At 39.0% G+C, this 117510-nt stretch overlaps 5 protein-coding genes across 9 annotated transcripts; 2 read left to right on the top strand and 3 right to left on the bottom strand.

The window, feature by feature from the left end:
* Window positions 1-205: 205 nt before the first annotated feature.
* Window positions 206-27749, bottom strand: LOC117288155 (tectonin beta-propeller repeat-containing protein 2-like). 3 transcript variants are annotated; one of them, XM_033768886.1, is made up of 16 exons: window positions 27641-27749; window positions 24756-24819; window positions 23382-23782; window positions 22590-22721; window positions 20895-21026; window positions 18614-18774; window positions 17670-18121; window positions 15218-15856; window positions 12654-14253; window positions 11616-11751; window positions 10716-10929; window positions 9290-9379; window positions 8292-8522; window positions 6676-6966; window positions 5950-6099; window positions 206-443 (listed from the first exon to the last, which is right to left on the bottom strand). In XM_033768886.1, the coding sequence occupies exons 3-16, from the start codon at window positions 23742-23744 to the stop codon at window positions 301-303; spliced, it is 4734 nt and encodes a 1577-aa protein (XP_033624777.1). In that variant the 5' UTR covers window positions 23745-23782; window positions 24756-24819; window positions 27641-27749; the 3' UTR covers window positions 206-300. The 3 variants fall into 3 exon arrangements, with proteins under 3 accessions (XP_033624777.1, XP_033624769.1, XP_033624787.1); XM_033768878.1 differs by lacking the exon at window positions 24756-24819 and having other exon boundaries at window positions 23382-23767; XM_033768896.1 differs by lacking the exon at window positions 27641-27749 and having other exon boundaries at window positions 24756-25682.
* A 2342-nt stretch (window positions 27750-30091) lies between these two features.
* Window positions 30092-66947, bottom strand: LOC117307195 (serine palmitoyltransferase 2-like). Its single transcript, XM_033791877.1, has 12 exons — window positions 66581-66947; window positions 55739-55909; window positions 53006-53160; window positions 49070-49215; window positions 47051-47175; window positions 45598-45691; window positions 43722-43827; window positions 40300-40519; window positions 39887-40013; window positions 38796-38931; window positions 35722-35851; window positions 30092-34598 (listed from the first exon to the last, which is right to left on the bottom strand). Exons 1-12 carry the CDS (start codon window positions 66827-66829, stop codon window positions 34485-34487), a joined length of 1773 nt encoding a protein of 590 aa, XP_033647768.1. The 5' UTR covers window positions 66830-66947; the 3' UTR covers window positions 30092-34484.
* Window positions 66948-70211: 3264 nt separating this feature from the next.
* Window positions 70212-84938, top strand: LOC117295822 (mucin-5AC-like). The gene is made up of 9 exons (XM_033778592.1): window positions 70212-70299; window positions 73876-73971; window positions 74624-74949; window positions 76078-76162; window positions 76978-77116; window positions 78409-81608; window positions 82077-82285; window positions 83351-83440; window positions 84384-84938. The coding sequence occupies exons 2-9, from the start codon at window positions 73909-73911 to the stop codon at window positions 84457-84459; spliced, it is 4188 nt and encodes a 1395-aa protein (XP_033634483.1). The 5' UTR covers window positions 70212-70299; window positions 73876-73908; the 3' UTR covers window positions 84460-84938.
* Window positions 84939-87978: 3040 nt separating this feature from the next.
* LOC117290963 (hydroxyacid oxidase 1-like) lies at window positions 87979-115920 on the top strand. Of its 3 annotated transcripts, XM_033772561.1 has the most exons (10): window positions 87979-88242; window positions 90470-90621; window positions 90974-91232; window positions 91772-91944; window positions 92086-92177; window positions 92711-92872; window positions 94068-94137; window positions 94833-94902; window positions 113483-113580; window positions 115478-115920. In XM_033772561.1, the coding sequence occupies exons 1-9, from the start codon at window positions 88103-88105 to the stop codon at window positions 113541-113543; spliced, it is 1179 nt and encodes a 392-aa protein (XP_033628452.1). In that variant the 5' UTR covers window positions 87979-88102; the 3' UTR covers window positions 113544-113580; window positions 115478-115920. The 3 variants fall into 3 exon arrangements, with proteins under 3 accessions (XP_033628452.1, XP_033628444.1, XP_033628460.1); XM_033772553.1 differs by lacking the exon at window positions 115478-115920 and having other exon boundaries at window positions 113483-114278; XM_033772569.1 differs by lacking the exons at window positions 87979-88242; window positions 115478-115920 and adding an exon at window positions 88255-88387 and having other exon boundaries at window positions 113483-114278.
* LOC117290983 (branched-chain-amino-acid aminotransferase-like protein 2) lies at window positions 100402-107115 on the bottom strand. Its single transcript, XM_033772581.1, has 2 exons — window positions 106889-107115; window positions 100402-101861 (listed from the first exon to the last, which is right to left on the bottom strand). The coding sequence occupies exons 1-2, from the start codon at window positions 106967-106969 to the stop codon at window positions 100980-100982; spliced, it is 963 nt and encodes a 320-aa protein (XP_033628472.1). The 5' UTR covers window positions 106970-107115; the 3' UTR covers window positions 100402-100979.
* Window positions 115921-117510: the final 1590 nt, after the last annotated feature.

The following is a 117510-nucleotide window of genomic DNA, read 5'->3' as shown; positions in this document are numbered from 1 at the left end:
AAACCTTGTGAAGGGAAAGCCTTCAATCACATGTTGTATCCGCCAATGGTTGTGATTGGTCCTTTCTATTTAGAACTTAACACCATCTCTAAATGAGTTGGGCTGGTTCTAAAAAAGAACCATTGGTTTCAACTTAGGGTTCTTTCAGAACCACCCTAACTCATTTAGAGATAGTCATGCCATGGTGTTACCGCAAACCTTTCCATATCAAAGTTTTCTGATTTTTCCAAGAATACAAGTCAGAAGTACAGACTAAAGTAGGAAGAATCTTACGCTTGATAGCAGTTAATGAACCTCTCCTTACAGTAACTCCCAATCATCCTCAGCTAGTGGTGATTCCTGTTGTTCAATCTGTGGTAACCCACGTCTATGAAACATCTTAGTGAAACGTTGGAAGAGCTTCCCTTCACTGCTGAGAGCCCATAGGTCATCACTTTGGGTCACTAAAAATTAAAAGTAAAACAAAAATATATATTATAATCAGGGCAAAACAAACAGATGTCAGGTTTTTGTAAAAGAAGAAAAAAAAGCCGGAATGAAGTGGAGTGCCTTCATCAAGTCCAAAGGAAGAAAAAAAAGGTGTAATATAACTAGGAAAAGAGGAAGGAAATCCCAACACTTTTATTCCACAAAGTGCAAAATTAAAAAAGAGCAATTTGCAGACAAGAAGCTAAATGTTATTCTTTATATTAATTTTGTTCTTCAATCTTGAAGTTTTTCACTAATAATTTTTAGTTGTTTAATAGGAGGCTCTAGCCTTGGCTAAAAATAGATTTAAAAACAATCTACTGGGGAGTAGTAATGCAATTTACATTGCCCATGGTAACCACCTTGACCTCACAACAAGTGGTGATTATATACATGTAGCAGTAGGCTTTATTAGCATACTGCTCAGAATTCCCATTTAAAATCAATTTGTGGATTCGCTGAAACACAAATGATTTGATAAAAAAATTAGATTAATATTTTTTCTAAAGAATCTGGGGGGGGGGGGACCCGCTGAATTATAAACTTTTCCATGGCCATAGACACACGCATCATAAGCATATTGCTCAGAGCCTAGTTATAATTCAATTTGCGGGTGCGCAGAAACACAAATATTTTGGTGAAGAATTCCACCCAGTAGTACTGAATTTTCTTCAGCAGATCAGACTGACATTCAACACTTCTCTGCTTTATACCGTCAACTCAACTTCTAGCAAATATGGATTCTGCCATTCTTGTCATTTTTTTAGGGCCAACTACCACACCGTAGGACGAGGTCTTTGTCCAAAGCTTACAACTGAGAAATTGTTGAAGATTGGAGTTTGCGTATTGCGTGCTCTGAAAAGAGTCAAAGCGTGTGACACTCATCACAACACAAACATTTTCAAATAGACTGAGCAAAAACAAGAACTCTCAACTTAAGAAACAAACTGCTGTAGGAGCTTGGCTCAAACGGTCGGTTACATACATTTTTCTTTATTAAAAAAAGCAGTGACAATATAAATTCTTCGTCATGTTTGGATCTGGGAGTCTCAGTATCGCCGTCGAAAAGCAGTCCATCAGCTTTCTCCTCCTGACATTATTCCTCTTTATACAAAGAAATGGGGCAATGTCGTGTCACTTTGAACTTCGGACAAGGAAGTTTGTAACTGCAGAGAACAAGATATTACAACATGCGCCGTATCACTTCAAGATTACCCAGACCCAAGTGGACTGTGTGAGTTACTGTCACTCTGATCCTGATTGTCACTCTGTGAATTATCAACCTCCTCTTCACTTCTGTGAGCTGAACAATGCCACCAGGGCTCAGTATCCTGATGCGTTTGTCACACACTCTGGGAGTGTGTACTTTGATGCTGATGAAGACACATCTCTCTTGTCTGCGTCTACCTACAGCAGTTGTCAGAATCTTCTTGACGCAGGATGTACCAGGAGTGGTATCTACACAATATATCCATCTGGATTTGATGGCTATGGTCTAAAGGTGTACTGTCAAATGGACATTGATGGCAAGGGATGGATTGTCTTTCAGAGGCGTCAGGACGGCAGCGTAGATTTCTACCTTGATTGGGCAGACTACCAGGTTGGGTTTGGGGACTTGTCGGGAGAGTTCTGGCTCGGAAATGACAACCTTCGCAAACTGACCGAGTCTGAAGCAAACGATTGGGTTCTTCGCGTTGACCTTGAAGACTGGGACGCTAAGAAATCTTGGGCTGTTTACAATGGTTTCCGTATCTCAGGTGAGCTGTACACTCTTCATTTGAAATCTTATAATACTGATAGCACAATGATTGATGCCATGATGCATCATAACAAGCAAGCATTTACAACCAAAGATCAAGATAATGATAATCTACATGAAGCTTTATCTTGTGCACAAATACATGAAGGTGCTTGGTGGTTCAATGCTTGCTTTAGATCCCACCTGAATGGGTTGTATTATCACTACAGTAGTGTAGCTCATGGGCATGGCATCAATTGGGGGGAACTTACCGGTAATGACTTGAAATACTCATTCAAGAAAAGTACCATGAGGATTCGCATCAAATAATCACATCACCTTTCTACCAAAGTCTAATTAAAAGCATATCCAAGTGGTATGCCCTCCGGCATTTTTTCTGTTTTTGAACTTGAACTATTTTGTTATAGGTCGTTCTTATTACATTTTTTTAATGCAAGTTCACCTCAAACAAGGCAAAAAGCCAATCTTGGTATGGGGCTACAAGAAGAGAAATTTTTTAAGTGGAAAGAACTCAGGGGAGTAGAAGTTCAGAATTGATATTCCTCTTAAAACAATTTAGATTGTAGAATGGAGGGAAACATGCACCAGGCAAGGAGTTCAAAAGAGATGCAGTACATTGCACATAACTTACATAGTATAAAGATGGTCATGGTGGAAAACTTGTCTTGAAATAGTTTTTTTTAAATGCCATAGTTTTTAGGAAAAGAGTTTAAACAATTAGTTTTGATCTTAAACCACATTTAGACACTTTCAAGAAGTTGTGTCTATGAAGGTGTGTGAATATTAGGCTTTCAAAAATATATTGTATACATAAACCAGGTGATCCCCTGGCTGCCGCTTCCCAGGTTGTATCGTAATTTGGGTATGATCCCTGGCTACACGGCAGTTAACGGTTGTATGGCTTCTGACTGGCACCCTTAAACAAAGATAAATTGACAAAATAGGGACACCGCCAATATAGGGCTAGATAGCTCAGTTGGTAGAGCGTCGGTATGTTAATCCGGAGGCCATTGGTTCGAATCCCAATCTAGTTAATTCTTTGATTAACCCCAAAAATCAAAAATATATTGTATTAAAAAACATTTAAACTAACTTAGTTGAACACTGAATTTTTTTAAATTGTATTTGTATTAGTACGTTAACTCATTCAGTGCCAGTTTTTTAAAGCTAAAATGCCCAGCTTTTTGAAGTTTTTAAATTCGGTATAACAACTAAAAAAATTAGTCTTTTTAACCAAACAAAAGTTGAGTAATTTATATTTCTTGAGTATTAATGTCCTCTTATGATAATATGAATATCGTGGGTTGTACATGAACAATTGATGACAGTTTTTGAGTACATAAAAAAGATTGTACATGTACAATATAATGGTGATTTCAGAATACATAAAACACATCGTACATGTAGGAACCTGGCACTGAAAGAGTTAAAAACAACCAAACTGTAATAACTGATGTTGGAGTTTTTGTCACATTTATTAAAATCAATGTGGATATTTATACTTATCTTCAAGTACGCGCTAATCCTCCAATCCGATTTGCAGAATGGAGTGGTGATAAAAAACCTATATTGCATGGCTAATATCACTACCTGCGTCTTGTGTGTTCTATGTCACGCGCAAAGTTTGCTTGAAGATAAATACATTATCACACGCGCGCTCGTGGAAATACGAAAAATATAGCACGTCTGCGTCCCATATCCAACTCGGCCTTCGGCCTCGTCGAATATGGGCGCAGAAGCGCTATATTTTTCCGTATTCGGCCGAGTTGGATATGGGACGCAGACGCGCTATATTTTCCGTATTTCCACGAGCGTGCGTGTGATAACGTATAATATATCCACATCATGCATTTTGAGCCAGTTTGTAGTGATGAATTATTAGAATTTGTATTGTGTTAATGATGTATATTTTAAATATTTTAAATACTTGCTAAATACTTAGCAAAAATAACCAACCAATGACCAAAGCTCAAGCAAGTATCTGGTCAGGGTCGCCAATAATGCACTCCCAAGTAGCCCAAAATTAAAAAAAGAAACTTTAGAAAATATAACAAACCACCCGTTGATTATAAGGCGTATAACTTGATGTTTGATGTAATGATTCGTAAAATGTAACATTGTAAACCAGTTTGGTAAATCACAATAATGTAAGCAGAGCACAAGCTGGGTCTACTGTATCAACTTATTAGTGGTTTGTCTACTGCTGTTAGTAACAATGTTAGTCGGAAGAGTCGGCCTTCGGTCATCAACAGTAATGAAACTGGTAGAGTTAAGAAGTAGAAGATCAAGGGGGAATAAAGCCTGTGATTCAGCAGCCCCTCATAATCTGAGCAGCGACCGACTCTGCACTCACACGTCTGAACCCCTATAAATAGGCTGATATCTCACACACTCTCCTGAAGACTAGAGCAAGCTAGTAGTAATATTGAGACTAATTAAGAACTCACTCCGCGGTAGTGAAAATAAAAATGACAAGTCCCCTCAATCCACGAAAGCAAAGTAGCTGTCCCGGCCGATTTCCTACCGTCCACCCTGGTATGAGGGTTACGTGTATTCTCAAGGTTATTGGGATAAGGGATAAGGGTGTAAACAAGGTTTATTTGTGGGTACCTGATAGGGATATGGGTGTAAACAAGGCTTATTTGTGGGTACCTGATAGGGATATGGGTGTAAAAACAAGGTTAATTTGTGGGTACCTGATAGGGATATGGGTGTAAACAAGGTTTATTTGTGGGTGCCTAATAGGGATATGGGTGTAAACAAGGTTTATTTGTGGGTACCTGATAGGGATATGGGTGTAAAAACAAGGTTAATTTGTGGGTACCTGATAGGGATATGGGTGTAAACAAGGTTTATTTGTGGGTACCTGATAGGGATATGGGTGTAAACAAGGTTTATTTGTGGGTGCCTAATAGGGATATGGGTGTAAAAACAAGGCTTATTTGTGGGTGCCTAATAGGGATATGGGTGTAAAAACAAGGCTTATTTGTGGGTACCTGATAGGGATATGGGTGTAAACAAGGTTTATTTGTGGGTGCCTAATAGGGATATGGGTGTAAACAAGGTTTATTTGTGGGTACCTGATAGGGATATGGGTGTAAAAACAAGGCTTATTTGTGGGTGCCTAATAGGGATATGGGTGTAAAAACAAGGCTTATTTGTGGGTGCCTAATAGGGATATGGGTGTAAACAAGGTTTATTTGTGGGTGCCTAATAGGGATATGGGTGTAAAAACAAGGTTAATTTGTGGGTACCTGATAGGGATATGGGTGTAAAAACAAGGCTTATTTGTGGGTACCTGATAGGGATATGGGTGTAAACAAGGTTTATTTGTGGGTACCTGATAGGGATATGGGTGTAAACAAGGCTTATTTGTGGGTACCTGATAGGGATATGGGTGTAAACAAGGTTTATTTGTGGGTACCTGATAGGGATATGGGTGTAAACAAGGTTTATTTGTGGGTACCTGATAGGGATATGGGTGTAAACAAGGCTTATTTGTGGGTACCTGATAGGGATATGGGTGTAAACAAGGTTTATTTGTGGGTGCCTAATAGGGATATGGGTGTAAAAACAAGGTTAATTTGTGGGTACCTGATAGGGATATGGGTGTAAAAACAAGGCTTATTTGTGGGTGCCTGATAGGGATATGGGTGTAAACAAGGTTTATTTGTAGGTACCTGATAGGGATATGGGTGTAAACAAGGTTTATTTGTGGGTACCTGAAAGGTATGTGTAGCTGCCAGGTACTTTCTTCCAGTAATCGCCAACACAGTTCCTCTCCGTGATACCAAAGCGACACGCCACATCCCCGTTTGGACACAACGCCCACACCGTACTAGAACTAATGCACAGATGAACAGCTTGAGTTCCTATGGAAGAAAGAAAACACCAGATGTCACTAAATTTATCGTAATGAGAGTCAAGTTACACAAAGCTGCAAGAAAAGTCATGCAAACCTTGCAGAAAAGGAATTAAAACAGATCATGAATTTGTATGTCAGCAAGATGTGCATTTTCAGGACAGTATTTACTTATTGCAATGAGCATTGAAATGGATATGATCTCAAACAAATTTTAGCTTAATTAAAAAATTGATGAACACGGCTGAATATCCAGTTGTCGCATAATGAAACTGAACGCACCATTTCAAAGGATCTAGTCACAAAAAGAGACTTTCAGTTCAAACGGGCTGCCTGTAAAAAGCAACGTGTCACATTAAGATGAGTTCCCCAAGAAACCAATCTTAACATAGCACCTTGGGTGTCTCTATTGAGACAGATTTGTGCGCGGTATAAGTTTATAATTATTGTGCTTATTACAAAACAAGAAAACCATGGCAACATGTAAACAAAAATCTTAAGATCCAACTTGTCTCTTAGTGATACCCTGCCCAAGGCAGTTCCTTGCCTACACCCACCCCCAGTCCTCACCACTCCTCCAACATACCTTCCACAACCTCCCACTCCAGTCCAAGAGGCAGCCCATCACAGATGCCCTTTCTCACATACACAGTTTTCTTGCTGTCAATAGCCCATACGAGGCGGTTGTCGACGCTGCAGAAGACTTGCACAAAGTGCGCCCCGTACCCGACCGCCTTACCGTCTACAGGCACCCAGGCTGCAGGAAGAGACACATCATTGGGGATATCCACGCCGATGCGCAGGTAGATGATGCCCTCGTTGTCACACGCCCAGACGACATCAGCTCCGCAGGAGAAGTGTACTAACTTGCATGGCCCTGCAAGAAAATAATACACGTACACAATAATGGCAACTTCAGTTGACAGTTTGCTTGCTTTCAAACTCATGGAACATAGTCCCAGCCAATTGTCTATACCTTCCACACAAGTTATAGCTAAAAAGCAGGAAAGTTCTTATCAGAACTGAGAAGTCTCCTGATGAACAATCAAATCAATCTACTCCGCGGTAGTAGAATATGTAGAAAGACAGTTCTCTAAGAACAAACTCTACCTGGCAAGTAGATACACCTACGGTACATGTATTACCGCCAAACAAATATTTATTGATACCTCACCACGCAATGTCTCAAATCATACATTTCTGAAGTTCTGTAAAGTTAAGGTATCCTGCCGCATGCATGACAAACTGTATATTTAGAAAGCCACTACAGGCGTTTTTATACAGTATAAATTTCTGGAGATTCTGACTGGTTGATGCACATTCGTTATGTTACATGCGCAGGCATGCACATGTACTCTGCTCCAATTTGTTTCCCTCCCACTACAAATTTGGGGTGTATCAGCCAACAATTTTGGCGTATTTGTTGCATTGGGAGAACTCTGAAATTCACATTTTTAAGTTGTTCACAAACTTAAAAAGTTGAAACATTTCTAGGTTTGCTTGCTTAGAAATTCACGGAACACAAGTCATCACCATCAGCAGTTAAACCAAAAGATGTACATAGGCCAAGATAAATTAATGTTCTGTTTCCTGTTACCGAACTTATCCGGCTGGAAAACAAATTCTGTCTTTTTTAAATATTAATAATAAATAAAACAATTATTGTACCATGGACAAAAAGTCTCATTATGACCAAGTTAAACATGTTTTAAACAAACTGAAACAAAACCTAGAACACATCTGCCGATATCTCTGAGATTTGAGTCTCATGATTTTGACATCAACGGCTGTCGTTCAGTAAGAATTTTTTTAAACACTTACCAAGCAGAAAAAAAAAGAAAAAAAAAACCCCACTTTCCGACCTACTGACTCTATTTTAAAATGGCATGCAACTGAAACTTAACATTTTCTTTTTTGGGGCTTTTCATATCATTCCTTGATTGACACATTGGCTACCCAATGTTAAGCAGAGTGTTGGTTCGAGTCCCGGACGTGACCAGGTGTTCCTGAGATAGACACTTAAATACAACTGCTTTTCTCCACCATGGGGTTGCACAGGCTGTTTACTCCCCAGAGAGCTGAGATGGGTTTACGAAATGAATTAACTGGCCTAGTGACCAGGGGTAATAATGTTAGAAGTGCTTTGAGACGCCCTTAAGCGCTTTATTGTTACTGTTGATTATTATTATTAAAATTACCCACCTAGCTGGTCCAGGTTGAGTTTCTTCCAGCTCAGTCCCTGTGGACTCCTCTCCGTAATGCGTTGCCGAACGTAGATATAACTCTCCTCCGTAAGGGCCCACAGCGTGTCTGCCGTCGCGCTGAGATGTTTGAAGACGGCACCCGCCCTCGGGGGATCAACCTGGAGAGGTTTGCGCGTGTCTGGAGGGAAACAGAAGACCTCACCAGACTTGAGGGCCGCCCAAATAGTTCCTGGTCAGAAAATGGACAACCAGTTAGATACAACGATGATGCTATTCAATAGAAAGTAAACACATTACATGATACAAATACTGAGGTTTGTCATTACACACTCATTGCAAATGTGGAACATTGAACTAAACCATCAAGGCCCAATTTCATAAAGCTGCTAAGCAGAAAATTCTACTTGGCTAATTTCTTTGATAAGCAAGAAATGAGTCGGGTACTAATTAAATTGAGTCAAGTACACTTAGGGTTCAATCTAAGCCCAATCTGTTTGACCAATATGCATAATAGAGACTGTGCCTTGGGCCTAAAACAGAAATACGCCTTTCTTAATATTTGTGCATAACTACGTCACAATGCTAACTCAAAACGAGGCGATGGGCGCAGTCACTGCAAGTGATGGGAGACGTGCGCCCATAGCCTCATTTTTGGTAAGAATCATGACGTCATGCATAAATATTAAGAGAGGCGTATTGTTGGCGTATGAAGAAAATCTAAAGCCTATGAAGATACTACAGAGTAAGTCCTCATGCATACAAAATTTATTTTTACAACTCTGACAGTGTCTCTGGACTTCACATTAGATCAAAGCTTAGTACAAACCTCAACACACGTCTTATTTTGTAACAAAATGTTACTGCTGTGAATTTGGCCTAGGAGCCTACTGGAACACTGATGTTGAGGGCCTACGCAGCACCGGTGTAAAGGTCGCAACCATGAAATTGCTATTAATAACCGACGCCCTGATTATGAGTAGTTGTTAATGGGCTTACCACTGGGACCGTACACCCCTGTAGCACTCAGAGTGACCCAGACAGCGGATAAAGGTAGGCCGGCCGGACAACCACTCTCCCATCGGGAACCTAAAATAGGAGTAAGCAGAAATCAAATCAATCTGAAACAGGAAATGTAGCAAGTGATGTCTGAAACCTACAAATACACTAGTCAATGGGAGACTTTGGAACGCTAGGTGGCGACAGACTTACCAGATGTTTCCAATGCACACATTACCGAGATAAATGAATTTACCTGGAAAGTCTGCTGCCACCTAGCGTCCCAAAATGCCCTCACTATTGCCAAATCATTTTCTTTTTGCTTAAAAGCATTTCTGTGAGGAAAAAGGAAATTCTGGTTGGGCAAACATTTACCCGCGTTTTAAAAACCTGTATGCCCATTTGCTTCAATCTGTTGGACCAATTGTGCTGCAGTATCAATCTGTGTTACACAATAGTCTGTCATCTGCTGTTTAACATCAAAATCAAATTTTTGCAAATACAATTTGACATGATAAATTATGAAACTTTGCTACAACCAATCTGATTACTTCGAGGTAAGATTCAGAACACACCAGTCTAATATTCATTTCTTAGTGACTGCTTTTGCACTGTTTTCCACCAATAATATTTTTAGTCGGAGCAAATAGCTTACACTTCCCCAGAGCATTTGCCAAATTTTGCAAATGTGTGCTAACATGTTCCCCTTTGAAAACATACGCGTAGTCAGCAACTGTTAGCATTGTACAGCCCGGTTCATACTTCCTGCAATTGCGAAGCGATTTTTGACTTCACATGGGCGTTTTTACATGAAATGTTTCGCCAGAAACAGTTCAACTGTTGCGAATTATTCAATGCGAATTTGTGACGCCAACATTCGTATAGTTTTTGCATTTGCAGGAAGTTTGAACCTACATGTAGTATTAGCCTGAGTGGAATGCGTACCACGGTGGGGCAATGCAGGTAATTGCCTCTGTTGCCCTACGTGAAATATCAGGCCTGCAAACTATAAATTAAAAGAAAAAAACATGGTTGGACACTATTTTGAAAGCAGAGGACACTATTGGTAATTACTCAAAATATTTGTTAGCATAAAACCTTACTTGGTAACGAGTAATGGGGAGAGGTTGATAGTATAAATCATTGTGAGAAATGGCTCCCTCTGAAGTGACATAGTTTCTGAGAAAGAAGTAATTTTCAATGAATTAGATTTTGGGGTCTGGAAATCAAGCATCTGAGAGCACACCACTTCGTGTGACAAGGGTGTTTTTTCTTTGATAGTTAATTACCTCGCAACTTTGACGACCAATTGAGCTCAAATTTTCACAGGTTTGTTATTTTATGCATATGTTGAGATACACCAAGAGAGAAGACTGGTCTTTGACAATTACCAATAGTGTCCAGTGTTCTTAAATTTGCTTCATACCTAGTAAATTTCCTTTGGATACATGCAGAGAGCTCTTGTAGTGATATGAACCACAGACCCATAGGCTGCCTGCACTGGCTGCTATATGAGTGGCTCTGTAGTACTGGCGTTTCAGCCAGTTGGTCATGCGGTCTACAGTGGCGTTGGTGCCCGCCATATTCAGCAACATCTTCAAGGTATTGGGATCTTGCATGAGGTATTCACCCATAGGGACCTTGAAGAGACAGGGAGTGAGAAAGGAGATGATTGTGAGTATTAGGGAATGAAACAGTGGCGACAAGATCTTAGACGACTGTTTGAAACCAGCAGGGTCTTGGCTGTGCCATAAAGGACCAAGCATGCAAGGTCTTTCCACCCATGGCAACGACCTTGCAAGGTTTTAAGCTGCCGTTGAAGAGTCACAACGTCATAAAAATCATTCCGTTAAAATCTTTCAAAGTTGAAAACAAATTCTGACTGTTTTGCCTTGGCTAGCCTATGCAATTAATTTCTATCCTTATTGAACGCTTAGTATAGCTCCTGGGGCAAGTTTCAAACTTGCCCGCTTAAGCTTCAAACTATCGCAGGCAAGTTGCATACTTGCACATGCGACCTGGTGGGATTGGAACTATGAGCCACCTTGATCCCCAAATTTGCAAAACTCGATGCGTGCACAAGTTGACAGGCAGTGACTTATTTTTTTCTTTTTCTTCATGTTGTCAGACTCATCTCTGAAAATGCAAAGCTATTTTAATTTGGCGAAGGGCACTTGTATTTGAAAATCATAAAGTCTATGGGAAACTTTTGAAAGGGTACTAAGGTCGAGACCAAGGGCAACGAAGGTCTTGGCGTCCGTGGCCTGCGTGTAATTCAAGGCCTGGGGCAAATAAGAAACAAATGAAAACGGTGTAAGATGTCTACCTGCCACCATTTCTTATCATCTCCTTCGGGACTGTTGGGTGTAACACCTGTCCGGAACCAGACTAGACCTTCATCATCAATACCCCAGCCTACATTTCGACTGTCCAGGGCGATGCTTGCAAATTTCAGTTTGAAACTGGAAAGATTTAAAAAATCACACAGATGCTTTATTGAAGACGAGCAGAGTATACCGTTCAAACCGGCTTTTTTCATAGCCAACAATCCGTTGAAAGAGAATTGTTACATGGTTGTACCAGCAAGTTTACTATTATGATAGTTTATTCTCACACATTATTTCATTTCATTTCATTTTATTTGCCAGCAGACATCAAGAAAAACAATCACAAATTGCAAATCGAAGGATCTACAAGAACGAAGAATACAAAAATAGCAAAGAACTAAGGAACCTGGCTTGGCGGGAAAACACCTCATGTGGGGGTGGTTCACTAAAGTTTTATGAAGCAAAACAAAAAACAAAGAACCCTTGCAATGGAAGCCAATAGTGACACAAAGTCACTTTCAAAGTGGCTGACCATTTGATTTTAAAAGCTTTCAATGTATTGCATTACACTATTTATTAGGGTGTCAAGGTTGAGTGGTTAAGAGCAGCAAATTCAAGTTCTGGTGGTTAAGTCATCGGAGTGTGGGTTCGAACCCGGTCATTGAGCAAGATTCTTTACTATAAGTGCTTCTTTTCATCCAGGCCAGGTGAGGGTAGAGGTTGATATTGTGTATGAAAAAGCCTTTGGAGCGCCACGAAAATGAGAAAGATTAAAGGGATGTTATTGACCCAACCAAATGACCAGGGCACTAATGTAAAGCGCATTGACACGGTTATTGTGAAATGGGATAAAACAAATTTATTATTATTAGTATTATTATTATTAGTGGGCAATGCTTGGGTTAAACACCATATTAAACACCAAGTGTCAAAATGTACTTCCATTTTGAACTTAATGCAGTTAAGTGTGGGTTTTACTTTTTTAGCCAAGCTTTGCATCATCAAAAGATTTTCATTTCGGTTTGAGAGCTACATACCTTAAATCCTCAAAAACCATCCACTTAGTGCCTTCGGGCCTCTTCCGAGTTATGCCACTCCTGTACATAACCATCTTGTTAGACCCAATGGCCCACACCACACCCCGATTTGCTGCAATCTGTGTCACAAAGGCATCACTCGCAGCCTTTTGTGGCCTTGTATATGGTACATCACGGCTGATACCCTTGCATACACAGATCGACCCGCTGTTAAGGACTAGCCAGGCCATGGTCTCATCCAAGCAGATGTGTATGATCCCTCTAGCAGCCTCGTACCACTTGGTACCGATCGGGCACTGAGGGCTGATTGGGGCACAGGCGAAGGCAGTGTTCGTCCTCCGATGCAGACGCCAAACAATGTTTCCGGACGGAGAAGTTGCAATCTGCATCGCCGATTCCTTGAGTTTGTTCCACTTGAGGCTGACATTGGACACCAGAGAGTGGTAGACTCTGTCCTTGTTGTCCACACACCAGATGTGTTTGTCAGACACCATGAGCTGGAAGATGAAGCCGGGCGTGTTGCACTGCATCCAGCTGCCGGCAAACCTCTGCTGGATGTTCTCCGGGATCGGGGTGTCTTCTAGCATTCCTTCCTCGACATCTCCCGGGGGATTTGCCTCCTCGATGGCGAAGATTCCAGGTGGGCTGCTGTCGCTGCTCGGAGACTGGGAGAAATACTTCCCATAAAACTCATCATCGGTGGAATCAGCCTTGGACAATGCCGATTCCTTATTGACAGTTGTTCCTTTGTCACTGTTCATCTCGGCAGGTGGCAAGATATCTGCATTACTATGCTCCTGCTCACGAGGGCCAGGCGCATCTGAAGGTACTTCTTTGTGAAGATCCAGTTTTAAGTTTGCATCATCGGACACTAATGAATGAATGCTGTCTGTGGAAATGGTATAAGTACGTCCCGTCTGCTGACTCTGTGCTGGATGTCCCATCTGGGTACTCTGTGCCTGACTCATTGCATCAGCACCTTCCCAAGACTTGAGCGTTCTTGCTAAATCATTCACACCAATAACACTGGGCAGTGACATGGTGTTCAGAATTGGTGAACCTAGTCTGGTTTCAATGTTTTCGTTACTGTCTGCAACCACTCCTGTTACCATCCTTTCCAAACCTCCTCTACTGAAAGCAACTACACCCTCTGGCCAAGCACTTTGACCATCTTTGATGTCCTCTTTGGTATGCTCATTTCTAGTCCTCATGCTCTCTGAATGTAGACTAGTTTCTTTACTCGGTGCACTTGTGTCGTTCTTTAGCTCCTGGACCTCAGGAGTTCTCGAGTTGGATTCCATGTTTTTGCAATCTGTCTGCATGTTCCCGCTTTCCATTTTCAGGCTGTCTGATCCTGTGGAATCTAGCTGGACGACTTCAAGGCCTGGAACGCTGAGGATTTCTGGACGAGGCTCCTTGCTGTCACTTGAACTTCTGTCTGATCGGACACTGCAGCTGTCACTATTCAAGCTATCGGATCTCCTTTTGTCAATTTCAGATCTAGGATTAACAGTTTGGGTTTTCGGAAAGTTTGATGAGCCGTTGCTGTCCTCTGGAGTAGGGGACGGGGTGGCTGATCGATCTGAAGGGTCTTTTTTACCTGTTGGAAATGAAGAAGCAGTAATATAACTGGCTTTACCCTTATACAATGATGTGTATTAAGCACAATGTATTCATTACTTTTCTCAAGTTTTTTTTTTAAAACAAATTCACAGGCAAATCATTAGGGTGGGTTCAAACCCACAACCTTTGCATTGCTAGAGCAGATGTCTTACCACTGGATGAATGAGCTAGCCCAGTGGCTAGAGGGAGTTTAAAATCCTATGATACGGTAATGATTTATGTTAGTTTTGCATCGACAGTGTGTGAGGATAAGAACAAATTATATTCTTTATCTCGATACAAAACTAACAATATTTAAGAAGCAGTAATTCAGTGTAAAAAAATCCTGCACCTGTTTTTATGAAAAAATCTTGTTCGACGGTTACAAACTCTGAAAAATAAAATAATAACTCCCAGAGTCACAAAATATAAATTTTCAAGAAAGCTTTATGCTAAAAGAGAAGAACCACTCTTAAAATAATGTAAAAAAAACCTGGGGTGATCTACAACTTAATCGGCACTAAAATAAAACTATTTATTATGTATCAGGGCTGAGCAATCTAGTGTACCTGACTCAAGTTCTGGAGGTTAAGTCATTGGGGGGGGGGGGGGGTTCGTATCCCACTAATGACACTTTTGTCCTTGAGCAAGATGCTTTACTGTAATTCCTTTTACTGAAATCAGACTAACGTAGGAAGAATATCATGTATGTTTTAATAGATGGAAATTTGCTTAGGGGGTAAAGAACATTAATTTGGGTTTTTGACAGTATACACTGACGTGTGTTAGCAGGTACCTTTGAATCCCACCCGAGTAATTATGCCTGTGATTTTTCTTGACAGAGCTCGGGAGAGTACTGAGTAGGCCTGTACAGTGCTAACACACATCAGTGTTTACTGGTACAACCATCGATTAATGTCAGGTATGTTATTAACATCATAGGAAAATTAACACAAATTTGCCTTTGTGAGTTGATTTCTTCTTCTTCTTTTTGGAATGCTTGACTGGACGGACGAGTTCATCATCAAAGCTCCGCTGGCCGATCTCCATGAGTTTCTTCTCATTGAGAGTTATCATTGGATGTTCATTCGGGAGCTGCTCCTCCTCTGCTTGCGACTCTCCGGTCAGGGCCAATCCAGTCTGGTCCGACGCTAACGCACCGGGTCCCCCACTGGGTTGCTCCTCCGTGTGTTCAACGACATTGTGGTCCCTTTCTAAAGCACCAGGAGAAACTTGATGGACAGTTTCGTTTCCTCTGGCGGCAAACTGGGCAGCGATGATCTCCGGTGAGATGGTCGCATCCGGAGTCTGACACACCGCGGTCAGGCCATCTTGGCTTCCTCGCCGAGACGACCCTGCACTGTGACTGTCTTCTTGGTCAAGCTTGCCAAACTTTGGCACTTTAAGCTTGGCCGTTGTGTCTACGATCTCCTCTTTGGCTTTACTGAAGAGAGTCTTGACGGCAAAGAGTCCCTGCTTGATGCTGTTGGAGCCTCGGTCCTTCCTTGGCAAGCTTGGACTGCTGGTGTTGCTGTTAGTACCGCTGTTTGTTCCTGGTCGTGAAACCTTGAGGTGTTCAGTCTCAGCCAAACTGATGTGCTCTGCAAAGAAAACAGATTTGTGTTGAAGCACAGTTATTTCATGATGTAACCTGGGAAAGGAAGTCAAGTAAGGCCCCTTTGTTTAGCTGTGGACGTACAAATAGAGTTTTACATTTGGTAGATAAGTATCTGTATCTGTATAGTTGAGCCGGCAAAAAAATGTCTGAAGAAACATCACACCAGCATATGCGCATTGTGTGGATGGGAGTGTCTTTGAAGATATCTAATGAGTTGCTGGAAATCACACTGCCGGGTAAGTCATTCCAGATAGTGGCCGGAAAAAAACTGCTGCCATAGATTTTGGTTGTGTGACGAATTTGATGGAATTGGAGATTGTGTTTTCTGGAGGGTCGAGTAAAATGTTGTGCAAATTCTTGCAAAGTCTTGCAGAGTAAACTTGCAATGTCCTGGGACAACCTCACATTTCTGTGTGTAAACAGCCACAATCACGGGTACAATTTTTGTTCAAGTGCATTTTATGAACAACAGTATGAAAACCACTGATGTAGCAGTTATCTCAATGTCTATGCTATACCAATTAACAACTGCTGAGTCAACGATAAATAAAAAGTGTTAGAGTGTGTGAAAGACAAGATCCGACTCAATATTTATCTGTTGTTTACTAGCAAGAAATCAGTTCTAAAAGAGGTAAAGAAAATACCATAAGATAATGATAGTAGAAAGCGTACCTTAAAATATTAGGTGCTGAGGTGCTATAGTTTTTAGAAATGAGTGAAATAATGTCATGAAAATACGTTCTTACATGCTCAAATAATTTTCATATAATGTTCCGCACTGAGACGAAAATTATTTTCATGACATTGTTTTACTCATTTCTCAAAAACTACAGCACCTCAGCAAATAATATTTTCAGGGAAGCTTTCTACTATCATTATCTTCAAACGATGTAAGTTTAGTGTAAATCTGCAGACATTGTGTTTTTTGTCCTACAAAATGTACATAGACCCTTTGAAGAGACAGTAGAAATATGAAAAAGCACCAAGAAAGTTTCCGATAGTAAGAACAAAGCATTTCATTCCAATTATTCTTCTCATGAGTCATGAAATCTTATTGTGTTCTGACGAAAACATTTGTCTTGAGCACGGGTTTCAAAACATTTTCGATGCCAATGATTCTGACATGCAGCTGAAAAGCTGAATTGTGAAGGACGCAGCTACAATATGTATGAGGCTCACATACACGTATGTAAGAGTGCCTTTGGCAGCCAGCCGCATTGACCCATACAAACACAGAGTACACCCAAATGAAAGTCCAAGATTTTTCTTGGCAGAGGAAACTGGAAGGCCTGAAGAAAAAAAAACCTTTTGCCATAGAAGAGAACCCACATATGGCCCTGGCTTGATATTGAACCAGAGCCAGAGTAGTAGAAGGCAACTGAACTTGACGAATTAGCAACCCCAAAAACTGTATTGCAATTACTTGATACGTTGTGCTAGGCGTGAAATGAGGTGCATGCTGGTCTAGCTAGCGATCAAGTTCAATTCAATAATTTATGTGAATACAATGATGTAATACAATAAAAAACAACCATTCACAAGCAAAGGCAATCATACAATAACAGAAAACAAAAAACTAAAAGCCAATACAAAGCACATGACAATAAAGATGGAGGGGGGCCCGTAAAAAGCAGAGCTTGTCGAGTACGGACCCCCTTACCGAAGAAAGCAAGTTTGATCGCTAGCAAGACCAGCATGCACCTCATTCAAAAGTTAGCGCTTGCGAAATGGGTTTTAGCGAAAAGGTCTATGCCACCACAGAGAATAAAACAAATTTAAATTTATAACAAAATAACCTTTCAGAGGGAAGACTTCAGGTTCCATAGCGATCCGTACCAGCGGCCTATCTAACCCTCTCCTAAGCACGTAAATCTCCGATCCACACGTCGCCACAGAGATGATACTCCCAAGGTCTCCCAGGCTACTCGCCACGACCCTCGCCCCACTAGGTCCAACCATGTCAAGAACCACCAAGAGATTGTGAGACCACGTTAGGATGTAGGACTCGTTGAAGAATAGCACGGGTCCAAACTGCTGGTCGGTGGCCGTCTGGACCTGCTGTCTGGTAGAAGGCAGGAGCATAATGGTCTGGTGCACACCGGCGAGGAGATGTTTGAATTTCAGCGTCTCCAGTACGGTGCCATCGGTGTTGGCACGCCAGAGTCGCAAGCCGGGACGGGTCGCGCAGAGGATTGCATCACGAGCCGCGCATAGGGCTGGGATGAAATGACCACCAAAGTAACCTTTGCTGTTGACAGAAAGAATGAATAAGATTTAAGAATACAATCCTAGATCCTTACATGTACATTCCACCATCATTAACTTTTGATACCCTTCAAGTGGAATTTTTGTCAACACCAAAACAATTCCACGACATCACATTGTGCACAGAGATTTTCCAGTTTATTGCCAAATTCTGATATTAAATCAAAACAACCCTGAATTTGGGCGATTGACTGGTGACCCGTGGAGCCCCCTCTTCAATGAACTTTCAAATTGTTTTATACGACATTGCCTAACATCATAGGGCCGAACAGCAACTTCAAAGTGAGGGCTACACTTAACTGATTTGAGCTGTCAGCCTAAATCAGCTGCTACCAGGGTTGAAACAGGGTTATCCCCCTTCACAGTCCATACGGATGTTGGTATCATCCACTAGGAGCCTGGCCGGTAATGAAATACTACAGTTCCAGGAGTGTCATTGAGTGACGGATATGCACGCTACGTAAGAAGGACTAACCTCTTCCTAGGACGCTGTCCAACCTGCTGAAGTCTGTAGTTCTCATCAGTATGACACAAGACGGTTCTACTGTAAGTGGAAATGATCAGAATCTTGTGGGCGTAGTTGAGCTGTACAATCGGCATCTCTTCCTTGAGTATGAGTTCTGAGTGACATTTATTCTGACAATGAAGCAAGAAGGGAAATCTACTGAACAAAAATTGTTTGTAATATACCAAAATCAAATTGTGAAAGAACTTCCTGTCTCCTGTCAAGTTTAAAGGAAAATTACAGAATTGGTAAGAAACAAACATTGTGAAGATCACATTTCACACAGTCTAATGATGATGATAGTAGAAAACATCCCTTGAAATATTTCTGTCTAAAATTTAATATTTGATGAGAAACACATAATCTAATTTCGCGTTTGGAGTTTATCGCTCAGTGAGCGTTTTATTCATTTTTGTTTTGGCACCGATGGAATGCAAAATTTGTAATCGGTTTTTCACTATTCTCTCGTAACCCAGATGGCCGATCGATCTCAAACTTCTACAGGTTTGTCAGTTTATGTGTATGGTGGATTACATAATGTGCTTTACACTGCCAGCAATTTTTTTGCTAGCAAAACCAATTCTGTAATCTTTCTTTAACATACATTAAACTGTTATTTGAACAATTAAGCCTTTAGACATAAATTGAAGCTTCATCTTTGCGATCATGCAAAAATGAACTTTGTGACATTCTCTGTATTAAATTAAATTGGTCATTGAAGATTTGTCATTCCTGTGCCCAAGCGTACACCTGTTTGTTAAAATGATTACCGACCAGTTGCTTTGACATCGATTGTTGCAAAGTATTTAGAGTCTCTGGTACAGCAATATATTTTAGCTATAATACACCTGCTCTTGATCCGTATCAGTTTGCTGACAAGAAAAGCAGATCGGTAGAGGGTGCAGTGCCTCTCGCATTGTTTAATGTAACACGGTTTATGGAAAAAAAATGCCTAATTATGCCAGACTTTTATTTATTGATTACAGCCTGGACTTTAACACGATTTCGCCTTTTAAATTATATCGTAGGGTCATATGTTATCAACCCTCATATGTTTGATTCCGTTTACCTCGAGACTGTGCAAGCTCCACCGGTGACAGAAGCTCTGCAGTTTACTCACGATCTATATTTTTGTCAGGCTTGATTTCGAGACCTTAAAATCTAATGCTGAAGTCTCAAAATCAAATTCGTGGAAAATTACTTGTTTATTGAAAACTACATTACCTCAAAGGGAGCCGTTTCTCACAATGTTGATACTATCAAGAGCTCCCCATTACTCATTACCAAGTAAGGTTTTAGGCTAATAATTATTTTGAGTAATTACTTAAGGTGTCCAGTGGCTTTAATGGCCTTAGGTAGCCTTTTAAAACCACTGGCCTTGGGTAGCAGTCCAGTGGAAAATTCAAGCCCTGGACCCAATTTCATAAAGCTGTTTAAAAGCAGAAAATACTGCTTAGCAAACTGCTTTGCTAAGCAAAAAAAATAAAAGGGCACCAGTTGCAACAATGTAAACTTTAAGGAATTTGGGTTGGTAATCAGTTTCTGATAAGCAGGATTGTTTCATTTTTTAATAGATGTTAACAGAATTGTTCTGTGCTTAGCAAGTTTGTATGTTTACAGCCTTTATGAAGTTGGGCCCTGGTCTCAGTAAGGCATACTAAAAAATAGCCCTGTAAGTTTGAAAGATAAAACTCGGAGGGTGGTTGTAGCACTAAAAGACTAACTATTTACATAAAAAACTTAAATGAGGTTTCGTAGCAACAACTACTTCATCAGACGCAATGAAGTAGTTGTTGCTATGAAAGCTCATGCAGTTTTTTTTATGTCATTAGTTAGTCTTCAAGTGTTCACTCTTCCTTCCTTGTCTTAAAGGCAGTGGACACTATTGGTAATTACTCAAAATAATTATAAGCATAAAACCTTTCTTGGTAACAAGTTATGGGGAGAGGTTGATGGTGTAAAACAATGTGAGAAACGGCTCCCTCTGAAGTGCCATAGTTTTCGAGAAAGAAGTAGTTTTCCATGAATTTGATTTCGAGACCTCAAGTTTAGAACTTGAGGTCTCAAAATCAACCATCTAAACGCACACAAATTCGTGTGACAAGGGTGTTTTTTTTTCTTTCACTATTATCTCGCAACAGGTTTGTTATTTTATGCATATGTTGAGATACACCAACTGTGAAGACTAGTCTTTGACAATTACCAATAGTGTCCACTGCCTTTAAAGAGTCAAGGGAGTTATTGACCTCACCTCATAAAAGTCCACAGCAGTATAAACCACATTCCCGATGGAGTCTCCAGTAAAAAGCTTCATTCCATTGGCACTCCACTCAGCGCACGTCACATTGCTTCGATGTCCTCCATCCACGAAAAACTTCTTCAGCTACCGAATCATAAGAATTTTAGCTTGGCGTTATTTTAAATCATAAACACAAGAATTGTTTTCCCTCCTACAGAGCTTGAAATCATGGAGCTGCTGGCCTTGAACTTTGCTCTTGAAGGGGGCACAGTAACTTTGCTCTTGAAGGGGGCACAGTAACTTTGCTCTTGAAGGGGGCACAGTAACTTTGCTCTTGAAGGGGGCACAGTAACTTTGCTCTTGAAGGGGGCACAGTAACTTTGCTCTTGAAGGGGGCACAGTAACTTTGCTCTTGAAGGGGGCACAGTAACTTTGCTCTTGAAGGGGGCACAGTAACTTTGCTCTTGAAGGGGGCACAGTAACTTTGCTCCTGAAGGGGGCACAGTAACTTTGCTCTGGTTAGGGGCACTTCTATGAGGACAATGTAAATAAGTATTGAAACCTTACAAAAGGGACCACAGCAAAAGCACTACGGCAACTGCTGTGGGTTCCATGGGTTACGTTGAGACCTGGAGATGTTTAAAGCTCCATGTTGAAATTATGGAGTGCTTACTCTGTGACAACGTGACATATTCTTGGGTATGTGAACTTCATCCAAACTACAGTATGGTATAGGCCTGATACTTAACGGAGGCAATAACAGCAGGCAATTAGGAGACTTTCCAACGCTAGGTGGCAGCAAACTTACCGGGTAAATATCCATTGTTTACGTAGTTCTGAACATGCGCATAATTCTGAGAACAATGGATTTACCCGGTAAGTCTGCTGACCTCTAACGTCCCAGAAAATCTCCCATTGTGTGCCTTGGTGTCCTATTCCTATAGGAATTTACAACTTCCTAATAAAGGTGCCCTTGTTCCACAAGCATCTGAAAACATACCTCATGAAGGAATCCAGCGATTAACTGTCATTTTCATACTTGTCATTATTTCGCTAATTACTGTTTCTATTTTTTTTCTTGTGTGCCTTGGTTGCCATTTTAGGCAGATATGTGCGCTTTATAAATCTCTTACTATCATTATTTATTATTAGTTAAGAACCTCCCATATGGTCTGTACACAAACATTTCTTATGGAGCACCCCCGTCTTGAGAATTCCCCTGTGAAGACCTTCGTTTTCCCTTTTGTTCCCAGTCTCCAGAGGGTAGTTAACATGGAATCACAACATTGGTAAGAGTACATTTATGAACGTTCAAACAACTTCCATGGTATGAAGATGGGTCTTAGCCTTTTTGAGATATGGTGAACACTAAAGTAGTGCACTGTTTGGTTTGGGTGTATGCAGCGAAATATACCCAAACCTAATAGTGTTATAGTACACGTATAGACCTTTACCATGCTGCCTCCATCTTGGTCATGTTCCTCGTATCAAATAACAATTATGATTGCTGATAATCATTTTGCAAATAGGAACCACACTATTTTGTTCTTCCAGCCTCGGTTTGGTAACATTTATATCAACTGATCAATGGGAGAATTTTAAGATGGCTGCACCATGATAAAGGTCTATTCTGCCACCATATCTCAAAATGGCTCATGGCGGAAAACTTTTAAAGAGTCAATATTCTTGAGACTAAATATCTTTTACCTCTTTAGTGGTTTGGCCGGGTCTCTTAGCTGGTAGCAGGTAGATCTCTACTTGACCGCTTGAGGTACCCACAGCTATTTGATGATCGAGACTAGTCATGATCTTCACGCAGGTGATCCGACAGTTCCTATCCTAAAGTGAACAGTCAAAGAAAATAACTTCACAGTATAGATCCAGTGCATATATGAAGTCACACTCTCAGAAAGCGCCATCCCTGAGGCCAGATGAAGGAAGATCATTGGACGATGGCGGTTCTTTGTGCAAAAAAATCTGCGCGTGACCTTAGCATTTTAACACTAATACTATTATGCAAGGGGATCTATTGATTTCTATAGACCCTTTACGCAACACAGAATGCACCTCCCAACAACGCGCATCTACTATTTCCAAAATTTTAGAAGTAAAATCTTTTGAGCATGTTTGTGCTCAATTTTGACTCTTAAAATAGCGACCAGGATATGTGCGCCATGTGAGTAGGCTGAGCATTTTGCATGGGCCCTATAAATATAATGGAAGTTGTTCTTAGTGTGTGCACGCATCATGTTTTGCAATTTTGGGAATCAGGTTGGCTTAGTGTTTCTTTCCCTGCCTGATTGTGTGGTTTTCCCCTATAGGTTTGTTTTCTCCCACATCTAAAACTGAACATTTCTTCCCACATCTAAAAACTGAACATTTCTTCTCGTTTCTTATTCGTCCTGTTATTGGTGCTAATTGTGCTGCTGGGTGTGTAAGTAAAGAAATAAATATATAAGTTTATTCCTTATTTAAATTTGACTGTGGTCAAAGTCTTACATCACATCTCAACTTGATGATGGAGTTCTCACAGCGGTCATACACGAACACCATGGAGAAGTTAGTGCCAAGAACAATGAAGTCTTTGTTGGCATCCATGCAAGTAAATTCCACCGTGATGGCCGTCAAGGCACGCTGTGCTCGTTGCGCCTTTTGCGGCAACTGTTTCAAGATGAAATCCAATGGAGCAAATTCGCACAGCTCCGGCAGAACGTTGGGCAGGGAGTCCATGCTCAGGTCTGCTATCCGAGAGGTGCTTGTGATGCTTGGCTCTGTCGGTGGTTTCTCTGTTTGGTCATCATGGTTGTCTGTTGGGATTTGCCCCTCTGGTGTCAGATTCTGTGTTGTTTCTAAGTCGGCCATCTTGTTTTCTTCTGACAAGGTCACTTAGGAAATAGGATCTACAAATAAGACAGAGGATTACAATAACGATAATAATAGGGAATTTATAATGCACCCGGGAAGTTTCTTCTTAGGGGAAGTTTTGAACAAAGCTAGTGATGGTGAAAGATGATCTGGGAAGTTGTTCCTTTATGAAGGGGAAGCAGAAGTAAATGATCTTTCACTCACATGATGTTTTTGGCTGGGTTTTTTCTTTAAAGATGTTTATAGTATTAGTAACCACTAGTCATGAGTTGTGATTATTTATGAGTGTTATAATAAGCAATTAGTAAGAAACTGTTTTTAAATGTTTTGGAAAAGAATGCGACAGTAAGCACAGAATTCAGCGCTAAGCAGAGCCATGAAATTGGGCCCTGATGTCATCTTCTCAGATATTCTTGGTCGCTTCATTTTGTGAATTAATGTTGAAGTGTTCCTTTTCACATGCTTACCATACTTTCTAAACAGTGTGCTATTTGACTTTCAAAATGACGAGCGTGGCAGACAGTATTCATGTGTGACGATGGATCAGCCGCGTGTCTAGGGTGTACATTGCATTTAGTGCTTCATATATGCTTTTAATGGGAATGTTTGTTTTTTGAAACCGTTTAATTGTTTCTACCCTATGATACAAGTAGACAATTTCATTTCTTCTATGCAAGAATAATTGTTCAAAATTGGAATACACAATCTGAGAAACGTTTCTCAGATTTAAATTTGGAGGGATAAAAACATGTAACCACATCACTTGGAAGTAAAACAATTCTCAAAATGCTTACTAAAAGCTGAAAGGCCTCTGGTTACCAAATAAATACCTTCCCTTTAATATAATTTATAAATCTGACTCAACTTCATCCAGCATTTGACAGTTCAAAAATCACAATGCTCCTCTAAAGGTCAAGATCTTAATCAAATATTAACAATGAAAACTTCAGATTAAAGCTTGCCATACATGTGTACATGTAACCCACAATTAGCATGTATTATACTTACTCTGATTATGAACTGCAGTGCTTCATGTAGTTTTTTTTGCACCCTGAACTCTGACGTATTCACTCTTAAAAGACAAACCAATTAGTAAAATACAAACAACAGCAACAGTTGAAGTTTCAACATAATTATATAATACCATGCCAACTTTCCGAATATCATACAAACCTGAAAACTTTCAGACAAATTAATTGCAAACACTTTCAATAATACAGAATGTCAGACGGTAGGCCTAAAGTAAGCAGTCAACAATTCCTTGGACATGCATGAGAAACTGAAACACAGACAGTAAGGTACAGGAAATCATTTAAAAGGAAACTGAGTTTCATTTTTAAAAACAAGTAGGCATACATACACATAATATACAATTATTGGTTCAGGAAAATGTAATACATAACATTATGTAGAGTACTACGAATGAGATTTCACAAAGCACTAAGACTCCTATCATGTAATTCCAACCTTTATCTTACTATGTGAATCCATGAGGTTATTGGAACATGGGGTTGTCATCAGAACATATAGGGGTGTTGGAACAAAGCAGTCACCTGTACACATGCTACCCACCTTCACTCTCACTTCTTGAAGTGTTGTTTACATACTTGCACATTCTAGATTTCTACTGGTACTTTTTGAATCACTGCTGATGCATTTCTGACCTCTGTTGTACATGTTATGATCTAAGCGCATAGTGTGAGCCAAAGGAGTATTGCTCGACTTTGGCTGTACATGGGATACTATGAATTTATTGTATTGAATCCCGGAAATACTCCTAAAACACAATGCAGCATTTCAAACATGTGCAACTTAACAGCCTTATTGTATGTTTTGACCCTCCACATTAGTCTTTTCTCTATCCACTTGCTTTTGCTGTGGTGCCCTGTGCTTTTGCTGTGGTGCCCTGTGCTTTTGCTGTGGTGCCCTCTGCAAGGTTCCTGTACAAATTTACATTGTCCTCATAGAGGTGCCCCTTAGAAGAGGAAAATTGCTGTGCCCCTTCAAGAGTGAAGTTCAAGGCCTGGATCATTGATGAGACACTGCTTGTCCTGAGTCTTTACAGACAAATCTGGCTGCCCTACATGTCCAAACATTGAAATTTAATCACTTTGTCTTTATCAAGTTTGTTGGCAAATGTTCCACCAAAGCAACATCTAGTAGTGACAGCCATTTGTAATTGTAGACTCTCCAATTACCATGGAGGAAGGAAATACAAAAATATCAGTCTGTGTTTCTACTTCCATGGTGTTACCATTGTCAACATTGAAATACTAATTAACTCACAAAGACTATACAGTCGTTTGACCAGTTCTGGATCACTTTTTGAATTCACAATTTTTTTGTTGCAATCTCTTTGATATCTTAAACAAAAAAGTATATCAGTTTACCTAAACATGACATAAAACTCACCAGGTATTCACTGACAAAAAAGATTAGTTCTTTTGAAGAGGCTTTGAGAAAAGTATCGTCACCTGTTTGACCAGTTCAGGATCAGTTGAATCTATTCTGAATCAGTAGAGTGCCCTTTATTGCAAACCCATACTCCCATTCATAAAACTGTCTCTCAAGGACACGAAACTTCAGAGGTGTGTTGGCATGGACTTGGACTTCCTTTCTTTAGTGAATGTCATGCAAGTGTCTTCAATAGCAGCGCAAAAACCCAACGACAAAACCACAAAACAACAGCAAAGGCAAATGAAAAAGTGAAGCGAACCTAAAAAGCATTATTGACCCCTCCAAGTTTAATTTTCTCAAAAAAAAAGAAATCTACAAGAATTTGTTGAAGTAATGTTTCTCAAAATCAACTAAATAAACTTTCTACTGCAGTAGTATGATTTTACCTTACTTAGTAAGTTAGTGCGGCACCATTTGACGCAATGAGATGTTGAGTGATCCCGAACTGGTCAAGGGTAAGTTACCCCCCCCCCCCAAAGAAGATTTTGATAACTTCGTCTCCTCAAAAAAACAAGATGACTGCACAGTATTTACAGGAATTTTTTTTACACACTCTTATCATTTTACATAAATATTTTTTGCCTAGGGCACTCCAATTCTAAAGGTAAGAAGTTTTAACAGTGTTTTTCAACCAACATTTTTAAACAAAAAAATGATAAATTTCGCAGACAACCTTCAGGAAAACGGCCATAATTTATTTGCTAATGATGTTTGGCACCTTATTTTGGGTTTGTTGGTTTAATGGGTGTTAATCTTCACATTTATCAACAGAAATTGGTAATAATGAGAAGTGATATAATTATTTGGTTATTGCAAAGTTAAAGTGATCCCGAACTGGTCAATGATCCCGAACTGGTCAAATGACTGTACTACTATTTAGTATCAGTAATCAAAGTTTAAATATGAACTAGGCCCACTTGTGTGGCCAAGGATAGCTGAATCCTTCCTTGGCCACACAAGTTAAGTGGGGCTAACATATGAACATGAACTAACATTTTTAAACAAGAAGTGACTCCAAATAAAATCCCAACAAAATTTTTAGGGACAAACCCACTGGACCTCTTTACACAACAAGGAAGTGTATTTGTGCTGCGTGTGTGGACATGTGTGGCCGGTGGATAGAATTATTGCAACAATTTCAGGTGTAGGTCTACACAATTAATTTTCATTTTTATTTTAGTGCATCTGTATTATTATTAATCATTACTACAGTTATTAATATTGCAACTAGAAGTAGATATGAAAATAAATACAGTAAAATTGATGTGACCATGGAGCAAGGCTTGCTCTGACTTCAGTCAATCTATATTTTTGTAGGACTTTTTGAGTTACATGTAAAATTAAAAAGTAATAAAATGGAACTGTACAAAAAACAAATGCACATCCTTCAACAAGTTCAAGTTTTCAAAAAAAGAAAATTAACAAGCTTTGCTTACCGTGCATTTTTGTCCTTTTATGCCTTTATAGGTGTACCATGTCCATGTATTATTCGTAAACTGTAGCGACAATTAGAACATTTTCTGGGATGACCAGCTTGTCACGAGAATCCGTACACTGTATGTGATTTACATTAATATAAACAAGCAGATTATTTTGCTCTCACACTGAAGGTAGGGCGACCTCTCTTGACAAGTTGCGTCTTCGCTTCTTGCTCGTTATTAAACTTTTGTTAACCCACACAGCACACACACCCGTCCATAATGCAAAGAAATGGAGCTATAGGCCCTATCAATAAGAATAAAATAATATCAGCTCTATGAAATACTGAAAAAGTGTTTAGTTGTTTGGGGAGATCGGCCACCATAGAAATCAACTGAAATAATGTGGGCCAGAAGTAAACCAAACTTATTAAATGACCACTAGGCTACTGACCACTACAGCCATGGCCAGAGGTCGGGCGGAGGCCCACGATGCTTGCCTGTAGGCTACGCCTACTCTATGTCGTTCTCATTGTCCAACTAAGAATATTAGTTGGCGGAAGAATTTTTTTTTGGGGGGGGGGGGGTGGGGACGCACCACTTTTGTTGTAAGTCTGGGTTGTCTGGCTGAAGCTTTTTGAAGCAAACTAATGTACAACCAAGGAATTATAAATAGCCATTATTAAAAAAAAAAAATCACACATTTCAATTAAAAAAAAAAAATCACACATTTCATATCTTTGCCACCACTAACAGGATGAATTTTTTGTTTTCCCATAATGTAATTTTCCGAACTGAATGTAGTTTTTGTCGCAGAACTAAGCCCAATTTCATGGAACTGCTTGAGCAAGTAAACATTTTATAGAAATGAGCAGGATACCAGTAATCAACAGTACAAGAGCTATGTAGTTTGGCTTTGGTTGGTAACCTTATTCTGGTAAGTAAACTTTTATTTTGCTTAGCTTTTTTTTGTCTGCATAAGCAGCTCTATGAAGTTGGGCCCAGATTTATCCAATGGTTTACTAAGAAAACAACAAAAAGTTGCACGATTTATAAAGCCACAACAGACTATGTGTTACAGTACAAGCCTGGGATAATTTATTCACAACCAACATGTCATCCCCAATTACATTCAACCAATGAGTTAGTGTGTATCAATATGCATTTCATGTGCAAAAAATAATAATAAAAAATACCAAAACCAGTAACAACCCAAAAACTGAAAAACTCATTTTAACACATCAAACAGGTATAGATTATTAAACTTCTCTGATCAAATTTTAATGTAAGTCTATGAAGAGTGGAAAGGAAGCAATTATGTACATGTATTGCTGATGTCACACCTTACCACTGGATAACCAATTATCGTCATTAACTTTCTGTTCATGTAAGAACTCAAGTGTTGCATCATCTTCACATGTTTCCATCCAAACTGAAAATATTAAATGAGGCAAAGTTTACTTAGAAACTCAATGAACAAGAACTGCTCTGGCAAAACTTGAAGAACATTTCAGCTTTTATTTACAGGGAACGATTTTATCCAGCATTTTTGCAAAGCAAAATATTTTGACTGAACCAAGTTTTGTGCTCACTGAATGGTTGAGTAGCAATCGGGAAATCGTTCACTGTTTTACCAGAATGCACCACAGACATGAAAAGATCAAAATTGACCAAGGGACCAATTTGAGATTTTGATTTCACAATTATAGAGCATTTTCTCTAGATTATCATTTTGGGAAAAATACTGACACAATTTTGGAGACACTGTTAATTTTCACAATAAATACCCAAATCTCACTTTGAAAACCGGGTCAAAAGTAAAGGATATTGCCAGAGCCAGTCGCCAATGAATAAAATCTAAACAAATCAGTTTCCCCCCTTATCAGGCTATTGGACCTTTGATTGGTCAATGGTCGTTAGGGTTATAAGCACTCTCCTTCTTAGCATGAACTAGTTTCATAATTCGGCAATGCATTTATGCCATACCTTCCCTCAAAAGTGTGCAAAAAATATCCCAAGACACAACAGCTCTCCCTGATATTACAAGAGCTCTGTTTACGAAAGACCTTCGAGTTGGACATTTTCGAGCACAAGCTGCTGAAAAAGACATTAATTTTATAACTTCATCACACAAAAGGCACTGTACATGGTTGACTTTTACACACCGATGATGGACATACATTCATACGCACAGGGCCTTATTCCAACTTCATCAAGCTGTAAATTGTGTCACTATAGAATGAGCAGATACAGTCACAAATGCCGTCCTCAGTTTGGTCACAAATATGTGTTGCCATGGGAGTCTACATTTAAAAGCAAAGCCTAGAGTAGTCGCAACTCGTTATTTTATGCTTAAAGATCACACATCACAAAAGAGACTGGAATTGGTTATGCAATAGGAGACTTTCCAACGCTAGGCGGCAGCAGACATACCGGGTAAATTTCCATTGTTTACGTAGTTCTGAACATGCGCATAATTCTGAGAACAATGGATTTACCCGGTAAGTCTGCTGCCCTCTATCGTCCCAGAAAGTCTCCCATTGCCATTGTTTTGTTTGGATCAAGTCCGTAGTGTGAACCCACACCCACACAATTTGTATTGAGTTTTACTCAATATGTCAAACTCGTTTACCTTTCTGTAACAATAGATAAATTATGCTCATTTCGCTCGATAACAATTTGTAAAACCTATTGGCTCCACAGCTTGATGAAATTTGCCCGCGCTCAGCTTGTATGTCCAGGGTATACTGCTAACTCTTAACTTTAATCATTATACTATATTCTATACTATTCGAAATATAGAAAATATATATATAAAAACTCATGGCACAAGTGCATCAATTATTCAAGCAATAACAAGGGAGACTGACTTAAGAATCAAAACGCCCCTTTGTCTTGTTCCCTGTGCATGTCTACATGCTGTTCTTATGTAGAGGGTAACATCATCATTGCACCAGTCTAGGCACATGGACTGAAAACAGATCCTCATTCAAAAGTTTTAAATCAAATCAACCAAGAAATAAGTGTTAACAGAATATAGTTTGTTTGACCAAAAAGGCAAATAATTTGTAGCTAAAGAACAACTCATATTAGTCATTCTAAGAGTGCACAAGCTGCTGCTTGGCGATTGTTAAGCAAAAGGCAAAATAAGAGACAAGAAAATTGTGGAATAGTTATCATCAGAAGTAAATGTGAGTTGATTAAGTTTGAAAAAATAGAAATGATTAGTAGTTGTGTTGCGTATAATTTATATAAACAAATGTGTTAACCAACTTTTAAGGATAACACTGAATTCACAGACAAGCACAAACTATACAGCGTTCACCCATTGAAGCCATTCAATTTATGTTTAAGAACCATCTGTAATTGTCCAAATTTTAAGGCTACGCTATGGTTAAAGGCACAGCAAGTGTAAGGAGTGAGGATGAAAGATGTAAGAGCACAAATATCCATCGGTTGATTTAACTTTCAGGAGAACTTCTACTTGAAAAAAAAAAATGTCATTTGCCCTTTGCCAGAAATGTTCAAATATACTACAAACACATAACAAACTTTAACGCTCTTTGATTACTGACTATAACTCAGCTGAATTAATTATACATATAGTTTACTATATAAACTAACCAGTACTGCAACATATTCATCGTTATAATCTCTGAAAACATCAATCACCATATGTAAAAATTAAATATATATCTTACATAAATGCATAGAAAAATATGTACAAAGTCACAGATAATTATCATGAATCATTAAGTTATATGACTATTAAAAAAATTGTTTCTCAAAATTACTATAGCAAAAGAAAAGTTTTTTATTAAATTAACTTGATTAACTTGTTTATTAAAAAAGTAATCAAAAAGTATGCTGAATAGTATTCTTTGTTTAATTTACACACATGATTTTACAGTACTACAATAACAGAAATTATTCGATATTATTCAACAACAACTGCAGATGTCCATTTCTTTAGTCCTCACCGAACAAAAGCAGAACAAGTTGCAGAGGGATGGAACGATCGGGGAAGAAAAGTAAAAATAAACTGAAAAAATTGAAAGTGGTCTGGGAAGAGTTTATATTAGGTGAGGAAGTTTTATGTATTTCTATAGTTAATTTGTTTCTAGAGCCCCCGAAAACTATATACATGTATATATATAAAACCAAATCACAAAAAATCGTTGGGTAACAGAAGATAACAACACCTGAGATTGAATGATCCTGACAGTGCATTTTGGACATGGCCTAACAAACATATATTACAAATCACTCGCATTGAAAACAAAAATCAATCTCATGAGATTGAAGGAAAGAAGGTGAATTTTCTCGAGGAAAAGGTTTAACAGAAAAAAAAGACAGCAAACAGAAATGTTCAAGTATGCAAGGCACACCAGTGAAGCAAAAAATTAAACTAAGAAGACACATTGACAAAGAAACATTTTGTTAAAGCTTTGGAGATGATGAAAGCAAAAAGTAGGTTTTATGAAAGATAGGAAAGGTTTACCCGGCATATTCAAGGTGTATGGAAATCAAAGGTATTTTGATTTGAAACAGGATAGTACTTATTACAATTCTTTCCAAAACTTAGTAATCAAACCATGTAGAAAATTGTGAATATCCTTCCCTGATTTAATTTATACTGTAGAAATTTACTGATCAAAATACCATTTCAAAAATATTTGGGTATTTAAATATCATCACGAAATCATGTAATATAAGAGAACTATTAATAGGTTTCTGTTTAAAAAATATATGTTTGGCCGTGCAGCACTGGGTTCATGAAATTTGCAAATTCTGCCCTTTGATTTTTTTAAAATAGATATTATGGTTTACAAATACACAAAATAGAATGCATGAATGAAAGCTGAAAAACATAAGCTTAAATCTGATATTTTGAATGCCCTTTTCTCGCATTTTCTTGGATGTAAAACATCTCCATAATGCCCTAAATTTACCATCAAGCGCTTGTGAAGTATGCATGAATGGAACTGTACCCAGACCACAAAATCAGGATTTATATAGAGTAATAAATAAATAAAGAAAATGCAAAAAAAAGAAAAATATATATAATACACAACGTACCACCTAGGCAGTACACCATGAAGCAACTACAATTATGCAAAAAAAAATTGTACATTATTTGAAAACAACATAAAACTTTAAGAGGCACATTAAAAAGGCCATGATGAATTGCAACCCATCTATAGTCCACGGTCGTTTTAATCAAGCGTGTCAAATGACGCCTGAAATTTGTTTTACTTGCAGCTGGTCCCTGTGAGATGCCGTTGTCAAGGCACGTTCAGTTTGATTTGTCAATAAACGGAAAGGCACTCCCCACTGATGAGTTTATGTTAAACACCTCATACACGTATCTCAAATTACAATACAAACATTTACATACACTTTTCAAAGGTAGGGTCGTGTTTTTTTTCCCCAACGTAATGCTGATTTACAAGCAAAATCATCAGGAAAGACACAGTATTAAGGCGCGGTCACACTAGCCTAAATTTGAGAACGAAAACGAGAACCTTCAATGCACGCCCCTTGATTGGCATATTCTGCGCGGAGCATTTCAACGAATAGAATGTGTTCTCTTTGCCTCGTGATCGTTATAGTTTATGTTATCGCTGCAGTGTGACCCTGCCTTAAGTCTCTATGAACGTTTCAGTTGAATAGTATCTACTTGTTGGAAAAACAGCAAAAACTGTCCTGGATTTTTTTTTCATCACAAATGTCTAATCCATCCAAGCCTAGTGAGGGGTGATGGTGGGTACCAACCACATCTCTGACCCTATTGAAGACAGCATTAAAGCCAACACCACAGAAATGTTAAAATGTCGCCTGCTGCGAGTCTTAAAGATTAAAGTATTCCGACATACCTATTGATTTCTAATCATTAGGGGAACTCTTTAGACCAAATAATTTCACTGGATTATTACCACCTTTCCAATCTTTACAATGAGAATCCTTTTGAAAGATATTTTTCTTAAGTGGCCAACCCAACCCCAGTACCAATATAATTTGACCTCATAATGCACGTAACAATAGGTGAATACTTGCTGGTACAACATTGGTCAACTTCTGTGCATAGTCATTTCCTATAGTTATATAATCCTCGGCTATAAAGTCATTTATTGCAAATTGTCAGCAGACTGTACAGATCAAAAGGGCGGTGAAAGAAAAAGGGCATAGATTTTGAAAAATAAATAAAAATCTGCAAATAACTGTTTTTTTCTTAGAAAACGAATGCTTCTTTTTGATTGTGGGACCACATTAAACTCAAAACCAATGTGATGAAATCCGTCCAAACTGTTTGAATGACCTTCTTAGTTTTGAGTCGACTATCTGCTGCTGCAAAACTCCTGAATACCAATCTACTCCCGTTTCCTGTCATTGTCCTGTTATTTGTACCTATAACCAGATAACTTAGACCTTATGCATTGACGACATCCAGCTGCCATCTTATGGTGTGTTTGCATTGGACTTCTAGTCCATGAATAAAGTTAACATTGTTCAATTACCGTGACTCGAAATTTAACACCCAAGTAAGTAACCAGCTGTTTGCACTTGGACTTAATATATGTAACTTAAAAATTTGCAGCAAAAAGTTAACCATTTGCGAACACAGCTTTTACACGATGTATGAAACAATGGAAACGAAACGCTTAGATGTAAACACAGCACACAGGATTGGCCAATGAACAACCGCCTTTAAAACTACTCAATTGACATCATGTGAATAAGGTCTATTCCTGTTACTTGTATTGTCACTGTTACTAGGATTGTCACTACACTGCACACTTTTGAATTCTAAGAGAAGATCGACTGAAGGCGGGGATTAGACGGGTGGGCTTGGGTTGCTTCCTCACCATTGTATTGTCGGCTCTCTCAATTCTTCCTCGGTTAGGGGTTGGGGTCGTGGCCGGTGAGATTGTTTCAACAGGAGGTCTTCTCCGATGTCGCTCATGACTTCTAATGCCTAGTTTGAAATCAAATCAAATCAAATTGCATCAAAATTGTAATCTTTTGTTTGTGAGAATTTTGTGTTTCTAAAAAGGTAAAAAAAGCATCAACATTTGAATCTTCAATCATAACCATACGTAAATGGCCTGCCTTTCACTTCTGTGAACCCTGGTTCGAACTCTGAAACAGAATGTTGCATCAGTCCCAACCTGATAGCAAGGTTTTTTCCATATTTTAGGTTTTCCTCCCAGATCTAAAACTTAACATTTCTTCATCTTCTCTCTAAAGAAGATTTGTAACAAATAAAAGCTATTTATCAGACTCAAAGTCAACACTGGAACACAATTTGTGACAAGGTGAGGAATAAGTATTCAAGAACTCAAAACCATCGGACTTGTCTAAGCAAAAATTTGTTGAACAATTGGCTGCTGAGAAGTAACGAGCAGGAAATTAGTAAAAAATTGTACAACTGACATGGCAGTTTGGCTGGTATCCTTATTCTAACTAGCAGTATTTTGTTGTGCTTAAAGGCAGTGGACACTATTGGTAATTACTCAAAATAATTATCAGCATAAAACCTCACTTGGTAATAAGTAATGGGGACAGGTTGATAGTATAAAACATTGTGAGAAACTGCTCCCTCTGAAGTGATGTGGTTTTCGAGAAAGAAGTAATTTTGAGTCCACGAATTTAATTTTGAGACCTCAAGTTTAGAATTTGAGGTCTCGAAATCAAGCATCTGAAAGCACACAACTTCATGTGACAAGGGTGTTTTTTCTTTCATATTTATCTTGCAACTCCGACAACCAATTGAGCTCAAATTTTCACAGGTTTGTTATTTTATGCATATGTTGAGATACACTATGTGAGCAGACTGGTCTTTGACAATTACCAATAGTGTCCAGTGTCTTTAAGCAGCTCTATGAAATTGGGCCTCGGACGTATGTTTTTCTGGCTTGATGCTAAAAAACGCCGGCATCAACATGCGGTCTAGAGTAAACCATTTTGAGCTCTGGGCCCTATTTCCTGATTCTGGTAAGCATGGTTGTTTTGTGCTTAGCTACTTTTTTGTGCTTAAGCAGCTCTATGAAAATGGGCTCTGGAGTAGCAGATGAAACAATCATTGACAATGTGTTTACCTTATCAAGCATCTCCTTTGTGTGTGCGGCTGAAAGACAGATTCTAATTCTTGCTTCGATGATCGGTGTAGCAGGGAAACCAACGGCAACCGTTCCTACTCCTCTAGCTCGACACATCCGATTAAAAGCACTGAAGACAGAAAGACAGGGATTGGTTAATTAATTAATGTTCGGAATGACTTAAACGCTTAAACGCTAGGATTGGAGGGATTAGGGCTGCATGACAACCATGCAAAAGTTCTGTTACCTCTTTAAAGACACTGGGGTCGATTTCACAAAGAGTTAGGGTTGGTCCTAACTTAGGACTAGTCCTAGGAGATATAAAAATTGCATGGATAGTCCTAAGTTAGGACGAGTAACTGGTCCTAACTCGAGATAAGACTAGTCCCAACTCTTTGTGAAATCCACCCCTGGACACATTTGGCAATTGTCAAAGATCAGTCTTCTCACTTGGTTATCTCAATATATGCATAAAGTAATATACTTGAGGAAAATTTAAGCTCAATTGGTCGACGAAGTTGCGACATAATGATGAAAGAAAAAACACCCTTGCACACGAAGTTGTGTGCTTTCAGATGCCTGATTTTGAGATCTCAAAATATAATTCTACGGTCTCAAAATTAAACTTGTGGAAAATTACTTTTTTCTCCCGCAAACTACGTTACTTCAGAGGGAGCCGTTTCTCATATTGTTTTATACCATCAACAGCTCCCCATTACTCATTACCAAGTAAGATTTTAAGCTAAAAATCTTGTGAGTAATTACCAATAGTGTCCACTGCCTTTAATAGACGTGCAATTTGCATTGAGAACATAGAGTTTTACTGTTCATGTGTGTTAGCACTGTACTCTCTTTCCCCCGAGTTCTTTGAAAACAAAATCACAGGCATATACCTCGAGTGGAATTTGAACCCATGACCTTTGCAACTCGATTGCCTGGTAGCTAGAGGCAGTTCGAATCCTATATTTTTAGCAGTGACTTAATAGATTGATTCTCGATGGTCTAGTTGGTAAGACACTGCTCTAGAATTGCAAAGGTCGTGGGTTCAAATCTGCACAGAGTAATATGCCTGTGATTTTTTTCCACAGAACTCAGGAAAGTACACATCGGTGAAAGGGTAAACCAAAGTTAGTAGTCTGTTATCTCTATTGTGACAATTTCTTCATAATTGGTGCTCATGATTTGAGAGACATCTGACAATTACCTCGCAGGCAATTTTCTTATTTGGACATAATTGTCACTTTCCTTCTAAAGATGAAGGATACTTTCAATAGAACAAAATTCCCAGGGTTTATGTTCATTCACTTCAAGGAGAGATGAAGCACTCGTCGTGTGTGTGTGAACGAGATCCATGTTAAACCTCAAGAAGGCTACAGCCTCTGCTGATAACTAAATGGACTCCTCACATAATTCAAAAGAAAAAAATAACCTTGCTCCTAATTAAGGACTCAAATTTGGTGGGAAAATCCACACCACTGCAGGGCGTGTAGCTCAATAGTTTTTAACCGGACCAACATTTATTTCACAAAACCAGATTCAAAATAAGTTTAAATTGAGTTGAAATCTTTCTCATTTATCATGCTACTTCTCACTCAACAGATTTATAGAGATATCAGATTCATTGTGAACATTTTCCGCAACAATACTACACAATGAGGTAATACTTTTATTAGTCAACCACCAAACTCAAGACCACCAGGAATGTCCGATCGTGATTTGACTGGCCCAACGCTAATAGTACTGGCCTCAGGTATGTGGTCCAGTGTAGTAATTTTGAGCCATGCTCCTTCAATTTCATAGCAGACATGCCAACCTCTGGGATCACAAAACTGTATTCTGAAACCCCAAAACCTGTATTTTGCATCAAAAACCTGTATTTTTTTAAGCCCCGAGACAGGCAAAATAGAGAAGGTGTGAAGGCCATTAAGTTATCAAACAGCCTAATTAAACCAGTTAATTAAAAAAAAAAAAATTAAAAATAAAATAACATATAACAATTTTTTTAAATTGGGCAGAAGTTTCCCTACGGGTGGTTAACCCAATGGAACAGGTTTTGTATGAGAAAAAAAGATATTGATAAATCATATCTTAAAGACATTGATTAATCATATCCTATTTCATATAGAAACCCTTGTCAATTAATTAAATATCATTTTCTTTGTCAAAAGAATACAAGTACAAAACAAAACCAATTTAATTTCAATGAAGAAGACAAAAAAAAAAAAAAAAATCATCCTAAACAGTTTCGTTTGTTGTATTTGGGGGCATAGTTCTTAAATTTATCTTATAAAAATCTCGCTTCAGGCGCTCTATATCTTTTGTGTCTTTATTTTGGCAAAAAATTCTTTTGCAAACTCGATTCGTCCGTTCACAAAACGACCGATACCATATAAGGGCATTTGACAACAGCGCCCTCTGTTGTTCAATGAATTGTGTTAGACGGGTTCCCTGTGAAATCGGGACGTCAGATAAACTGGCATGTAGTATGCAATGCAGGTTTGTGCGACTAGCGTGTGTGCAATGATGGATGCGAGGGAATCTCCGTTGCGCTGTGGTGAAAGTTGAATACGGAATACCCCCGTGGAATAATAGAGTTCACTGGATAATCATTATCGGCCGTAAGTAGTCGGCCAAAAACTTATTTGTGTCAATAAAAAAATATTGAACTTGAGTTAAAAAAGGGCACGACGGCCAACTGGGATAAAATTGTATTTTTGCGGTGGCGATGCTCAAAACCCGTATACCTGTATTGTTTACAAAAACCCGTACGAAATACGGGAAAAACGTACTAGTTGGCATGTCTGTCATAGCACTGCTAACTGTAAGCTTACAGAAAGGCATGCTAACCTTCCAATGCTTACTGAGCGAAAATGAACAACCTCACAATACGAATCCATTGTGACCGCACAAGATGGCCGCCTAATTTCCTTGCTAACTTGTGAAATACGCTAATGCTTTAGAAACAAATTCTGGTACAGTTAGCACAAAAATTTGCATACGATTTAGCAGTGCTATGAAATTGGGTCAAGGTTGCACCTACCCGACTCTGGTAGGCATGATCAGGTTTCACTTACCCAACTCTGGTAGGCATGTACATCATGACTGGAATAACTGGAGATTGGTCATGGCCTATAACTATAAACTTCATATCCCTGAGTCGATGGCGCATGTATTTTGTATTCCAAGCCAACTGTCGGATGCGACTGATACCTGAGACAAGATACACGGAGAAAAAACAATGATCAAATTATTGAACTTAAAGCAGCAAGACATTGTTGCTGTGGAGAGCGATGCATGTATCGATTGGCTTATAGTGGTTTCTTTCCCTTCCTTTCAACTCTGCAGACTGCGGTTCAAATCCCACCCCTTATTGGCTCCTTGCATGTGGAGAGAATTTTCAGTCCCTACCTGATTGCATGGGTACTCCCCACTTGGACTTTCCTCCCACATATAAAACTGAAATGTTTTCATAATTTCATCCTGCTATTGGTGCGTCAAGTAATAGGCTGTTGTATTCCCAACACCTTGGCTTCATTAAAGCCTACAAAACCCAATAAAAGTGGGAAGAGTTTAATATGTAATGGCAATTATTGAACTGAATACATTTATTGAACTGAATACAACAAACTGGCTCTTGGGAAAAAAAATGTTGGGGAAGACCAGGTGATCAGATTCAGTCCGTCACCTAGAAAAGCCTACACATGAAACTCTGCATACATCAGACGAGAATGTTAAAGGTACATGTATAATACAGAGTTGGTAGAGCCGATACATGAGTCACATGCAATGTTTATGTTTTGTGGGATCAAAACACGAAATAACAAATAACTGAAAAATTGAGTATGGTCTGTTAGATGAATTTTTGGGCATGCACACACATTTTTCCCTTATTTTGGTTACATAACTGTAATCAGCTCTTGTTTTTTTTTTTTTTTTGGGGGGGGGGGTTCAGATACAGTTTTCTTGAATATGACTTCAAATCTGAGGGAATATAACAGAGAAAAAGAAAGATTCTAGTATGAACTTCATAACCAGTAAATTTTCGGACAAAAGTTAATCAATGATGTAATTACCCTTTCCAATCCTTTAATCCTCCCTCAATCAGATAAACCAGGCCAGACTAAACCAGCGAGTCGTAAATTTTCTAAACAAAGTCGTGACTCACCGGTACTAGTACCATCTTCTCCCATGATGGCTGTCATAGACGAGATGATCTGCTGGACGATGGGTGCTGGGAGAGAGTTACCGTAAGCAGTGCTGTGAGAATGCTTCCTGATGTGCTCAACAAGCTCCTATAAAGACAAAAAGACCTCAGATAAATATTCTTATTGCACACCTTTTTATTCAGCCTCCAACTGTGTTAACATTCTAATTGTCCATTGTAGCTTTGTAGGATTTGAAACTTTGCAGGGTGGAAACATAATCTAAAGCCAGATTCATACCTCCTGCGAATGCGAATTTCGCCGTCATGCCACTGTAACATCACCAAAAAAGATGATTTTGTATAGTGAGATTGGAGCAATGATGCATGCTCTTGTCACCCTGTCATAAGGCCACAAAATCAGTTCTTTTACTTACCCTCCGGCCACCAATGTAGCCACCACAAGCACCAAAGCTCTTTGTGAATGTCCCCATGAGGATGTCAATATCTTTGGGGTCGATGCCGTAGAAGTCGGTCACCCCCTTCCCCCTCGGGCCAAGAGCCCCAATGCTATGAGCCTCGTCAACGTACAGGTAAAACTTATACTTCTTTTTGAGTGCCACAATCTGGGGTAGGCGAACAATGGACCCTTCCATGCTGAATACATAAAGAATAAAAATAAATGCACCAATTAATGAGAGGCTGATTTTGACTCCCACTTATTCTCACTCTGTCACAATCCTCCAAAATATCTTGACCCCTAAGTGTTTCATAAGCCCTGTTCCCATTGGACTTAATTTGGGTAAACTAACCAAGCCAATGGGTAACTTACCCATTTTAAGTCCAATGCAAACAGCCCAGGAAGTTTTTCTCCCAGGTAACTTACCCGACCTGAATGGGTAGTTTAACCGATCCGAAGGTGCCTAGGAAGATTGACTGAGTGCCCAGGGGTGGATTTCACAAAGAGTTAGGACTAGTCTTATCTCGAGTTAGGACCAGTAACTCGTCCTAACTTAGGACTATCCATGCAATTTCCTAAGTCCTAACTCTTTGTGAAATCGACCCGAGGAAGATTTACCGTGTCAGTTTAACCTAGCCAGAAAGTCAAGTGTGGATGCGACGACTCGGTTAAATCTTCCATCCGTCCGTGACCCAAAAAAGCTGACATGTTTTGTCATGGAAGAATAAGATTTTCGTGATTATCGAACTATCCAATGTAGCAAAAACCAGGAATGCAACTCTTAAGCTGAATAATGAGGAATAATTTTCCCGTACACGGAACTATAAGCTTGAGAAATGATACGTTCAGAAGTTACGATCAAAAGTTTCAATTTAACGGTGATTTGTACAGCAGTAATAGGCAAATGCAGTCAACAACAATTAGATCGCGTCCTAAAGCTAGCTGAATATTGGTCCCTATATGTCTTTATGTACAACACAAACACAACGGAGCCAGACTGAGCAGAAAATAGTGTATAAATGATTCCTAGCCGCGTAATGTGACCTTTGTGTCGGAGGATGTCTCATGGGCAGGCGGCGTCGCGTATGCTCTTTGGTCTTTCCAAGTAAGTTGGAAAAAGTGGTGAATTTCATATTGAAATGTTAAGATTAATAATTGCGAAAGATCAAGCAGAAATCTGAAAAGTGCGGTCAAAGGTTACACAGCTCGGTTAGTTTACCCACGGTCTCGGTAAATTTACCCGAGTTAAATAAATCCAAGTGTGGATGGTGAGAAAGTTAACCCGTCGGAGTGTTACCCAGCGTAATGGTTAAGTTACCCAAAATATTAATCCAGCGCGAACACGGCTATAGACAATTTACCTTTTAAATTTTTTTTTATTATTTTGTAATATATCTGTTTTTGGCGCTTGTGCTGTGGATGTTGTATGAAATAAATAAATAAATATTACTAAAATTTTATTTTTCCACAGCTTTGTTCCAGACTTGGTGTTTGTTCAAATAAAACAGTTTAAATGATAAGACTGTGTTCTAATTTTAAGTCGTGTCTCTACTTATTATGATTCTGGTCTTTTAAATTAAATCCAGTAAAGATTCTGAGATGCAAGTCCTGTGGTCTTGTGGATTTTCTTCTCTAACTCGAGCCCTTGGTAGTACCATGGAAGTTAATTCTACCTCCATGGTACATTTAGTATCACTACCTTTACCCCTTCCAACTATTTCATGCAAACCTGACCCTGTAACATGAAATTCAGTTTCCTCATTCCTGCCCCATAAAAAAAATACAATGTCTGCCAATGCAATACAAACCTGTGGGGTTTATTTCAACCCTCACGGCTCCGGATACACTCGCTATTTTTCTTTGTCAATCCATTCTCAACTCATGTTGTACTTGTGTGTGTGGGTGTGTCCACCCACTCTTGTGGACCTTCAACTTGGTGTTACAACGTTTCTCAGATAAGCATCAGTAAGCTTGATCTATTATAACTCACACACTAAATCAGAATAGTAATAGTCCTGGTTGTATAGAAGTTTTCAAGGGATACAACAATAATAATACTGAGTTCATATATAGAGCTTTATTGCAAAGCTTTATCAAAGCGCTCAGTATATGTTTTCCTGCAAGGTACAGAATGTGTTGTAGTATGAGAACTCTTCCTTTACATAGCACCATGTACATGTAATGGTTTACAAATGCTGTGGCACAATAAGCAGCTAATCAAACCAGGAACCCCTTCTCTTACTGGGCTCTTTTGCGTGCACAACACACAGGATCCCAAAACCCCAAAACCTGGACTGACTTTTTTCCTTAATGAAAATGAAAATATACTCAACATAAACACATTTATACGAAGAAAGGGTCCAACACAAACCATATACCTTGAGCTTAAAATGTATATGACCCACTTCAGTCGACATCATAGGCCCTTTTCGAAACCACGGCTTCAGCTTTGGATTCGGCTCCAGGCTCTATTCTCTGGTCTGAAGCTGAGCACGTTTGCAAAGCACGTGCAAGTGTCAAAACAACCACGGGGCCAAGCTAGCCTGAGCCGAATCTGAAGCCGAAGCCCTGGTCTCGAAAAGGGCAATAGTCACAATAACCTCGGTTCTGCCATTTTAAAAGTAAATGTCCCCTTGTGTTAAAGCCATTGGACCCTTTCGGTAAACAGTTTTGTCCAAGGCCCACACTTCGTGTATCACAACTTCTATATCAAATAACAAACCTGTGAAAATTTAGGCGCAATCGGTCTTTGGAGTCGGGAGAAAATAACGGGAAAACCCACCTTTGTATCCGCACGTTTCGCCGTGTCATGACATGTGTTTAAAATAAATCCGCAATTCTTGCTATCGAGAATTGATATTGTTTTACTGTTTCTCTCAAAAAGTAAAGCATTTCATGGAATAATATTTGAAGAGAAGTCTTTCACTACTACTTTCTGTAAACCCTGTAAGTTATTTGTAAATCTGTGAACTTTTTTTTGGTATGTACCGAAAGGGTCCAATGGCTTTAAGCCTGTTCATACTTCCTGCAAATGCAAATGCGATACAAACTTTGACGTCACAAATTCACAACAAATAATTTGCAGCAGTTGACAGTTCAACTTATGCAAAACGTTTGCTGTGAACACAGCCACATGATGTCAAAATTCGCCTTGCATTCGCAGGGAGTATATACCAGGCTTTGCACAGTGTAGTGGCCATCTGTAGCCAGTGGCCAGTGTAGTACTGTTGTTATTTGAGGTGATGTGGCATTCACAAATTTAACAGAATTTGTCAGTTTGTTTCCCAAAAAGGGGGAGGAGAGTGTGGCAAGAGAGTAGCCGCATATGACTTTGGAGTAAGGGGTCCACAACAAATACATGAGCTTGCTAGTTTCGATGAAGTTAAAACTTGAACTGACCTGTAAATACCCTCCACGACTACAAGGATTTTTTTCCAGGGTTGATGGGTCCTTGGTCGCCCTGAAGAAATGGCATCTCGCAAGACCTTCTCCAGGTCGTCAGGATCTGAAAATGCAAACCAATCAAACAATATATATATTACATGTTACATGTACATACGCAATGTAGCTGTGCACAGCCACAACCATGGTTTTTTTTTTTTTTTTGCAAAGACACCAAATGACCAACATATAAATATTGATAGATGTTAAATTTGAATCGGGGATAAATATATTAAGTAACTTTGCAGATCTTGCATTTGCGAAACTCAAAGCACTTTTTATTCACCATTGACACATCGATTGTTAATTGATTGGTGCACTCCCCTCAGTCCCCCCACCCCCTGCCTTAAATTTGATCATAGTTATGACGCAGTAAAATATAAAACATTGTCCGCACAAGACTTGTACTAATGTGTATTACATGAATAATGGGGAAATTTCAACAGCATTGAAAAGCTAACAAACCTGTGACTCCCAATCTTGATCTATATGTAAATGTAATCTATTATTTATGCCGGCAATTTATTATTGAGGAGCGATCTGCAGTACCCCTTAATCATTTTCATTTGATGCCAATTTAATTTCCAGACACAATGATTTAATGACTACTGTTTTTAATGGGCCGCAGGGCCGTTCACCATTATCAACATTTATACAAGTGACAAAATATAAAAGTGTGTACAAAGAAAAATTGGAAATTTTTTTCATAATATTCTACAAAGAGATACTTGAATTTGAATTACATGCAAACCCTGTTTATTACGAGCACAGCTGAAACATATAAAGAACGTGATTTCCTGCATCCAAATCCAACAAGTCACACGGTGCGAAAAGGGCCAAGAAACTATGTTTTTATAGTTCATCAATTTTTTCAGCAAACGAAAAACGGAACTCCCTCCCTCCCAGGCGTACGGATTGTCTGCTTGCGAAAATGTTGATAATTGTGAATAGCCCCTTTAAGGGTCTGGGTAATTTTTGTAGTTCACACAAAACACAATGTCCTTTATAGATTTACTTTAAACTTACACGGTTTGAATTTAATGAAGAAAGCTTCCCCTAAAATATAATTTATTGAAGTGCTGTACTTTTTTAGAAATTAGTAAAACAAGTCACATTGACATTTGAGAAGTCTGAAGCTTTTTTTTAATACTTTGGACTGTTAAATATTTCTGCCCTAGTTCTTGCAATGGGAAAGACTGTAGAGGTACTTTGAATTTTTATTTTAGATTAAAATACATGACTTAAATGCAAATGTCAGGTTTATAATGCAACAAGGAACACCCACATGTATTGTCACTAGGGCAAGTAAGGAGGAAGCTGACAAAAGACAAAAACACTAAGTCTAAAATCACTCCAGTCTATGAATGGGTTACCATTTATCAGCTAGACATGAATAGAATGACGCTTTTGTTACAATTTTACAGGATAATGAATTGTTTGAGTCTGCTGAAGAAAATAATATACGACTAGGGTTGTCTAGAAGCACAAGCTAGGATACATGATGGATGCGCGAGTTGCATGCCGTTACGAGCAAATTTCAGCCTATAAAGCACAAACAATAAAAAAATAAGTGCAATAATAATTGTTTCATTTGATTACTTATACTTCACAAAAATCATCAAGATAAAATCATTTATAATGCTCCAGATTGCACATTAGGCCAAGATAAACACAAAGAAAAAACATTCGGAAGACCTTGTTATATTCAGCATCAAATCCTCGGGGGGGGGGGGGGGGGGAAACCTTGGTCTACATGTACATGTAGGAATAACGAAAAAACATCCAGCCAAACAATATCTGTCAAAGTCAAAGAAAATATTGCTGAAAGACTTACCATTGTGTTCAAACACCTTGACAGAGGCACCAGATAATCTGATGCCGAGAACGAGGGAGGAGTGGTTTAATTTATCACTAATGACCAGACAACCCTGCAAGACAAAAAAGCATTCCATCATGTCTTTAATTTTTACAGCCATTCGTAAAAAATTAATACCCAAGACAGTTTTGCTATTCCTATCGGTGGAGAGCGCGTCACGTGGGGGTGTTAAACGGTTGATAATGACCAGCTGGAGCTACTTATAACCCATTGTTTTCGCATTGCATTTGTGCGGGTTATAGCCCACAACCTTGTTTCCAGGGGTGATTGATCTCGCCGCGCCATTTTAGCCAATGGATACAGGGATGCATTACTACGCGCACAAACGCATATCCGAACACTGTCGCATAAAAATGCAGCTAGCCTAAACTGAATCCAAAGTTGTTTCGAAAAGGGCCTTAGGCATGTTTTGGGTGTGGAACCAACAGGTACATGTGTATAAAAACAGCCCAATTCCTTCTCAACCTTTTACTTCTTGTTTTTTTGTGGAGCTTGAATCCAAGTTTTTGTTGTTGTCAATTGTACATATAGTCTTTTAAAAATAAATTCTGTAAACACTTCCCTTTTTAATGTTTTTATATGTTTATTCTTGTTGTATCTTTTAAACTCAATTCAGCGCTTGGGCTGCGATGCTTGAACTTTTAACAAACCAAGAATAATAATTATAATAATAATAATTAATAAATACCTTGGACGGTTTCAAGTCTCTGATTGGTCAAACCCCGGTCACGTGTGGGAGTGTTAACGGTGGTATAAAGACCGGCTTTGGAAACTAGCGAATAAGTGGCCACTAAATCAGCATACATTGTGTAAACCTTGCGCGTTGCACTGTATCGCACGCTTATTTTTATCCCTGTTAGTTTCATTGCAACTTCGCGCACTTACGCGTACGTGTGCTGAAAATGTATCAATTTTGAGTGCGCGCGTGTAGCATGTGCGCGCGTATAGACTGACGCCGAGCTCATGCGCGCGTTTTAATGCACAAGGAACAGCTATCGTCCAATCATTTGCCTCCTTTGACCCCACAGGCGCTGAACAGATCATTATTTAAAAGAGTCACTGGTCTCAAAGATCAGTAATGTGATTAACGCACGAAAGAGATGTGAACCAGCAAAAGCTCAAATATGGCCCCTGAACATGTCTGGAAGTACCGCCGAGAGAAAAGTCACAAAATTTGGACAATTTTAGCCGTTTAATTCGCTAAAAAAGGTATTTATTAATGGGAATAATGGTACACGGTCTTCACTGCGTGGTAATGACCTTGGTTGGTGGCTGGCGCTGTTAACATACCTAGCCTCCGGCTCGGTCCGTTAACAGCGCCAGCCACCAACCCGGTCATTACCACGCAGTGAAGACCGGGTACTCGCACTGTTATTCCCTAATTATTGTACCAAAATAAACAGGATATTACCTCTGTAACTAAGGCAGGAATGTTGAGAGAATTGGTGGCAAAGCCCATGCTAAATGTAATGGCAGACTCCACTCCCAGAAAACTAGCCGTTAATCTCTCCAATTCCATTATTTTATCTGTATTGCCTGCAAATGAATTAAACAAATACAACCATTATTTAAAAAACATGACAACAATATTGTAACAGACTTTGCAAACAACCAATCACTCCAACAAACAACCCTTACTTTCTGGTCGAGAAATACTAAAGACTCCATTTTATCATCTCCATGTACTAAATGTGAGGTTTTGCATATTCTGCAACAATTTTGTGTATTTTGCTACAGACAAACTAACCTTGGAGGCTTTTAAAAGTGCACTTTACACAAATGTAGACCAACTAAACTGTGACACTTCAATTGGTGACAATGTGTCATTTGGAATTTTGAACTAAAAATCACAAAGGGTTGTTATCAAACACAGACCTCGATTATTCAACCACCCACCAAACGATAAATCATAAAAAATGCCTTTTCGAGAAGATACAAAATCCGACCCCACACAAATGACAGCACATTTACTGAGCATGACAAGGAATGAAACAAGTTAATATTTTGCAGTAAAAAAGCAGGAAATGATAGCTTAGAAGAAAGTGAAAGCCTTGCTTGGATTTCCAATTTAGGAAAAATCTGTTATCACCAAATATCAAACAAATACAGAGTTGTTAAATAACGCTCATACTAAGCAAACAAGAATCCATGGACTTTGACCATCTGAAATCGATGATGCACTGTAGGCCTATTACAAAAGCCATTCATTTTTCATACCAGTTGAAATGTATCACCTGAAGTGTAGCAAATGGTCATCCATTACGAAAGAGAATTTCAAGAGTGTTTTTTTTTGTCGCATGATGGAATTATTATAATTATTTCTATGTGATTCAATAGGAAGGACCATACATAATATTCACATGCCAAGGTTAGGCAACAGGTGACCTTAAGTGCCGACCTTCTGCTGGAGAAATTTAGTGGTATAGTAACAAAAATGCAAGTCAAAAGACTTCAGCATTACATTTATTAAAAAAATTTTAATGTATTTTTGTTAAGCAAACTCTAAAAAGACACCATCCTCCCCCACAATGTTTTGTATTGTGTTTATATGTTGGTTTGTCACCAATGTTCTTGGTGTTGTTTTACAACATTGACTCATTCCTGGCCTGCTGAGAAACGCAACCAATAGATTGAATTGCACTAATACAATGATACGCTAAACAAGGAATGGAGTTAAGTAAAATACAGAAATATTAGGTTTAGACATAGGGCCTTACCAGACCAAACACAATCAAGTGGACAAAAAAAAGAAAAAAGAAACAAAAAAACGCAAGAATATTTGATCAAATTTCACAAAACAGAGATACCACACCATTAGAAATATACAATTTTTTGACAAATATGACAAGACACATTTAAAAAGGGGGTCCCCAAAAGGAAGAATTTTGACTGGACACATGTTTCTTTTGCTAAGCAAGTTTTTCTGTTCTTAGCAAGCCTTTGAGCTTGTGAAGGTTGGGCCGGGTGTATGAAATTTTGTACGACAGTAAAGCTATTGTGACTAATTATAATGTAATGCCTGCCAGCATGTTTTTGTGCAGTAAATCTAAGTCCAGTCCTACAGCATACAATATTGGAACACAAAAACAAACCTGATTTATAAAAACTGGACAAAGATTTGTAATTATTATTACTTTTATTTATTCTGCATTAAAGAACATTAAAAATGCAAACATTAACAAAACATAAGCCAGGGACATAATCCCGGAATTAAAAAAAGTTTACCGAAAAAATGTAGCCAGAGGGCCTTCAATTTCAATATCTCTGGCCATATCAACAAAAATAAAAAAATAAATCCTTTTCAGTAATCCTTTTATAATCGTGCAATTAACAGACTCGGGAGACTTAATCTCAACAAAGTGAGTGGCATAATTAAAGTCGCTAACCAGATGGACATTGTTAATGACAATGCTCGCTGCTCTAGACTCACCTAATTCCTGCCTTGTACTGCACACTCCATTCCCATAGTACCTTGCAGCTTTTTCTACCATTTCGTTTCGAGAGCCTGAGTTCTCAGCAAACCCTAGGTAGTTGTAGGAGCCAAGGTTGATGGATCTTTTACTCCTCCCCGTCATACTGTATAATTGAAGAAAACAAAAGGGGAAACAAAATTTATCTGAGATGCTTTAGAGGCACCGGACAACATTGGTAATTGCTCAAAATAATTGCTAGGGGGATAGCATTAAAAAACGAACTTGGTAACAAGCAATGGAGAGCTGTAGATAAATTGTGAGAAACGGAAGCTGATGTAGGCTTCTACCCAATAAATGTTATTGCCGTTGATTTTAAGAGTGACTACGAAGCAAATTACCTTCTTTCTAAAGACAGGATACAATTTGTTGAAAAAATGAATTGCTTCCATTAATGAAACCCTCCGACTCTTGGTAATATTTCTAACTCCATAATAACATCATGGAGAAAGCAAATATTGACCCTGTCACCCTTTATGATAAATGAAGGCTACATCAGAGTAGAAACACAATGAACTTAGCCGAGACGTTTTTAATATCAAAATACCATACTCTCCTGGAGGATGATTTACTACATACATTGGGATCCATCCCACTTTAACCATACAGTAAAGTGACCATGGAGGTACAATGTACCTTTAACAAAATGGTAAATCAACACCAAAACTTTTGGTGGTAAGCCTGATCCCCATGTATAAAGCTTAATCAGTTTAGCGCAGTCCTTAATCCAACACCATTAAACTGTTGGGACTCTGATTATGTACATGTATGGTGGTATGCCTGATCCCATGTAAAAAAAACACTGAGTTTACAATACAGTCCTCAGTTCATCAACAGAATTAAAGAAACCATGTAGTTTAAGTTTGATGGGCCAGAGTGATGGTGAGGGTAATTACACTGAATAGTTTGTTGACAAATGTGCAAGTAATTGTTACTCTTTTAGCAGTGAACGATTTCCCTGTATAGCAGAGCTAAAAGCACCACAACATGTTTCAGTTATTCCTCTAAAAACATCATTTGCTATTTAATAATTAGCATTCATAAATACCTCAGACAGTTTCGCTATTCCTATTGGTGGAGAGCGCGTCACGTGAGTGTGTTTTAACCTTTGCTTATGACCAGTAAAAAGTGTTGAATCATGGGTGTGACACGTGACTTGCACCTGTGCTCATAAGACGGTTTCTTTATTCCTATTGGTCGTCAGTCGAGAGCAACCGCTAAAAAAGTTGTGCCATATCACGCGCTACGCGCACAGCATTCCCTTATAAGGAGTTGTTTACCCGAGGACCTTACCATTTCATAGCTGGAGGGGTGTTGTGTTGAAAGAAATCATTGAACAATTACAATTTTTGCATTTATTTTACTTTTTGAACAAAAAGGGTTGATGTTTTTTGACCGAAAAGGTATTTATGAATGGGAATCAAAGTGTGTTGAATTGGTTTTCAACTAGTGGTTTAAACCCGCCGAGGCCTGGTTCTTGATAATTAACTTTGACTTCGTCTCAGTAAAATTATCAAGAACCAGGCATCGTTTGGTTTAAACCACTAGTTGAAAACCTCTTCAACACACATTGATTCCCTTATTCAATTGCACAACTTACTAGTTGGAATATATTGGAATGCAAAATTGCTTCTTGAGATCATTCCCGAAGTCTTTCTCTGGTAATTGCTAATTTCTAATTATTAATTTCTTATAGTTTCTAATTTCAAATAACTCAACTGTGTAAAACAGATCTATGCAATGTGAGGACAGAGGCATTCAACACATCATACCATCATAAGGTTTATCGCAATTCAGAAACGCACTGCATTGCGGACAGGAATATGGGGCGGTTACTATGCAGTTTGTACGACTCGCGCACGCAACGCCTATACCTTTGTGTGCGTTCAACAGCGCCCTCTCTTGATATTTTGCTATTCGCGATAAACCTTATGGGGGGAAATGTAGAACTGTTTCTACCTCCATTTCAATACAAGTGCATCTTTCATTGAACAGGATGTGAACTAATACACTGTAGAATTTATTTAAAAAAGTGCAAGTAATTTTCAATCTTTCTAATTGCTAATTTCTAACTGTGCACAAATCGATCTTAGCAATGTGATACCAGTTAACCACACAATAAACCATCATTGAGGTACAGCTATTTCTACCTCTATAATACCATTACTGCAGGCAGACACAGTGAATCTTTCATTCAAAAGGAAATGACATAAATTGAATAGTCAGACAGTTTGATGAGACGAGACGCCTTTTCCTCTAAAATGCAGGTATGGATTTCAAATCTATACATGTATGTCCAATTTAATAAAATGCTAATGCAAGTAGAAAGTAACGCAGTGTAAGTTGACACAGGCTGTTCACATTTATCAGGCCTGATATTACACTCTATAGACAAGGAGGCCATGGCCTCTGTAATTCCCCTGGTAATGGCCTTGGTGCCCCTTGAAAAGTTTCCAATGAAAGTGCCCTTTGCAGAATACAATGGTCTCGCCCTTCAAATATGAAACTCCACGCCTGTTATTATAATAACCATAATAATTGTAATGGGCCACTGGTCTCAACAATGTGAATGACATAGGATTCAGGCTGGTCCCCCCCCAAAAAAAAAAAAAAATAAAATAAAAAATAAAAAAATAATAATAATAATAATAATAATGATAATAATAACAGAGATTTTCCTAGTTCATTTAAAATTTGTTTGGTACCTTGCTTTATTTAAATTTTAATTTTATTTATTTTATTCCTACACATCCATCAGCACAATTGGTGCTAATAACAGAGTGAATAGGAAACATGAAGAAATGTTTAGATTTAGATGCTGGAGGAAAGTGGGGAATTCTGCGCAATCAGGCATAGACTGAAAACTCAATCTACAAGGTTCCGGTCTCAGGTGGGATTCAAACCAGGGTCCATAGAGGTAAAAGGCAGGGAAATAAACCACTGAACCAACCTGATCCAGGGAAATAAACCACTGAACCAACCTGATCCAGGGAAATAAACCACTGAACCAACCTGATCCAGGGAAATAAACCACTGAACCAACCTGATCCAGGGAAATAAACCACTGAACCAACCTGATCCAGGGAAATAAACCACTGAACCAACCTGATCCAGGGAAATAAACCACTGAACCAACCTGATCCAGGGAAATAAACCACTGAACCAACCTGATCCAGGGAAATAAACCACTGAACCAACCTGATCCAGGGAAATAAACCACTGAACCAACCTGATCCAGGGAAATAAACCACTGAACCAACCTGATCCAGGGAAATAAACCACTGAACCAACCTGATCCAGGGAAATAAACCACTGAACCAACCTGATCCAGGGAAATAAACCACTGAACCGACCTGATCCAGGGAAATAAACCACTGAACCAACCTGATCCAGGGAAATAAACCACTGAACCAACCTGATCCAGGGAAATAAACCACTGAACCAACCTGACCCAGGGAAATAAACCACTGAACCAACCTGATCCAGGGAAATAAACCACTGAACCAACCTGATCCAGGGAAATAAACCACTGAACCAACCTGATCCAGGGAAATAAACCACTGAACCAACCTGATCCAGGGAAATAAACCACTGAACCAACCTGATCCAGGGAAATAAACCACTGAACCAACCTGATCCAGGGAAATAAACCACTGAACCAACCTGATCCAGGGAAATAAACCACTGAACCAACCTGATCCCCAAAATAATTCTGAGGTGGAGATCCTGCCAAAATAGCATCTTACATTAAAACAAAAAATTATTGCTTAAATTAAAAACTTTTATTGGTTTAGTGTCATTTTTACGTAAAGTGTTGTGAGCATTAATCTTTTGAATGATTTTGGCACAATTTAAATGTTTTTATTATTATTATTATTATTTATTATAAAACTTACACATATGTCCAGTTGAAGTCTGGTGATGTTCTCTCCATGATTTCCAGTTCGGCACCAGGAACACTACAGATGGGGTTCTCAAACAAATCTCTTAATTTACGATAAATATTGCGAATGTAAAAACTATCAAAGTCCTGAAAGAGCGGCACAAAATCCTGCAAAAGAAAGAAACAGAAAAAGGACATACAGTTAGCTCCAAAATTCTTAGCGGGCAATTACTTTGCACTCATAGTGCCCTAAAACCGTAACTATTTAAGGCATTGGATTTGGCGAGTTTGGCTATAAAAAGCATTTGTTGTTTTAAAAATGAATGGTTGCAATGGTTGGAAAGTTGTTTTAAAAGTAGAATTATTGTATGATCCACACATTAAACAGCCAATAAAGGATGATCTCAATATTTCAACTATTAGGGCCTACCTTTTTATGGCAAAATAGACATCGTAGATACAGGTTAATAACCATTTTACTCTAAAAATTTGCATTTAGTAATAAATAACTCGAGTCAAAAAAATCAGAAATTTGGCTTGGAGCGTTCTTGAAGATCAGCTCATTCATCCCATGGTATAGACGGGCTCTTTTGTTATTGACTAACCCTGCCTTTGTGGTCAGGGAAAAAACAGCTTGCTGCCATGTTCGTCGATGATGTCATCGTCAGCCAATCACCTGTGCAGGAAAACCATGCTGTCTAATAGTTGATTTTTTCGTAATGGGAGTTTTGGATTAACGGTGGAAATCGCTATATCCTGACTGGACTAGGTATGCTCCGGTCTTGTTTTTAACAATTCCAGGTAGAATATGAAATAATCTATCCATACATACTAATTGGGGACTGTTGCCGACATTCATAACGGGAAAATTTGCCGTGTTTTTGTGACTTGTTTTTCTCTGTTTTGAAGCAATTTTTTACGTACAAATTTCTTTTTTTTAAATTTGAGTTGCGCATATTTTTTGTAAAACAAAACGACAGATATGCTCTTCGTTTCAATTTACTGGTACATTATTTTGGTTGAGACTTTTCAGAAAAGGCTGAAAATGACAAAATTTCAAAAACCCTTTTGACTAATTATATATTCACACAGAGGTCACACATGAAAAATCACACCTGCTCGTGCAGATAAATCACAAAGGAAACTTATTATATCGAGTGACCTGCGGGTAGATTGATGACCAAAACCTCTTATAATTTATGTAGGTACACGTACACACATTGTACTCTAAATATAATGTGTGCAAAATAGGACTTTTGCAGGAGTTCTAATTTTACATGTATGAGGTTGGAAAGGCAACTACTGAGGCCCCTTGTTTTAGCAAACTGATAATGTATTTTATGCAGGGAAACATGACCAAAACCTTTTATAATTTATACAGGTACACATACACACATTGTACTCTAAATATAATGTGTACAAAATAGGACTTTTGCAGGAGTTCTAATTTTACGTGTATGAGCATCCCCGACTCAGCAGCTCTGTGTACATACATCTACCAAAACAACAGAACACAAAGACATGCATGAGTGATGAGTTATATGTACATCATCACTTGTTCACCTACATTGGACACTATTACAACGCACTTTGATGGATCGAGTACAACACAGAAAGACAAACAACCATGACTAATGTAAGCAGCAAGGCGTAACAATCACAGCAAGGGTCCAAAGGTTTGTAGCACACACAGTTATGACATACATAGAACATCTACCATTAAGCGGGGTTCGCCCTTGCTCTTATGATGCACAATGTGCACGTAACCCGGGTCCAATTTCATAGAGCAGCAGCTGCTTCAAAGCACAAAAGGTAGCTGATAACAACAAAGTTATGCTTACCACAATAAGGTTACCAGCCAAATTATCATAAAACATGTACTATTGGTGACTGGTATCCTGATAATTTCTGCTTCAGCAGAAAAGTGTTAAGCAATATTTTCTGCTTTAAAAAGCAGCTCTATGGAATTGGGCCCAGCTCTAAGCTTGGGCGATATCACGATATTATCGAATATCGTGATATTAATTTGGAAACGATTTCGATATCGGATGGATTTAGTCTTAATCGAAATATCGATATATCGCGATATATTTGCTAGCTGAGGCATCTTGCACCCCATAGGTTTGGAGTAAAAGCAGAAGAATAGGTCATTAGAACACCTCTCTTAAAGCCATTGGACCCTTTCGGTAAACAGTATTGTCCAAGGCCCACACTTCGTGTATCACAACTTCTATATCAAATAACAAACCTGTGAAAATTTGGGCTTAATCGGTCATCAGAGTCGGGAGAAAATAACGGGAAAACCCACCCTTGTATCCGCGCGTTTCGCCGTGTCAAGACATGTGTTTAAAATAAATCCGTAAGTCTCGTTAACGAGAATTGATATTGTTTTACTGTTTTCTCAAAAAGTAAAGCATTTCATGGAATAATATTTCAAGAGAAGTATTTCACCACTACCTTCTGTAAACCCTGTAAGTTATTTGTAAATCTGTGAACTTTTTTTTTTCCTGTACCGAAAGGGTCCAATGGCTTTAAGCTATGACTGTCTCTTCGACAACTTTCACTTGGGGTTTGAAGACTGATGATGTCAAATTTCATTAATCGCGATTATATCGAACATCGCGATATATTGTCGGCGATATATCGTGAATAAAATAAATTGATATCGCCCAAGCTTACCCAGCTCCCCAAACAAATAAACGAACGAACGTGACTGACAACGCTTTCACATTCTCCTCAGTCTTACCTTCATTTTGATTGATTCCAGGGCCCCTGGGGTCTTGATAAGACGGAACTTCCTGAGGTATTCCTTGATGTAACCTATCACCGTCAAGGCTATGTAGTTGTAGAGTGTGATAATCACCATAAGGATGGGAGTCTTCTCGTTGGGAACTTGATGGGAAAGCTTCTTGGCCCTCTGAAATCAATCACATTAAGAAATTTGCACATCAATAAAGATTGATTATTTATGAGTGACTGCTGGTCATTTCCTTTCACACAAGGAACATGAGGAAAGCATCAATCCTTAAATTTTAGTTTTGTAGAGTCGCAAGAAGTGATGAATGTTATTTACAAAAAGAGGCACTATCTTGTTTCGATAAAATTCAAGTTTGTTTTACATCTTTTAACATCTATCAAGCATGAAGTTTTGTGCTGGCGTAAAGCTTCATCTTTCAGAGGGCAAGGCCATTTTAATTTTCCAACTTTGCTCTTCCATTGGAAATGCTGTAAAGACAGTGGACACTATTGGGAATTGTCAAAGACCAGTCTTCTCACTTGGTGTATTTCAACATATACATAAAATAACAAACCTGTGAAAATTTGAGCTCAATCAGTCGTCGAAGTTGCGAGATAATAATGAAAGAAAAAACACCCTTGTCAAATGAAGTTGTGTGCTTTCAGATGGTTAATTTCAGGACCTCAAATTCTAAACCTGATGAGGTCTCGAAATCAAATTCGTGGAAAATTACTTCTTTATCGAAAACTATGTTACTTCAGAGGGAGCCATTTCTCACATTGTTTTAAACTATCAACAGCTCCCAATTACTCGCTATCAAATAAGGTTTCCTGCTAACAACTATTTTTGAGTAATTACCAAAAGTGCCCACCATTAATATCCTTTATCCCCGATGCAAATTTCCATCTGTAAAAGAATTGTCTAGGATTTCAAAGGTCATGGGTTAGAATCCCACCAGAGTATATTTTGAGATTAAAAATGATTCAACTATTTTCAAAACTCAGGCCACCTACCTACTACAAATGTCTCGAAATCAAATTCGACGAAAATTACTTCTTTCTCGAAAACTACGTCACTTCAGAGGGAGCCGTTTCTCTCAATGTTTTATACCGTCAACCTCTCCCCATTACTCGCTACCAAATAAGGTTTTATGCTAATAATTTTTTTAATTACCAATAAGCCTTTTTGAGGTATGGCGGACGTGATACGCGCGCGTCACACGCCGCGACTGATGCCACGCTCACCATGTTGGTGGTCATTAGGTTTACGTGTAAATGCCGCGTCGCCTAAAATGCGCACTTCACTGAATAACATACGTTCTATTTCTATGGTCAATACGCACAAATTTACCACAACTTTACAGTGTTGTAGCATTGTGTCCGCCATACCTCAAAGAGGCTTATAGTGTCCACTGCCTTTAAGTCTATGGGAAACTTTTGAAAGGGCACCAAGACCAGGAGCAATATAATAGGGCCTACGTGGCGGCTGGCCCCAAGGTAATTCCAGGCCCGCTGATGAACAGGAAATACATGTCATAAAAACATTTTAACAGTGAAATACACACTGCACATAAATTTATGAATTCATTCTGACGACTTATTAAGTCAAGTTTGTTTGTTTGTTTGTTTGTTTAGATGATCTGCCAATGAAGGAAACTTGGCAAAGCTCCCCCTAGGGGATATAAATGTCAAGCTGGCAACATCCAATCTCTCTCATACAAACATCAATTTACTGCTGAGGATTATGAAATTGCTCAAATCAATAAGTTGAGATTCAGTTAAAAAAAAAAAAAAAAGTCATTGTGAAATCAGTGGTTAGCTTGGCCAGAATCCAACCAACAACCTTAAATGATTACGAGTCTAGCAGTCTCACTACTTTACTACCGTTACTAGCAACTTGATAACAAGTTTTAGTAGAAATGACAGGATAAAAAGCTGTTAAAAATGTGTTTAAAAAAAACTTGTGTATTTTTTTATTTGTTTCAAACACTTGTGTAACATGTACAAAAGTGCATTTTTGTATTTGATGTGTTCCAGGCACCCTGTTAAATGAATTGAATTATTGTAAACACAATTAAATGAAAACCCTGATGTGTCAGTAACATTTACTACTTGAAGCATCTCGATGTATTTGGCAGGGGAAGGGTTGATTTATACCAGAATGGTTTTTAAAGGAGAGCAAATTTTCAAGTTGACAGAAATGGTTTCAATCCAAGCTCCGTCTTTAATTGATGGCCCTCTAAAGTACAACTTTTTTAATGGAACTCGTAACCATACATTCGTATTTGCAAATCTATTTATCATTTCAAACATAAACTTAAGTCATACTTTCATCTTAAGGATCTTTTCACACTGGAATTACTGCCTCAGTGTATTGTAACCATTGGGAAAATGTGCTATACTTGTATTATTATGATGATAATTACCCAAGCATGGCCCTCTAAAAAAGCCCAACTTGTTTATCTCCCTTCCTGTATTTAACATTTATTGCTGCTACCCCCACCCCCCCCCCCCTGGATACTGCATACAAATAACAATCATAAAACTTTGAGATACAGTGATATTTAAAAACAGTTCTCAGCTTCACATAAAGTTTACTAGGTCTGTTTTAACTGCATTGTAGTTTCTCAACCCAATCATCATTAGGCCAAATAAAAAAAATACCAGTTGATCGTCCCCGCCCACATCCGTTTTTGGGGCCACGCACATTCTTTAAAGTATTTTTTATTTTTCGGTTTTTGTTCACCAAAAAAGAAAAAAAAAGTGTTGTCCAAGGCCCACACTTCGTGTATCACAACTTATATATAAAATAACAAACCTGTGAAATCCCTTGTATCCGCGCGTTTCGCCGTGTCATGACATGTGTTTAAAATAAATCCATAATTCTCGATATCGAGAATTTATATTGTTTTAGTGTTTTCTCAAAAAGTAAAGCATTTCATGGAATAATATTTCAAGAGAGGTCTTTCACCATTACCTTCTGTAAACCCTGTTAGTTATTTGTAAATCTGTGAACTTTCAATTTTTCTTCTGTACCGAAAGTGTCCAATGGCTTTAAAAGGATTGGCCTACATGTAGGAGCTTTTCCCAAATCTTACGTGATGCTCTCGAGAATGTGTAACCGTCTGTTTTATAAAACAATATTACTATTGGAAAATGTCAGACCAGCAAATCTTTTTAGTGTAATCCGACCCTGTAAATAGTGTTTACGCAGGTCCTCATGCAACAAATAGGTATAAAAAAGGTCTACGATGGGTTCAAACTGAAGAAATGGTGGCCTGTTTGATTTGCAATACTTAGCGCACATCTTTAAAAAATAATAATAATAATAACTAAAAAGGCCCTCATCCTCCTCTTTTTTGAAAAATCCGGACGATCAACTGGTATTTTATTTTTATTTGGCGATCACAGCGCTTCTCATAATCAAGGAGTCTTGTGAGAGTGATGATGACCAAAAAATAGATTAGTTTCATTATAAAAAATGAAACTAACACAGGGGCAGGGACAGGAGTATCATATTTCCATCTGTATGATATTGTCTTGTTTCCAAGTAAAATAGAACAAAAGAGCTGAAATTTTAATACACTTTAGTCTAGTTACGAACAATGGCACGCCACAGCGCTGAAGCATAAACACATTTTATGGTGCATGTGAACCAATCAGCTGCAAAATGACTGAGTGCAGCTGAACGTGCTCACTGTGTCTTAAAGCACTATCCACTCGATTAATAGTGGCTTCTTGTTAGGTATTGTGAAGGTGGAAGTATGGGAATTTTTTTTGTTTACGTACATGTAGCACCTTGTGATGGTTTACAAGGTGCTGCAGCGCAGCTTGCTGCCATAAAAAACAGGGGTGAACCCCTTCTCTCTTTGATAACTGCATTGCACTGAGTATTTTACAAACATTACACAAGACACACGATCAGTAGCTTTTCGTCCCATTCAAAGCAAAGGACACAGAAGTCATGGTTAAAGACTGGAAGTCACACTCTGCTGAACAGAAACACCATAGCTTGAGTCAGGTGCTATTATCTGCTCGGCCACGACACCCTACCTTTAGGCTCCACATATAAAGGCACTGGACACCTTTGGTAATTGTAAAAGACCAGTTTTGTCACTTGTGTATCCCAACAAATGCATAAAATAATTACAAACCTGTACAAAATTTGAACTCAATTGGTCATCAAAGTTGCAAGAGAATGCTCTTAGCACAAGTTGTGTGCTTTCAGATGCTTAAATTTGAGACCTCAGCTGAAGTCTCAAATTCAATTCACATATTTTAGTGAGAAATTACTTCTTTATCAAAAACAACGTTACTTCAGAGGGAGCCGTTTCTCACAATGTGTTATACTATCAAGAGCTCCCCATTGCTTGTATACCAAGTAAGTTTGTATGCCAACAATTATTTTGAGTAATTACCAATAGTGTCCAGTGCCTTTTACTGGTAAAGCCAGCTTTTTCAATTGTCCATGTCTCCTCATAAGAAACAAACTAAATGTTTCTTACAGTACATTGTATACTGAACACTTTCTCACCATTAAGCCCAGCAGCTGGCACCCATCATAAGATACAACAGGCATGGAGATACTACGCAAAGATTGAAGCACCCCTTTTTCTTTTGTCAGTGTCTATTAAAAAGTGCTAAAAAAGAGGGACTCCAGGGTCAATTTAGTTTTTGTGGTCTACTCATTTTCAATAAAAAGATTCCTTATCAAATAGGGGAAAAATTGCGCAGTAGAAGTCACTAACATCCCACTAAAACGGTGTATAAAGCCATGTGTGTAATAACATTAAAGTTAAATTTTCGTCAAATTTAAATAACCCACTTTCGTAGGGGGTCATGCTCGAGCGGATAAAACGGTACCTAACTCTAGCTCTGGTGTTTCTGTTCAACAGAGCGTGAATTTTAATCCCAGTTGTGGCACTTGTGTCCCTATGCTGAGCAAGACACTTAACTATAATTGCTTCTCTCCACCAAGAGGTAAATGGGTACCTGTGAGGGCAGAGATGGTTCTTTTGGGCAGAGATGGTTCTTGTGATTGGTTTAGCCGAGTAGCGCATATATTGTGCACAAGCTGTATACTCCCCAGGGCGCTGAGATGGTTTAAGGAATGAATTAAGGCCCAGTGACCAGTAATAATAATGTTGGAAGTTCTTTGAGACGCCCTTTGGGTGTGAAAGCGCAACATAAAAACATTATTATAAAATATTATGGTCAGAACATTTTCGGTAATTTTCAGATCCAGATTTTTGAAACTCAATCAAAACAGCATTGGATTTGACCTTTCATCTACATGTACATGTATGTAACACAAACAAATCTTCTTTGTGTTATACCAACCCATTTTTTCATGTTTGATTGCGTCACTGTTCAAATTTGCCATGGACGAGTGTCGGATAAAATGACTGTTTATATTTTAACACCCTTTCAACGAAACGCTGTATCACGAGGACCTTATCTGTAAAAAAATTAGTGCATCACAAAACCGAATTTGGCATCTTGCTCCTCTTTATCTAGTGAGTTGTTTACAGAAAAAGAACACTGTAAACATTACAACTATTCAAGGTACTGTTGAGTTTTCAGTATTAGCGTTTGTTGCTTGGCTTTGGCAAAGGTCAAACGAATGAATTTAAAATGATCTTCATAGAAGAGGATAACGAGCATTCATTATGTCTAGTAAATGTTACTGTTTTATAGAATGCTAACTGGTGCCTGGCTAATGCATTAATTAATGAAGGCCCAGATGTACATGGTACTTGTAGCTTGAATGAGGAAGTTTACAGTTTGGTACCGTATACAAAACTACTGACAGTGTTGATGCTCTGTAAAGGTGCACAGTGTATGACATGTTCAACTATTCAACCAAGTGCATGTATGACGTGAACTCCATCCTTCGAAAAAGCATGGTAGAATGAGCTACAGCAATAAAAGTTTAAACCCATTCAATATTGATCATTCATTTTACTGACAGTATATTTCTATGCACTGATATCACCAAGCTGCCATCTAGAAGTAAACAGATTGAAACAATGGAAAAGCTGCACCTGATCATGGCAGTCAGCCTGGATAAACTCTGTTTTTTCACCCTTTCAAAAATTATAATCAAACCTTAAAAAAGTGCCAAAATGCACAAGGGAGATCATTGTTGGTTTCGCTTTTAGTTTATAACTTGATATTAGAAAGAAGAACAAAATTGCATCCCTTTTAAGTAAGATGGCTGCCATTTCCCCGTTATATTGGGTGTGGTGCCTGGCTACACAGCAGCTTACGGTTGTATGGCTTCAACATGGCACCCCAAACCAATTCATTGACACAATTAGGAGACCGGCAACATAATTTACAGAGTAAATTAGGCCTTCAACTAATTTAAAAAACCGCAAGCCCCAAAATGATATTAAACCTAAAAAATAACAAAACCAGTGGCATGTTGCGAGGAAACATTTAACACTGTTTTGTTTGTGCTTTCCACACCAAACAATTAGATCACTATTCTACATTTTAGCTACCCTATTGGGTTCCTTTCCCTTTTGGTTTAACATCACAGAGCAACAAATTGTTACAGACACGCTTTTTAAAACTAATTCTCTTTTAATAGTGATACATGTATTTCTGGATGTTGTTATGCAAACATTATCTGTATGAGACATGTACTTTATCATATTATTATTGAATGACTCAAACTGACCATGGAGACTGAAACTAAACAATCAATGTTATCGCTGCGCTAGTCATGGGTATGTGCAATTGTTTGTATACGTTACTCAATCCATGTTTACTCTGGGTGACTACAAACCACATGTGCCATACTAATAAGTGAATGCACACACTGGGGCAATTCATTAAGCCCTTATCAAACAATATCCTCCAACCTTTATGAAACCAAAAGCACTTAAAATTAAAACAATAATTAACAAACTCAAGGACTAATTCACTAAATACATATAACAATTTGCATACACCGTCTTCATGAATCAAAATGATTTAATTAACCTTATGTTTTACACTCATTGCAGTACAAATTTCAATAATTTACATTTTCTTTGATGTGTTTGCACTATGGCTGTTCTATCAAATTTTCCCACGAATGTACTTGATGTACAAACACGACCAGCCCCAAAATCTCAGAATTTACACAAGACTTGGGCTAATTTTCATTTTGAAAAGGTCCCCTTCCATTGGAACATCTTGACGTCCATGGGAAACCTTTGAAGAGGTACCACTGAGGCCAAGACAAGGGCAAAACAGTGTGGTCTTCATGTAACTCCAGGCCAGGGGCTGTTTTCACCAATACAATTCACCGCAAAGACAAATTAAGTTGTCAGTATTACCACAGTGATTTGTATTTTGACATCACACATCACTTAGCAACTATGATTGATTTATCTTAGCTCTTTGTGAAATCGGCCCCTGGTGTATTTACTGTAACAGGCCTGGAATTACACGCAGGCCATGGCCTCCTTTGCCCCTGGTCTTGGCCTTGGTGCCCTTTCAAAATTTTACCATTGACTTGAAGATTTTGCAAAATGAAAATGGCCTTCGAAGATGAAACTCCAGGCCTACTGTAACCAGTGGAAATGTGCACATAGAATATTCAGTAAGCAACAGTGTATGTGCCTTTCAACTCAGGGTGTTGAACTACAGTATCATTAATTGGCCACGCCCTGATTCACGTAATATAAAACCATACATGACAGATTTGATTTCAAAACTCCCTTGTTGAGCTGTATCATAAATTTGGGTGTGATCCCTGCATGCCCTAAGCTTGCTACATGGCAGTTTAGACTAAACCTGGAAGGTGCAGCCACTAAATACACTGATGACTTATACATCAATGTACAAAGTTCACAAGCGAACAATTTTTATGCCAAAAATGCATCATAGTCTAAGTTGTGATTTAGTCAAGTCTTTTTTTTCTACGACACGCACCAATGAATTTTTAAATTTCAGAGAGTTGCGGGTCTCGTATGAACAAGTCACTGGTTTGGTTTTAGCCGGGAAACCTTCCTTTTTAATAGGTCAAAGGCTAACAGTTTTTAAGGCAAAAATGTGTCTCAGTCTACATTGTGATTAAGATTATTTTTTTTTCAACATTATACACCAATGAATTTTCAATTTCAGAAAGTGGCCGATTTCGTATTGAACAAGTCACCAGTTGGTTTTGGACTGGAATCCTTCTTTTTATTTGTTCACAGGCTAACAATTTTTATGGCAAAATGGTGTCTCAGTCAAAATTGTGATTTAGTTTATTTTTGTTTTCTACGACATAAACCTTGCCCAATTAATTTTAAATTTCAGAAAATTGCAGGTTTTGTATATACGTATGAACACAGAGCAAGGACAAGAATGAAAAAGTCACTGGTTTGGTTTTGGACTGGAATCCTTCTTTTTAATTGTTCATAGGCTAACAATTTTTATGGCAAAATGGTGTCTCAGTCAAAATTGTGATTCAGTTTATTTTTGTTTTCTACGACATAAACCTTGCCCAATTAATTTTAAATTTCAGAAAATTGCAGGTTTTGTATACGTATGAACACAGAGCAAGGACAAGAATGAAAAAGTCACTGGTTTGGTTTTGGACTCGAATTCTCCTCTTTAATTGTTCACAGGCTATCAATATTTATGGCAAAAAAAGTGGCCCTGGTCTAAATTGTGATTCAGTCTAGGCTTTTTCTACAACATACACCATAGATTTTCAATTTCAGAGAGTTGCAGGTTTCGTAAGAACAAGTCACTGGTTTGGTTTGGGACTGGAAACTTTCTTGTTAACAGATTTGAAATCGGGTCAACTTAGTTTGGTCTGGGGTGGTTTGTGAGGGTGAAGTCGCCATTTTGCCAAGACGAATTTGTTTTAACTCGAAACAATCCAAAAGAAATTAAATATAAACACAAGCCTTTCAACAACTTTCCCATCAACAAATTATTTGTGTAGTGTAAAAAGAGATTCGACAAGTTTTATTTTGTTTGTTTATTGAAATCTTTAATCTAGTTCTTCAAGACCACTGCATGGAATTAACAAAAATGCTAATCTTCCATAATCAAGTAGAAATTTGAACTGAGGAAAACTTATTGTTCAAAACATGGGCTTGAATTATACCAATGGTCAGAGGCAGGTGGTTTTTAACCTTAGGCTGATACACTAAACCTGTGGACATGTTTGGTTGCTCATCTGTGAAACATTCTCATGCTAAACTAATATTCTTTATCCCCGATGCAAATTTAACATCTATTATCGATGTATTAGAAAAAAAAAGAACGAAATAAATTACCTACATGTTTTGACCCTGGTTCATGTGATTCTTGGTTGTATTTTAATTAGTATTTTAATCTCGAGTTAGGACGAGTTCCTAACATGATTAGGACTAGCCTTAAGTCGTTACAAGATCCTAAAGAGTCCTAGGACTAGTCCTAAGTTAGGACTATCTTTGTGAAGTTGACCCCTAGTTCAGTAGTGAAAGTTTGAGGTTGAAATACCAGTGGTCACTATATTTTTAACTCAACTTCAAGCCCTGTTATAGGCCTATACTGCATTTTTACCCATAACCAAATACTGTTAAATCGATCTATCTTTCATTCCAAGAAATACAGAATTAATCTTTATTTCTGCACAGTCATTGACGTGAAGAGAGCCAGTGAGCGACAACAATGAAAAGACAACAAAGAGTTCAGTCAGCCGGTGAAAACTGCGCCAAAAAAACCCACTTGTTGGATGTGGACTCTTTTATCGCCCCAGTCAAACTGTGTTTGCACACTGACTCCCCTAAATTCACACAAACAAAGGACCTTGGCTGGATGGATGACATAAACTTCTCGTGTTTGGGATACAGGCAAACAAATCAATATGCACCGATGATGAATTTGTCAACCACTGGAGAAACTACATAGCAACTGCCTCATTAGTGTGCTGGACTAATAAATAAACCACAACAAAACCCAGGCATTCATAAACTTTAAAATAGCTGTCCTCAATTTTGGGACTTGCACTTATTCTGTCAGTAGAAAGACTTCAACATTTAAATTCATGACTTCCCCTTAACTTTTTCAGTGATTTAAGCCAGCTTGTTAGCTTGTCATTTTACTCCTCTATGTTTCAAATCCTCCTTCTTTTGGGGAAGCGAATCCCAAGAAGAAGTAATTAGAGGGACTTTCATTATTTAATATCTCGCAACTTCGACGACCAATTGAGCTAAAATTTTCACAGGTTTGTTGTTTTATGTATATGTTGAGATACACCAAGTGAGAAGACTGGTCTTTGACAATTACCAATAGTGTCCACTGTCTTTAAAGGGCCCAACAAACATCCATCAATCAAATAATAACCAAACGACAGAAATCAATTTCTACCTCCATAAATGGTCTGATGATGGTCTTTTCATGGGATCTTTTCGATAAAGCCATGCCAGGGCATCTGATCAGAAATGTCTCAGGAAGTATTGCCTTTTGGCATTACCATCAAAGGTTAGGTAATTGCGATAACATAATCCTCCTCCCGACTACTGTATTATCCAGGTCGAGGAGGCAGGCCATACGGCCATATGGTGATCTTTGCAAGCCAATGCAATGTAAAGCAACACAATTCTGGTCTAGTTATTCCTCAAGGCTTAAATAACAATGGAACATAAAGATTGTATGATGATGTCACGCAGTTAATTAAATTGACAATTTCAATAAATAGGATACAGGGCAGACATTGGTAACACCATCCATGGAGGAAAAATTAAATCAAATTTGTCCTCCATCCATGCATGGAGTTTCTCCGACCCCCCAAATATTGAAACAATTATAATCAAAATAAAAAACAGATAGACAAGAAAAAGAGCTCAAAGCTATACTAAATTAAGTGTAGCGATCGTACCTCATAAGCAGAAGTGGCTGGTTTCTCTGCGGAATGATGTCCAACAGCATGACCATTGCTAACCGGGGAGCAATGACCGTTGGCCGATCCATTCAGAACCACTCCCACCCTGCCGTTCACAACGCCATTTTTCCTCGCGGAGAGAACCGGCTTCACCTTGGTCTCGTCTCCCCCGGGCAGTTGCAGAATCACCGTGCCATTTTTCCCAGCCCGGGTGCGTAGAGCCATGTTAACGTTCACAGTCCTCATCTGGAGTTGCCTGACACAACTTTTTTGAACTCAATATGTTGCTAATTTCACTGATCTTGTCAATACTTTTTACATAACTACACACTACTCCGTGTATTGAGTGGTTTTGTGTTTTGGAAACAGCATGCAGGGGGGGGGGGGGGGGGGGGGGGCGTATTATTTTTAGCACCAGACACCAGAGAGCACATGCATGAGTGCCTGGCATGTGACCGTTGTAGTTGAGCGATGTGTACACACTTATGAGGCGCCAAGTGTAAATTTATTATTTAATGCTATTATTTACAAATAATTCATTTATATAATGAATTATTTAACCATTATTTACAAATAATCACTGTTGCACCACACAATTGTTTATATATAATTGTTGGAATGTTTCCATTATATATATATAATTGTACACACCATGTTATTATATACATATAATTTCGACTGGAAATTATTATATGTAAATAATTATTTTTGCACATACAATTGTATATATATAATTTATTTGCACATGCAATTATATATATATAATTGTTTGAAACTTTCATTATTTATATATAACTCTATGAATCATTATACTTATATATAAATAATGTCGACGGGAAATTATTATATGTAAATAATAAATTTTGCACATACAATTATATATATATAATTGTTGGAAAACTTTAATTATTTATATATAATTCTATGGATCATCATACTTATATATAAATAATGTCGACTGACAGGTTTTATATGTAAATAAGTAATTTTGCACCACGCAATTATATATATATAATTGTTGTACAACCTTAATTATATATATATAATTGTATGTGCAAAATTTATTATTTACATATAATAATTTTCCGTCGACATTATTTATATATAAGTATAATGATTCATAGAATTATATATAAATAATGAAAGTTTCCAACAATTATATATATATAATTGCATGTGCAAATAAATTATATATATACAATTGTATGTGCAAAAATAATTATTTACATATAATAATTTCCAGTCGAAATTATATGTATATAATAAAATGGTGTGTACAATTATATATACATAATGGAAACATTCCAACAATTATATATAAACAATTGTGTGGTGCAACATTGATTATTTGTAAATAATGGTTAAATAATTCATTTTATATAACACCCAAGCAGATCCTTGCCATTTGATTGGAGGATTGTCCGTCACGTGATAGCAAATAAAAGTACCATTGCACGCTGAGTCACTCGCCGTGCTTGTTCGTTCCATCCGAAAAGTACCATTGCACGCTGGCACGCTGCCAGCGTGCAATGGTACTTTTCGGATGGAACGAAAAAGCTGAGTAAAAACATTACTGCGTGCGCGTGTCTTTGGTAACGCAGCAGGTGTTACTGCAAGAAGGCATAGTAAAATTACTAGCATTCGGCTTCTACAGTTGAAATTGTTTGTTTTGAAAGTTGTTTCTTTCAATCAAAATGACAAAGTTCTACTTGGATGTTATATAAAACAAATAATGAATGTTTTTCATTCGTGCAATGGTGCGAATATGTTCATTCGTTGAAAGCTGGAATGGTCCATTCAACTCGGCTCCGCCTCGTTGAATAGAACATTCCATCTTTCAACTCATGAACATATTCGCACCATTGCACTCATAAACATTCATTATGTGTATAATATATTATATAATGAATTATTTGTAAATAATAGCATTAAATAATAAATTTACACTTGGCGCCTCATACACACTACGCACATGTGTATGTAAGCTCACATGATGATACACACATTACTTACATGTACAACCTGCAAATCCTTTATTTGTTGATCTAGCTATCACGCAACGCATTCTGCCCACTTGGGCGGGGTCGACAATTAGCATGACACGAACGAAAAAGTTATCCTCGACCCCAGCAATTTATTCGTGCAGTAAATCATGGTGTAAATAGCCACCCCTGGGAAAAATGATAATTGTTGGTCTAAATTCACTCGCGTCCATGTGTAATTATGAATAATGTATGAGATGTAAATATTACTTGGCTACGTATGCGGCATTCAAATAAACCCCACTTGTTGAAGAATAATCACACGGCGTGGTGCATGCCGGTGTGGCGGTTCCAACTTTCCGCTGTGTTCAGTTTTCCGAATGACCAAACACGGTAGCATTACGTTATGCGATGCCTGCGCACAGCAAGCGAAAGTAGTCCATTGTTAGTGTCGTATTGGGTCGTCCGTTACCCTCCGGTAGCTGTCATGGCGGCGTCGATCCACGAGTCGAGTACAACTAGCGGCAAACGCGCGGATCGTATGGGTTGTTTTTTATGTAAGCAGAGTGTGACCTGCCTAAAGTTGTACCCATGAATACATGTAGATGGGAGGAGAGATTATTTGACTATACAGAAAATAATCGTAATAATAAACAATTTGGGGTCACTGCTGAGAGAACTACAGTACTCGCCAGGGTACTCGCGGCGGTATCTGACAGGTCACCCAGAAAACTGAACACGCCGGAAAGCTAAAACCGTTCGAACAACGTGATGATATGTCCGACTACGTCACCCGGAAAACTGAACACGGCGGAAGACTGAAACCGCCACACCGGCGGTCTCAGAGCTCCAGATTACCAAATACGGTAGTATTACGCCATGCCGTGCCTGCGCACACCAAGCGAAAGTAGTCGATTTTAGCGCCGTGCCGAGTACACTCTCGTAGTAGACTTAGGGACAAGTTGTTTATTGTCCCACGCGGTGAGATAGTCGAGTTGCAGCGGTGCTCTCCGTGCGCGAACTGCTGGTTGCTCAACTACTGCGCTGCCACACCGGTGTGTACGTACATCACCTTGATCGTTTCCAGCATTGGTCGATTTCGCGCTGTGTACGAAACACCAGCGGGTTCGAGGGAATTGTTTCTCGTTCGTCTGCTTATTAAACAATGAATAGTCCGTCGTAATAATGTTTGAAGATGACAACAGAACTTCTAGAAGAGGAATAACAATATTATACAAAGGTATAACAAAACAATTGTTGCACGTTGTTACTAGGGTCCATGGGTTTTGTACACCCTCGAGGGAAAATGGCACCCTCGGCTTCGCCTCGGGATCCATTTTCCCCCTCGAGTGTACAAAACGCCATGGACCCCGTCCCATCCCAGCGTGCAACAATTGTATATTTGGCTATAGTTCACGTGATCTCTGTGTTATTCCGTTTGAACGGTTCTCTGTCGATGCCGCGCGCTACAAAATTATGAGTTACGCAAGTAGCGAAGCTCCACCCATTATGAAATGATGGGGGGGCCAAAACTTATCTCATGAATATTTATAGCACATGGATACGTGTGAAAAAAAAAACAAGTTGACGCCCACACCCCTGTGTCGGTGGTTGGTGCGCCGCGCCGGGCAGCATGCAGTACTAGTATGGGATGTACCAAGGGGTCCACTTGACATGTAAAATGCACACATTGAATGAATGAAAGAATGTTCACGAAAGTTCACGAGTTTTGCGGTAAGTTTGAAACAGATTGTTATTTGTTGTCAGTTTGAGAATGATCAAACTTGATCAATTAACTTGACAATCTGGAAATCACGGTTAAACTAGAACAAAATCACACATGATATAACGCACTCCCCTGGGCAGTTCGGCAGTGAAAACGAACCGTTTTACTTTAGTCTGTAGTGTGTGTATTTTAAAACTTTTCTAGTTGCTGTACACCCTACTTCTAGAAACTATAAAAGGCCCCGTGAGCAGTGAGCCTTATTATACTGGGTCTAATATTTTGGGCCTCCTTAACGCTATACGCTTTTTAAATCAGCGTTGATAGGTGAAAGTTTTACGACCGTTAGCCAGCAATAACTGAAGTTTCTTTTGTATTTTACCTAAATGAAAATAATTCTTGGCTTTCAGATTAAATCTGATTTTTGCTTTATATCTTTCCATATAAATGGCGCCACCACTTTTTCACTTATTTTTACAAAAAGAGATATCTCATTCTCATTGAGGAGGCAAAATAGATTATCTCATATCGAATGAAAAACTGGTGGCGCCACACATAAACTTTTCCCTGATTTTTATTTAGTTTTGTGTCTTTTTATGTTTCTTAACATTTTTAATTAAGCGTATAAACAAACAGTGATAATTGAATCAGGAAGCTGATGTTCAAGTTTAGGGTTAAAGTGAAACAAATAGTTCCCCAGACTATAGATAAGCCACTTCGGAGTTACAGCCCTGCATGTCTGTTACTGCTGACAACGCAATTTGTCTACTCCCGTGACCATTTGACAATACCAGCGGGTATTGTCAAAAGGTCACGGGAGATATACAAAACCCTTTGTCAGCAGTAACACTAACACTAACAGACTTGCGCAGCTGCAATATCGATTAAGTATCGCGATATCAATAAAGTATCGCAATATATCGGTATTTCGATTAAAACCAAATCAAAAAATAGTTAATGGCCTGACGTTTCGACCCTAGCAGAGTCTTTCTCGAAGGCTAAATGACAACACAACAAACATGAACAGGTAACTAAGTGAAACATAAGCAGTGAAGTGGAAATACATGAATGGGGTTAGAAAGCATACATAAAAAAGCAGGGGGTAAACAAAGAATAGGGGGACAAAAAAGGGGGGGGGGTGAAGGGAAGGGGCTGGCTTGACCACAAGCAAGAATATGGAAACACAAAGGACAACATCGAGGGTGGTGAGGTTGGGTAAAAAGTAAGCCTCAAAGCTTTTATTAATCACATAAATTCCTTCCACAGGACCATCAAATTCACGAGCGAATACTCAACCAAGGATACACACTTTCTGGATGTCAAGGTTCTCAAGACGGATGTAGGCTTAACCACAGATCTCTTCGTTAAACCCACAGATAAACACCAATACCTACATTCCACTAGCTGTCACCCCCGACACTGCAAAACCAGCATAGCCTACAGTCAGGCCCTCAGACTCCGTCGAATCTGTTCTAATGATTCTGATTTTATCCACCACTCACAGGAACTTAAGAAACACCTTGTTTCCAGGGGTCATAGCTCTCTAGCAGTCCATCGAGCTATCCAGAAAGTCAAGGCTCGTTCTAGGGAGTCAGTACTTTCCAAAGGACCAAAGAAACAACAGAGTCTTACGGGGAAAGTTCCTTTTGTTGTCACTTTCCACCCCTCACTTCCTCCCATTCGTAAAATAACCAGTTCTAACCATCATATTCTTCACACATCAGATCGACTTCAACGTGCTGTGCAGGAAGAACCCATAGTTGCCTACAGACGCCCACCAAGTCTCAGGGATCTCATTGTCCGAGCAGAAGTCCCTCCCATTAATGATGATGTTAATCCCCCTCTACCACAGGGAACTTTTAGGTGTTCCAACATCTCCAAATGCATCGTCTGTAGACAACACATCAGGGAATCGGACTCCTTCACCAGTAACACCGGCGGTACCACCCATAAGACAAGGGGTCATGTCACCTGCACCACCACTAATCTCATTTATCTCATATCTTGCAGAGTCTGTGGTGTTCAATATATAGGTGAAACAAGAACTACACTCAAGAGGCGTTTCTACGGCCACAGATCTACAGTCAAGACCCAAAAGCTAGATACACCTGTAGGTCATCACTTCAATCTTCCTAATCACTCCATTTCTGACATGATCTTACAGGGCATAGAGGCACTAGGCAACCACAGAGAGACTGTGCGTTTGAGTAGGGAGAAACTCTGGATTAGACGCCTCCAGACCATTCAACCCCATGGTCTGAACATCCAAGAAGGAAACGACTAATAAACCTTTTGTTTTGCCGTCTCCTTTTTTCCCCATAGCCTTTTAGCCTGAGCCTCATTCACTAATATAAATTACTTTTTACCCAACCTCACCACCCTCGATGTTGTCCTTTGTGTTTCCATATTCTTGCTTGTGGTCAAGCCAGCCCCTTCCCTTCACCCCCCCCCCTTTTTTGTCCCCCTATTCTTTGTTTACCCCCTGCTTTTTTATGTATGCTTTCTAACCCCATTCATGTATTTCCACTTCACTGCTTATGTTTCACTTAGTTACCTGTTCATGTTTGTTGTGTTGTCATTTAGCCTTCGAGAAAGACTCTGCTAGGGTCGAAACGTCAGGCCATTAACTATTTTTTGCATTTATACTCTCGGTCCATTTGGTTGGTAAGTTGTTTGCAACAGCTAATTCTATTTTCTCTTTTAAAACCAAATCAGTACGATATCGAAATCATTTCCGAATTCATTTCCGATATTCGATAATATTGTGGTATCGCCAGAGCTTAATATTTTTGTACCTTGTAGAAATGCCTAAAATACCAAAACGTTTTGCATTACAAGTGTAACTAACCAATGTTGCATGTTTTCTAAGTTTTAGTCAAGGGAGAGGAGACTCTTTACTTGGCAAGTCAAGCCACAAGAATTGTATCTGAGGACTGTTTACATTGCGCGCAGAGCAGTACAAGTTTTGCCTCGATTTCAGGAACATCTTGAATACAGGACGTCACACAATATGCTTCTTCTACCTCCATGGCCTATCCATGGAGGTAGAAAAGGCCTACTCATAGATATGAGTATTCTGCTATCGTCTCCACAAAACAATAGCGGAACGAACTTCATAGTTCTAGGAGTAGAAATGACCTAGCCTACCGCATTGGTCCTGTTTTTGGGCCACCATGGCCTTTTCTTTGAATAGGAAAAAATAAATTGATGCGATGTATCGATGCCCTGATTACCTTCTTTTGTTCATTAGAAGTATGCAAAAAACCTTTAAAACTTGATGGACCATGGAGGTGGCAACTTTCACACCGCACACTGATCTTTGATAGTGATGCCTTTCCTTTGCTTTTTATAGTTAGGAATTTAGTTTTAATGATAATTATTAGCTCGTTAGCGTTTGTAGTTTTGTAGTTTTTCTTGTTTTCTTGTACGATGTCCCTGTGTAGTCCATTACTCCTACCTATTCCCTTCACTAGGCTAGGCTACATTTCTTCTTTTACAAGTTACATACGTACATTTCTATCGACCCGCCTCTACATGCTCAGTCCGTCTTCGTTTTTTTTCAATTCCAATTTTACATTTGTTTACAGAAATGAGGCGAGGCTCACCTGTCTATAGAGGCAATGCAAGAACCCCCAACTACTTCAAACTTGAAGGGCAATAGACAGCTTCGCAAATCTGTCAGGGTAGGTAGAATTTACTTCATTTTACCAACTTTGAATTTGATACTAATGAATATAAAAAAATTGCAGTCAGTTTTTTCATTCGTAATGAAATAAACAAAATAGTATCTGAGTTAATTGAAATTAGGTAAACCGTAATCCTTTCTGTAAAAATGAGTGAAAAAGTAGTGGCGGGGTACGAAAAGTCTTCCACTGGTTGCATCATCATAATAGCTCTTTGGCTTGTCCCAATAAAAAGCTACTACGAACAATATGTGGACATCTTATTTGCATTGTTCGTACTGTGTTGAAAGAATCAACTTTGTTCTATAACTGTCCAATGAATTAAGGTTTAAGATTATCGCAATTATTAAATCCCCAGTTTGACTTATTATGGGTGGGTTTGATTAGCTTCCCTGGGTTGACCCCAGTCTGCCCACATTAAGTTCGTCATTCCAGGGGCTCACCTGGGTCAGCCCCAAGTGCCCTGCTTATGGAGTGGGACACTTGGGGCTGGCCCCAGGTGCATAACGTTACCACGAGAGAGTGAGTTATCGTTTGATTAGGTCTTGTCATCAGGGGCTCACCCGAATGAGCACTGCGGGGTCGACACAGGGAAGCTTATCAAACGCACCCAATAAGAAATTTAGAAGTGTTCTCTATCTCTCACTAACAGTTAAGCACAAAGCTCAGCAAGTCTTCCAAAAAACCAAAAACCAAATGCGAGTGGGATGCAGATGTTTCAGTTTCCGACGAGCCAAGGACAAAGGTCACTGACCAGCCAGATGGATCTGTTCCAAACCGAGCCTTGGCTGAAGCTAATGTCTGTTCGAAGAGGAGGAAGAAGAGGATGCACAGTAAGTCTTCTTCAATAAAGAAAAAGAGGAGTAAGCATTCAACTGAAGATGAAGATGAGCAGAGTGATTGGAGAGAGGAGTCTCCGTTTAGGACAAGGAAAAACATGTCTGAGGAGAGGAGAGCTCTACACAGGGTACATGAGAGGTGAGAAGTAGAATAGACCCCTTGCAATCTTAAACAGCGCCCTCATTGAGGTCATTGACAAAGAGTTGTGCGTGGTGCGAAGTTTGTGCGCCTTCAATTATTTCAGTCTATTATAGCATTGTTCTTTCTAATATGATGCACACAAATTCAGGGGGTCTCCATCTAACAAGCTTGCTTTAGGAGACCTCCTTAACTTAATCTATTAAGTATTCTCTCCTGTAATGTTATATTTTGTTATTTTAAATGATTGAGTGAAATAAATTGAACTATGAACTTTGTATTGGTTGACCTCTTTATCGATGGCGGTGTGGCAGGAGATTCTGTCCCCCCATAATGCTGCACTGTGTACAAGCCTCTCCTGGCAGCGCCCTCTGTTGAATCACCATCCTTCCGTCCATGTTAACTTCCCATTAGAGGAAACAGAATCCCCAGAGGGACAGATTCTCCAGAGGGACAGGTTTCCCAATGACGTGGCCTTTGCAAGGGGTCTATTGAATTTCTGAAGTTCATGATTACAATCATGATAGAATTGGGTATTAAACTAGGTGCTACTTGTTGAGTTTGCTACAAGTTACGTATGCGTGGTGTTCGGATTCAAATTTAGGGTACAAATCCACAAGACATCAGGGCTTGTTAGTTGTAGTTTCAAGTTTGTACATGTACATGGCCAAAACAATTGAATACAATTATATACCAGAATCAAAATGAGAAAAACAAAGAAAAAAACACCTTCCCAGTGGCAAAATGTTATAATTTTTTATTTGTCATCACTGCCAGAAGATTAATCTCATTTGTTTTTGGCATTACTTTCACACCCAACAGAATTGAAAGATGTTTATCAAACTCAAAGTAAACATTTTAACATAACCTTTTTATTGAGTTGTAGTTGTTATTCAAAAACAAAAGAACACAAGACTTGTTCGGTCATTAGTTTACTGGCCCAATGCTAAAAACAATGGCCTCAGGCCAGCGGTCCATTGTTAATTTTGAGCCCTGGAGTGAATTAGGTTCACTCTAAGAGTTAAATCCGTATTTGAATAGGGATGTAATTCTTTTAAACAGTATGAAGCAGTAAAATGTACCTTTGTGAAGAATTAACATTGATGTTCTTAATTATTTGTGGATTAGACAGCGCCACCAGAGTCTGAATGATGCGATTCAGGAACTAGTGAAGGTACTGCCTCCTGGTGATGTCTACAGGAATGTTACCAAGGTACGGGCCGGGGGAAAAATACGAAAATAAGTAAATGTTTTAAATACAATTTTGACATTATGCACTGCAATATACCAATTTATGTACATCCTCAAAACCACTTCTCTTCAGTATTCAAGATCAAATTAGGCAAACTCTGTTCCATACATGGTATGTGATGATATACGTTTCCATGTCAGCTCAGTCCCCAGCTAACTTCAGTGTATTGGTGCAACATTGAGCAGAATAGTGTAAAATCCCAAAACTGTAGCTGATAAAACCCAGTTAATTTACAATGCAACAGAATCTCAAATTTTTAGGGCTTTCTTCATTTCAACTGTATTGCATTTTGATGTAGTTAGCAGCTCAATGTCTAGAAAACACCTTGGGTTCGATTTTACAAAGACAGCCCTAACTTAGGATTTGTCAACGCTTTAGATAAAGTCCCAAGTTGAACTCGTCTGGGATAAGACAGTTTTAACTCTGTGTGAAATCCACCCTTGGTTGTCTATGCAGTTGGGAATGATAGAAACAAATCGTGCTAAAAATACCTGAATGCTTAATGGCATAACTCTTCACATTAATGTTCACATGGAAAGTGTAAACAAAAACGGCTCGAATTGTCCGAAAGGGGGTTGTATTTTTTTTCATTTTTGTCATTCGTGGACTCCTCTAACAACATGGAATCAAATAGCTATATGCTGTAAAGTTTTGTAGGAAAGTATTACAGTTGTAATAACCTTTCCCACCTCATCAACATTTGTATTTGTTTGTCAAGACTTCTTGTAAATTATAAACAACTTAGTGGATTTGTTTGTTTATAATTTCAAACACAGTTCAACGTGTTACGAAAGGCCAACGACTACATCGATTTCCTGCAATCCAAAATTAATAATCTCTGCCTAGTCGAAAGTATTGAGCAGAAGAGAGAAGATTGCTGGCTCAGCTTCAATGTACCACTGAAGGCAACAATTGGTAAGCGCTGAAAACCTGTTTCCATAGACACTCAAAGTGCAGTCATTGTTTAACTTTGTTACAAATTTTGTTTAAATTTGAAGTACATATGTGATGCAATCAAGCAAAATGAGTCGTTTGTCGACCCGTGTAATTTACAAAAAATTTAAGCTATGCTTTACTTCTTTGAAAACTCCATGTTTATAAAACCTTTTGTTCAAAAGTTGTGAAAGGAGAAACACCAAGAGTTATGAGTGACTGAAACAAAGAAAAAGGGGTTTAAAACCCTTTTTTTTAGCACGCACATACATCCGACAGGCGCCCTGCGTATACACTTTGAATATTGCGCCGAATGTCGTCGAAGTTTGACGACTCTCTAAATTTTAGTTCTAAACTTGCGATTAACATGCAGCAAACAGCCGTAGATAGAACGCAATGTGACATGAAAACAGTCTAAAAATAGCGCTTGGTGCCCCATAGTAAAAATCCCCTGAAGGGTTCAAAGGTCGGAAGTCCTGACATTGCAACACACGAGTTGCTGTTTTTCTCTGTGTAGTACCGTCCGTAATAGTAATTTACCATGCATCGCACACGCAATGTACACACAGTAATGGCGATCTCCGCTTTTTGGTGATAAACTTATCGGTGTTAAACAAGGAATACAGTGATGTGATTGAACTTTTCAAAGGGTTTGAGTTACAGAAGTTACATGTTGGTAACAGGGACACTCATATTCATTTTCAAAGGCATGTTGTGATTGTTTTCAATCACTTTTAAAGTATTTTTTGCCGTCGAGATGACAGTAAATTTTACAGGACTTGTGTGCACAACTTTCCGTGTAACAAACCTATGCAAACATTATTTTCAAACTTTTGTTGATTTCTTTCTCTCACAATGTGCATCAGCAAACTTTATTCCTAAGCTAATTTTAACCCCTTGAAGATGTTATTATATAGAAAGACATTTTGGCACTTGAATCTTGAAAAAACAACTTTTGGAAAATGTTACCCCGGTTTTTGTTTTATTAAAATAGAGACATTTTGGCACTTGAATCTTGAAAAATTTTTTTTTTGAAAATGTGACCCGTTTCCTGTTTTGACTTGTTTCTCCATAATAAAATTGCCGACATACGCCTCATCTAGCTTGATTGCATCACATATAATAAACTTGTTGCAACATTCAGTGAGTTTACATTTAAATCTTTTGTTTATGAAGCTGCCATTATGTGGATGAAAAACAAAAATTTCAAAACTTCAATAGTGTTTTTATTTTAATGTATCTAATCTTTGAAATTTTATTTAAATTTGTTTCAGATGGAAAGGAACTGAAAGTTCCTGCATCCACCCCGATCAGTCCCAAACTACTACGTGATATCAAAAGGTCAGCTAAGATTGTCTCCGCCAATCAGCAGGCTGACAAATTTGCATGGAAACCAGACAAAGTTAGAACACCTCAAACACCACTGCCAAGGTACTCTGGATTGCGATCGAAAAAGATTCCTCATGAGAAATTAAATCCTTTTGTCACCCAAAACACCCCTGCATGTAGACTTTCTAAGGAGGTTCCCTACAAATGTTTCTCTAAGATTCCGGAGAAGCTTCCCCATGCTGTTCAAGGAGGTTACCCCAAAAAGGTTCCCCACACAGATCTAGGAGATCACTCCAGCGATGTTCCCTACATGGATCCTGGAAGTTACTCCAAGATGGCTCCCCACAATAATCCAGGAGGTTGCTCCAAAAAGGTTTTCCACACAGATCTAGGAGGTCACCCTGAGCATGTTTCACACACGGAGCCTGGAAGTTACTCTAAGAATGTTTGTTACAAAAATTCAGGAGTTTCCTCCAAGAGGGTTTCCCATAGAGATCTAGGAAGTTACTCCGAGAAGGTTCCCCTAACAGATCTAGGAATTCACTCTGTGGATGTTCCACCTATGGATCGTGAAGGTTACTCTAAGAAGGTTGAACACAAAAATCCAAGAAGTAGCTCCGAAGAGGTTTCCCACACAGATCCAGGAGATTACTGTGAGAATGTTCCCCACACAATTTCAGGAAGTTACTCTGAGAAGGTGCCCCACAATAATCCAGGAGGTTATTCAAAGATGGTTCCCAACACAGATCTAGGTTACTCCGTAAAGGTTCCCCACAAAGATCCAGGAGGTTTCTCTAGGGAAGTTTCCCACATGGATCTTAGGCCTCCAACTCCCCAAAATGAAGACGTGCTTGAAAGTGACCAAGGGGAATTAGTTGTTGATGAAGAGCAAATGTCCCCCAGAAAAAGTGACGTAGTGGAAATTGACAATCTTTACACTTTTAAACAAATACCAAAGGAGTCATCAGTTTCCCTTCCCATTGTTTCACGAATGTCATCCCAGCGCCGCAAAATCAAAAACACTTGTCAGAGGAAAGTAGCATCATTAGGCCATGCTCCATCGACGTCTCTTGACAGAGAACAGAGGAAGAGACTTCTGGATTACTATATCAGTGGAGATTCCTCACCTGATTCAGCATACTCAGCGCCTGCTAATATGTTTAGACCAGGTTGGCTATCTCCTGCTAATGCTAAGTCAGGATCTAATGTAGAATCTGAGGGAGAAACATCATTTCAGACTCCATGTTCTAATCACCTAGAACATTCTTACTCTGCCGATTCCCATCAATCATACCCCAACAGTGAAGCAAGATTGCCAAGTGATCTTTCCTCAGTCAGTGATAATGTCAACCAACCCATAGAATCCTCTCAAGATGATTCATCAGAGATCATGGCTTCACAGGTGAAGACTCACAGTATGGGACCAGGCTATCTGTGTGCAAGTGATCGTCGTGTCAGTTATTGCCAGATTGACCAAGATCACAAGTCCAACGCTACCTCAACAGCAAGGCCAACTAAGGAGACCACTTTAGTCAAGAATGCTGATCTTGGTTGTTCTCGCGTTTTGCAAACAAGTGAATTAACTCAACCAATGATAGCCACATCAGTTCCTCTCTTATATTCCAATATTAATGGCTCCACAAACCCTTCAGCCAAGTCTACTTCTCTCATGGGAATGGCTTCTAATGATACGACTACCACAACACCTTGTCGTTCCTTGACCTCATCTAGTTCCCTTCCCCCAGCAGAAGCATCTTTCTTGCCATCCTCAAATATGATGACCACGACAACTTCAGGAATTGTTCCTAACCTATACTCTTCAGCCATCCCAACTGCTCTTGTAAATCAGTCAACCACAACAGGTGCTACATTTCCATCACAGATCATTAAGATGTCAAAATCTAGTGAAAACAAGCTTCTTCATTATTCAATCATATTGCCAACTTCCATCGTGAATCCATCAACAGTACCAACACTCCAGCCAACTCTGACAAAGCAGCCGATATTGTCAAGAAAGACTGAATCACTTCAGTCTTTTACCTTCATGCCATCAACCCTTGCACAGTATTCACAAGCAGCCACAACCCCAAAGACTCCAACTTCGTGTGAGACAGCTCTGCTTCAATACTCCACAGTCTATCCTGCTGCACCGGTACATCAATCAGCAAAACCTGCCAAACTCCCAATCAGGAACAACTGGACATCTCAAACCAGCAATTCTGGATCACATCGTTACCTAACCTTCATGCCAACTACTCAGATGCCAAAGAACAAATCAGCAACGAACCTGCCAGCTACAACCTTCCGGACAAGCGTGGTACCAGAACAACATACAGTCTTGCCAGATGCTGTAGTGCGCCATTGCGGTGTACACAACAAGAACGCAGCATTGCTGTCATCTGCCAAGACTATATCTCTTCATTACTCTACAGTCCTACCTAACACTCAGATATATTATACAACAGCTACCAGCAAAGTCATAACAACTCAGCACTTGAGAACAACTACTGCAAGCAGGGTAGTACCTCTGCTATTTTCAAACACTGTTGTATGTCAGTCGACAGCAGCATCTACTGTGCCAGTTCAGAAGGTGCTGATGACTTCATGTGAGAATACCCTCCTCCGTAGCCCAACTGTTTTCTCATCTTCAATGACACAACGTGGTTCAGAGAAACTCACTTTTATGCCGACAACTCATCAACAAGTAGCTTCCACATCCACATTGCCAGTTCCATGTTCAGCTGACAAGACATCAGCTTATCATTGTGCTGCTCCCGTGCTATCTAAAGTGACCACCTCAACCATGGCCACTGCCACAGCCATGACAACCAACACAACCCCTGTCTCAAGGAATTTTCCTCAAATTTTGCCAAATACTATCTTGCATCATACCACAGTCCCAACTACCCAGCCTCTTGAAACAGCACAGATAATGACTGCATGTGAGACAGCAAAGAATTATGTGACAACTACCACTTCAAGTCAGGCCAATGTATCACCCACATCGACAACCTCAGAACAGACCACCCCTGAGGGTTTTGTCCCCATTCAACCAGCCACCACTGAATCCACCGATACTGCACCAACGGCTCCAGCTTTCCAACAGGTGACAATCTATGAAGCTGCTGTAGACGTGATACCGCAGGTTAGTATTGAAAATTTTAGAAACAACGCATCCTATATATAGGATGTTGTGAGATTTGCCCTTTTTTGTAGCATGAATAGTATTTTGTTTGTGTTCGGTTAGCAATTTTTCAATGCTCCATTAGATTTGTTTTGTGCTCCTACTGTGCTAAACTTTTTTTTCTACAAATCTACTTTCTAAATAAACAAAAGCAATTTTGTACTTGTTCTCTTTCATTTTGAATGACTGCCCTGTTGTAAGAAACATATCAGTCTGCAGACTTGGCCATCAAGCTGGTGAAATTTAGAACATTTCATTCTTTTCCCAAAATGTTCTAAATTAAATTAGCCTTTGAGAAAGACTCTGCAAGGGTTGAAACAATAGGCTTTGAACTATTTTTTCGCATTTATACCATAGGTCATTTTGATTGGTAAGCAGTTTGCACTAGTTAAACAATTTCCAAATTGTTTCATGTATTTTTTCTGGTAGAATAACCAAGCTACAGTAGCCATCGCCCAAACATTGGTGGTCGATGCTAGTTGTCTTCAGTTTGAGGAGTCTGAGAGTCCGCTAGAGATTCCCAGTGGAAGTGAGTCTCCCACCTTGACCCCCACAGCGGCCTCTGGTTGCTCCTTACGTCGCTCTTGGATAAATGGATATCAACTCTTCACCAAAGTCAATCATCCAAAGTTCAGGGAGTAAGTCACAATGGACAAACCTTTTTGCAAATTAAAAAGCTTTTGGAATGTTTTAGTTAGATGGGTAGACAAAAAAAAGTATCTGTCATAGTTTAAAAAAATGTGTTTTGATGGTTTTAATCCTATATAAATGTAGACATATACAAGAACACCTGGTAGCATTTTTGAGTTGTTGTCAAAAATCTGGAGTGGTTGTGTCCATGCAGAAAGAATAAGCTGTTATTGGAATACAAATTCAGAGAAATGTACCTGAAATTTACTCTTCTCTTTTTAAATTTTGGGGGGATAGAAACTGATATATATTTTTTTATAACCACATTACGTTGAAGGGAAATGATTCTCAAAAAGCTTTATACTTTTGAAAGCTACATCTAAACAAGTAAGTTTTTATTGCCATTATAAAGAGTATATCGTCCGTTAATGGTTTAGTTATTACTAAATTAAACTTTGTTCAGAGAGAGAGAGGGTACATCTTAGGATAATGAAGTGAACCTTCAGTCCATTCTCATGATATAAGATCATAGCCTTCAGACAAGAAATCATTCCCGGAATGACTGTTGTTGCGTTTGTTGCCTCAGTGCCAACTTGCTCATGATCAATCAGAATTTTTGGGAAACGCTGAATAGATTAGGTGGCAGTAGACTTGCATGAAACAGGTAAATCAAGTGTTTTTGGAAAAATATGCGCAAGCTCAGAGCTACATTAGCAATGTACATTTAGCTGGTATGTCTACACAAACAAGCAAACAAACAAACAAACAAACAAACAAACAACACAAAACTAACAGACAAACTATGGACTGTTATGTCATCAGAACCTTTTTTAGGTCTTAGTGTTTCCAAGGCTCCCATGGGAAGTGACTTTTTCAATAAGATTTAATGAAGATACTCTTTTTTGTTGTTTTCTAAAAGTTATTGGGCAAAATTTACTAATTAGCCAAATAAATGACAATTGTTTCTTGCATTAAGATTTATGTGTGCCTGATTAGATGAAGATTTGTATAACTGTAGATGTAGGAGACTATTCAGTTGTAATCAAATTTATTTGTTGTTCGTTTATTTATAGAAAATGGCCCGAATTGCAAGGACGAGATATTACAAAATTATTGGGCCAGGTGTGGAAAGAACTTCCAGGAGACTCCAAGAAACACTACAGGTTAGGCTCCTCTTTAAAACTTAATCCTGACCTCACCTCTGTTTACCATCCCAGTGTTGCTGAGTTTGAGTGATTTAGCACTGCACGAGATGGCTTACAAATCTCATACATTGTCCTTTCCTTTCTTTACCATTACACTGACTGCCATTATGAGTTAGCCCTGATCACACTACTCTAGATAGTATTCCCCGGGGACAACCCAGGGAATAATGGCTGGCCCATTCATAACCTGGGGTATTCTTGAAATGTGCACATAATACTGGCAACCAGAAACCCAGAACCCCCAAGCCGGGACAGTGTGAAAGTGCGACAGGGTATAACTAGGGAGTACAAACAAAACTCCCAGGGTCTCCCAATGGCTGTATTCTACAGGGATAAGAGATACAGTGTGAAAATAGCTCGTGAATGTAATATCACACAATATTTAACTGGTTTGGCACAAACTGGATTTGCAACTTTAATGAAACATTTACATTTTTTTTTTTAAATATCACTTTTTATGAAGTGAAAATATGTGTACTTTTGTTTTAGCTAAGGCAATTGATTTATTAGTGATCCTCATGGTGTGGGTAATTTGAGACCAATATGTAAATAATATTCTGTACTTTTGGTCGTGAGGTACATAGCCCATACTTTTGCCAACCAAGGCTGGCAAAACTTGCAACTGTGACGGCACTAATAAAAAGTCAATCATCCTGGTCAAATGTTTTGATCCTGGTCAAGTATTTTGTGTTCTGTCGTCATGTTTTTTTTTCCAACAGTAACAATTCTCACCAGTACAAGAGTTTTCATTCAATACACAAAAGTGTAAATGACAATAGATTACAAAAAATTCCAACCCAGATTAATTTTTTTAATGTTGGATCAACCATGAAACGTTTCAAATCCTACTTCAAATTATTTAGTATAAATTGTTACCTTTGAATTTCCCTCTTTTATTTAGTCGCAGAGCTTGTGAGTGGAACCAGTGGCACCGAAGAAAGAGAGAACCTAAAAACAAACAAGGCAAAGAAGAATAGCTCAGTTGACATAGGCCCTTTTCGAAAACACGTCTTTGGCTGTGGATTCGGTTGTTTTTACAATTGCGCGTGCTTTGCGTATGTGCTCAGGGCTTCAGACGAGCAAATTGAAATGGAGCCTGAAGCCGAAGCCATAGGATTCGAAAAGGGCCATATTGTCTCTAAGAGTGTCTTAGATCTCACAGATTGTGAGCTCGGTGTATATATTGTACCTCCTACATGTATCAATGTTTGACAAGTAAGGTTTCAGAAATGTTTTATACTGTCGAGAGACTTGTATTCTAAAGGAACACATTGCATCAGATCGAAGAGTTGGTCCATGAAAAGCAGTTGAAACCCAATTGTCAAAAGGTATATGGTTGGAAAGATGTTTTAAAAGTAGAATATAATGATCCACACAAAAAAACATCAAAATTGTGCGATTTTCCTTTTACATCCTGAACTAACATGGCATGTCATTTTGTGGAGTAATTTTTGTGATTGCACGAAATGGCCGACCGTGTTAGTTCACAAAATATAAGGCTAATCACGCAATTTCAAGGCATATTTGTGTGGATCAGACTTTATTCTACTTTTAAAACATCTTTCCAACTATATGCACTTTATAACACTTTAGATTTGTATTTTTTAAAAACATTTTATAGACCAACTCGCCCGATCCAAGGCAACGTGTCCCTTTGATGTAATAAGAAAAAGCTTTAGGAATTCAAGTTGAGCATACACTTGTGATGTACGGAGCATCAAAATCTAACTCGTAAATGGCACATTGAAGTGCAAAAACTAATGAGTATAGGTATACCATGAAAAATCTTCGCCCTAACCATGTGTGACATAGCAGAGCGCTTGATGTGGTCTTTAAGAATTCAAGCTAAGCATTCACTTGTGATGTACCAAACTGGCCCCCATTTAATTTACAGAGCTGCTTAAGCAGAACAAAATTGCTTAAAAGTTGTCTGCTTAGCAGAAATGAACACGTAATATGGTAGCTTGGCTGGTAACTTTATTTTGGTAAGCACAGATTTGTTGTGCTTGGCTACTTTTTGTGCTTAAGCAGCTCTTTAGACATCATACAAATCAAATGGCTTATTGAAATGCAGAGAAATAATAAATAACGTTTTTTTAATTCAAGATTAAAATTGTTTGCCATTAATTCACTTTAGCACCTCATGCCTTTGAATTAAAGTGACTGCCTCAATTGTCAGATTTTCACATTTGTAGTAGGTAGATGGCCTGAGTTTTGAAAATAGATGAATCATTTTTAATCTCAAAATATACTCTGGTGGGATTCTAATCCACGACCTTTGAAATCCTAGACAATTCTTTAACAGATGGAAATTTGCATCGGGGATAAAGGATATTAATTTTGGTTTTACCCATATTTGTTGATGTGTGTTAAGCACTGTTTACTCAGTACTTTCCCAAGCTCTGTGAAAAAAAATCCACAGTCATATTACTCGGTTGGGATTCGAACCCACAACCTTTGTAATTCTAGAGCAATTCTTTAAAGGCAGTGGGCACTATTGGTAATTACTCAAAATAGTTGTTAGCTGGAAACCTTATTTGGTAACGAGTAATGGGGAGCTGTTGATAGTATAAAACAATGTGAGAAATGGCTCCCTCTGAAGTAACATAGTTTTCGAGAAAGAAGTAATTTTCCACGAGTTTGGTTTTGAAACCTCAGATTTAGAATTTGAGGTCTCTAAATCAAGCATCTGAAAGCACACAACATCGTGTGACAAGTGTGTTTTTTCTTTCATTATTATTTCGCAATTTTGACGAACGATTGAGCTCAAATTGTCACAGGTTTGTTATTTTATGTATAAGTTGAGATACACCAAGTGAGAAGACTGGTCTTTGACAATTTCCAATAGTGTCCACTGTCTTTAATAGATGGAAATTTGCATCGAGGGATAAAGATTATTAATTTTGGTTTACCCATCTGCATTGATTTGTGTTTAGCACTCACACGAGCTCTGTGAAAATAAATCACAGGCGTAGTAGTACTTGGTTGGGATTCGATTTAACCCACAACCTTTGAAATTGTAGAGCAGTGTCTAACCAACATGATTCAAACCTATGACCTTTGCAATTCTAGAGGTGTGTTACCATTGGTAAGACATTGTCTAGAATTGAAAAGGTCATGGGTTTGAATCCCACCGGAGTAATAAGCGTTTTTTTTTTACACAGCTCGGGGAAAGTAATGAGTTTACGGTGCTAATTACATTGGTGTTCATGCGTAAAACCAAAATTAATGCAGTTTATGTTTATATCAAAATAAGTTCATATGAAATAATGTCATCAAGAAAAAATGTTTTAAAGGGAAGGTACACGTTTGGTAATATCTCGAAACAAATACTAACTTAAAAACTGACTTTGTAGTGAACATTGGAGAGCTGTTGATAATATTAAACATTGAGAGAAACGGCTCCTTCTGAAGTAGCGTAAGTTTCGTAATAGAGGTAATCTCTCACTAAAATAATAAAAGACTTCTAGCTCGAAGTCTTTTATTCCTGTCTGAAAGCACACAAATTTGTCCAACAAGGATGTGTTTTTTTCCCATCATTTTCTCCCAACTCCGATGACCAATTGAACTCAAATTGAACTGTTATTTTATGCATATGTTGAGATGCACGTAGTGAGAACACTGGTCTTTGACAATTACCAATAGTGTACCTTCCCTTTAAACAAATTATGATTCTTCGATTATAACATTGTTTTTTTTCTATAGAGTACCAGCACCTGAACAGTGATATTGCCAAACATTGATTTTTTAAAAAGTTGTTCAACCACTAGAAAGCAATGTTATGCAATCCAGTTTCTACCTTGATGATCTGTTCTGAAAAAGTAATGACTTGTTTTGATCAAAGTTGCAATTTACATTTAATTTTATCTAATTCGTTAGAATAATTTTGAAGCATTTGTTGGCTCTTAAGAACTGTTTTACTAATTAAGATTTAGTGTTATCTTTAAAAGTTAAATTGTTAACTTAAAAAAATTCAATTTTGAATTAGTCTTTCTAATTTGTAATGAGATTTATTAATATCCATTTAAGAATGATGATTATTCCAATTTATTAAAACAAAAGAAAGGAATGGACTGTCTGATTGAGTTTTGCGTTTTGCTGATCTGACACTTAATTTATAAAATAATCTAGTTGGAATTGGCAGTAGTCAAAATCTTTGAAACTAAATTATCAATTCGTTGGGCCTTTTGATAGACCATGGGATTAGCCTCCGTCAATTAGTGTGGAAAGCGCTTCAAATCGATATAGCCAAAACTGGATCCGAAGCATAGCGATATTATCATAATACTTTCCACCCTCCATTTTAGCTAGACAACTATACTAGCAGACGACGCCACAAATTAAGGTATGGTACCCCAACTCCCAATAAGAACAAGACTCGACAGTTTGGAAGCTAGCTAGGACCCTGCTTTTTGCCCTTGTCGGCAATACTTACTAGTCTTGCTGAAAACGTTGTTGATCATTATCAGAGTGTTGTGTAAGCGCCTCCAGTGGTTTTGCGGTTTTACCACCAAGAACGTGTTGCACCGAGACCACGGACGTGTAAAATCTAAATTGTTTATTTTGGGTGTGGGTCACAAAAATCAGCTGATCATCTTGACCGACCGACTGAGAGAAATAATGTCGACACAACAACCCGTGTGTTTGGGAGACTGTGAGGGTATTGCAAGAAGGCGGCTCGCAAAGAATGCCTTCGATTATTACCAAAGTGGGGCGAATGACGAGCAATCGTTGAGGGATAATGTGGACGCTTTTCAACGGTAGGTACCTTTGCTGGGCATGGAGGTAGATGATGACGGTCGACGGTTCAGCCATCCCATGGCATGGTTCAGCATGTTCAGCAGATGCAGATGGTCGACGGTCATAGAGCTATATAGTCGACGGTTCATACAGCAGATGATGGAGGTGTTCTACGGATCCTGTTCTAACTTCTACTCCTAAAACTATTTTATGCGATTCGTTCCGCTATCGTCATCACGAACGAGGCGAGAGCGGAACGAACCATACCCGGGTGTCATGTGTTTTCAGTAGGATAACAGAAAAATAGTTCGCAATCAAAAACTGAATGTTTTTTTTTTCAAATCATCTATCCAATTTTTTACCAATAACACTTACACTTCATGGTGTGTTGAAATTTTTAAAGTTTTGGTTTTACGTTGCGAGAGACAGTCCGCCATTAACAGTGCTTATTCATGCACGACATTGGAGCAACGTCATATGTTTTCACACCTTTCATTGGTTGGTATTTTATTGAAAGTTCAGAAGCTAGTATGGCGTGCAAAATAATTCAAAAATATTATTCAATGACTACTTAACCAATTTAATTACATTTTTGTCCTAAGGCATTATGGCTACTATATTTAGAATCCAGAGATATAATAAGGCATGAAAGTAAAACACCACACCCCCCTTGAAGCACACACACTTCATAACAATCCGTTTTCCACCATTTCAGACCAGTAATGTTTGGTTTAAGGAGATAAGAAACCAATCTATGATATTTTCTCAATAATGTAGACTTAATATTAATTACATATTACGCTTATCGGAATTTATAACAGTATGCAGTTCATAAAAAAAATTGTTTTTTTGTCATTTTCACTTAAAATATTTAATTTGTTTCCCCATATTGGCACACCGTAGAATTCCAAATAGTAACCACCTCATGTGATCCATCTAGTGACTAAAGCAAAACGAAAATCAATCTAGCAGATAGCAATTTTGTTTTGAACTTTCGAGGTTGGATGATGTTTCTTTGACTCATTTGAATGTTGGCATAATAATGCACTAGTGATTTGTACCAAAAATCAATCATTTTATAAATGTTTGAGCATAACCAACGACAGGAAACTTTATCCTAAGCATGATTAAGCCTGAGTAAACTGCATAGCTTCTGTCACCGGTGCAGCTTGCACAATCTCGCGGTAAATGGGAATCAAAGTTGGGGTTCGAAAACATATGAGGGTCGATAACGTATGACGCTACGATACTCCTACCCCTAGAACTATTTTGTCTGCTATCGGCTTCCGTAATTCGTAAAGACGATAGCGGACGAAACCGCAATAGTTCTAGGAGTAGTTCTAAGGCAGGTGAAGGTGTTCCACCTTCTAGTAGTAGTATTATAATAATTTAATATAATATCCCCACCTGTGTTGTGTGTGTGTGTAGGAATCCTGGAGTATGGGCTACAATTTGTCAGTTAATACAATAAAAAGATAACATGCCTGTGATATTTTTTTACAGGACTCGGGGAAAGTACTGAGTATATAGTGCTAACACACATCGGTGTATGGGTAAAAAAAACAAAATTAATATTCTTTATCCCCGATGCAAGTTTATAATCGTTGCGGTACCCGCTGCCAAAACATAGGATTCAAACTACCTCTAGCTACCGTGCAACCTCGGCAGTCTAGTTGGTAAGACACTGCTCTAGAATTGCAAGGGTCGTGGGTTCGAATCCCACCCGAGTAACATGCCTGTGATCTTTTTTCACAGGACTCGACTCGGGAAAGTACTGAGTATACAGTGCTAACAAATATCGGTGTATGGGTAAAAAACAAAAATTAATACTCTTTATCCCCGATGCAAAATTAACATCTCTTATAATAAAAATATAGTTAAATGTAATACAATTAAAAATCAGAAAACATTACATGCAGAAATCATATAGGCCTATGTAAGTTTTGTGTGATCTTTTTCATGCAAGTGTATTTGTTTTGAACATCTCATCCTGGCAACTCGGCACTTGAATTTTGACAGCTACACATCTATTAAATCTAAACATCTATTAAATCACTGCTAAAACATATTCAAACTGGCTCTAGCTACATGTACCAGGCAATTTCGGTGGTCTATGACACTGCTCTAGAAATGCGAAGGTCGTTAGTTCTGATCTTATCGGAGTACCTGTGATTTTTTTAAACAGATTTTGGAAAAATACTGAGTATATGGGTAAAACCAAAACTAATATGTGTTTATTTTCTACAGATACCGACTGAGGCCTAAACTATTAAGGGATGTTTCCAAACGAGACCTTCGTACCACTATCTTGGGTCAAGAGATTGCTTTTCCTATAGCTGTAGCTCCCACAGCGATGCAGCGTATGGCACACAGTGATGGAGAAGTGGCAACAGCAAAAGGTATAAACACCAAGTTGGGACAGCCAATCTCTCTAATACAAACTTTGGTTTAACATCTTTGATTATGATGCACAAATCAGGAAATTGCGATTCATTAACTGGACGACAACATGTTTTTATAGTCTGTCTCTATTGGCCTTTGTGCCTTTTATATATTTATTGTAATGATTGTGATTCAAATACAAATCAGCGTATTGGAGTGACTTCTGAAATGTTTTTAATTAACCTAATAATAAAAACTTGTCAACAAGTCTCGTCACATGGCAGTTTAGTTCCAAAGAATGCTGATTAGCCTAAAACGAAAAGCCAAACCATAAAACATTCACATTATTTATGTTTATTTCTTTTCAAGCGGCCTCATCTCTTGGAACTGGTATCATTCTGAGTTCATGGGCCACGTCCACAATTGAGGAGGTAGCGGAAGCCTGCACACCTGAAGGCCTGCGCTGGTTTCAGCTCTATGTCTACCGAGATCGTAACGTCGTCAGAGATCTTGTCAGGAGGGCGGAGCAAGCTGGTTACAAGGCGCTGTTCGTCACGGTGGACACGCCTATGTTAGGGAGGAGACTAGCTGATGTTAGAAACAAGTTTTCTTTGCCATCACATCTCAGGTATGAGGCAAAGGGTTGTAGAAAAGGGGAGGCTAGACAAATTTTACTCAAGATGATTGTTTAAAAACGTTTCTGCTGCAAAGAGATTTTTAAAGGTAGGGTCATACTTTGGAATAATGAAAAAAAAAAAAAGATGTAAGTTTTATCTGAAAGCCTGCTAGTGAAGATTGGTAACAGTAGTACGTGTTTTGCAGAATTATCTTGTGTGAAGTGCCCGAATTGATAATAAATCAATACAGAAAGGCAAAAATCTCTAAAGATTGTCTGCAGGCGGCTTTTTTGAAATATCCTAAGTGACTGTTGAGTGCTGCCTGGTACTTGCTCTCACCTAGTGTAAATGGTAATGTTGAAAACACTGTGACAGTTTTAGCTGTTTTCTCAATAAAGTACACACTTTATTCAACTGAATATTTTACATAATGTGACTTTTGGTTGTATTTTTCTTGATGATTTCCCCTTGAATCAACATTATGTTGACAAAAGCCAAGCGATGAACAGACCCTCCGTTTTTAAACAGGACAGGTTCTTTTTATTATTAGGTTAGCCAACTTCAACGTTAATGCTCATCTTTCGAGCGGGGTGAAGCACTCAGAGGACTCTGGTCTGGCCGCTTACGTCGCTTCACTCATAGATCCGTCACTGAACTGGGAGCACATCGAATGGCTCAAGACAATCACATCAATGCCTATCGTCCTTAAAGGGATACTCACAGGTAAAGAGGTACATGGTGGAGTGCTAGTTTTGAGAAGCCCTTCGGGTGTGAAACGCGTGATATAACAATCGATTATTATTACATGTTATTATTATTAAGTTCTTAATGCTCAAGTCGTTGATTGTAAATTTTATGTTTCAGCTGAGGATGCGCGTCTCGCTGTCAAACATAACATCTCAGGCATCGTCGTGTCAAACCATGGGGCAAGGCAGCTTGATGGTGTCCTAGCAACGGTGAGTGAACTCAATCTAATTGTCCTTGTCACGGTACATCATTAAACAGAGTGACTCTGATTGCACAGTGTAGGAAACGTAATATTTTACTGAGGGCATACTTCGGTTCAGATTTACAGATGGGAAGTGATGAAAACTTCCCTTTAAAATCTGTTTGCCTGAAATGCTGCAGTTTTTCAAAAATGAGAAAAACAACAAGTTTTTCACTCCTGAGTCAAAAACCCAATGTTTAAAGCGGTGAAAACATAATTTTTGTTTGTTTACTACTTGTATTTTGGTGGCTCCATGAGAAAGTGAGCTTAAACTTTCACAGGTTTTTTGTTTCCAGTTTGTGGGGTCTCATAAAGTATGAGTAGTGTCATCTGACAATTACTAATGTTGGTCACATGCTTTAACTTCACATACTTAGAAATGTGTTCCTATTTAATCTGTCAATATAAAAGCTGAGACTGTTAAGAAATAACACAAAATATGCACATTTGAAATAATGAAAAGAATTTCTTTAAGTTTTTTAAAATTTTATGTATATTCAGATAGACGCATTGTCCGAGGTGGTGGAGGCAGTGCGAGGGTCCAACATAGAGGTGTATCTCGATGGAGGAGTAAGAAAAGGCACTGATGTCTTGAAGGCGCTGGCCCTGGGGGCTAGAGCCGTCTTCATCGGCCGACCGGTCCTGTGGGGACTGGCTTACGATGTAAGTACCATTTACAGTATTCAAAGATAGACGCATTGTCCGAGGTGGTGGAGGCAGTGCGAGGGTCCAACATAGAGATGTATCTCGATGGAGGAGTAAGAAAAGGCACTGATGTCTTGAAGGCGCTGGCCCTGTGGGCTAGAGCCGTCTTCATCGGCCGACCAGTCCTGTGGGGACTGGCTTACGATGTAAGTGAACCTTATTTCTGACTAGGCCTGGGCGACCAGTGAAATTTACTTGACTAGTCCTTTTTTGACTAGTCGCGCCTGAAATTGTTGCGACTTCGACACTAGTCGCAACAAATCTTTTATTCCCAAGATGCTTTGTGGCAAATTGTTTTTGCTGCAGACGCAAATTGTAAAATCCACGTTTAATGGATTGAAGGATTGTTGTGAGCAATACAATTGGTTCACCATTCAGGAAGTCGCGACTGTTTTTGTAGTTGTTGTGGCTACACCATTAACAACAGTCGCAACTTGACTAAGCAATTAATAGTCGCGCCTACAACACTAATCGCACTATTTAGGTTTGATTTAGGAAAGCATTATCTGTATTTGTTTCGTTTCTCAGACAAGTAATAAGAACATATACAAGTAAAAAAAACAAGTACATGTATGCTTCAACAAAATGAAACCTTCATTATTTTTAGTGTGTGACTGAGGAAAACAAATTTCCATTCTTGTACAAAATATACACAAGTGAGTTGACCCCAAAATGTCTAAAAATGTACACAAATGAATTGACCTCCAAAATGTTCACAATGGTTATATATCGTGCAGTTTGGGGATGTAAGTTCCGGGTCTTGAAGCGTTAAATTTAAATGGAAAAGTTGGACTCCCTACATCGTTGCCACCAATTACAAACTGTAACAAAGATGACAAAGAATAGCTATGAATCTGTTTTCTGTATAGTTCCTTTTTTTAAAAACAGAAATATTTATTTAGAAATATCAAGAATGCCGTAGAAAAAGAAAGCTGGTGGGGATGACAAAAACTTGATTTTCTTGCCTATTGTCATGATTGTACATTTCTTGGCTTCTAAGCTGATTTTGCAAACCACATTACCTCTTCTGAGCAATGTTCTGGGCTCATAAGCTTTAAAAAATTAGTCACAGCGAACCTCCAAATGTTTTCTCTAAAAGTTTTGATTTGCATACTCATAATCTGACTTTGAATTTATACATTGATTTGTTTAGGGTGAAGCAGGAGTGAAGAAGATTCTTGAAATCATTCGGGAAGAGTTCAGTCTAGCAATGGCCCTTTCTGGTGAGTTGTTCCATAATTAACAGGTCTAGAAGCTGGGAATGATTTCTTAAAGGCACTAGACACCTTTTAATTTATTTGCTTTCAGATGGAAATAAAAAGCTTCAGCTGAAGTCATTTTATATTTGAGTGATAAATTACTCTATAAAACATTATGAGAAACGGTTCGCTCTGAAGTATCATAGTTTTGGAGAAAGAAGTAATATTCCACAAATGTTATTTTGAGACCTCATATTTAGATTTTGAGCATAGAAATCAAGCATCTGAAAGCACACAACTTTGTGTGACAAGGGTGCTATTTGACTTTCATTATTACTTCAACGACCAATTGAGCTCAAATTTTTACAGGTTTGTTGTTTTCTGCACATGTTGAGATACACAAGTGAGAAGACTGGTCTTTGACAATAACCAATTGTGTCCAGTGTCTTTAATGTAAAAGATGGGGTAGTATAAGTGAAATATTGTTGTGCTTTTTAGTTTTTGTTAGGGGAGGGGGCATTACTTTGGCTTTGAAAAGAGCATTTTTAATCTATAAATATTGTTATCGTAATATTATCCTTTTTTTGACATTGTAGCTTAATAGATTGTTTTACTGTAGAATATTGATCCGCCTACAAAAGAAATCTTAGAAAGGATCTCGTAGGTAGGTTTTTATGTATTTCAATTTTAACCTTTGAATTTATTGACTTCTTTTTCAGGATGTGTCTCAATCAAAGACATCTCACCAGATCTGATCACAAAGAAGAATTTTTTGGTGATGTCCAAAATGTAAGACTCTTCTGTGAAAAATCCTCTATTAAAACATGTATAATTTAATAGTCTTTCAAAATAAGCCACACGATTGCATGTCAATATTTGGCAGCATTTTATATAACATTGGCAAGGCTAGAGACCATCATGTGGGTAAACTCAACTATTTGTGTACTTTTGGGGAGAGTAGGTGGCAGCAGACTTTCTATTCAATTCATTTTCTTTGGAAACTTTCAGAACTATGGCCCTTTTCAAAACCACGGCTTCGGCTTTGGATTCAGCTCAGGCAAGCTTGGCCCTGTGGTTGTCTTTGCAATTGCGCGTGTTTTGTGTACGTGCTCAGGGCTTCAGACACGAGGATGGAGCTTGAAGCTGAATCTAAAGCCGAAGCTGTGGTTTCAAAAAAAGGGCCTATGTAAACAACATAAATTTACCTAGTAAATCTGCTGCCCACTAGTGTTCCAAAATCTGCCAATGCTTATTGCATGGCAAGGCTTATTGCATCAGGAACACGTTATCACACCATTCCATTGCCACTCGTACAATGCAAAGTGGCCAGGGGGGAGGGGGTAGGGCTCAATCAGGTTGAAGGTCTGAAACTCAACCAAAAATTTAAGCTCAACAATTTTGTGTAGGATCTGCAAATATTTCCAGGTAGATAATTTGTATGGACATGACATCATAGCTGTCCCCATGTAGCCTTAATTGCAATGCTATCTTGCTCAATTCCTTTGCCCAATAGTCCACGCTTAAATGACGCAAGTGCATGTGGTCTTACACACTCGCCGACTTAGAGGGTCTTTTACACAGCAGAACAATCTTGTAGGCTTTCTTTGTTTGTTTTTGTGCACCTGCCCATAGAGAAAAACTTTATAGGACCAGGGCCCAGCTTCATAAAGCCTTTAAGCACAGAAGAATCTTGCTAAGTGGAAACTAGGTACCAGCCCAAATGAAGTTTACATTTTTGCAGCTGGTGCCCCACTCAATTTCTGCTTAGCAGAGAAATTTGCTGAGCAATATTTGTTGCTTAATAGTTTTTATAAAATTGGGCCGTGATAACTCGAGACACATACACCCGCCTATGGAACAGTCTTCATGTCCCCATTTAAAACGCTCAGACTGTTCTGTTCAAAAAGGGTCTCATCTCAAGACTTACCTGTTCTCCTCACCATCACTTTGGTCTTTCTTTTCTCCCTATAAAGCGCCTTACATCCTTTGGTAATTAGGTGTTATATAAATCCAGTTACTATATTTTTTAGTAAACCAGGGACGTATACCTAAAGACTGTTGTTATTGTCATAGAACAGTATCCTCACTTGGTGTATCCAAACATGGTAAAATAAGGAGTCTGTGAAAATTAATTTCACTTTGAATGGTCATCGAATTTGCAAGAAAACGATGAAAGAAAAAGCAACCTTTTTTGCATAGGATTTTGTGCTTTCAGATGCCCGAGTAAGGCTTCATGCCTGAAGCTTTACACAGATTCCAAGTTTTGGTTGTGACAAATTACCTCTTCTACATTACTTCAATGGGGGAAGTTTTGATAATATCAAAAGCTCTTCAGTGTTCTCTATGAAGTAAATTTGTATGGTCATTAACTTTTGGATTAACCAAAGGTATACCCACCAATATTATAACAGTATGTCTAAACTAAAAACTGACTCTATGAAAACATCTTAAATCATGTCGAAAGAAAAGTATAAAATATAATTGAATAAATCGGCATGCCAATATATTAATAACATAATCATGTTATGAAATTTTAATTACAATTAGCTTGTTTTCTGCCCTGGCTGGGGATTATAAGGTCGTTAGAGCAAGTCGTGTGGATTTCACAAAATTGGTTTTGCATGTGATAAAGTGTGCCTTTACAAGTAATTGACTGTCACAAGAAAACCAAAAACTTGACCATTTTCTATAAGAAAACATTTTTTTATTTTTTGGAGGGATTTTTAATATTCGATTCTTTAATTTTCAAACTAAATTTTTCAAACTAAAATTATCAACATTTTGTTTATTGAAATTCTATTGGTAATGACGGAAATATTATAAGAAATTAATGATCTTTATTATAGCTCCAATCTGACTGTGAAAAATTAGAAAGGAAGAAAAGTACAATATATAACACTAACAAATAAAGTTTAAATGTAGGTCTATTAAATGATTGTGTGTTTTTTTTAAATGCCACCGTCTCAGACCAATTTATTTGTGTACAGTCATCCATTTCTTGAAGTACATTCCCTAACTACTAGTATAGACCATAAACTGCAAAAACTTGGTTGTTAAAACTTGACTTCATGGTAGGGCCTACAGGTTGCATCATTATAGACACCTTACAGAGAAAATGACGCCAGTTGAAGACTTCTCACTTGGTGTATCTCAACATAGGTATATGCACAATATAACAACCTGCTAAAATGGAAGAAAAAACACCATTGTCACACGAAGTTGTGTGCTTTCGGATGCTTGATTTTGAGACCACAAAATCTTATTCTGAGGTCTCGAAATCAAATTCAAATATTTGCGGTGAAAACTACTTTACTTCAGAGGGAGCCGTTTCTCACAATGTTGTATGCTATCAAAAACTCCCCATTGCTTGTTATCAAGTAAGTTTTTATGCTAATAATTATTTAGAGTAATTACCAATAGTGTCCACTGCCTTTTAGATCTTATAAAGCAGGAAGCTAGTGTGTACAATCTGCTAAACATGTCAGAAACGCGAAATTAGGCTAACCATGCATGTTCTCATGCGATTAGTGCCAAACTTTTTTAGACCAAACCCTAGTCGCACTCCTGCCGTTGACGGCGTGCGTCAAAATGACAATACCTTAACGTCATCTGTTGGGTGTTTCTTTGTTATAAAAATTGATTTATGGGGTTGAACAAAGAATTGACTAGAGTGGGATTCGAACCAACGACCTCCGGATAAACATGCCTGCGCTCTACCAACTGAGCTATCTAGTCCCTATTTTGTCAATATCTTTGTTCGGGGGTCCAGTCAGAAACCATACAACCGTTAACTGCCGTGTAGCCAGGGATCACACCCAAATTACGATACATTGATATCTGAAACAAAAAGTCGCATCCCCTTAAGGTGATCCCCTGGATGCCGCTTCCCAGGTGCAACTTCAATGAATGGTCTGTATTCGTTTGGTAATGACTCTGCAGTTCAATGGGCATACAAATATTGAGTGGCTCAGAGTGGAATGGGAGGAATATTTATCGCAAGGTAAAATTTGGACTGTTCCATTTCACGAGGCGAAGCCGAGTGAAATGGAACAGTCCAAATTTTACCAGGCGGTAAAATTTCTTCCATTCCACGAATTAAAGCCACTCAATATTTGTTTTATATATCTGACATATAGATCATTGTCATTTGATGTATTTTAAAAGTATAACATTATGAAAAATCACACAAATTACTGACAACCAAAAATCATATAGCGCCGCGTATACTTCGTTTTAGTCATTGAACTTTTATGGTATTTTGATTGTGGGAAGGGAGGGTATCAGATACCGTGCCTGAACATTCAGCGAATTCCTTGAGTATGTTTGTTTACGGGAATAAACGGGTAGTAACAAAGTCTTAAACGGCCGTTTAAAACCAACAGGGTCGTGGCCGTGTGATATTGCACGGCCACGGACGACCCTGCAAGGTTTTGAACGTCCGTTTACGAATGAGTCACTACTCTTTTATTCCCATTTATAAACGTCATTTTGGTTAAAAGGCGTAATAAAGTAGGAAACTCGGTAAAAACGTATCTGTTTTGAGCTCTGTGCGTGTGGTGCATTTTTACGAAACAGTTTTCGGATATGCATTCGTGCGCGTCGATCCTTGTATATGGGCGGAGAGATCAATTACCCCGGGGAACGGGGTCGTGAGTTCACCTCCACAATAATGCTATCCGAAAACAACCGGTACTGGTAATTATAAACCGTTTAAACGCCCCCCCCCCCCCCCCCCATGTGGCGCGCTCTCAACAGTCCGGGTATTTTATATTTGGTTGTTTCTCACGGACCTTCTGATTGGTAGGTCTTGATGTGATTTTGTTTCCTCTTCGTTTTGTTTTCGTTTAGTCAGCGACTCTGCTGATTTTGGGTCGTGAAGAGTGCCAACATGGAGGTAGATTGTGCCAGAGACTAAAACACTTGCTGAAGAAACTCACTGTTAATTCACTGTTCTCAAGGCTTATACCAAAAAAGGATGTTGCTCCTCTTTATTGAAAAATATTACAAGTAGAGTACCCCAATGATCTGTTCTTGGACCAATGTTGTTTTCTTTGAACAAAAATTAATCATTAGTATGCGGTGCCTCAACGGTCCCCTTTTTGTATCCTTTTTGCGATGAAACTTATTTATTTAACTGAAGTAATGTCACAGATGTTAAAACTATAGGTTACTATACGCACTAATTAAGGCAGCAGACGCTGAGCGTACAACTTTTTATAATAAGGCATCGAGGCATCAGTGCAACGGAGGACATCGTCAGGCAACGACGACCGGTCGGGCAGAGCACTAGGCTTTCCAAAAAAAGAGCTTTCCAATGCAGTGCGATACAAGCCCAACACTTTGTTTCTGCTAGTTAAAAAATTAGAACCCATCCACTGCTCGGCAATCTTATCGCCGGCCTCCCACTGAAGACACTTCTCATCAAAGGGAAGACCAACCTCCTTAAAGAGGGCTGATAGGATGCCTTTGGGGTCAGAGAGGAGGTCATCTGCATCTATGATGATTGCCTTGGAATCGTGTACCTCTCTCACATGCTCTAGCAATTCGACCATTTCACGGAAGAAGAAACCTGGAGGAAATTTCAGCACAGGTACAACTTCATCAAGCGGAGTAGAACTCTGGTACATCTTCTTCCAAGATGCGAAGACCCTCAAGGGGTGACGGATAAGAAACACGTGACGGTAATCTTTCGGGAGAAACTTCCGTTTGTCAATGACAGTAAAGGCGGCGTCTTTGCAGAATACCAACTTTGCCTCGATCGAACATCGAACACACGTACGCAAGTACATTAAAGTCCTAGTCGTGAGTTTGTACATTTTGAAAACGTTTTTTTTTGCATTAATTTCCTGGCAATGTCGACCAGGTGTATTGCTGCTGGATGCAGCTAAACAACTAAAGATGGGTCAGTTTGCAAGTCTTCGAGACGTCGTGCTTTGAGAATCCGGAACACACTATACATTTTGACATGAAGAGAAAAGTTCTTTTCTAAAACATGACTCCATCCCAACAATTTTTTTAGTGGGGAAGTCGAAGAAGGTACCTGAGAGACGTAATGAACATGAAGGAGCCATTGCCTAACGTGAAAAAAGGTATTGTTTCAACTTAGAGGGCATGCTTTTAGCTTGCGCCAAGCGTCACATTCGTCGTGCCTCGATATTGACGTCTCGGGTCGGGCTTATTTTCAAATTTGTAAATAACATGGAAACGAATTTTTAAAAACCTTAGTTAATTGTTTATTCATATTCCACTCATTAACACACATTTTTATTTTAGTGACAAAAGCTTTATTTTGACAAAATACCACTTCAAGGTGACTTTAAGGTTGGGCCTGATTTTTTAATCGATAATTACGAACAAAATCAGAAGTGAAAGTGAACACATCAAATTACATTGAAATGGTGAACAGGTGCATTATAAACAAGTTAAAACACCGTTTCCATTTATAACATTCCGCTCAAGTAGCTTTAAATGTTGAAAGAGACGAAGTGTCAATCTTCCTCAACAGACTGTCACTGAACATCAAATTAATGTACAATACGGTTTTTTAGAAATATATAGTTAAAAAAAAAAATTGAACATTACTAATTGTCAAGTAAAGGTTAATATGTCTGCTCGAACGCAATTTATTGTGGTTTATATTGGTATATTCCTTTCATGGAACATCCACATAAAATAATTAGAAAACAAAATTTCCAAACATATAGGTTTTCTTGGATAATTTTTTAGAAAATGAGCTGCCAATTTAACCACCAAGCTATTGTATTTCGCGCGTGAATTGAATTGAATTGAAGTGAATTGAAGTGGAGTGAACTGTGAGACAATAGTCGTGTGTTGTGACGTTGGCTTATTGGGATATCCGTAGTCCATCAGTTTGGCAGTAGACGCTGGGCGTAAATCTTTTCATAATAAGGCATCGAGACATCAGTGCAACGGAGGACATCGTCAGGTAACGACGACCGGTCGGGCAGAGCACTAGGTTTTCCAAAGGAGAAGCTTTCTAATGCTCTTTGGTGATGCACCCATGCTTTCTTTAATAAATTACTAGTCATCCACTGTTCAACAACCGCATCACTGGCCTCCCACTGAAGATACTTCTCATCAAAGGGAAGACCAACCTCCTTAAAGAGGGCTGATAGGATGCCTTTGGGGTCAGAGAGGAGGTCATCTGCATCTATGATGATTGCCTTGGGATCGTGTACCTCTCTCACATGCTCCAGCAATTCGACCATTTCACGGAAGAAGAAACCTGGAGGAAACATTACAGGGACAACCTTGTCAAGTTCAAACTCATGCGGAGTAAAACTCTGGTACAGTTTCTTCCAAGATGCGAATACTTTAAGAGGATGACGGATTAAAAACACGTGACGGTAATCTTTCGGGAGAAACTCAAGGTTGTCTACGACAGTAAAGGCGGAGTCTTTGCAAAAGACCAACTTATTGCCAGTGTAAGGAGCATCAAGTTGCTCCTTTACAAAACCAAATGTATAGTCGGACGGTTCGCGCCCTCCAGTGACCGACGGCTCCATCTCCTCAGCTGCTTCATAACTTGCTAGAGCTGCTAAAGTTGCTCGATGAGTAGCATCTTGTAGTCCCTCGGACCCGTGCCAGTAAGCGGTGACATAAGGCTCGAAGATTATAGTTGAATCCTCACAGGCAAAGCTCATGAACTTAGTGAAGGCAGTGGAGACGGATCGAGGCACCGCCCACGTCATGAGCCGAACCTGTCCCAACAATTTGCAGTCTGCCATCTGCAAATGAAACACCATTTGAGAAAGTCTAAATGTAGCCTAGTACTAGTAAAAATCAACTTGAACGAAATCACAAAAAACAGTTTATTTATGATGCATTTAGGACTACATTATTTGGTCATATTAAGTTTGAAGTAGTCTGCGTTTATCTAAAAACTAGCCCCTTGTTAATTTGTTGAACTAAAGGTCATGATGGGTCAGCAAAGGGGAACACAAATTTTAATCTTTAGGTGTGACAAAAGCTAAGTTCGACAAAATACCAGTGCCAGATGCCTTCAAGTGATTTGGGGTGAAGTTACTAGATCATCCTGGCGTTCTACCGACTGATCTATCCCAATATTAGTGGTTGTAATGCCTCCTGCTGGCATTTAGAGAGAGAGAGGGACTCAGCTTGTATCATGAACTTTGGTAGTTTTAATCACGTTAACACTTGGCTGCCATCTTGATGGAAAGGTACATGAGTAGGGGTTAGACTCTAGAGGGCGCTAGTCCTGTCTGTATGCATGTGTGAATGTGACATCCCCTTTTCTTTAAAGATTAATACAATGGAAATGAAGATTAATCTCAAATCTTTTAAAACAAATGTTCATTAGTCCAGTTTTTCCTTAAAAAGTTCAGTCCTCCGGAGAAACATTGTTCTGTTTAAAAGAGTCCAGGTTGATTAAACTTACAAATTAAACTGTTCTTTATTGTATGACTGTGTGTCTGATTGTGTGTTTATTTGTTGTGTTTAGTAACATGATGGTATGTTGTTACAAATCAAGTCTGTTTGGCTTGTTCACTCTCCTGCCTGATCGCGTCACTGTCGGTGTTCCTGAGGGGCGGTTAGAAAGCGGTCTGCTCTGGGGTTGTGAAGGAGCATTGCGAACAGGAGTTGGTTTGGTAGAACTCAGGGGAGCTGGTCGCAGATGAACCCTGTTTCGTCTGAGCTGACTTCCACTTTCCGTTTCCACATTGTAGGATCGAGGAGTAGTTGATTTGCTCATAACTCTACCTTGGCTCCAGGTTTTGTTAATCGGATTTTGGATGTAGATGGGTTGGTCGTTGAGGAGTTCTTGGATAGGGGTACTGGTAGAGCGTCTGTTGTAGTATTGCGTTTGCGAAGACTGGTCTGCCTGCAGTATATCTCGCACATCGTCACGATCTGGTGGGGGGTGATGTATTGAAGGTAGTGTCGTCTTGTACTTTCTTCTGTTCAGTAGCTCAGCAGGGGATGCAAGGTTTGACTTGAGTGGAGTTGCACGGAGAGTTAGGAGGGCTAAGTTGGGATCGTCCCCTGACTCTCTGCATTTGGTGAGGATTCTCTTCACTGTTTGGATATGTCTTTCAATGAATCCATGACCTCTGGGGTAGTAGGGTGAAGAAGTTTGGATCCGAAAACCGTACTGCTGTGCTAGGGCTCGGAATTGGGAAGAGGTGAACTGCGTGCCATTGTCACATACGATAACCTCTGGGATGCCCTGTTCGGCAAAAAGCACACGTGAAACTCTTGTGATGGTGCTTGCAGTGAGGTTGTCAAGTTTGCGGATAAACGGAAATTTGGAGTAATAATCCGCGATAATCAGGTACCAGACCTTGTCGTGGTGGAAGAGGTCAGCTCCAAGGGTGTGCCATGGACGTGGTGGAACTTCCATACTGATCATTGGTTCACGCTGTTGAGAACGCTGGTATTTCTGGCATGCATGGCAATTTGTCACCATATTGTCAATGTCTTTGTATATACCTGGCCAGTAGACACAAGATTTTGCACGCAGCTTGCACTTGTCGATGCCCTGGTGACCGCTGTGGATCTGTTGTAGTATGTTCTGTCGCAGAGAATTTGGAATCACGATTCTACTGCCAACCAGGACTGTGCCGTCTTCTATGGCTACGTCATCTCGGACTGACCAGTATGGTCTGATGGAGCATTGTATTTTCTTGATGCTGTCAGGCCAGCCGTCTGTGACTTGTTGTTTCAGCAGCTGGAGGGTCATGTCTGTGGCTGTCTCTTGCCTTATCAGCTCCAACTTTGTTGGTGTCACGCTCACGACATGGTGTATACGGACTTTCATCTCTGGTATCTCATGCTTTTCCACTGGGGAGAGTCGTGAGAGTGCATCCGCAACGACCATCTCTTTACCAGGCTTGTAGCGTATTTCTATATCGTAAGCCTGTAGACGCAGAAGTATACGCTGTAGTCGTGGTGGGGCCTGCATTAAGTTTTTCTTGTGGATATGCTGGAGTGGGCGGTGGTCACTTTCCACGAGAAATCTTCTACCGTACAGGTAAGTATGAAACTTCTCACATCCGTATAGGACTGCTAGTAATTCTCGCTCTATGTTTGCATATCGTGTCTCTGCTGGTGTGAGAGCTTTTGATGCAAATGCTATCGGACGACCTTTTTGTACTAGGGTTGCTCCTAGTCCTCTGGTTGATGCGTCAACTTGCAGTATTACAGGCTGCTTCTGGTCGTAGTAAGCGAGTGTGGTGTCTGATGCTATCAGAGCTTTGATGGAGTTGAACACTTTTGTGTGTGATGGAGACCAGATGTACTCAACATCTTCACGAAGGAGTGTCCGCAGTGATGCGGAGTGTTCAGCTAATTGAGGGATGAATGGGCCCATGTAGTTGACCAGCCCTAGGAAGGTTCGCAGTTGTTTCCTAACACCTGGGGGCTGCATCGTTTCAACCGCCTTTACTTTATCTGGGTTGGGCCTCACTCCATCGGGTGAGTATATCAGTCCGAAGAAACTACATTCAGTCGTTTTGATGATGCATTTTTCGGCATTCAACTTGATCCCTGCACGTCTGGTGTGTTCCATAGCTTCATGAAGGTGTATGTCATGGTCTCTTGCGCTTTTGCCGAATACTTGTATATCGTCAGCGATGCCCACAGTGCCTTCACAGCCACGATAGGTTTCGTCTATCTTTTGTTGAAAGACATCCTGACTCATCCTGAGACCAAAGGGCATTCTCAAGAATCGGTATCGGCCAAAAGGGGTGTTGAATGTGGTGAGGTACGTAGATTGTTCATCTAGTTCGACATTCCAATAGCCGTTTCTGGCATCAAGCTTGCTAAACATTTTAGCACCGGATAGCTTAGGTGTGATTTCTTCGAGAGTAGGCACAGGGTAGTGATCTCTTTTGATGGCTCGGTTGAGGTCCTTGGGATCTAGACATAGGCGCAGTCGGCCGTTTGCTTTCTCACGTATCACTAGTGAGTTAACCCAGTCTGTTGGCTTGGAAACTTTCATGATAATCGCTTTGGATTCCATCTCATCTAACTCTCCCTTGAGTTTATCTCTGATCTCCAAGGGAACCCTACGTGGTGGGTGTATAACCGGTCTGGCTTCCGGATCGAGAGTGATGTGGTATTTAAAGTTCTCAAAACAGCCAACAGTGCCATCGAAACAATCGGGATACATTTCGAGGAGGTCAGATTTACTCCCGATATTCGGCCTCTCGAGAAGTGGTGTATTTCTTTGGATGTATTTTGGAGAACGATGTGGTGTTGGTGATTCAGTTCTCGTCACCGATGGGTCAGCGAAGTGAACGCGTTGACCGCTGCATGTATCTTTCGTGAGCTTTTCCTGTTGAAGTTGGACAGGATTATTTGTTTGCTCATTTTCCACCACAGTTGTTGTTTCCACTGCACAGTGTAATGTGATCAAGTTCAGGGCTTGGCATGTCTTTAGGCCAAGGATTGCTGGGCCCGCTGCATCAGTGACGTAGAAAACGCAGTTGTGCTTTGTGTCATTGTACATGCAGGGAATTTTCACTGTGCCCAGTTGCTTGATTTTGGATCCGCCATATGCAGTGAGTGCCATTTTACTTGTTTCCAGCGTGCTGGGCTCTGGATTTCCGTTACTGTCCAATTTCTCTGGAAAAATGATGCGGAAAAGATGGACTGGCAGAAGGTTACTCTGAGCACCAGTGTCTACTTTGCACCGGAGCATGATTGGTTTTCTGCCTTTCTGGTTTATGCGTAACTTTGCAAAAACTTCATCTCTCGTGTCGTCCGATGAACCAATACTGCTGACTTCTATGGTGCCAATGGTGAGGTATTCATCAATAATTTCCTCTTCGTCAAAGTAATGCACTCGTCTGAGTGGAGATTTGTGTGGAGGTTTGCCTTTTGGGGGTTTCCCAGATCTGCATACCGATTGCCAGTGGTTCTCTTTTCCACAGTTTCGGCAGGTACTACCATAGGCGGGGCAGTTGCTCTTTGGTTTTAGATCGTGCACCCGGCCGCAATTGTAGCATGTAGGCGGTTTGTTTCCTTTTCCTGGCTGTTTGGATCTGGTTGTGCGTGATGCGTTTATGGACTGTTCAGTCTTGCCGGCTGTGTTTGAGTTGCGGCTTGTTTCTGGTAGGGACTTGAGTTGATTTGTAGTTGCTTCATGGCTTCGAGCAACGTCGATGGCATCATTTAGCGTTAGTTTCTCGTCCCTTCCTATCAGCACTTTTTGTACGTCTTTGTGTGACGAACCCCAGATCAACTGGTCAACAAGACGATCTTCCATTTCTTTGTCGTCTCTGTATTTGCATTTGACAGCTATGGCTTTCATCTTTGTTACAAAATCATCAGCTGCCTCATCGGCGTTCTGTCGCATGTCTTGCAATTTGTATCGATAGATACGATGGTTTGACCTTGGTTCCAAGTGTTTCTGGAAGCGGGACAGTAGCTTATCTGGCTTTTTTCTGTCTTCCTCTTCTTCAAAGGTCCAGCTATTGTATTTATCTAAACCTTGTTCTCCTACCCATAGCAGGAGATAACTTGCTCTCTCTTCATCATTTGCTGATTTTAGTACGCTGCAAAACATTAGTTCACACTTTTGTTTGAACCTGGAGAACGTTGCCACAATATCTGGCGCTTCCCAGTCCATCTGGGGGGCTGAGACTGCAGAGCTGAACGCCATCGTAATGTATTGTATTACACAGGGTATAATTGAAGTTCTCAGTTCTGTTTTCAACGTTTTGTTTACGTGAGCAAAAACGGCAAGAAAATCACACTTTTATTGATATGATGACTTTGTTTTGCTACTCACATAACTCTTCAGTTTACCGCTGCCACCATGTAATGCCTCCTGCTGGCATTTAGAGAGAGAGAGGGACTCAGCTTGTATCATGAACTTTGGTAGTTTTAATCACGTTAACACTTGGCTGCCATCTTGATGGAAAGGTACATGAGTAGGGGTTAGACTCTAGAGGGCGCTAGTCCTGTCTGTATGCATGTGTGAATGTGACAGTGGTCTCCCTTTTTTGACAGTATCTCTGTTCAGGGTTACCAGTTGGAAGCCATATCCAACCATACTGCCCTTTAGCCATCCAGCCAGGTATGCTCAAGTTTAAGATACAATAGGGAAGCTGCAGCCAAGGGTTCACCTTGTCGACATGCGACTTTTTTTTCTCGGATAAGAGATAATGAGCAACACAGGCAACTGAGTGTGTACATTTTAAATGATTTTGGGCCTGTTTTTGACAATAGCAGCTTCTAAACTGGCTTCGAGTAGGCTTTTGCTTCTGACTGGCACCCCTAACAAAGAAAGGTATTGACAAAATAGGGAACCGCCAGCATAGGCCTAAATAGCTCAGTGTAGAGCACCGGCACGTTATAATCCGGAGGTTAGTAACTCAAATCCCGCTTTTTGATAACTTGTTCTTTGCTCGACCCAAAACATTAGTTTTTAAATGGTTCTCTAATGAAAAGATGATCCAAACACAAAAATAACTCCCCGAGTGCTTATCGAGCATAAGTAGTAAACAGTATTTACAGCACGGACAGTGCTTTGCCTCTATAATAAACCACAAGGGAAATTGTCTTGGTATATGGTTTTGGAGTTAAACAATAAACAGTTAACTAGAGTGGGACTCGATTCAACGACCTTCGGATTAACGTACCGCTGCTCGACCAACTGAGCCCTTTGTTCGAGGTTTTCCTATTTTGTCAATATCGTTGTTTGGGGTGCCACTCACAAGCCATAATATAGCCAGGTATCACACCCAAATTACGGTACAACCCGAATAGCGGCAGTCAGCAGGGGATCATCTTAACACACCACACCAAATTGAGAGAAATACATCAAGGACATAGTAATGTGCTCTCTTTCTCTCTAGATCATAAAACACTTGACGTTTTCGTTTACTCATTTGAACATCAGGGAATACACGAAACTTGCAAATATTTGTAAAAAGAAATCTGTCACTATTGGTAAATATCATAGACCAGTCTTCTCACTTGGTGTATCTAAACATTATGCATAAAATAACATTCCTGCGAAAATTTGAGCTCAATTGGTTGTCGAAGTTGTGAGATAATAATGACAGAAAAAACACCCTTGTCACACGAAGTTGTGTACTTTTAGATGGTGGATTTCGAGACATCACATTATAAACCTGAGGTCTCGAAATCAAATAAAAAAACATTTCTTTCTCGAAAGCTATGTCACTTCAGAGGGAGCCGTTTCTCACAATGTTTTATACCATCAACTTCTCCCCATTACTCGTTACCAAGTAAATAATATGCTAATCATTATTTTCAGTGTTCACTGCCTTTAACGGTTTTAAGGAGTCACAACTTACATTATAGCTGAGTTGAAGAAGGCTATACCCCGAGAACAGTTAAGCTTGTCAGTAGAACAAAATTGAAGGTTATCTGCTATTTTTAAAGCACTCAGACTTTAGACTGGGGTGTACATTAACATGTCATTTTGTATTTTCGCACTCACGGTCACGGGTCTATTAGCAAACCATTGTTGAGATAAAAACGCAATGTCAGTGGCCAACCACTCCAGCCATTTAGGAAAACTAATTTATGTTGCTTTATACATAAATTATATAAAGAGGCAATGGTTTTTCATAAACCAATCATCAGTCAATCAATCAATCAATCAGTCAATTAATCAAGCAATCAACCAATCAATGAGTTAATCAATCAATGAATCAATGAACTCAATGAATCAATGAACTCAATGAATCAAAGAATCAATGAATCAATGAGTCAATGAATCAATGAATCAACGAATCAATGAATAAATGAATCAACCAATCAATCTATCAATCAATTAATTAATCAATCAACAAATGGAAAATTTATTTCCACATTTGCACACGGGGATCATCCTGATAGCCGAGGCTTGTGATGGGTTTGCCCATTACAACAATACAAAACAAAACAGTATAAACAGCACTCAAAATGCAGAACGAAATAATAGCTGTTACAATAGATAAATACACATAGGGTAAACCATGGTTAAAAAAGATGATAGACAGTCAGCTCTAATTATAGAATTGGGAAATAAAGGCAATTAGCCCAAATACTACGCTAGAATGATATATGACTATAACGATTGGATACAAACAATTCAGAGATAACAGTTCGGTACATAGATGAGTCAGGTTGATATAATATATATAAAAAAACGTAACGGCTAAACCAACTAGCATAATTAAATAGCATATAAGTTAAAGCAATCACCTCCATTAATAATGAGACACAGGAAGTAAAAAAAGCTCCCGACGATACTCGCCCAAACAGTGAGAGCTACTCGAAAACGGGTTGGTAAACAACAAACGTCTGTGACAGTTTTCCCCACAACCTGGAACCTGTTTACGCTCTTCAAAATACACAACCATGTTAACACAGGCATGCGGTTTTAAAATTGAGGTCATTGCTTCAAAAATATTGAGAATCACAGCGTTTATCATTTGAATCCCTGTAATGTCTGTAATTAAAGTTTGATATCATATGAAAAGTTCTTTATAAATATAGTGTTACTGATTATTTAGGCTTCGTGCTCATTATTTGCTTTTACTTATATTTACCTGCTATTCAGACAAACACCCAGTGTTTTAATATTCTTATCAGTATTCTTAAAGGCAGTGGACACTATTGGTAATTACTCAAAATAATTATTATCATAAAACCTTTCTTGATTACGAGTAATGGGGGAGAGGTTGATAGTATAAAATATTGTGAGAAACAGCTCCCTCTGAAGTGACGTAGTTTTCGAGAAAGAAGTAATTTTCCACGACTTTGATTTCGAGACCTCAGATTTAGAGTTTGAGGTATCAAAATCAAGCATCTGAAAGCACACAACTTCGTTTGACGACAAGGGTGTTTTTTTTTGTCATTAATATCTTGAAACTTCGACGACCGATTGAGCTCAAATTTCACCAGTTTGTTGTATTATGCATTTTTATGTTGAGATACACCAACTGTGAAGACTAGTCTTTGCCAATTACCAATAGTGTCCAGTGTCTTAAACAAACATTTCTAGTGAATTTAAGGGTGCCCTTTAAAAGAGCACTCCGTCGTGCTCGAATGTCATTACTGTTTAAAAGACTCGAACCTATTGTACGATCACGTGTAAAATCTGCAGATGCGTTTATGTTATTTGTATTAAAAAAATATGCAGGAGTGCAGGGCCCAGTTTCATGGCTCTGCTTACCGTAAGCACAGAATCGGCGCTTACGGAAGCAGGGAATTATGTGCTTACGGCAAGCTTATTTCATGGGTTAGCGGCGAATTTTGGCTTGTGCGCGTGCGTACTCCGTGTTACTAGGCATTTTACGCTTACAAGGCTAGCGCAGAAATTCGGCGCTTGCACGTAAGCGGGGAATCGTGATCGTAAGCGCAGAATTCGGCGGTAAGCAGAGCCATGAAATTGGGCCCAGCTGTTTAGGTCGAACAGGGTGTGTTTTCTTCTTCTGAATTGAACAAACATCCGGACACCGTTTACTGTGTGTCGTGTGGCTATGTCATCTGGATGTTTTGGGATCGAATCCCGGTCATGAGACTTTTGCCCTCGATCAACGTTTCTCTACACGCTGGTAGATGAGTAGATGAAGGAAGATAAGGTTTTAATTGATTTATCTTGGTGCTCTCTATTTGGGATGGTTTAAAAGTAATACAACAATGACGCAGTGACCAGGGGTGATAATGGTGGAGCGCCTCTCTCTGCTTTAGAGATATCTGCAGTTCATCAGTTTGGCAGTAAACGCTGGGCGTACAACTTTTCATAGTAAGGCATCGAGACATCCGTGCAACGGAGGACATCGTCAGGTAATGACGACCGGTCGGGCAGAGCACTAGGCTTTCCAAAAAAGGAGCTTTCCAATGCTCTGCGATAAAAGCCCCACACTTCGTTTCCTTTAGGTAACAAAGTAGAAGATGCCCACTGCCCGGCAATCTTATCCCCGGCCTCCCACTGAAGACACTTCTCATCAAAGGGAAGACCAACCTCCTTAAAGAGGGCTGATAGGATGCCTTTGGGGTCAGAGAGGAGGTCATCTGCATCTATAATGATTGCCTTGGGATTGTGTACCTCTCTCACATGCTCCAGCAATTCGACCATTTCACGGAAAAAGAAACCTGGAGGAAACATTACAGGGGCAACCTCATCAAGTTGAAACTCATGCGGAGTAAAAATCTGATACAATTTCTTCCAAGATGCGAAGACTTTGAGAGGATGACGGAAAAGAAACACATGACGGTAATCTTTCGGGAGAAAATCAAGTTTGTCAATGACAGTACATGCGCCATTTTTACTGAATACCAACTTGTTGCCCGTGTAAGGAGCATCAAGTTGCTCCTTGACGAGACCATATGTATAGTCGGATGGTTCTCGCCCTCCTGTGATTGTTGTTCTCTTGTTGGTTTCCTCCATTATAGATTTTGCTTTGGCTCGATGAGTAGCATCTTGTACACCCTCGGGCCCAAACCAGTAAGCGTTGACATAAGGCTCGAAGATTATAGTTGAATCCTCACAGGCAAAGCTCATAAACTTAGTGAAGGCAGTGGATACAGAACGAGGCACCACCCACGTCATGAGCCGAACCTGTGCCGACGAATTGCAATCTGCCATCTGCAAATGAAACACAATTACTAGTGAGAAACATACTAGATCTGGTTTGTTACTCCGAGCTTAAAGGAGCACGTTGCCTTGGATTAGTCGAGTTGGTCTTTGAAAAAGCGTTTGTAACCATTTCAATATAAAATGCATATGGGTAGAAAGATGTTTTAAAAGTAGAATACAATGATCCACACAAGTATCACACAAAATTGCGTTGTTATTCCCTTTTCACGTCGACTAACACCGTCAGCCATTTATGGGAGTCAAATTTTTGACTCCCATAAATGGCCGACCGTGTTAGTTCGCATAGTAAAAGGAAAACCACACAATTTTGAGGCAAATTTGTATGGATCATTGTATTCTACTTTTAAAACATCTTCCCAATCATATGCATTTAAAAACAAACTGTTACAAACGCTTTTTATAGACCAACTCGTCCGATCCAAGGCAACGTGTTCCTTTAACTGTGTGCCTTTCACGGCCCCAGGTATTCACACGCGGCCCCTAGCGGATCCTGCACCCAAGATTCATAATGGTATCATATGGGAATGCCTAAAAAAGCCCATGCTTTGGAATACATGTGGGTCCCGAATGGCACGGTCCCGTGAAGGCCTACGGGCCAACATGGGTCCCATCCCATGGGCCCCCACCGGATCCTACAAGCTGCAACCAAGATCCATATGGGCCCCACAAGGGTTGGCCCAGATTACCCATACATCTGGGGCTCATTTGGGGTAAAAACATCGGCAAATTCGGATTATCCCATGTAGGCGGTTACCTGGGAGTATGTTATCGGCATGTGGGCCAAAAATTAGGGTTCCATTGAGAGGGGGCGGATATGCGATAAATATTAGGCCAGCCAAGATAACCTAAATATAATTCAAGTAAGTAAGTTCTTCTTTTTTTACAGACGATTATACACAAGCTAAATTAAGTTGTTATACAAGTAATGAATAAAAACACACTAGGGGCCCCACTTTAATGCCTTGTCCAACAAAATTGCCAACAATTGGTCAGGGATTCTTTTCAAAACCGGATCTCGCCAAAGGTATTGTTTTGGTCCAGAAAATCCACTTTTCACCATTTTCGTTTTTAATTCTCTTTCTGTAAAACAAATACTTCGTTAAGTTTACACACGTTTAGGCCTCTAATTATCAATCGCCATATAAGAGCGCTCGAAAGTTTGTAACAAGAGGTCAGTCTTCCTTTGGAGCCAATCAGCGTTGTTTCTCAATAAATCCCTACCAGACCAAACTTTATAGATCTGCTTAAGCATAACATATTATTGCTTAACATGTTTCTCTAAAAGCACAACCGAGCAGGATGACAGTTCCGTATTGTAAATAGCTTAGCCTGTAACCTTATTCTGCTCACAATTATTTTGTTATGCTTAGCACTTTTTAAGCTTTTGAAGCCGCTCTATAAAATTGGGAATGGGGTTAGTGATGACACACCACCGATGTGCAATAAATATTATACATCTGATGGTGGCGATACGGCGCAATGCCTATCAAGGTTTTGCGCTTTTATACATGCAACCAGCCACTTTCAAGTGTAAAGATATAGACCATGTGAACCTTTTTTACAATGTGTGACCGTGTGCATTCTTTAGCTAGTCTGACAGGCAAGATACTGCACTGGGCATAATTAAGGGAAAGTTGGCATTTTGTGTCAGTAAAAGCTGGACACAAGTTTTCAGATGTGCCCCCTTTCATCACATCAAAAGTTGATAAGAAATTGGACAGTGCAATCCCATAAAATATAAGATTTTATTTTTCTTTCCATTAGGCTGTGTACAAATCGTGCCTGCAGGAAGTCCAGGCTTGGTGGCTCTTCTGTAAACATGTGACGTCACAGGTCACATCTATTCTCACCGATTGTTCAGTGTATGTATACCAGCTTTATTACAAGAAAAAAAAACATAAAAAGATATAACAACAATCGATAGACCGACCAAACCTTGAGAGAAGGACCCTCTCTGTAGACAAACACACAATGGTTGAAATCGTTCCATGGACCACTTTTGGGTGAAGTTTCTTACTCTGGTGTGCGGTGCTATTCAACCATTCATACAAGTAATAACGTGAAAGATTCATCAAGAATTTGTTGAGGATATATAACTTACACTAAAAAGATGACTTGTAGAAGCTGGACCTTGCTCTACGAAGGGCTTAATTAAAGCGCACCGAGAAGCAGCTGAACTCGTTCAAACAAATTTGAAGCAGTACAAACCGTGTGCTGTAGTAGGTCTACTGATGACTGAAGTGGTTTTATTCGGGTCAGGTTGCTCATGCATGAACACCACAGAAGCTTGTGTTGGAAAAATAAAACAAATAGTTCGGAAAGTGGAATTAAAGTGCACTAAAGTTGTCGAAAATCATTCAGATTTAAATCTTTCGTTTGAAGCCACAAGTCTATCAATTCATATTGACGTCTCGAGAGTCTCTGGATGTTGTTTATTTGGACGAAGACGATTTTATAAAACAACTTCTTTTATACATTGTAAATATTTATCTCTCCTTAAACCAATTATGTCTTAAATTTGTAATATATAGTGTGATTTTTGTTTTACTAATTTTCAATCTGTGTACATTTTTCTGTAATTCGACCTCCGGTTGTCATGGGAATTTGTTTTTAAAGAATAAACCAATAATGAATGAATGAATGAATTAAATATGTGTCATCTCATTGGCATAGCTGTACTTTGCCAATGGTATGTAGGCTATAGTTTCGAAAGAGGTAAACAAGATCAACAAGAACCAATACCTGACCAGAGAACTTCTTCGTAAAAACTTGACAGATAAAAGTGTCCCTGTGTGTGGTTGGAGCACTTGGCACAAATATTGGTCGAAAGTACCGGGGAAAACATAGATTAAGTATGAGGGACAAAATGTGAGGGGAATCTGTTACAGCAGGCGGCACTTTTAGGCCAACGAGGACTATGAGAAAAACCATTGAGATCTGGGCAACATGACGTAGGCCGACTCGAGGAGTTGCTGGTACCAAGGGAAATGCCATCTTTCAAACTGTAAGAAAATAAATATTTATATACCGAACAAACGCATGAGTTTTGGGCGTTAATCGAATGCCAAAATCAACTGTTGGCAATATTTTGATATGATCAAAGTGCCAACAAAACGTACCGATATCCATTTATTATTCCGATTCGTTTTCCTGCAAACAGTAAACCTCGCTCAGGGTCGTCGCAGTTTTCACTCCGGTCAATGAGCAGTGAGACAATGATGCATTTTTTACACACAAAGAGACTGCACATAGCTCGGGTGTTAGCGCAAAAGGAAAACAAACCAAACAAAAGACAATATAGATGAATGAAAGAACAACGTTCAAAGAACGCATTGGTCAAGGCTACACATCCCACTGTATGGTTACGCTGTAATAATTTTGCTATAGTTATGGTCACAGCCTGCTAAACAACTGGACGTTACACTTTGACGCTCGTAAATACGCACCTCATAGCCTAGGTTTTTATATTGTTGTAAATGCTGGCCTGATTGGCTAGGTGTGTATAGACTTGATTTCAAATCTGAGATCCCGATATTATTCCTCTGCATCAACCAAGAAAAACGCCCCACATTATTAGCTATCACGCGCCCAGAGGTTAATCTGCCTGCAAGAGGGCGCTATTTCAGGCAAAGTGTTGGCTATCGGGTAGACTAAAAGCCATAATCACAGACTTGGAACCAAGTCTATCGGGTGTGTATGGATTTTATTCTTAAATTCTTAAAGTTGCTACCTTTTTACCTACATTCATTCCACACACAGTCGAATCCCGAATAGACCATTGCAGGTAGTAGAGTGTTCTGCACATACCACAATGGAGACTACATGTAGCCTGCCGACATGCAGACAACCTGAAAGTTAGTGTTCCATATTATGTGTTTTGATTGGTCCGAGGTGATGTTGTCAGCTGCATCCACATCACATCGGACCAATCCAATCAAAACACGGATAAAAGTAAAAGCTGCGTCACTGCACGTTTATCCATTCAAGTCATTGTATACAATGAAATCACCGGTTCTCAATAGCACGTTCATTTTCATCAATCAACCAATCCATGCATACAAGCCTAAAATAGAACAGTTTTTTGTTTGCACTGTTTAATCATAGAGGTTTTTTTGAGACTATGAATTAAGCTCCTTTATGTTGTTGTATTTTATTTTAGTTTGAAATAAAAGGAATAGGATGTGCAGAAAAACAAGTCCAGAGTTTCATTAAATAGAGTTATTTTTTTATGAATAAATCTCGTCTAACAGGTTGTCATAAAAGGACAGCACAAAAAAGAGGAACACAAAGATAACTTGAGATGTTCAATGCATGTTGATAACAATAAAAATTTACCTAAAGTCATCTTAGTAGATTCGTTGAGAATACAAAGTTAGGCCGTGTCCGAATTGGCGACTTCGGCTACAGCTACGGCTAGGGTGCGCGCGTCTGCCATTCTTCAACACTGACAGACGCGCTGATCTAGCCGTAGCTGTAGTCAAAATCGCCAATTCGGACACGGCCTTACGATAAAGTATTTCGGATATTAAATGAAATAATGTCTTTTCCTTTTCACTTATTATGGCTCGCTAGCTTAAATTTTATATTCTGCCTTAAATCCATGTTGTGGCCATACTGTGAAACTGGAGCGTTATCACTTTCCACCGGCCCCTCCCCTCTCTGCTTGCTAAAATATTGTTCAAGCGGATCTTGATAGCCTCTCGCTGAAGATGAACTCTGCTCCGTCATCTTACACTAAACAGCAGTTTGGTCAGCTCTACGAAGGACTTGACGACTGTGTTCAAAGAAGGGAAAAAGTGTGACGAGTAATTGTTCAAATGTTACATATAATCTAAAGGGAAAATAGCTTGTGTATAGCTAATTGATTCCTTCATGCTTCACTGCACGTTTAATTGTAACCAATGAAATCACTGGTTCTGAAAAGCAAGTACCTGTCTTTATCCTTGTGGTGCAACACCTACTCGGTTTGATTTATCACAATGTTCCCGCGAGAGGGTGCTAACCCACGCACCGCTCCCCACAACACCGCGCAAACAATGGGGGTAGTCAATAATAGACCATAGACGTAGTTTCTTTTCCGTTCTCTATGCTTTAAAACGGAGACCCCAAATTATCTTTTTAGACCCAATTTTAATTTACGGAGACAATATCAGCTGCACCGCATTACCTTCAATATGGTTTAAAATTTAGGTTTCCCAACAAAGTTCAACAAAAAACTCGTTCAGTTTAAAACCTGGCTCATTCAATTTCGTTTGAGAGAATGAAGCACCAGTGCAGAGTGCTTCATCAAAATTTAATAAGGCCTACAAAAGTGTAAGAGCAATTGAAAGTAACTTGCCAAACTGTATGTTTGTCGAATGAAACTTTCCAAATAGTCGCAAAAATAGTAATAGCAAAGATTAGCCAGCAGTTATAGAGGTTGGTAAATCGTTCAAAATGGGACGCCAAGTGGCAGCAGACTTACCCATTGTTCTCGGTAATTTGCGCATGCTCAAAACTACAGAACGAAATCATCTGACACGAAATAGAATGCAGTGCAGCTAAAAACAAATAGTTAAATATTATAAACTTTTCATCTTAATGTTAAATGGCATTCAGGTTTAATTCTTCGCCGAAATGTAATGGTAAAACCTATAAATAAACAAATACAGTAACCTTTTTAGTAACCTGGCAAACAAAAGCAACATTATGATACAATGAATGACACAACAACTTCTTCTGAACCCAAAGTGTCAATTACAATAATATTTTAATAATTAATTTTTATTTTGAGTACATCTTCCAATTAAAGT

The sequence above is a fragment of the Asterias rubens genome, chromosome 1 (assembly GCF_902459465.1).
Source record: "Asterias rubens chromosome 1, eAstRub1.3, whole genome shotgun sequence".
In the NCBI taxonomy this organism is placed as follows: Eukaryota; Metazoa; Echinodermata; class Asteroidea; order Forcipulatida; family Asteriidae; genus Asterias; species Asterias rubens.
The sequence above is the reverse complement of the archived record's forward strand: the minus strand, read 5'-3'. Positions and strand labels throughout refer to the sequence as shown.

Coding starts and splice junctions, on each gene's coding strand:
- LOC117288155 (XM_033768878.1), bottom strand. Junction 6,967..8,291: donor ACTCAACCTGGACCAGCTAG/GTGGGTAATTTT, acceptor ATTTTCTTGCAG/GGCCATGCAAGTTAGTACAC. Junction 6,100..6,675: donor GGAGTGGGAGGTTGTGGAAG/GTATGTTGGAGG, acceptor TTTCTTCCATAG/GAACTCAAGCTGTTCATCTG.
- LOC117307195 (XM_033791877.1), bottom strand. CDS start 66,829: ATGAGGACTGTGAACGTTAACATGGCTCTACGCACCCGGGCTGGGAAA. Junction 47,176..49,069: donor CAGTACAAGGCAGGAATTAG/GTGAGTCTAGAG, acceptor ATTCATTTGCAG/GCAATACAGATAAAATAATG. Junction 45,692..47,050: donor TTCCTGCCTTAGTTACAGAG/GTAATATCCTGT, acceptor TTTGTCTTGCAG/GGTTGTCTGGTCATTAGTGA.
- LOC117295822 (XM_033778592.1), top strand. CDS start 73,909: ATGCAAGAACCCCCAACTACTTCAAACTTGAAGGGCAATAGACAGCTT. Junction 76,163..76,977: donor TCTACAGGAATGTTACCAAG/GTACGGGCCGGG, acceptor TTTCAAACACAG/TTCAACGTGTTACGAAAGGC. Junction 83,441..84,383: donor GACTCCAAGAAACACTACAG/GTTAGGCTCCTC, acceptor TCTTTTATTTAG/TCGCAGAGCTTGTGAGTGGA.
- LOC117290963 (XM_033772561.1), top strand. CDS start 88,103: ATGTCGACACAACAACCCGTGTGTTTGGGAGACTGTGAGGGTATTGCA. Junction 90,622..90,973: donor AGAAGTGGCAACAGCAAAAG/GTATAAACACCA, acceptor TTTCTTTTCAAG/CGGCCTCATCTCTTGGAACT. Junction 92,873..94,067: donor TGTGGGGACTGGCTTACGAT/GTAAGTACCATT, acceptor TGATTTGTTTAG/GGTGAAGCAGGAGTGAAGAA.
- LOC117290983 (XM_033772581.1), bottom strand. CDS start 106,969: ATGATACAAGCTGAGTCCCTCTCTCTCTCTAAATGCCAGCAGGAGGCA. Junction 101,862..106,888: donor GCGGTAAACTGAAGAGTTAT/GTGAGTAGCAAA, acceptor TTTCATTTGCAG/ATGGCAGACTGCAAATTGTT.